The sequence below is a fragment of the Lithobates pipiens genome, unplaced genomic scaffold, assembly GCF_037356315.1.
Source record: "Lithobates pipiens isolate NorthernLeopardFrog02 unplaced genomic scaffold, aLitPip1_a1.2 Scaffold_10, whole genome shotgun sequence".
Classification (NCBI taxonomy): domain Eukaryota; kingdom Metazoa; phylum Chordata; class Amphibia; order Anura; family Ranidae; genus Lithobates; species Lithobates pipiens.
In genome coordinates, this window is record NW_027507686.1 from 19,727,132 (window position 1) to 19,871,310 (window position 144,179).

Sequence of the window (144,179 nt, forward strand, 5' to 3'; positions counted from 1 at the left end):
AAATTAACTTGAATAGCAAATTGGGTGACGATACCTCATCCCTATTGAATTGAAAATGGCAACAACAGGATGATTGGGATTATAGCGGGGCCCACAATTAGAAAGGATACATTTTGTATAAAAATAAAAAGTTTATTCATATAAAATTACAACAAATATTGGGTTCAATAGTAAAAAAATAATAAAAAATATAGTATGTTTAATAGTATGTTTATATATATATATATATATATATATATATATATATATATATATAAAATAAAAATCACATTAGTGGTCACTGGTGTCTATTTATAGAAGGTGATCAATATTTGGTGTTATATTCCAACATGTTTCGCCAACATTGGCTTCTTCAGGGGGATTTCTAAGGACCACCAATTTTCATAAAGCTCCAGAGAGTCATCAAAGAAAATCACCAAGTAAGTCCACATAAATATGGAGGGGGGGGGGGGGGGCTCTGTACGATCACAAGGGACCAGGAAAGCTCCGATATAAACACGGATTAGTACAGGGGGCGCCAGCAACCAGCGGCGATCACAAATACATGGTGCTATCATATATTGCTCACTCTCTATCACTCTCTTACTTTGCAGCGCAAGATCATGATGGTCGCCCCCGTCTTCCAGCAGTGACCGCTAATGTGATATGTATTATACTTTTTACTGAACTCAATATTTGTTGTAATTTTATATGAATACAAGTTTCATATACCCCCAAAATAAAGCATTTCACAAACAGAGCACACACTTCTTATACAAACCTGTGTGTTTATTGCACAAGAAAGTGAGCATCACGGATGCAGAGACCTATACAAATCTCTGGGGATTACTCCAAAGCTTTTGCAAACAATTTTTTTTTTTGTTTTTAATATATATAGATATATATATATTTATATGCCATCCTTTATTATATACACACTGTACAATCTCTGTAACTGAACACAATTAAAAGATTATTTACTTAAAAAGTAGAAAATGGAATAGATCTGTACAGAAAGGTTCGGAGAATAGGAGCCGTCGTGAAAATCGCTAAACATAAAATTGATATTTTGTGGGATGACGGATTCAAGCAGTTTTGAGTTCTTTATACAATTCAAAAATAACAATTGCCTTTTGGTCAGTGTTGATTTACACCAGGGTGTAGGCACAACCTGGAGGACCTCCAGCTGTTGTAGAACTACATTTCCCATGAGGCATTGCAAGGCTGGCAGTTACAATGACTCCCAGAGGCATGATGGGACTTGTAGTTCTGCAACAGCTGAAGGGCCTCCATGTTGTGCCTACTCCTGATTTACAGGATATCTATGAGTTTCTGCAGGATAATGCCAGAGGAAAGCAAGTATGATAAGCTATAAAATGTATCTGCATTGCCAACACTAGCCAATCCAAAGACAGCTTTCACATTTTAATAAAAAAAAAAAACAACCTGTTAGCTGACTGGCTACTCTCTGTAACCTATCCATAGCTTGGATTCCCTGTTTAGAAGCATGACATGCATAGCTATTCTATAGGTGACGCAGTGTTCTCATTCTGGTCAATGTCTGTTGTGATAAAAGTCTCGCTGCTGTCAGTGGTGACATCTTCTAGGTCAGTGATGGCGAACCTTGGCACCCCAGATGTTTTGGAAATACATTTCCCATGATGCTCAATGACACTGCAGTGTGCATGAGTATCATGGGAAATGTAGTTCCAAAACATCTGGGGTGTCAAGGTTCACCATGACTGTAGGTTGTCCCTGTCCATCGTGGAATCACATGGGGCATATGAATCTGTGCCCTGTGCGAGGGCCACATTTACCCGCATGGGGATGCAAAAGTGTTCCCTGCATCCCTGTGCAGGCCGCCCCAGTATTGGTCAAACTTTGGACTCACTGATAGGTTGGTTAGGCGTAAAGTTCTTACAGGCAGCTCTCTGTCCACCGGGGTTTCCCTGGGAGCCCCTGAAGTGATAAAATAGTACGAGAGGGCATAACTTACATGGGTAGTTCAAATTTCACATGTTGGTAGAGTAACTCTTCCTCTATAATAGTGGTCTCCAAACAGCAACTCTCTGCTTGCTTTTATCCGGCCCTTGGGGCATTATTTCCTCCACTGTCAGCAACAGTGGGACATAGTTTCTGCTACTGACACCAACACTGGGGCACTATTCCTCCTATTGACACCAATGATGGGGCACTATTCCTCCCAATGATGGGGCACTATTCCTCCCATTTATACCAATGATGGGGCACTATTCCTCCCACTGATACCAATGAAGGGGCATTATTCCTCCCATTGATACCAGTGATGGGGCACTATTCCTCCCACTGAAACCAATGATGGGACATTATTCCTCCCATTGATACCAGTGATGGAGCATTATTCCTCCCATTGATACCAACAATAGGGCACGATTTCTCCCATTGATACCAATGATGGGGCACTATTCTTCCCATTGATGCCAATGGAGGGGCATTATTCCTCTTATTGATACCAATGATAAGGCATTATTCCTCTTATTGATACCAATGAAGGGGCATTATTCCTCCCATTGATACCAATGATGGGATTCCTCCCATTGATAGGGCACTATTCCTCCCATTTACACCAACGATGGGGCACTATTCCTGCCACTGACACCAATGATGGGTCCTGTTTCTCCCAATTATGGGGCATTGTTTTCTCCCTCTGATACCAGGACATTTTCTACTCTGACTGGCACACATGGGGGGGGGGGGGGGGGGGTAACTAAGTATAAAAAAAGTACATTTATACTTCAAATGAATTTAATTTCATACAATTTGGAGATCCCGATGAGAAACAGGAGAGAGGCTCACCATGTGCCCAAACTTTTATCACACCAGAGACACCAAAAACTTTTCAGTATTCCAGTAATGTGGTAAAGACTGGAATTCTACCAGCAATGCAGCTAATCAGATAACTTTAAAAATAATTTGGAACCTTTTTTTTTTTTCTAAAGTTTTTCTTCTAAGTGAAAATCGATAGTCTTTAAAAGACTTCCACAATGAAATGTATTCATTGTTTTTTTTTTTCTATTAAAAACACAGAAGATAAAATGCCTGTAAATATAATTCAATAACAAAACAGAATTATACTAAAAAAAAAAGAAAAAAATAAGAAAAAAATGATATTAATAAGGTGCTCACACTAAAAATAATTTTCTTTAATAACAAAACGCACTAAAATATGTTACAGCTGCTGCATAAAGCTGTAAGGTTAAAAAAACGCTGTAAGACTGCGTATGAAAGGGCTCCCAGCGCTTGTGGTACATAAATGAATGTCATCCAATGTGAATTGTTCTTTTTGGGTTGAAGACGAAGGAGATCGAATATATGTGAAATTTATGCCTACGGGGTCGGCTATGCTCCACCATTAAAGTGGTTGTAAGGCAGAATAATTTTTTTACATCATTGCTTTCTATGAAGTAAAGTAAAAAAAGCTTCTGCATGCAGTCGACCCCCCCCCCCCCACCCCTCCTCCCTTCCCCTCCCCTCCCCTCCAAATACATATCTGAGCCCGATCTCAATCAAGCGATGTGCATGAGAGCCGAGGCTCTCTTGGTTCTCTTCCTCCTCATTGGCTCCCACTGCTGTCAATCACAGCCAGTGATGGGGGAGCGAGGATGTGGGGGGGGGGGGGGGGGGCTGAGTCCCGATCTGAGAGTCTTATGGACACACAGAGCGAGGCTTGGGAGTGAGCATGCATGAGTGCCCCCATAGCAAGCGGCTTGGTACACACCAATTTTTGGTACCATTTTGGTAAATGCACTTTCTTTTTACCTGCAAAAAGATGTGCATTCATAATTTTTTTGTAAAAGGTAAAAATGTAGCCTTTAATGCCAATTGGTTTTCTATAGATTAATGCACCTAGAAATGAGCTGTGAATGAATGCAGCACTCTATTAAATCCATTCATTGTGCTATTGAGGGAAAAGTGTGCTAGAGGTCCCATTCATGATTGGGCTCCAATGAGATGGTGGCAGACCACTGGTCGGCTCCAACTCTCTTGGAAACCTTTCCCATGATAAGACGAGGATAGCATAAAGATTTGTTGTCGTTCATCATTAAAATCGTGTACCATAAGCGTTGAGGTCCATTATGAATACGCAGCCTAACAATGGCCAGAAACCGTCAGATTCTGTTCTATCAGGTCAACAAAATTTCCCATTCATTTTTTTTTAAATAATTTTGATAATTTATTAATATTAATAAGCTGCAGATTTGAAAATAATAACAATGACTTTTGAACGTACATTAACAAAGCTAATCTGAGATTTGATTAAATTGCTATATATTTTAGGTAATAGGTTTGCAGTTTTATCTACCATAGGGTAGCAACCTGAGTTGGTTATCCTTGGGCAGAATGAACAATGATCTCATCATGTCCATGGGTCTTCCCAGATGACCAAACAATCAATTTGGATTGTCAAAATAACAAAAACAACCAAAAGTCTTTTTGCTCCTGCCCAAAGATAAGATTCACTGTAATATTCCCAACGCACATGTTCCTGGAATCGGTCTGTTCGGTGTTAGTGGGTGCTGCAGCTACTGGAAACCGTTCATTCAAAGGATCTCACCAGCAGACCAAGGATTCCCCAAACGGGTCCAACGTTTTATTCAGGGATCACACCGACCACTAAATAAAGCTTTGGCACCGTTTGGAGAATCCTTAGTCTGCTGGTGACATGCTTTAAGCTTTGAACGTCTACGGTTTCCAGTAGCTGCAGCACCCACTGACACCGAACAGACCGATTCCAGGAAGGTGTACGCTTTTGGACCCATTTTCGAGAATCCTTGGTGTGCTGGTGATAGGCTTTGAATGCCCAAAGATAAAGGGAACTAGCAGGGTGCGCCTGAGTTACACATCTCCAGCCACCACCTCCCCCGCATTTAGAACTCTCTGCCTCCTGCTTCATTAACCAAATTCTTCTGTTAGGTGAGCAAATTCAACCTTACAGATTCACACATGGTGTACTAAAGCCTGTGAAGGGTTGTGTTACCTGCATGGGAAATCATGGGTGTTCTGTGCATCCCTGTGCAGACAGTTACATTGAAGTCAATTGGGATGCAGTGGCTGCACAGACACAGCTGCTGCATCCCAAAGTGACATCCATGTGGGTGCTGGTGAATGTCCCTGAAACCAAACTGTTTGAGTTCCTGGGGCACGCACCCGCACCCACATGGATGTCAGCGACTGTATCCATGCAGCTGCTGCATCCCAATTGACATGAATGGAACAGCCTGCATGAAGGTGCGCGGGACACCTGTGCATCCTTGTGCATGTAAACATGGCCTTCCATGGGTGTATGCCCCATGTGAATGAGGTCTTAATGGACCACAAGGCATTCATCCATACAGGCCCTCCATATCCCACTGCCCTCTATGAGCAGCCTTACACTAAACAGTTTGTAAATTTAGCTGATCTGAAAGATTAAAATCTGATTGTGTGTGGCCAGATTTAGAAGACACTAGACAGTGCAAACAAAATCCGTAAAAAATAAAAAATACATTAAAAAAAATAAAAAAATCAGATAAAGCCGTAATGTCCTATAAATGGTTACTCGCGCTCCATCGCTCCACTCATTATTAGATTTTTGTTGAAGTGCATCTTTCAGCCATCATTTTGTGGACTGACCCCAAAACTTGATAGAAATAGGTGTCAGTACTGCGGAGCAGACTTCCCTTTGTACCAATGAAGTCATTAGTGCCTACGGCAGGGGGTCTCAAACTGGCGGCCCTCCAGCTGTTGCGGGCCTACAAGTCCCATCACGCCTATGCCTGTGGGAGTCATGCTTGTAACTGTGAGCCTCGCAATGCCTCATGGGGCTTGTAGTTGTGCAACAGCGAGAGGGCCGCCAGGTTGTGACCCCTGGCCTACAGGGTTACAATTATTGGATCACCTAGCAGAATGGCTGCATACACCACTGAATGTCCTAGGTCGTGGTAAAAGAACTTTCCTGCCCAAAACTGGCTACTAAGATTTTGTGTGGAGTTGAGAAACATTCAATCCGCCGCCTTGCCTTCACTGCTATCCAAAACTGTGCCAAGAGATCTTTCCTCCTCAAATAGCCACGACAGGCCACGAGTTTGGATGAAAGCTGAGCTACTGTTGTCACTACTCACAGTTTTATTTTATTTTACCTATGATGAATCCACTATAGAGCACTTGGGCACCCTCTAGTTCAGTGATGGAGAACCTTGGCACCCCAGATGTTTTGGAACTACATTTCCCATGATGCTCAACTACACTGCAGAGTGCATGAGCATCATGGGAAATGTAGTTCCAAAACATCTGGGGTGCCAAGGTTCACCAGGATCACTGCTTTAGTTCATGGGGTGCTCAACCTGTGGCCCTCCAGCTGTTGCAGAAGTACAAGTCCCATCACGCCTCTGCTTTTGGGAGTCATGCTTGTAACTGCCAGGCTTGCAATGCTTCATGGGACTTGTAGTTCCGCAACAGCTGGAGGGCCACAGGTTGAACACCCATGCGATCTAGTTGATTCTCCCCAAGTGTGAATGGAAATGGTATAAGCTGGAGACAAGAGTGACTTAGCTTTAAAAAAAAAAAATCATTAGTGAAGCCTTGGCTGGAGGATCAAACTTATTTTTTCAATCCACCAACAATAGAGGGGTATATATATATATATATATATATATATATATTTGGGTGGAGTTGCCCTTAAGACTTCAGATGCCTAGCAAACACCTTAAGACAAGCCTAAAAAAAATAAAAATAACATCAAAATGGCAATGGACCAACACAACCGACTGAATATCATAGAGGCGCAGGGGGGTGTGGACAACGCTTTGGGGGCGTGTCAATCTCACAGCTGCAGCCTCTGACCATGGAACAGCCCGTATTTTTGCATCCACACTAGGCCGTGTGATCTGTTATAAGGAACCTGGTGCCAGGGAAGAATCCGCCTCTTCCTTCGTCTGCCACTGCAGCTCAGGAGATGTTATTCTTGGCCAAACCCTTCCGTTTCCTCAATGGCAAAAAGGAGCTTTTCTTTCAGCTGTTCGTAGCTTTTATATGGAGGCAGGTCCAATCTGTTGAAGCTGAAAGCAGAGGACGACATGATATGAAACCCTGTGAGATTTTTTTTTTTTTACACAAATCTGACTACATTAAATGCTATTCTAGATTTAGGTAGGTACTAATGGGTTGAATCACCTACCAGCTAAAGCAGAACAGCTAAATGCACAGCTAAAATACATATATAGGAGCTGTTTATCGGCAAACGGATAGGGTCCATGGGTAACAACCACATTTTTCTTCCTAAGGCCTATTTTACACTAAGGCCGCGTACACACGGCGGATTGTCTGCCCAACTTAATCCGCTGAACCGTGTTTCAGCGGACAATCCGCTCGTGTGTGGGCTTCAGCGGACTTTTTCAGTGGACAATCTGACGGACTTAGTCTTTCGGAATTTCCGTAATTTTGTCCGTCCAAACTTGGTTTCAGCGGACAGTCCGCTCGTGTGTAGGCAAGTTGGACGGACTAAGTATGGCGCATGCTCAGAAAGGATTTACACGGCCGAAGGTTGTATTGCAGTGTATTGGACGTCGTTTTTCTAGTCCCGTCGTACGTGCTGTACACGTCATCGCGCAAGCTTTCAGCGGACTGTCTGTTCATCGTGTGTGGTCAAGTCCGTTCATTCAAAAGTTGAACGGACTGTCTGTCGGATTGTCTGACGAACTTAGTTGGGCAGACAATCCGCCCGTGTGTACGCGGCCTAAGCTTTTACAATGCATTTGCAGAGCTTTCAGCAAGTTTTTGTTGTTCCCCATGACTAAGCTCCAAGGGGACGGAGTGAAACACGTTGGGGGTGTGGGCCTGGTCAGAGACCAGGCTGAGGTTGCTACTGCAGTAGGACAATGTAGATGTGCGACTTCAGGGGGTTACCCTTCCTTTCTTGTAAATGTTGAACACAGAGCCTAATGGGAGTGCTGACTGTCACTTTAAGCAAGCTGCTATCAAGCTTCAGCATTTGTTGAAGCTTGATGAAAGCCTGCTAGCAGCTTGCAATCATCAGTCCTGTGTTCAGCAAACTTTAGCTGAATGTCAAAGCTTGCATTTTACAATACTCTTTAAGCATATGTGAAACAGGCCTAAATGTTATTCTAGATTTAGGTAGGTACTTATGGGTTGAATCACCTACCAGCTAAAGCAGAATTCCAGGCAAACCGCTAAATGCACAGCTAAAATACATATATGGGAGCTGTTTATCGGGAAACGGATGTGTTTCATGGATAATCACCACCTAATACCTATTTCACACAGGCTTCAGCTTGTATAAGAGCAGAGTGAACAGCGAGCTTTTACAAAGTATTTGCAGAGCTTTCAGCAAGCTTTTTTGAAGCTTTTAAAGTACCACTCTGCTCCAGTTTGTAAATGTCGAACACAGATCATATGGGAGTGCTGACTGTGACTTTAAACAAGTTGCTAGCAGGCTTTAGAACTTCATGAAGCTTATTTAAAAAGCCTGCTAGCAGCTTGTTTAAAGTGGAAATCAGCATTCCCACTAAGATCTGTGTTCAACATTTACAAACTGAAGCTGAGAAGTACTTTAAGCTTCAACAAAGCTCTGTCAAAGCTTGCTGAGCACACTGCTCTTATACAAGCTGAAGCCTGTGTGAAACAGTACCATTCAGCTCAAATTTGTAAATGTTGAACGCAGATCCTAATGGAAGTGCTGACTGTCACTTTAAACAAGCTGCTAGTAAGCTTCTTGTTGAATGGCCGCTGAAGCCTGCTAGCAGCATGTTTAAAGTGACAATCTGCACTCTTATTAAGATCTGTGTATCATATTTCCAAGCAGGACCTGAAGGGCGCTTTAAAGGTTTGGAGAAAGCTGCTCAAAGCTTGACAATAGCTTGCTGAAAGTTTCATAAAAGCTTGCTGTTCACCCTGCTTTTATACAGGCTGAAGCCCGTGTGAAACTGGTCAAACAGTTGTAACAATTTTGTGAACTAGAAATGATTGGAAGCCAAATCTCACTGCTATAGCCTTACGTCAGAAATATGCTGCAGTAGGTTGTTAGAAATTGATATATATTACATGATACTACCAAAGATCACTGACAATACAACCCTTTATAAATCAATGCTCCCACTTCACTATGCTGCAGAGTTGCACCAAAAGTACAAAAGGGCTACATGTTGGGCACTGGGGCCCTATGCTCTGGGTCTTACCAAGTGTGACTCCTTGGCAGCCAAGTGTCTTTGCCAACCTTATCAATGCAAAACTTCTGGTGTCCATTACTTCCTGCAAGACACAACCGGAAAAGTCAGAGCTGTACCAGCAGCAAGGGTGAGTGAAGAAGTGGAGAAAGAATGCAATGTAAAAATAAAATATGATAATGCATAAAAATGAACACTGCTATACATGATAGTGCTTCACAGAAATGAAATGCTGTGAAAAAAATAAAAAATTCAGTGCCAGTGGTCCCTCATGAAACGCATAGGGTAGAGGAAGACGAGCAGAAAAGACTCAGCATTGCTTTAGGCTTGTCTGTTCCCTAAACATCAATGCCTGCCACTGGCTAAAAGGAGAAGTATAGCCATATAGCTATTTTGGCTATACTTCTCCTATGGATCACAGAAGTGCAGTTTGTTCTTCACTCCTGTGACCCGTTTTCAGCCGACAGTGTGCTAAAGCTCGCTGTCAAAGGACGTCACTCAGCCGGTCCAGGCTCTGGAAAGATCCCAACTTTACAATCAGCATCCATCCTGATGCCTGGACCAGCAGCTGGCTCAGACTCTAAGCATGCTGACAGCCTGAGCCACCCCTACCACTCCCTCCCCAGCCCAGCGCTTCAGTGGGCACTGAAGGGGCAGAACAGAGAGCCAGTGATGGACAGTCATGGCTCTCTGCTCAGATCGGGAGAACAGCAGTGCTTGATCGCTCAGTTCTCGGGGTAGAGCCAGCGGAGGTCAGCTGCAACTGGGATCAGTGCTGCAGCCATCTAGGTAAGTATGTATTTTAAGTGGTTAAGTATGTTTTTTTTTTTCTGTTTGGTATTCCCAAACTTCTCTTTTAAGAAGCATGCACATCTAAGGAGTTGCCGGAAATGTAACTGTATGCAAAGATCCCTGTGTCTGCAGCTTCATCAGAAAAGAGAAGAATATCCAAGCTGGAGGGATGTCTAAAAAATGGCAATAAAGCTTTAAGGAACAGCAGATGAAAAGCTAAGAGTGCGGGTGCTTGTTTTGCCTAGATATATTAAAGTAAAGCAGTCAATACAGATGAGCTCTGGTGTGTTTGAACACAAGTCTGAACCAGCTATCCCACAAGGAAGCTGTCACTCTGACTAGCCAATCAGAAGAGGTGGAGGCTGCGGGAAGGGGAATGCCTCCATCGCTTATGATTGGCTGTCCACAGTGACAGCTTTCTAGTGGGAAAGCTCAGGCTGGTTTTCTCTAGCAGAAAATTGGTGAACACCTATTACCCTCCTAGAGGCAAAAGCAGGGATCTTGAACCCTCACTTAAAGAGGTAGTAAACCCGCTGAAATTTTTTTTTTTTTTTCAGACCTGCAAGGGAAAAGGCATAATGAACTAGTATGAACCGCATACTAGCTCAATATGAAATACTTACCTTAGAACGAGGCCTCGATATCTCAGACGATCCACGCTGAGGGAGCTGACATGTTCCCTCGGCGTGTCTTACGGGTATCGCGGCTCCGGCACTGTGAGTGGCCAGAGCCACGATATCGTCACTCTTGCGCATGCGCGCGGGAGAATTCTTTCCAGCAAAGTCCGGCGTCTGCCGGGCTTTCAGCCAAAAATCCTCTATGCGCATGCGCTGCTGCAATCAGCGGCTCATTGCGAGGGGAATATCTCCTAAACCATACAGGATTAGGAGATTTTTTTTTTTTTACCTACAGGTAAGCCTTATTATGAGCTTACCTTCTAGGTAAAAGTAAAAAAAAAACACTATACAACCGCTTTAAAAGAGAAGTATGACAAAAGCTTCTTTGGCCATAGTTCTCCTGTGGGTCACAGAAGTGCACTTAGTTTGGCACTCTTGTGACCCAGTCAGCCAACAGTGGACTAAAGCCTGCTGAATGCCGACATCACTCAGCCGGTCTAGGTTTTGCAAGGATCCAGACTTTAAAGTCTGGATCCACCCAGATACCGGACCGATAGCTATCTCAGCCTCTTAGCAAGCTGCTGAGAGCCTGAGCCAGCTGTTCCCACCCACTCCACAGCCCAGAGCTCCAGTGAGTGCTGGAGGGGCTGAGCACAGAGCGGTGACTGACAGTCACTCAGAGTGGACCTGAGAACTGAGCGATCAGCGGTCTTTGATCACTCAGTTCTCAGCGAAGAGTCAGCAGGGGGGACAGCTGCAGTTCAGATCGATGCTGCAGCCATCTAGGTGAGTATGTTTGTTTGTTTATCTTGGAATCCCGCACTTGTCTTTTAATCTTGCAGCCTGCCAATTCCAGCCAACAGAGAGGACATGCCAGAAGACCATCTAGTACAGAATGCACCTGAGAGCTAAACTGAATTTGAGGCATGTGAGTGGCATCATATTGCCTCTGAAAAGTGGCAGGTAGCTGGAGGGAATGCTGGGAGCAGTGCCTCATTACCGGCACACACCATAAGTGCCAAAGTTTTTTTTAATGATATCACAGCAACAAGAAATCTGCTCCGCAATGCGGCAAAATAGAAAGGACAAAATGGCCACTGAAAAATATAAAGTCACAGAAGAAAAAAAAAAAAAAAGCCCCAAAAAAAAAAATCTGGACTCACCTATGAGCTCTGAGAATCCGCCCACTGGAAGGCGGCAGGTTCCCGTCACAAACTGCAGCAATCTGATCCGCTTCTCATTGTCAATTTCTTTCACCACCTGCAAAAGAGACACATTATCAACTACAGTACATTGATTCATTTTAACAGACTCCACTCCTCCAGGAAGTCTTTCTATAAGATTTTGAAGTGTCTATGGGGAATTTGGGCCCATCCAACCAAATGAGAATATGTGAGGGCAGCTACCAATTTTGGATGAGAAGACCAGTGTCTGCATTCCAATTCATCTCAAAGGTGTTTATTAGGGGTGAGATTACATTTCTTTAAGCTTGGAATGCACTATAAGTTTTAACCTAAAGGGCTCAGGAAAAGGACCTGTACTAATAATGCGATGTTAGTACAGAAATCTCCCCGCTGAGCTACTGTGTTCTGACTCCCCCCCCCCCCCCGCCAGAACACACCAGTCAATAGTCATTAGCTGAGAGCGCCGGTCGGATGCAGATCTACAGACCTTTTTTGGGTCATGCCCCTTCTTCAGAAGCCACGCATTTGACCGGCTTCTGTCTGACCATGCACCTGGTTTCTATTGAACCGGACGATACTGTCCGATATTTGGCCCCTGTGTACGGGCTTTTAAACTGGTTCTAAAGGGAGAAGATTTCTCTGCAGCTGCTGACTTTTAATAAATGGACACTCACCTGTCCCAGGATCCAGCGATGTCCGCAACTGAGGCTGATCGATCGCTCGGCTCTCGGCTGCTGCCGCCGCCATTTGAGCTGAGGGAATCAGGAAGTGAAGCGTTGCGGCTTCACTTCCCGGTTCCCTCCTGCGCATGCGCGAGTCGCGCAGCGCAATAGGAATGGTCCCTGCTGTCTCTAAGACCCGTGTGTGTCCCGGCAGACAGCTCGCCGGGACAGGAAGAGGCATAGACTCCTGTGGGAGTCTATGCCCGGAAGTGGGTGCAAATACCTGTCTTAGACAGGTATCTGCACCCCCCTCTCCCCTGAAAGGTGCCAACTGTGACACCGGAGGGGGTGAGGGTTCCGATCAGCGGAAGTTCCACTTTAGGGTGGAACCCCGCTTTAAGGTGAAAAACCTTCTGCATGCAGCGCGCCCCCGACCAACTCCCTCTTATACTTACCTGAGCTGGATCACGATCCAGCAATGTGCACAAGAGCAGAGGCTCTCTCCATCTTCATTGGCTGACACAGCAGTGGAAGCCATTGGCTCCCATTGCTTTCAATCACAGCCAGTGAGGAGGGAGCAGGAGGGCGGAGCAGAACCACGCTCTGTGTGTCAATGGGCCCACAGACAGGGGCTCAGAAGCAAACACACGTGAGTGCCCCCAGAGCAAGCAGATAGTTACGGGGGCACTCGGCAGAGGTGGGCGGTGGGAGATTGGGGGGTCAGAGCCGCTGGCAGTGGAACAGAAAAGAGGAGACTCCAGTCTGCTGTGTGCAAAACCATTACACAGAGCAGGTAAGGATAAAATGTTTGTTATTTTAATTTAAAAGAAAAAAGTAATTTACAATGACTACGTTCATCCACACCAAACTTATCAAACTAAGTATTTATGGAGCTGGCTTTGCACACAGGGGCACAGTCATGGGGGCTTTCCTCAAATTGCTTCCATAAGTTGGGAAATGCATACATTTTTTTTTTGTATGCTTTTCCATGAACAGCCCCCTTATTGGAAAAACCTGGAGCTAAGTGATCAGTGCTGTTGAAGCATTGGGTGCTGGATTCAAGTTCAAGCTAAGAGGTGGGGAGGTTGTTTTTTTTTTTCTGAATTTGCGCGGGCTTTTTCTAGGTGCTCCAGTGTTCCAAAATAGAATTATAGACAGATATAAGCACCTGAGTTCTGTACACCCACCTGCCAGAACCACTGGACCTGCTTGCTGTTTTTTGTGTAATGTCGATAGATTGTATTCTTTTGCCAGTCATTCATATCGATCTCCTGCATACCACACAGCATGAGCTGAAAGAAAAAAATAGATTTAATATAATCAGTAACATTTCTTTTTAACCACTTCAATACTGGGCACTTTCACCCCCTTCCTGCCCAGGCCAATTTCCAGCTTTCAGTGAGGTCACACTTTGAATGACAATTGCGCGGTCATGCAACACTGTACCCATATGAAATTTTTATAATTTTTTTTTTCTCTCACAAACAGAGCTTTCTTTCGGTGGCATTAAATCACCACTGGGGTTTTTTTCATTTTTCGCTAAACAAAAAAAGACCAAAACTTTGAAAAAAGAAAAATTATTTTTCTTTGTTTCTCTAAAAATAAAATTTTACAAATAAACCATCTTTCTTTATAAATTTAGGCCAAAATGTATTCTGCTCCATTTCTTTGGTGAAAATAACCCAAATCAGTGTTTAATATTTAGTCTGTAAGAAAGTCCACAAGCTATGGGATATATATCTGAAAATCGATCACTCCTGATGTGCCAATGGCCGATCTCATTTCTTGAGGCCCGAAAATGCCAGGAAAGAACAAATTGACCCCTTTTTGAAAATTAGACAGTCCAGGGTATTTAGTAAGAGGCATGGCGAGTTTTTTTGAAGTTTTTGGGAAAATTAAGAAATAAAAAAAAAATTGTTGTTTTTTCACAATTTTTTTTTTTTAAATTGCATATTGTGGTGTGGAGGTGATCAGGGACACTGACTGGTGACAGTGTGTAAGATAAAAAAATACAAATGTAATAATTCCCCCTCAAACCCCACCCCCCAACCCTCACTTTCTGGGGAACAATCCTGGAACACACATCACTCTGAATTTCCTGATGTATATGGTTTCTCCAAATCAGAAAGTACTATAGCCAATGACCACCCAGACAAGTAGCATTTTCAGAGAGAGGACAGCAATGTGTCTACCTCTCAGCACAGGTTTCCTTTGAGGACACGCTAGTGCAGTGTTGGTGAACCTTGGCACTCCAGATGTTTTGAAACTACATTTCCCATGATGCTCATGCACTCTGCAGTGTAGTTGAGCTTCATGAGAAATGTAGTTCCAAAACATCTGGGGGGGGGGCAAGGTTCACCATCACTGCGCTAGTGTGTACACGGGCCTTACTAAAGTAGACAACTCTCATTTAGTGAACCTACCTCCAGTTCCTTCTCATCAAAGTACCGCAGCCACTCCAGGGGAACGACTTCATTGAAGCCATCCAGAAACGCGTTAGTCTGCTCCTCCACCCCACGTGTGAACCTCCAGTCTGTAAGGAGTCTGTGATAGAGAACTGAAAGTTACATCTCTGCTAGGGACAACACTTGTACATTCCAGAATCCAGCATATAACAAAAGGTACTCGCAAATAAAAGGACAGCAGCCCAATCAGGCGAGGTTTAGCTGGTCTGGGTGACAGTCTCACTGGCTGATGTCACTATTATTGTACAGCTACCGAACATCCAACTAGTGTATATGGCTACTTTCCAAAGTCTCTGAACATTTTTAATTCTTAGTGTCTTAAAGGATATCTAAAGGTAAATTTTTTTATTTTTATTTTTTAAAACAAACATGTCACACTTACCTTCTCTGTGCAGTTGGTTTTGCACAGAGTGGCCCCGATCCTCTTCTTCTGGGGTCCCTTAGCCACGCTCCTGGCTCCTCCTCTTCTCCAGTACCCCGTCGGAGAAGCGCCCTCCCTTGGGGCACCCGTGCAGGCGCTCATCCCATGTCCTGTTGCTGTGTCTATTGACAAAGACAGCAGGACTCGGGCCCGCCCCCTGCGTCAATGGATTTGATTGACAGCAGCGGGAGCCAATGGCTGCGTTGCTACCAAGATATCCAATCAGGACACAAGACACTGGCTAGAGCTGGTGTGCTCGTTCCCAGCACGGGAAAGACTGGGTTCAGGTAAGAAAAACAGGGGGCACTGAGGGGCTGGGGCTGCTACACTAAAGGAGGTTTTTCACCCTAATGCATAGACTGCATTAAGGTGAAAAACCTTGAGGGTTTACAATCCCTTTGAGTTTCCAGGCTCATGAAGTTCTATGGGAACACTTCTGAATCGCACGTGTTCAGTTGTGTTCAGGATTCAGTGCAGGATTTCAGCAGGCATTGCCTTTCTACTACAGGAATTACCACCCTTTTTCTACTATGTATTGGTCAGCACTGATATTGCAGCTGCGACAAAAATCTGGTCCTGAGCCTTGCAAATTTGCATTAGAACCGCATCAAAAATGCACCTGAACTGCTGAACAAATGTTTTTTTTGTTTGCAGTGAAAACGGACATACGATTCACACCGGATGAGTGTGAACCCAGCCTTATGGACATGCAATTGAGTTATTTCAAGCTACATACGTGATAAATTCTTCTTTATTCTCCTCCGTCACGCAGATGTTTTCCCCATCCTCTTTCAGTTTATGGGAGGTCACTTCTCCTAAGATCTCCATGTCCTGCACAAAGTACAGCTCCAGGTCACACTCCTCCAGATTATTCTCCCTGCAGGGGACAGAACGGATAAACACCATGAAACACGGCAAACAAGGACAACATAGACAGCTCTCTCCACATAAAACAGCATAGGGCGATCATCTAGATTTGATTTTACCCGGGTGACATCCGTTGGTAGTATCACCGCTAACACTGCCCTACACAGATCTGCGCCTCGCGGCTGTGTCCCTCAGCGAAGAGGACCGAAGCCGCCTCCCCCTCTCCTCCGTTTACATCCACACAGGAGGAGCCAGAGGGACAGACCGCTATGACTGTATATCCGTCTGCACTGTTCTGAGGTCTGTACACTACCATATGTAGATGGACACGTGCAAGGGGGGCTATGTGAGGGGAGAGGGGGGTCTGCACTGATGGGGGGTCTGTACTGAGGGGGGGGGTCTATACAGATGGAGGGGGTGTCTGTACTGACGGAGGGGGGTTCTGTACTGATGGAGGGGGGTTCTGTACTGATGGAGGGGGGTTCTGTACTGATGGAGGGGGGTCTGTACTGAGGGAAGGGGGTCTGTACTGAGGGAAGGGGGTCTGTACTGAGGGAAGGGGGTCTGTACTGAGGGAAGGGGGTCTGTACTGAGGGAAGGGGGTCTACACTGAGGAATAAGGATGGGCTTGGGCATGTTCCCAACCCTGCGTGCCTGAGACCTCCAGGAAGCTGGCACTGTGCAGCACTAATCACAGGCAGTGAGATATTTCCTGATCCGTGGCTGCACAGGTCGGGAAATGTCATACTGCCTGTGATTAGCGTTGCTCAGTGCCGCCTTCCTGGAGGACTCGGGCATGTGGGGTTGTGAAAAACGCCCGAGCCCATCCTTACTGAGGATATGGGGTCTGTACTTAGTGAGGGGGGGATCTATACTGAGAGAGGGGGCCTGTACTGGGGGGGGAGTGGCAACACATTTTTTCCGCACTGGGTGACACCACTGGAAGAGAGCGCGGCCGGCTGTGTGAAAGTGGTCGGCAGCTATAGCCCTGCCGTGTCACTTTCAATTTGAAGCAGGTCGCTGGCTTTACAAAACCCACACAGGCTGATGGCTGCTACTACGGCCATCAGCTTGTGATTAATTGTGTGATTAATCAGTATAGATCCCCCCTCACTAAGTACAGACCCCATATCCTCAGTAAGGATGGGCTCGGGCCTTTTTCACAACCCCACATGCCCGAGTCCTCCAGGAAGGCGGCACTGTGCAACGCTAATCACAGGCAGTATGACATTTCCCGACCTGTGCAGCCACGGATCAGGAAATATCTCACTGCTTCAGGTTCACTCTTTGGACGTACATAGTACACCCAAAGAGCTGAACTGGTTATGAGAGGCTCTCACTCTCCCTGCTGGATGGTTTATGTTAACCACTTCAGCTCCGGAAGGTTTTACTGCCTTCATGACCATGGCATTTTTTGCTATTCAGCACTGCTCTACTTTAACTGGTAATTGCACGGTCATGCATCGCTGTCCCCGAAACAAAATTTATATCATCTATGTTTTAGCCATGATGATGAAGTGGATAATGTGCAGTCCCCAAAACACATTGGATGTAGCAACGTCTAACGTTTTTAAACAAACTTCGTTTTGGACTTTAAATCATGGTGTGGCGCTCTGATTTTTAAGCTCAGACACATCAATAGGGCAGATGAAAAAAAAAAGAAGACAGACCTATCAAGAATACCAGAAGAAAAAAAAAAAAAACAGAGCAATGGGGTTCATTTACTAAAAGCAAACAGACTATACACTTTGCAAGTATAGTTGCACTCATTTTCCTTAGTAAATGTAATGCGGTGTGAAGCTTCACTTTGTAAAGAATACCCAATCAGGTGCAAGAGGGGAAAAAAAATGATTCTTGCTTGCACATGATTGGATCGTGGAGATCAGCAGAGCTTTACCACGTTTACTAAGCTCTGGGGAAAATAAGTGCAACTGCTCTTGCAAAGTGCACAGTCTATTTGCCTTTGGTATAGATACCCCAATGACGCTTAGCTGCACTCACTTGATCCAGATAACAGAATTGTAGAATTCGGGGTCAATGGACTCCAGGTCTTGCAGCGTCGGTTTCTTGTTAAGCATCCTCTTGTAGAACGGCAGGGTAAATCCGGTGTCTATGAACTTGCCGTGGTAGAGAGCCTATACAGGAGGGAACCACAGAATTAAAAAAAATGGCAATTTCAGGAGCGATACATCATCCGCCCAACACAATGGGGTTGATTTACTAAAGGCAAATGGACTGTACACTGCGCAAGTGCAGTTGCTCCAGAGCTTAGTAAATGAGGGGAAGCTCTGCTTATTTTCATCATCCAATCATGTGCAAGCAAGGTATGCTGTTTTACTTTAATTTTCCTTGCATGTGATTGGGTATTCTTTGTAAAGTGAAGCTTCATCTCATTTACTAAGCTCTGGAGCCTCTTCCCTTTCAGAGTGCAACTGCATTTGCAAAGTTGCCTTTAGTAAGGACCAATTCACTCTGCAACACAAAGCGGCAGGAGCTGTTCACCGCTCTGGCCGCGCTAGGGGGCAGTGTGGTGCACAATTTATTGTATTGCACACTGCTCTCTTTTTTTTTTTTTTGTTTTGTATGAGCATTATTTGAAGTGTACAAAACGTGCACTCCATTCACTGCAATGTCTGGCTCTGCACAGCCTGACACTGCAAGTGCGACTTGTGCACTGTGATAAAATGCAGCATGTCAGCATTTTATTTTAGCATGCTGTGTTGCAGTGTGAATGGAACACATAAGAAACAATTGTTTCCTGCGGCCACGTTTCCTTGCGTTTTACCAAGCGGTAAATTGTCTGTCCCCACACATTAGGGATGCACCGATACCATTTTTTTACAATGAGTACCGATCCTTTTTTTTTTTTAATACACGCCGATATCAATTACCAATACCTACCGCAACTGTTTTAAATTCAGCTGTCAGCAATGGTAAAAGCATTGAAAAGTTACTTACAAATTAAATAAATTGAAGGTTTTTTTTTAATTCAACGCTTTTTCAATGTGAAATGTGTAAATATATGTTAAAGTGGTTGTAAACCCTTACAGAACACTTTGACCTACAGGTAAGCCTAGATTAAGGCTTACCTGTAGATCTAAGAAATATCCCCTTAACCTACACGGTTAAGGAGATATTTTACAAAAAAAGGGCACCGCTGTCTATGGCGCATACGCGCAGTAGACAACGGCGCAGGCGCACTGGGCGTGCCGCAAGTGAAGGCGAGCGTGTCGTCACTGACGGCTCCTGCGTGCATGCACTGGAGTGACGTCATTGCGGCTCCGGCCAATCACAGTGTCGGAGCCGCGAGACCCGGAAGTCGCTCCGGGATACATAACAGCGGCAGAGATAAAGAACGAGGACCGCTTTGGGGGCTTCGATCTCAGGTAAGTTATTCATAATGAGCTATGCATACTAGCTCATTATGCCTTTGCCTTGCAGGGTTTATTTTTATGTTTTTTTTTTCCCAGGTTAACCTCCTCTTTAATATATAATATATATATATATATATATATATATATATATATATATATATATAATATAAAATATTTTAATTGTTTATCATTTATAAAATAGACATGAACAAAAGAAAAAAAGCAGGAAAATAATAATTAAATGGAGGAGAATAGGGAGTTAATTAAGGCTGATTAGAGTAAATTAAGGGTTAATAAGGGGTTAAACAGAGGAACATTTGTTCATCCCTTTGATCTGCAGATGAAGAAACAGAAAGATACAAAAAGAAACAATGTTTCTTTTTATTTTAGTGTTTCAGCAGCTGAGCAATGTTGCTAATAAACATTGCCAGCTGCTTTTTTTTTCCTGACAGCTCCAGTTACTGGACTTCTTTAACACTGGGGAGACCCACCGACAGCTCAAAGAAGAGTATTGGTTTCAGCTATCAGTGCCTTTGCACGAGTGCAAATACTCGGTACCGGTGAAACCCTACCACCGGGGCTTTCTTTTCAGGTGGAACTTGGTGAAACTCAGTTCCACCACCTCTGTCTCAGACCCTTTGGTGCCTGTTCAGCACAATCACTTGTAAACACAGAAGTCCGGTTTCTGTGTTTACAAGTGACAGCTCTGCACTCTGTGTGCAACCCTCTGCACTCTGTATGTAATGCAATCCTGGTATTTAATGCCCCCTTTAAGACCCTCCTACTGTTTGCAAAATCTGACCACACCCACTATTTGATGTGATTTGGAGGGTGTGTGTGGGGGGAGAAGTTTTTGGGGGGTCGTGGTTGAGTTTCAGCACCTATTGTTTGAGAAAAAAAAAGCCTTGCCTACCACACATAGTATGAATTGTCCCCCAAATCCACACCGAAGTCTTCTGCTTACCATAGCGATGAAGCGGCCAATGAAGCGGAAGTAGGTCAGGTGGTCCGGGTTGATGGACGAGGCCGGGTTGATCTGCAGGCAGTAGTTGTTCTTCCCAGCGTATTCGAAAAGGCAATACATGGGATTCAGAACCTCGTGAGACAGTAAAAAGAACCACTCTCTGTTGAGGGTTGAAAGGGGTCCGTCGGAAAGCAAGAGAGTCAGAAAACAAAACACACAAAAAATGACGAAAGGACGGGGGTGGGGGTGAGGGTAGGGGTGGGGGGTAACAGGTGGAGATGACAAGGAGAGACAAAAAAAAAAAAAAGAGTACAATTTAGACAATAGTACAGAAAATTGGCTTCAATTTGTAATCCTGAGCATAGACCCTAAAGTGTCACTCCAGTTCTGTAATAGATACTATCAAATCTATAATTGTCATATCAATCCATTGTGACCTCCAATAATTGTCCAGACCTTTCAAATTAAAAATATAAATTCTCTTTCCGGAATGGCGAGCCGAAGCCTCGGGTCACATTACATGGTGCTTGGGATATAAAATAAATCATTTCCCAGCATCTGTATAGATACAAACATTGTTTTCAGTGGACTGAACTCTTTCAGTGAACCTAACCTCCTAATGTTAAAGCTGAACTCCGGGTAAACAATACACAGAATGTGGGGGTGGTTTGCCTGCCAAAAAGATTTAACATTCTGTCCATCCAGTTCTAAGATTACACAGCACAGCACAGCCCTCCCTGCCTGATTTATCTCTGGCCAATAAATGGAGAAGCAGAAGACTGATGAACCCATCTCTGTCAGTCTGCTCTCTCCTCTTATCATCATGCTCCTTGCAGTGCATTGCAGCTGATTGGTTCCTTGTGCAGCTTCTCCCTCTTCAAGTCTCAGCTTTGCTATACAGAGACTGCAAGTACAGGAAATACATTTAAAGTAGTTTTAAATTCTAAAGTTTTTTTTTTTTTGTTTTTTTTTGCCTTAATCCAGTGGACCCGGATAAAACCCTTCACCTTTATCTGGCCCTTGGAGCGTTTTTTTTCCCCACTGATATAAAGTACTATTCCACCAACAATGGGGTACTCCTCCTAGCACTGACACCAATGATGGGGCACTATTGCTTCTGCTGACACCAAGGAAGGGGCACTATTCCCTTTCACTGATACCAATGATGAGGCAGTTTTCCTACCATTGACACCAATGATGGGGCACTATTCTGTCCACTGATGCCAATAATAGAGCACTATTCCTCCCACTGACATCAATGACGGGGCACTATTCCTTCCACTGACACCAATGATGGAGCACTATTCCCTTCCACTGACATCAATGATGGGGCACTATTCCCTTCCACTGACATCAATGATGGGGCACTATTCCCTTCCACTGGCATCAATGATGGGGCACTATTTCCTTCCACTGACATCAATGATGGGGCACTATTTCCTTCCACTGACATCAATGATGGAGCACTATTCCCTTCCACTGACACCAATGATGGGGCACTATTCCTCCGACTGATACGAATGATGGGGCACTATTCCCTTCCACTGACACCAATGATGGGGCACTAGTCCCTTCCACTGACACCAATGATGGGGCACTATTCTTCCCACTGATACCAACATACAAGTTGATATAGCTAATATACAAGTGGAATGTTGGGGACTATAATGCATATTTTTATACTGAGATAGGCAAGATTCTTATAGTTTGCAAAACGCTTTTATATATATCCTATCCACCTATCATTTTATCCAAAGCTGGAGTTTCACGTTAGGTAATGACATACAGAACACGTCACACAGATTATCAAAGGTGGACATTTACCCAAACCGAGAAGGGAGTATTCTGTCTGCTGACAGGCTGAACGGCTTCCATGCTGAGAGCTCCCCGTATCCTGTCCGTGGTTCTACCCTGTGGTAGAACAGCTTTACGTAACCTACCATAGGGTAAAACCACTGGGAGGACACAGAGAGAGAGAGAGACACACACACAAGAGCCAAAGGACACCGAAGATGCAACACCACACACGATGCAAGTACCAAGGGATTTTCAGAAGACCCCCGAAAAGCCAGTGAATAGATATCAGAACCCAGAACCAAGAAGCAAGATGGACACATAGGAGCTGAACCACTATCCGGGAGATGATGAGCTGTAGAAATTCATTGACAGAGAAACCAAACAGGAAAAGGAACCTCAAATAAACCCATAATGCAACCAAGGGAAAAACCCATAGGAAAAAAAAAAAGATCAACGGTAGCAAAACCCAGACTAACAATAGACAACAAAAAGAAATCAGTTGGAGCCCTAAAGGGAAACTATAGCAGATTTGTACAATAATATTTAAGTATGACTAAAGGCAAAACTTTTTTTTTTTTTTTTTAGTTTTGGATAGAGTAGAGATGAACCCCTGTCAGTTTTTATTGCTGTCTGCACCCCCATTAGGAAGATTCACCCTGTCTATTTGTCCTGTTTAGCATTCTCATTGAAAGTAAATCCCAGATTGTGGGTTGTCAACCAAAAAAATTAAAGTGATTGTAAAGGTAAAAATGTTTTAAAAAAACAAAAATCAAGCATGTCATACTTACCTCCACTGTGCAGCTCGTTTTGCACAGAGTGGCCCCCAATCCTGGTCTCCTGGGGCCCCTCGGCGGCTCCTCTTCACATCTGATAACCCCCTAGGAGAAGCGCTTCCCTGAGGGGGTTACCTTGCAGGCGTGCTCCCGAGTCCAGCATTCGGCGTCCATAGTGGCCAAATGCAGGACTCGGCCCCGCCCCCCGGCGCTCGCGTTATTGGATTTGATTGACAGCAGCGGGAGCCAATGGCTGCGCTGCTGTCAATTTATCCAATCAACAGACGAGAACCCCGGACAGAGACAGCACAGCCCTGTGGGTCAAGTTTGAGGGGTCAGGTAAGTAAAATGGGGGGGCGGCTGGGAGGCCGGTCACTGACAGGTGTTTTTTCACCTTAATGCATAGGATGCATTAAGTTGAAAAACCACAAACCTTTACAACCGCTTTAAAGAGGGGAAATCTTCCAATGAGGACACTAGTTCTGATGACCGGGGGGGGGGGGTCCCACAAAAGATTACCTTAATTTGCAGGGATTTCCTCTCACTTCCTGTTTTGGCTATGGGACAGGAAGTGAAGTGAAGGTAAATCTCCCCAATGGGACACAGATGGAAAAAATAAGCCTTACAAGGGTTATATTACTTGATTCAAAATGCCTATAGTTCTACTTAAAATCTGCACAGCAATTTTAGGATTTCTCCCCAATGCCATTTTTGTGAATCATTTTGGGTCTAAGCTGACCATTCCCTGCAGTGAAGATACCGGAGCAAATAACAATGCTCCAAAGGGTCAGCTTCTATATGCCCCAAGAAAATATTACTGCCTGCTATAGATTCCCTTCAATGACAGCTCTAAATTGGTAGAGATAGCGCCTTCTTACCTGGCAATACCACCGTAGTCCAAACCCTCTTCACCGCGCATTATGATGTAAAGCCTACGGCGGAGATCGTACGGCTTCATATTCATGATCTAGGAAGGTTACATGGTGTTACAAGAACAATGGTTTCCTTTTTTGCAAGTTCAGCATTTATCTGAAGACAATGCACAAGCGAATGTTGTCCTGATTAATGTGACTAAATGGTTGGGCTACTCCCTACTGATTAAAATCATATCTTACTGAAGCCTATACAAAGTGCTTGTCTACACCAGGGCTTACATATTTACATAGTAGGTGAGGTTGAAAAAAGACACAAGTCCATCCTATGTGTGATTATATGTTACTATTACATTGTATATCCCTGTATGTTGTGGTCGTTCAGGTACTTATCTAATAATTTTTTGAAATGAGTGAAACCCCCTGTTGAGACCCTCGCCTGTGGTAGGGAATTCTACATCCTTGCCACTCTTACAGTAAAGAACCCTCTACGTAGTTTATAATGAGTGGCCACGAGTCTTGTTTAACTCCCTTCTGCAAAAAAGTTTAATCCCTATTGTGGGGTCACCAGTATGGTATTTATAAATTGAAATCATATCCCCTCTCAAGCGTCTCTTCCCCAGAGAGAATAAGTTCAGTGCTCGCAACCTTTCCTCATAACTAATATCCTCCAGACCCTTTATTGGCTTTGTTGCCCTTCTTTGTAATCGCTCCATTTCCAGTACATCCTTCCTGAGGACTGGTGCCCAGAACTGGACAGCATACTCCGGGTGCAGCCGGACCAGAGTCTTGTAGAGCAGGAGAATTATCGTTTTATCTCCGGAGTTGATCCCCTTTTTAATGCATGCCAATACAGTCTGGGGAAGGGCTCTTTTCTGTTCCAGCAGGTCTGTGCTGCTGTGTAAAAAGCCAGATCCAATAAGAAAAATAATGTTGGCTGAGTCTGGCGTTGAGGAAGTGGAGTGGCCTGCACAGAGCCCTGACCTCGTCCATACTGAACACCCTTGTTAGGAAGTCCAATAAGCTCATATAGGTGTGATGACCAGGAGTCCAATGACTATTGGCCCATATAATGCAACTAAACTCCAAACACACATCTGTATCCTGATCAGTGGCTGCCCGTGCATTGTGGGCACACGGCGCTGACCCCCAATCCCTGCCTCGGCTGCCCTCTATCCATGCGCCCGGCCCCTTTCAGGACGTATGAATTACAACTGCGGAGATGGGGCAGGGGTGTGTCTTTTGAAGCACCGATTAGAGCCAGAGGCTCCAATAGACTTAAAAACAGGGTGTTGTGTGACTATAGCGAATTCATTTTCGATACTTTCACACTAAAGTTCCTCCCCGCCAATCAGGAGGTAGGTAGTGAGACCTATTTCCCGATTGGCCAAATCCCATTGGATGCCTAACTTTAGAGGAACAGAGAGGAGACAGAAGAGGCAGCGGAAGAAGTGGACATTGGAGCTGCTGCCCGCACCGGAGGAGAGGAGGAGGGGATGCCCTAGCCCTAGACTGGGTAGGCTGGCGGGGGGAGTGATGTTTGTCAGTCCCTCGGGCTGGGCGGGGAGTGCCGGGCTGGATGTATTTCCAACCCGCGCCATGGGTCGGTGGGTGGATGTCTGTTTGCCACCCCCCCAAAGGAGAACCTCACCAGCCCCCACTGATCCTGATTCCTATAATAACAATAATTAATAATTATATATACATGACACAGTGATAAATATGGTTCCCTTCACAGAAAATATGAAGAATTTGTGATAATCAAAACACAATCTCCTGTATTACCTGCTGGAAGGAGTCTTCAAACAACGTCTGTCGTGATACACTGATCTTCACATGACTGGGGAGTGTATTTGACTAAAGGAAAAATAGAGAGGAAATAAATAACTCATGTATGCTACCGAGACACTAACAATGGTGTGTTTGTAGTTTGCATTGAAGAGATGTACTGCATGCATTTTTTTTGTTCTTTTGCCCATACATACACTTTAAATTAGACAACAAAATAAATTTTGTAGTGACTGTGACTGTGATTGCATAATATAAGACCTGCTGGAGTTCAGCCCACTAATTTCTCAACCACAGTTTGGCCACAAAGAGAGCCCCTCAAAGACCCACTCTAACATACCGGCAGCTCGTTGAGAACAGAGAGCTTCAGAAGGAGCTTTATTTAGACAGTGGAAAGCACAGGGGGTGACATACAGGTAGAGATGGTGTTAAATTGCTGGGACAATCAATCAGTTTCGGGGGCATGACCTCCTTTAGCAAGCGACTTGATAAAGGGGGCCAAGTCCCCGAAACTCATTGTCCTGAAGTGCTCTGTGTTCCTGAACAGCAGTCAGTATAGCAGAGCCCCACTCCAGCCTGTTGGGTTCTCAATGGGCCCAGCGTGCTACGGAGTGTTTCCAGGGGAACTGCATGGATGAACTTTTCCCTGACTGCCAGCAACATATCCAGAAGGTGAAATAGATTCACATTGTATGATGATGATGAGCCTTTGATATGAAAATGTTTTATTGGATCTTAAAGTAAAAAGGAGTTAATTGCACTAGGGTCTTCGAGCTCTTTTATTCTGTTGATTTAGTATACACTTTAAATCAAGTCTCTTTTGACGCTAAAAGAATTGCACATTGAAGAATTGGTCCGTTTTATGAACTTTAGGTTCTCCACTGTGATTACTTACATGGCACAGAAACCTAAACTGATGATATTTCCAACGAAAGCTTCTACTTCGGTCGTAGGCTCCAGGTGATCCTCCAGGTTTAACCCTTTAGAAAACAAAGAATATATTTTTTTACATGAAAACCATACCGCTCTGTTATGAGTAGCCCCAGCGCCTGCACCCACTCTTGCCCATAACAACAGATAAATTGGAATGCCAGCTATGGTGTGTTGCCACTCCTCCTGCTCAGTACCATGGCTGAGGGGATCTAAACCTAAAAAAAGAGGAGATCGGCTCCTTCAGAAAAATTGGCGCTTTCCTTCCTGTTTTAATGTCAGTCAAGCCGGTGGGGGCAGGCACAGACGCACCAGAGTTTACACTGCCTACCAGGCATCTAAAGCTGGACATGGGCAGATCGAAATTCATCAGGAACCGTAAAAAAATTTTTTCCATCTATGGGCTGCCTGGTTGTAACACACACACCAAAAACAGTGTCAATGAGAAGTGGGGAAGGAGGCCTTAAAGCGGAACCTCTCCTTATGGGTGAAGCTCCACTTTAAGATGGCCATAGTTGGATCGAAATTCAGCCGTAAAATCTGTGAGCAGCTGAAATTTCTATGGCTGCTCCTGTTCTACAGAAGAAGTATTAAAGATTTACTTTTTTTTAACAGATGTTGGAAAATTTTCATTCCATCAGCGGCTGCAGTGCTGATCAGTGTTTTCTTAGCCCCTGTACACACGGTCGGAGATTTCCACAACCAAATCCATCGGATTTTGCCCCGTCGGATCTTGTCTGAAACTGTTGCATACACACGGTCGGACAAAGTTAGCGAAAAATCTGATCTTTCAGAACGTGATGATGTAATTTCGTTACGATGGGACTACATTCAGGCTAGTAGCCAATAGCTTTGATGTAGGAATTTGATCTGAGCATGCGTGGCACTTGGTCCGAAGAAAATGCTCTACACATGATCGGATTAGGTCCGTCCAGCCCAGTTGGTCGGGAAATCTTTCCAACATGTTGGAAAATTGGGTCGGACGGAGATTCGGACGGAATCAGTCCGATGCATACCACACACAGTCGGATTATCCGACAACACGGTCCGATAGGACACATTCCGACGGATTCTCCGACCGTGTGTACAAGGGCTAACAGTGTAAGAGTCCCCGCTGTGTTATTGTATTCTGAGGATTCCTCCATTTAACTTATGTGAAAGTCAATTTTGTTTTTTGTTTGAAAAAAAAAAAAAGAAACACGATCTATCTATGGGCAGCCTTAAACTGTAGTTATCATACTTACCCTGAGTCAAAGCCAGGCCTGGGATCCTTAAACGTTGTGGTACGAGAGTTGTGATCCACAAAGTAGCGAACTCCCTCGCTAGTATATTTCATTTCCCATCCTGGAGGCAGTGCTGGCTCCTGGATCATACTAAAAAAAGAAGACAGAAAGGGATTATACAGGGGTTCTGCTGTCTAGACCAGACATTCTCAAACACGGTTATGTGAAAACCTTAGGGTTCCTCCAGGAGGTTGCTAGAAGTTCCTTTAGCTGTAATTGATTGACCTCCCAACGGATGGTGCTTGCAAAGTTTTGGCTCCAACACCAATTGGCGAAGCCAGCAGCATGACACCAATGATCTTTTTAGCTGTTTGTAAGGATGGCAATTCTGACACCCACTTTAAGGGACCACTGAAAAATATATTTTAACAGGGGTTCCCCGAGACCTCAAAATTATTTCAATGGCTCCTCTGGGGTGAAAGGGTTGACAAAGGTTGATCTAGATACTGGACCACAATTAGAACCTACATTAGACAGGTTTACTGCTCTGCTGGAGAGGCACTCTGGGATCTGAGGGAAGTGAGAGGCACATACAGCTGCTATGCCCACCCCCTACCCTATTCACAGAAGCCTTTGTATTTTGTGAATGTGTTCACATAATACAAAAGCTTCTGTGATTGGTTAGAAGGGTGGGCATAGCAGCTGCAGCAACTCTCCTGTTCAAGATGCAGAGCTCAGAAGAATCAGCATCGCTCTCCCAGAACAACAGCGATAAATAGTCGTCTTCCAAGAGTACTCTAAAGCTGTCAGATATAATTATTAGAGCAAATCCCAGGAGGTTTCATGCACCTCCTTGGACTTAACTCACAGTGTGCCTTCATTTTTTGACAAATAAGCTGAATTCCTGGTATTCAGTTTTCAGATAAGTGTATTTCAATCATTTGTCTGGTGTTCAGCTCAAGTGCAACAATTTTATATCTAACTTTCATGCTCTTCTAATTCAGGGGTCTCCAAACTTTCTAAACAAAGGGCCAGTTTAATATGCTTCAGACTTTAGAAGGGCCGAACTGTAACCAGTGGGAGTAGAAAATGTCCTGGTGTCTGTAATAATGCCTCATTATTGGGGTCAGTGGGAGGGATAGTGTCCCATCACTGGTGTCAGTGGGAGGAATAGTGGCCCATCATTGGTGTCAGTGGGAGGAAAAATGTCCCATCATTGGTGTCAGTGGGAGGAATAATGTCCCATCATTGGTGTCAGTGGGAGGAATAATGTCCCATCATTGGTGTCAGTGGGAGGAATAATGCCCCATCGTTGATGTCAGTAAGAGGGATTATGCCCCATTGTTGGTGTCAGTTAGAAGAATAATGCCCCGTTGTTGGTGTCAGTGGAATAGTGTCCCATTGTTGGTGTCAGGGGGAGGAATCATGCCACACTGCTGGTGTCAGTGGGAGGAATAATGCCTCATCTTTCATGTCAGTGAGAGGAATAATGCCTCATCATTCGTGTCAGGGAGAAGAATATTGCCCCATTGTTGATGTCATTGAGAGGAATAGTGTCCTACTGTTGATGCCAAAAGCAGGAATTATGCCCCACTGTTAGCGTCAGTGCGAGGAATAGTACCCCAAGGGCCGGATAAAGACAGACAAGGGGCTGCACCCAGCCCCCAGGCCACAGTTTGGAGACCACTGTTCTGACTGAACATACTGTGTCATGTGTTGCCAATAAAAACTTATCTGAACTTCTTTCTCATGCTGTTACTGAATGATAGATAGCAACAGCAACCAATTTTGGCTACTATGGACAACAAAGATGTTTTCTCTTCAAGTCGTAACTCAGGAACTTCCGATTATCAATACTTCTCATTTCATATTCTCACCCCTGAGTGCGTGGATCCTCCCATTGCGTGGTTCTCGTGTTGTGGTTCACGTAATAGACTCTCCCATTGTCCTGCCGCTTCTCTGAAAGGGGGAAAAAAAAAAGGAAGAAGGAAAAAAAAAACGTTACTAAGAATAAGACGGATGGTCTATCTGGCCATTCAAGTTACTAGGATTAGTATAAAATAAACCAAAAGCATCTAAAAATAATTAAATGTCATACGGTTCAGTCCACATAAAAATCCACCCACAACCTGCATGGACCAGAGCTATACCTAAGGTTATAGAACACGTGAATTTATCTCTTCACCATATTTTCAAAAAAGCCCCCCAAGCCCGCACGATTTCAAAATAATATTCCTGTTAAATTCCAGTTCCCGGCCCGCTTCTGACAGTGTGCGCCACCACCCCTGCCTCCGTTCTCACATTAAAATACATTTCTGTTAACCAGAAAAGCCACAGAAAAAAAAAAAAAACTGCGGAGAGAAGTTTCTGGATTTATACTCATATAGTATACAATGCGTAGCTTGGGGTGCCTCTCTAGTCATGCATCCAAAAGATCCGGTGACTCCTACTATTGGGGGCAGGCATTAGAAAAGAGCTTGTCCCCGTTCTAAAAAACATCCAACTGCCGCTCATATTGCCGGGGGGCCCCATGAGTTGTCAGTCCGCCCCTGTCTAAGGGGGTCGCTTAAATGCATCAGCACCGATCACATACAGCAATGTACTTCTGCCACATTTTAATTTAATATATGGCATTTTTAAAACAGAACTTCAGATGCAGCCGGAGATTTGCTCAGGCCACGGCTGATGGCACGGCCCCGGCTAATTGCAGACTATCAAGTCAGCTCTCCTAACCTCAGCCTCGCCGCACATTGCCCGACACACTATATATAAATCTCATCCTGCCACCCACACATGGCAGCGACCCCACAACTCTCCCAGAGGACCTATACAGTGTTCTAATTATATGATTCAAAGAATTCCAATAACATAAAAAAGCACGATACTGTTTTAAAATCTGGTAAAATCGCTAACTGGAGCCAATTAAAGCGAAACTCCAGGCAAACGGCTAAATACACAGTTGAGAAACACACACATACATATCTATATATATATATATATATATATATATATATATATATATATATATATATGTTTACACACCTATACACACACTCTGCTTTACCAGCCAAGGATTTGTAATGATGCCAGACAGAGCTGCCAGATTGGTGACTTCACTATTCCGGCAACCCTTGGAAAATGAAGCAGCAGCAGCAGCACACTGATGAGGTCATCACCTCCCTGTGCTAGGCTCTCCGGTAAGCATGTTTACAGTGCTAGACTGACAGCAACAAAAGAGACATGTTTTTTTTTGTTTTTTATAAAATACTGTTATAATTTTGTTTTTTTCGTTCCAAACTCTGTGCCTCCCATGCTCAGCACTACGAGGTCCAGGACAGCACATCTCTTTAAGTGTGTGTGTGGACATTTGTTATTCGCATTGGATCAATTTTTTTTAAAGTGTATATCTGATCAAAATCAAACAAAGCAAAAAAAAGCAAATCCTTCCTCACTGTATGTAGAAATTACAGTAGAGCGATAGGCAAAATGTTTTTTTTTTTCCATATTGTATAGAGTAAGGGAAGGTCCCCTGTCAGCTTTAAATCTGCCAGTATTCCATTGGGGGAGATTTACCTTCACTTCCTGTCCCAAAGCCAAAACAGGAAGTGAGAAGAAATACCTGCAAATAATGGGAAATCACTTGTTTTATTGTAGTGGGTTGCCATTGCATTGTGCCTCTAAACCTGTGAACCATTAACACTTCCTGAGTTCTTTTTAGGAGAATATAATATATATAATATATAGTAGAAACACTATGCCTCAATTACCATTAAAACATCTTCCCCATCTTCAGCACAAATCTCTGTGGCCCCCTCCCAACACAAACCCTCCCCCAAATTCTAGCACTAATCCTCTCCCCCCTTCTAGCACAAATCCTGCCCCCTCCAACCCCCACACCGCTCTTCTAGCACAAATCCCCTCACACCCAATACCAGCCTTCCAACACAAATTCCCCCTCCCACCACAAACCCTCCCCCAAATTCTAGCACTAATCCTCTCCCCCCCCCTTCTAGCACAAATCCTGCTCCCTCCAGCCCCCACACCCCTCTTCTAGCACAAATCGTGCCCCCTTCGGATCGTAAAACATTTTTGTTTCTGCCAGTAAATCCCTTATACAGCCCACTTCCTGTTTCTTGTCTGGTCATTAGCCTAGGCTTATGACATCATGCACAGATCTCTCTCTCACTCTCGTTTGCCAGGAAGGGAGGGGGGGGTGAGTCATAAGAGGGCCAGTGAAAGCTGCAGGGCTGCAGAGCTGGAGGTGTGCCTCTGTGTAAATCCAGGAAGTGAACAGGCAGCAGCTTCAGCTGCCCACAGTTAAAATGGCTGCAGCCAGACTCACTGGAGGGAGATTTCTGCAGCGTATTTGGCAAGTACAGAATCACAGTATGTAAAAAACAATCTGCAAAGTGGTGGGAGGGAAGCTTCAGAATGGCACAGATGGTTTTATTATGAACTATGTGAGCAGACTGCAGTTCCTCTTTAACTTTTTTTCTAATTACTAATGCTGGTCACATTTGTTGATGTTAAAAAAAAATTGCCCACCGGCTCCGAGATTGGACTAAAAAGCTCCTGAATTATAAAGGAATGCCCACCAGTGCTTTAGAGACATTGCCCAGATACAAACACATATGTAAAGCAAGGATCTGAGTTTGGCGAGATTTTGGCGGCGTCAAAGCAGTTGCAAACATTCTGCTTTTACTAAAGTGAATTATGTGCCTGTGTGGAGGAGTGGGGGGGAGTGGGAGGAGTGGGGAGGAGTGGGGGGGCTGTGAGGAGTGGGGGAGTGGGGGGGGGCTGTGAGGCCTGGCTTATCATATAACACCTACATAAACTTTAAGCCGAGGGTAGCGGCCAAATTTTTTATTTTTTTTTGCAGCCAATGAATGTCTATATAAATTATTGGGCATACACAACGCTTACTGTTTAAAAAAAAGTACAGTCTTAACTTCCTGCCCACACCACTCACAGTCAGAGCAGCCTCTAAGCCGGGCGTTGAGTGCCGAGTCTCATAGGACGGAGCACAAAACTGGCGCGTGCCCAAACAGAAGCACGGCCATGATGTTACAGCTTAGAATGAGGGCTTGTTACAGACTCAACTCTCCTACGGAGCTTAAAAGGGAGCCAATAGGCTGCTTTCTCTGTGCACATTTTTACTTAATATCGTAATGTCTTCATAAAAGTATTATTTTTTTATTTTTTTTTGTGAGTTTTATATGAGCCATGAGAATGTTATTCCATATTTAGACTCATATATACTCCCTCAAGTGGCTACCTGTATCTTACAAAGGGCAATCAGCTTACAACTGAGATGAAACTAAAGCGGTTCTAAAGGCTAGAGGAGGATTTTTACTTTTATGCATTCTATGCATGAAGGTAAAAAAAAAAACCTTCTCTATGCAGCAGCCCCCCCCCCCCTCCAATACTTACCTGAGCCCCATCATGATCCGGCAGTGTGCTCCAGAGCCTTAACTCTCTGGGTACTGTCTCTTCTCATTGGCTAAGACAGCAGCAGGAGCCAATGGCAATGACAATTCCAATCACAGCCAGTGAGCCAGTGAGGAAAGAGAGGGGGCGGGGCCGAGCTGTGGCTCTGTGTGTGCTTGGGTGCCCCCTACTGCAAACTGCTTGCTCTGGGGGCACTCGGCAGGAGGGAAGGGCCAGGGGAGGACCTGAGAAAAGGAGGATGTGGGGCTGCTCTGTGCAAAAGCATTACCCAGGGCAGGTAAGTATGACATGTTTGCTATTTTGTCTTTTTTAATTGCCTTTAATATCGCTTACAGGACCATGGATAAGGGGGTACCACCAGTCCTGCTGTAGAGGGCCCAGGCCAGCAGGGGGATGCCCAGGCAGCTGGGTGAATCAAATGTAGGCAGGGTGAGTGATCGGCACAGCAGGGGAGCATTCACTGGAACCGATCCCCTGTATGGCACTCTCTGCAGCAGCTGAAAGCCGGCATCATCTCCTCTCCCTCCTGCTGGCTTTCAGCTGCTGCAGAAAGCCATTCAGGGGATCAATATCAATTCCAATAATTGTTCTCCTGCTGCACTGATTATCCTCCTGTGCACTATACGTTTTCCCCCTGCTGCCCAGGCCCCTCTATGTGCCCGCAGTGCTTCTGGCTTCCCTCCTCTCCTTCTGACCGCCAGCTGCAAGCACACAATGGGGTGCTTCAGGATGAAGAGCAGAGGGAGGGGGGGTAGTGGCAGGGTCCGGTAAACATCACATTTACCATCCCTTTCCATTCCTGAATGAATACAATGAGCGATCGATACTTAGTTCATCATAACTAAAGCATAGTAAACTGTTTTTTCTTGTTGGGGAAGGGTCCGGTAAATGTCACCGGCAGTGATCGTCCCAGGAGAAGAAAAAAAATGATAGGCTGGTTGTACTGAAGTCGATCACTGCCTATAGATGGATCAAAAATTGTCCGATTCAGCTAAACCGGTCTAATTTCGATCCGTCTATGTCCAGCTTAACTCCCCATTTCATGCTTATGCGATTCCCAAGCTCCATTTGCGGGTCATAGAGATGCTGTCAGAATGCAGTAAGCATGTGTTCAGGCAGAGCCGAAAATCCTGGTTTGGTGACACCCACCTCTCCCACCATTGCAGCTACAATCAGACCCTGCAGTCAGCATACATAAGAGGGCGATTTATGACTTCTATTTCAGCCCAAGGCTCCATTCACACTTGTGCGACTTGTCATGCGATATGCAAAGTCGCATAGACTAGTCGCAGCCCATTGTTTTCAATGGCACCTGTTCACATAGGTGCGAGTTACTTATAAAATAATTATTTTATTTATTACAGGTACTTATATAGCGCTGTCAATTTACGCTGCCCTTTACATATACATTGTACATTCAAAATCAGTCCCTGCCCTCAAGGAGCTCAAATTGGCCCTAACATGTATGAATGTAAGTTAATCGCATTCATACATACCAGGGCCAATTTGGAAAGGAGACAGTTATCCTACCAGCATGCCTTTGGAGTGTGGGAGGAAACTGGAGGACTCAGAAGCCCACGCAGGCACAGGGAGAGCATGCAAACTCCAGGTAGGTAGTGTCCTGGCTGGGATTCGAACCAGCGACCCCTTTGCTGCTTAGTGCTAACCACCTAGCCACTGTGCCATACACAAGAAAGCATAAATTGCCCCTGAGACTTTTTATGAGGGGCAACACACTCAATTGTAAAATCAGCCATGGCGGCCCGTTCATTAGGGGCGCCGGAGCGCCGCCCCCTCTACTCATGGCTGTCACCCCCATACTCTATCCACGGCTGCTATTTTGCAGGACACCGCCACACCCTATTAATTCATCCGGTCCCTTTCAGGATGCCGGGCGCGTGAATCACAGCAGCGGGGGGGCGTTTTCTTTTTAAGCACCTGATTAGAGCCAGAGGCTCTAATAGGCTTCAAAATAGGGTGTGCGCGTGGCGCAGAGCATTGCGCCAGGAGCCCAACCAGATGTTACAACAGCAAAAGAATATTCGCTACTGAAACACTGATCCTCAATCCTGCCAATCAGAAGCAGGTCCGAGACCTGTTTTTTTTCCCGATTGGCCAAAAAGAGACAAGTCCCAATTGGCTGCCGAGGAGGAAGAGGGAAAAAACTGAAGCCTCCGCGATGGCCCGTGTGTAGCCAGGGAAAGGGAAAAGCCGCCGCTGAGCAAGGGAAGTCGCCGGTGAAGCCCGGGAGAAGCACTGCCCACCATAGAACCATAGATTGGGTCTGTTGCACTTACCCACCCGACCGACTGAGGGGTGGGGGGTTGTTACTGTTTGTTGCCCCCCTAAAAAAAATTATCACCGGCCGCCACTGAAAATAAAAAAGGTGAAGATTTATTGGTAAATACAATTTCAACAGACCAACAGTAACATAATGCCGTGTAGTCAAGTAGATTGGTCAATATATATATATATATATATATATATATATATATATATATATATATACATATTAATTCCATAGCCAGGTACAGTGTTACAGAGATCAATCAATAATAGGTGTGAACTTTTCTTGTGTATATTGAATGGGGGTGGAGGCGCCTCATGGGGCACATCCAACCATATTTTGTTAGACAGTTATTATTTTTAAAAATAATAATTTGATTTATTACATTTTTCCTGCAGAGGTGCCCTGGAAATTTTGCTGGTTTTCCAACCTGACCAATTGTACCATCTGTAAATAGTGTTCGGTATTTTTACATTTTAAGCTATTGGCGACATTTTAAATTGTTCTGCCAATACTTCATTTAGAAATCTGGGCATCTCAATTCCTAACGACAACTTTGAGAAGACAGCAGATTATTGGGATACCACATAATGAACTTTTAACTAATATACATTTTTTTTTTTTTTTGTTTTGGGCTCTAAATAATCAAAGTGCTGCTAAGTCATAGACTGGAGAATAAATATAAGATCCAAGAGTCAATAAGCCCCATCTATTGACCAGTGGTAAATTTTATCCCAGCAATAGAAACATTAGAACCAGCTGTAGATTGTAAGGGTGATTGGCGACAATGCTCCCGGGAATTTTCCAGCCTTATGCTAGGTGATAAGAACTGAGTCTTTAATGCACAAAGAGGCCCGTTTTGTGGTACGGTCCCTCAGAACTAAAAACCATGGAAATTTCCAGAAGTATAAAATTTCCTTTGGACAAAACCTCAAAACCTGGAATGGTTTGGAAGTTGGGGACAGTTGGCCCCCAGCGCACTGAATCAATGACAAACTGTCCCTGGAAAACTTTTCAAAAAAGTTGGCAAGCGCGCAAAGCAACCAGGAGCACACGCCAGCCTTGGATCAGAAGAACTTCTGGCTTTAAATGTGGATTGTTATACCATCCAGAAGCAGAATAGGACACACAGTCTTGCTCGTCATCTACAACCAGCTTGGAATATTGGCTTGGAGCTTAAGCTAACTCAGGCATCTATTACACAATGAAAATCCTGTTCATACTCTGGAAGTATTTTCGTTTATGGGTACGTCTGTACTGGACCGAGCAACTTTGTTCGTCTATTGGTTCCAAGCAATTTCACACTCTCAATAGTGGTGATGTGTGTGGAAAAACACCCAACCACACCCTGAGCAGACGGTGGCTTCAGCCTGTTTACAAAATCCAGAGAGAAGTGGAATGGAGGGACGTTGTTCATAGCAACCAGGCAAGTTTAAGATTTGTTCTCTAAGCTGCCCTGCAAAAATAATTAACGTGAACTGGCAGGTCATAGCCAACAACCAGTTGGTGGGAGGTAATGACACAAACTATGTAATTAGTCCCACGTGGACACACTCCGCCAGCACAAACCTAGGGTCATTTTAGCTGCACGGAATTTAGGAGAAAGATTGAGGTTCTATGGACTGTGCATGTAGTCAAGAATTATGCAGGCTAGACCCGGTTACATTTGGAGGCCATACTATGTGGAGGAGTTTAGATCTCACTGGAAAGGTTGCAAGCATTCAACAAATCTACTGGCACGCATCGGTTCATGGTCACAATCATACACTGGACTGTAGGATTTTCTATAGGAAGGGTGCATTAAATTACATGGATTCACAGGGGTTGATTTACTAAAACTGGAAAGTGCAAAAACTGGTGCAGTTGTGCATGGTAGCCAATCAGCTTCTATCTTCAGCTTGTTCAATTAAGCTTTGACAAGAAACCCTGGAAGCTGATTGGATACTATTATTCACCATGCACTAAATGCACTCTCCAGTTTTAGTAAAGCAAACCCACAGTTCAGGGTTGACAAACTAGTCCCTGGGTATATACAGGTGGTCACAGCAATCAAATGCCATGGTGATTGGAGGCCTATAATTAAGCAGACCTACCTAGCAGGGGATATAGGGTTTTTAGTGGTCATCTTCTCCCCCGGGGGGGGGGGGGGGGGTTTGGAGGAGGGGGGAGGGAGGGATTTCACGTTGGACTGACACATGGGTTTTTGTAGTATATGTCCATGATAGCACTTATTATTTTGTGGTAGCCTGTGTAGGCTTCATATCCTGTTTTTCAGTTTAGGAATGGACACAAGCATACAGAGTTGAAACATTTGTTGAAGGACTGCAGTGTCTCTGGTTAGGCTGCTCTCAGACATGAGATGGTCTTTTGGGGAATCTTGCACAATTTCCAGGAGGCATTAAAGAACAACAGCTCCACACCAACTAGAATTCAAAAGTTTATTGTATTGAGGACAACTGACCTTGCAAGTTTACTCAAAGCTCTACATCAGCCTTTCTCAACCCTTTCAACAGAGAGGAACCTTTGAAATAGCTTTCTGGTCTCAGAGAACCTCTGCTATGAATTCCTATATCTACAACTCATGATGCATTAGTGTCAGTGGGAAGAATGCTCCTTACACTTGTGGCCATTGGGAAGAATTACCCCCTTACACATAGCTAAAAAGATCAATGGTGTCAGTGGGAACTTATCTGAGAAGCAGAAACTGGTCATTGCCTAAGGAACTCCTAGAAACTACTAGAGGAACTCTTGTTGAGAAACCCTGTTCTACATAGTTCCTAATACCGTCTGTCCTAAAGGCGATCAAATCGTGGCTACATGTCCAACCACCCTCCAATGTCTATGGTCAGAATTTGTGTGGTTCCGACCAAAGACATTTGCAAATATCTATCGGAGAACGATGGATGATGACAAACCTCAGATTACACCACAAAATGGGGTACAATTTCTGTGATAGGTAGGCATGGAATAAGATGCATAATAAATGCCCTAGTAAGTCATAAGGTGCTCCTTGGAGTTTGGGCCTCTCTGTGTGGCTAGGCTGAGAATATTAGGATTTATAAGGTCCCAGGAAATGTTGGCAAGTGAAAAGGAACACCTTGGAAGCTCTAAAACAGGGGTCTCCAAACTTTCTAAACAAAGGGCCAGTTTACTGTCCTTCAAACTTTGAGGGGGCCGGAAGTGAGAGTAGAAATGCTCTGGTGTCAATGGGAATAAACAATGCTCCATCATTAGGGTCAGTGGGAGGAATAGTGCCACATTGTTGGTATCAGTGACAAGAATTATGCCCCGTTGTTGGCATCAGTGGAAGGAATAGTGCCTTGTATCGGTGGGAGGAATAGTGCCACAGGGGCAAGATTACAGCAAGCAAAGGGTCACATCTGGACCTCAGGCTGCAGTTTGGAGACCACGGTCCTAAAGTGCTCATCACTTATTACCCCTAAATTGACACCAGCAAGGGATGATTGAATCTTCTTCCATCACTTCCTAGCATGTGGCTTTGTATGGCCACACTTACCAAATAATTATTAATGCTGGTTTGTCGAAAAATTCACTAAGGCGAGGAACTATCTGTGCTAAATATTTCTGCTCAACTGCCAACTGGGATTAATCCGGCACTGGAGGCATTTTCATGCTCGCTCTTCTCCATAACCTCAACCATGCACACTTGAGTGATCCATGCATGTAAGACAAGTTTCTGTATGACCTTCCTTTTATGTTTACAGTACACCAGGCAAGGAATGGTCGTTTTTTAAATTAAGTATTAGGCAGCATTTTCCGGATCATAGAAAGAACAAATAGCTTAGAAAATTCTAGAAAGTATACCCCATACCTGACATTTTAAAGGCATATGACCTTTTACAGGCTGGCTTGTCTAATTCTTATTAAGTGTAAAACTTTCACCCACATCAAAACTGATCACGGACACCGTCTTATTTTAATGAAATCAGCACAAGACCTTGAAGACTGGAAAATGTGACCGAGTTAATAGAGCAGTTATTTTGTTTCTAGCAAAGACTAATACTAGCACCTGTGTGACTACTATAGACAAAAAGTTTTTATAAATTTTTCCAATGTAACTGGAAAAAAAGGCCAGAAGAGAAATTGTTCTCATTATTCTGGAAACAAAGAATAAAATTAAATCCACGGAGTATTTTCCTCTAGTGATGGAAATGATTCAAGCGTCACTGGTGACAAACCGCCACATTCTGGATGCAGCATGACCAACAGTAGATGCGAGAAAGAAAACGCCTTTTTACTAAAAAACCTTCTATCCTGGTGCCAACATGGCAGAATGCATGTGGTATGCTGCCATGGATTGGCGCCAGGAAAGGAGAATTATGGTAAGTATTTGATACGTTCTCTTCCTTCTCACATACAGAGCAGAAGGCTGCAGGAGTGCAATGTATAGCACCATGCATTGCTGCTTTGCAGGTAGTGATAAAGAAGTAGTGATACAGCCGATAAGGCTGAAACGCATCAACTGCCCCACTGAAATGATGCCTTTTGTGGAGCATTAATAAATGGAAGATTTTTCAGATCAATGGACAGAGTTGTGGATTGCTTTCTTAGATGATTTTGCTTGTAGCTGTGCGACTGTGGATTGTGCACCCCTCGGGGAAGGATTTCTCTTCATGACTGGGTTGTAGCACCATACGTTTTGATCTAGTGCAGGGGTGCTCAACCTGTGGCTCTCCAGCTGTTGTCCCATCATGCCTCTGCTTTTGGGAGTCATGCTTGTACTTTTCAGCCTTGCCATGCCTCATGGGACTTTTAGTTCTGCAACAGCTGGAGAGCCACAGGTTGAGCACCTCTGATCTAGTGCATGGGTCTCCAAACTTTCTAATTAAAGGGCCAGTTTACTACCCTTTAGATCTTAGGGGGGGCGGACTGTGTACCCATGGGAGTAGAAAATGGTACCAGTGAAAAAAATAGTGCCCCATCGATGGAGTCAGTGAGAAGAATAATGTCCCAGCTTGGTGCCAGTAAGAGGAACAGTTGATCATCATTGGAATCAGTTGGAGTTGCCTCATCATTGGTATCAGTTTGAGTAATGTTGCCTCATCATTGGTATCAGTTGGAGTAATATTGTTTCATCACTGGTATCAGTTGGAAGAATAGTGCCCCATCGATGCTATCAGTTGGAGGAATAGTGCTCCATCATTGGTGTCAGTGGGAGAAACATTGTCCCAAAGGCTGCATAAAGGCAAGCACAGGGCCACAGTTTGGAGACCACTCTGCCTAACTCTGAATGTGGAATCAACCATGGGTCTTATTGTGAACTTTCCATCAATAAGATCTCTCTGTGTATGACCAGATTTAGACAACTGCAATGGTAAAACCATCTGGAACTCACATGAAAAAGTAGACGATCCCATACTTTTTTTTCACATGAAAGCAGGTGCAGGTTGAAAGGCAGCCAAGGAATAAACAATTACTGCTAGTGAAGCTGTGCCTTGGGGTCTTACTTAAACATTCTCAGACAGGACCGGGATGCTTCCAACATCTACATAGCTACACAACTGCTGGCAAGACACAGCCCCTCTTGTGCTCGGCAATTACCTTTTATCAACTTTCCAAAGATTTAAACTGCAGCCTTAAAAACCTGCCAAGCTACCAATTTGGAAACTGATCATTCTCCTCCGAGCAAGGGGCTCCTGGTCAGTCCCGGCATCGGAAGAACTTCCCACAATGCCTTGTTTCTAGTGACTTTGCCGAAGACACGGAGCAATACACACAGCATTTGCCGATGACCGATCAGTTCTATAGCTCTCTGACCACTTGCAGAGTACGAGTCGAATGTCTGAACATACAAGGAGCGGGGGAGGTGCTCAGACTATAATTTTGGTTTTACTCTCGGAGCACTGCCTATGAAAAATTTTTCAAGTCATTTTTTTTTTCTTAAGAAAAATGCTTAAAGACACAACTCTATTTAACTTTAAAAAAAATAAATAAAAAAAAAGGGAGCCTGCAACCAGCAGCCTACACAATACAAACCAGAAAAGGTTGTTACTTGGACCTCTGAAAATACCACCAGAACTACACATTCACCTTGAACTTTATACACCCGACACTACGCCAATGAGCCTCCATACACCCAAAACTAAACCAGTAAACTCTAATAATATCAACACAAAAAAAAGAAAAAAAAAAAGAAAAATGCTTTCCTGATCCTATACACACTTACCAAAAAGCCACCCCTGGATATTCACGTAGTCAAAGCCAAGCCGCTTGTCCTCCAACCACTATATCAGCACCTACTCTCCTCGACCTGAAGCACAACCAACGTTGGCCACATTAGCCCCCGTTCACACAGGGGCGACGTGACTTGCAGCGCGTCTCACAGACGCGACCTGCACACGATTTCAGCGGCGACTTGCAAAATGACTTCTGTATAGAAGTCAATGCAAGTCGCCTGAAGTCGCCCCGAAAATACTACAGGAACCTTTTTCTAAGTCGGAGCGACTTGAGTCGCTCCTATTAGAACGGTTCCGTAGTACAGAACGGAGCGCGACTTGTCAGGCGGCTAAGTCGCCTGACAAGTCGCGGTAGTGTGAACCGGCACTTAGTCTACTCAATCTGAGACCTCACACACCCAGCATAAAGCATTGCACCAACTCTACCCACGCAGGCAATTATACTACCGGACCAGCATACATGAACATTGAGCCACTTACTATGAAGACTGAATCAATCAAGTTAATCTTCTAGACGCATACACACACACACACACACACACACACACACACACAAACACACACACACATTCATTATTAAGGTGCAAACTTATCTATTGAAATCCGTACAAAGCCTCTTATTTTTCTGGAGCTCCACACACTTCTTCTGTCTCTAGATATACAAGCACAGACTGACCAGTATACACCCCACAACAAGTCACTTACTACTCTAGGGAACGACCAGTATACACCCCACAAGTTAATTACTACTCTAGGGAATGACCAGTATACACCCGGCAACAAGTCGCTTACTACACCGGGGAACAACCAGTATACACCACAAAAAAAAGTCGCTTACAACTATAGGGAACAACCAGTACACACCCCGCAACAAGTTGCTTGCTACACTAGGGGATGACCAGTATACACCCCGCAACAAGTCGCTTACTACACCAGGGAATGACCAGTATACACCTCGCAACAAGTCGCTTACAACTATAGGGAACAACCAGTACACACCCCGCAACAAGTTGCTTGCTACACTAGGGGATGACCAGTACACACCCCGCAAAACAAGTCGCTTACTACACCAGGGAATGACCAGTATACACCCCGCAACAAGTCGCTTACTACACCAGGGAACGACTAGTATACACCCCAAAACAAGTCGATTACAACTATAGGGAACAACCAGTATACACCCCAAAACAAGTCGCTTAGAACTATAGGGAACAACCAGTACACACCCCGCAACAGTTTGCTTGCTACACTAGGGAATGACCAGTATACACCCCAAAACAAGTCGCTTACTACACTAGGGAATGACCAGTATACACACCAAAACAAGTCGCTTACTACACTGGGGAACAACCAGTACACACCCCAAAACAAGTCACTTACTACTCTAGGGAACCAGAATACTCCCCACAACAAGTCAATTACTAATCTAGGGAACAACCAGTACACACCCCGCAACAAGATGTTTACTACAATAGGGAACCAGAATACACCCCACAACAAGTCGCTAACTACACAAGGGAACAACCAGTATACACCACAAAACAAGTCATTTACTACACTAGGGAATGACCAGTATACACCAGGCAACAAATCGCTTACTACTTACTCTAGGGAACCAGTATACACCCCACAACAAGTCGCTTACTACACTAGGGAATGACCAGTACACACCCCGCAACAAGATGCTTACTACTCTATGGAACGACCAGTATGCACCCCACAACTAGTTACTTACTACAGTAGGGAACAACCAGTACACACCCCGCAACAAGTCGCTTACTACTCTAGGGAACGACCAGTATACACCACAAAACAAGTAATTTACTACACTAGGGAATGACCAGTATACACCAGGCAACAAATCGCTTACTACTTACTCTAGGGAACCAGTATACACCCCACAACAAGTCGCTTACTACACTACGGAATGACCAGTACACACCCCGCAACAAGATGCTTACTACTCTATGGAACGACCAGTATACACCCCACAACTAGTTACTTACTACAGTAGGGAACAACCAGTACACACCCCGCAACAAGTCGCTTACTACTCTAGGGAACGACCAGTATACACCACAAAACAAGTCATTTACTACACTAGGGAATGACCAGTATACACCAGGCAACAAATCGCTTACTACTTACTCTAGGGAACCAGTATACACTCCACAACAAGTCGCTTACTACACTAGGGAATGACCAGTACACACCCCACAACAAGATGCTTACTACTCTATGGAACGACCAGTATACACCCCACAACTAGTTACTTACTACAGTAGGGAACAACCAGTACACACCCCGCAACAAGTCGCTTACTACTCTAGGGAATGACCAGAATACACCCCACAACAAGTTGCTGACTATTCTATGGAACAAGCAGTACACACCCCAAAGCATGTCTATTACTACTCTAGGGGGTTAAATGTAACTCAAAATAAAAAGTAAATATACCCAGCACTGGGCTTCTCTAAAACTTTTTTGTGTGATCATTCAAACTTATCTAACTTTCCAGGACTTGCAAGGACCGAAAATTGTTCTACTTTCTCCTCTGCAGATACTACCAAAACCACTTAAAGCCAATGTGCTCACATGGAACTATATATACTCAAAACTGGGTCATCTATCATTCTGGACCAGCATACTTCTAACATAAAGCCGTTTTCCTTCCTTCCCATAAGTACACCCTATTATTGGTTTAGAGATACAAAAGAGCATCAAATCTGAAAAAGTAAAATCAATACGATACTAATAATTGTCTAACTCTAAAAGATTTAACAGTCCTGTAGATCAACAAAACAGAATTCAAGAGCTGGTCAATATGTTGGAGCAGCCAACAGGATAATTTTTTTAGAACCAGAATATATATATATATATATATATATATATATATATATATATATATATATATATATATATATATATACCGTATATACACGTCTATGGATAATATAAATAAAAAAAGTTTCGGCATAGTAAGCAAACCACCTGTAATGTTTTTAGGGGTACTGACTACTTGGCCACAGAGATTGGTCCAGCCTTACTATAACTACCTTATTGAAGCATAATACAATCAGAATCCAAATGGCACAAAAAAAAAAGTATATAAGCATACAGAACAAAAATACAAAATTTTAACTCCCATTTGCTTTTAACAAACGGGAGTTAACTTACAAAGTACAATCACTTCACACATGGCAAACCAATGGACTTGAGGTATGAAAACTGGAGCAGTTACCAATGCCAACCAGATTCCTAGTCTCATTTAAAAGATGAAAACTGATTGGTTCATATATGCATGATCTCCGCTTCTTTTCCAAACATAAATCAGTCTCATTGCACTTTTAATATTTTTAAATACTAGACTATTGATATTTTAACATGCACTTAGAAAGTTCTATAATACAAAAAAAAAAAGAATCAAGGAGCTTTGGCTTACCCCATCCATTGGGTAGAGGTCCAAGAGGATCATTGTCTGGTGCGGCGGACGGGGACTGCGAACAGAGAGACAGCAAGGCAGAAAGTAAGGGAAGGGAAGCAGGTAACTAGGTAGGTCCCCTCTAGTGACAGGACAGTGCTGGACTGGAGGCTGCCCCTGAGCAGGAGATGCCATGTGCTTCGCAGACGTCCCCAGCTGGACTCAGCTCTCACACGTCCGACTTGCTCCCAAAACCAGAGGGGAAAATATTGCAGGCCTTTCAAATGAAATCATTCCCACAAGCCACCAGTAAACGCCCAGCTCTTCCCGGCTCTGGGCTCAGATCCTGGCCCCCCTTTCCAACACAGACCCCCTCTCTCTCTCTCTCTCTCACCTCCTCCCCTCCCAAAACCCAAAAGCCCGTCCCTTGGCAGAGCGGTGAGCAAGAGTAGCCCAAACTGAAGAAATATTCAGCAACTTATAGGCACAGCTTGCTGCCCCCCTTCCCTTGGATCCTGGCATACAATGCACCTTTCTTCTCCTGCAGTGAGGGGATGCTTAGAGAGAAGGAAGGAGGTGTGTAAAGGGGGGGGGTGTGAAATTGCTGGGAGGTGCAGGGGGGGGGGGGGGGGGACTGCTAATGTTTATATAACTCTCCCTCACTTGACCAGCTCCGAAGTCCCCGGGGGGATACAGGACCAATCTCCACTGTGGGCAGCTTGTGTCGACCTCCTGAAAAGGATCCCCCACAAAATACCAGCAGCAGTTGTGAAAACACATGTAATGGGCATTTGTGCATTCTTATTCTGATGAAACAGAGACCCGTTGCACTATTCAATCGTCTAAGAAAAGGAATCTTTTATGGGGAGGGGAATGTGTGGCATGTATTTCCATTGCCTGCCCAGTCATCTCATTCATCTGTGTGCTACTAAGAAAAAAAAAAAAAGTTACAGGCACAGCTTGAAGGGGATATTAAGAAAATAGACCATACATACCATGTGGACAATTCATAAAACCCCACCATTCCAAAGCTTTTGGTAATCACTTAACTTACACAAAGGTAATACTGCTTTTAACACGTGTGCAACAAGTGTGCAGTTTTTTCTTTTTTAGCTTTAATTGCGCGTGTGATTTTTGATTTTTTTTGTTCTTTTTTTTTATGCATTATCCAAAGTTGGAAATAAACTTTCAAGGATTTTATAGCCCTTTCACGCTGGGGCGGTAGCGTTAAAGTGCCGCTTTTTACCGCAGCTAGCAGCAGAGGAAAGGGTTAAAAGCGCCCGTGTTGTGGCGCTGCTGAAGCGCTTTGCAGGCGCTTCCCATTCATTTCAATGGGCAGGGAATTTTGGGAGAGATGTATACACCCGCACCGCCGCAAAGATGCTGCCTGCAGGACTTTTTTTTACCCCCCGCTCTGCAAGCGCACCGCCCCAGTGTGAAAGCACTCGGTCTTTCGCATTGGGGTGGCTTGAGAGGCTCTTTACACCCGATATATTTAGCGCTAAAACGCCTGAAAAGAGTCCTCAGTGTAAAAGGGGTCTTAATGGTACAGAAAGGATTTGTCTCCCTACATGTCATTCAGCAGGGGTAGATAGTTTGAATCTCATCCGATTCAGTAGAGACCGGCCGAGATTCGAACCATCTATGGGCAGGCTGATTGTACCCAATTCAATTGTAGTACAACTTGGGTACGACCAGCATGTCAGATTTTTCATGCGATTAGCTATTGCCGCTGGCAATAATCACAGCATTCTCCCCTTTGCCGCGGCAAAGTCAGCCAGAAGTGGGAGCAGGTACCTGTTAAAACCAGTTACCCGCTCCCCCCTGAAAGTTGCCAAATGTGGAAGTGGAGGGGGTGGAGGGGGCATGGTGGGCAAATAAGTGGAGCTACCCAGGGCTTTTTTTCTCAGAGAATAGGTGCAGAAACTCCGCCTTTTGGAGTTAGCCCTTGTCTCTGCTCCTACCCACTTCCAAGCACAGTTACTTGGTTCCACCCCCTTTCCCAGCAACAATAAACCCCTGCAAAAAAATAGCACCTCCAGTAACAATAGATCCCCTAGCAACCGGCATCAGTAGACACTGTAACACAATCCAGCACCCCTTGCAATTACATACATTCAGTGCTGAAGGTGCCGGAACTGCGGTCCCCCTCGTTCCCGATGAAAAAAAGCCCTTGAGCTACCCCTTTTAGGTGGAGCTCCACTTTAAAGCGGAGTTCCACCCAAAAATGGAACTTCAGCTTTTCCAGTTCCTCCCCCTCTCTGGTGTCACATTTGGCACCTCTCAGAGGGGAGCAGATACCTGTCTAATACAGGTATTTTGCTCCCACTTCCGGGCATAGATAGATACCCGAGCCCCCCGCGGGTACCTACGCTACTTCCGGTCCCCCCTGCTGTATTCTGGGAAACACATGGGTCCCAGAAAACAGCAGGGACCAGTGGGATAGCGCAGCGTGAGTCACGCATGCGCAGTAGGCGGCTTCACTTCCTGATTCTCTTACCGAGGATGGCGGCAGCAGGACCCGACAGCCGAGCGATAGATCGGCTTCAGGTGCCGACATCGCGGGTGCCCTGGACAGGTAAGTGTCGATATATTAAAAGCCAGCAGCTGAAGTATTTGTAGCTGCTGACTGTAAAAAAAAATAAAAAAAAAAAAATGGCGGAACTCCGCTTTAAGATTGTGTGTTTTGATCACACATAATACTCTTGCGGATTCCCTAATCTTAGTAGTATTGTTTTAGAATATTTGGTAATATCATTTGTATATGGTAAATGTATGAATTTCTTTGGTAGAAAAAGTCCCTAGCATGAGTCTGGCATCTTATGTCTACAGCTTCTCACAGTGTGCATTAGAAGCTGCAGCAAGTCAGAGAGAGCCCGTCTCATTTCCTGGCTGCAGGACATCCAACTTCATCTTGCTCTTTCCTCTTCAGTCCTACCCACCCCTTTTCAATCATAAAGGGGAATCATCATCATGTGTGCATTATTGAGGGTAGTCTGCAAATGCCCCCTCCTCTTGACTGACACCTGCCCCTGAAGGCATTTTTATATTTGTACAACTCCTCCCAAGAGCAAGCCCGCCGCATGATACTTCTGAGACGAGTACGGAGCTAGGGCGCTGTGATGTTTTCAAAAAGCTACAGGCCCCTCCCACCAGCCGCGATCTGCATGCGCTGCACAGGGAAACATAGAGACCCAGTAATTACATCACTGGATCTACTATAAGTTACAGGGCCTTAAAAAAGTATTCATACCCCTTGCATTTTCCACAATTTGTCATGTTACAACCAAAAATGTAAATGTATTTTATTGGGATTTCATGTGATAGACCAACACAAAGTGGCACATAATTGTGAAGTGGAAGGAAAATGATAAATGGTTTTCAATTTTTTTTACAAATAAATATGTGAAAAGTGTGGAGGGGGGGGGGGGGCATTTATATTCAGCGCCCTTTACTCTGATACCCCTAACTAACATCTAGTGGAACCAATTGCCTTCAGAAGTCACCTGAGGATGGTATAAATGTAGCGCTAAACCATAGACATTCAATAACGTGACCAAATAATGTATAAAAGTGATCAGAACTAAATAGTGAATATCAGTCCCAAAAATAAGTACAACAAAGCATATGAAAAATGGGTGAGAACACAAATAAGGAAGTCCCAAAGGTGAAAAAAATCTTGTGGAAAACATATAAAAAAAAGCCCCCCTGCAGAAAATGGTTGTTCAGAAGTGGGATACATGGGCCTCAGCAAGCGTGTAAAACTTCAGGAATAATGTGTCCTCCACCCAAGGAAAGGGATGTATACTCTTACCGGAACAGGTGGACTCGAATGTCAGCGGCAACGAGTCAACAAGGCAAGGATATCCAAATCGACCGATGGCCAAAACGATCCAGGAAGTCAAGGGAAAAATGATCCTCCACCTAATCAGTATATAGAGTCCTCCTGTGTGTAATTTAATCTCAGTATAAATACAGCTGTTCTGTGAAGCCCTCAGAGGATTGTTGGAGAACCTTAGTGAACAAACAGCATCATGAAGGCCAAGGAACACACCAGACAGCTCAGGGATAAAGTTGTGGAGAAGTATAAAGCAGGTTTAGGTTATAAAAAAAATCTCCCAAGCTTTGAACATCTCACGGAGCTCTGTTCAATCCATTATCAGAAAATGGAAAGAGTATGACACAACTGCAAATCTACCAAGACATGGCCGTCCACCTAAACTGACAGGCCGGGCAAGGAGAGCGTTCATCAGAGAAGAGCCAAGAGTCCCATGGTAACTCTGGAGGAGCTGCACAGATCCACAGCTCAGGGGGGAGAATCTGTCCACAGGACAACTATTAGTCGTGATCTCCACAAATCTACCCTTTATGGAAGAGTGACAAGAAGAAAGACATTGGTGAAAGAAAGTCATAAGAAGTCCTGTTTGTAGTTTGGGAGAAGCCACGTGGGGGACACAGCAAACATGTGGAAGGTGCTCGGGTCAGATGAGACCAAAACTGAACTTTTTGGCCTAAGCAAAGCAAAACGCTATGTGTGGTGGAAAACTAACACTGCACATCACCCTGAACACACCATCCCCACCGTGAAACATGGTGGTGGCAGCATCATGTTGTGGGGATGTTTTTCTTCAGCAGGGACAGGGAAGCTGGTCAGAGTTGATGGGAAGATGGATGGAGCCAAATACAGGACAATCTTAGAAGAAAACCTGTTAGAGTCTGCAAAAGACTTGAGACCGGGGCGAAGGTTCACCTTCCAGCAGGACAACGACCCAAAACATACAGCCAGAGCTACAATGGAATGGTTTAGATCAAAGCATATTCATGTGTTAGAATGGCCCAGTCACAGTCCAGACCTAAATCCAATTGAGAATCTGTGGCAAGACTTGAAAATTGGTGTTCACAGACGCTCTCCATCCGATCTGACAGAGCTTGAGATATCTTGCAAAGAAGAATGGGCAAAAATGTCCCTTTCTAGATGTGCAAAGCTGGTAGAGACATCCCCAAAAAGACTCGCAGCTGTAATTGCAGAGAAAGGGGGTTCTACAAAGTATTGACTCTGAATACAAATGCCCCCCACACTTTTCACATATTTGTAAAAAATGTTGAAAACTATTTATCATTTTCCTTCCACTGCACAATTATGTGGCACTTTGTGTTGGTCTATCAAATAAAATCCCAATAAAATACATTTATGTTTTTGGTTGTAACATGACAACATGTGGAAAATGTCAAGGGGTATGAATACTTTTTCAAGGCACTGTAAACTTCAGCTTCCGTGTTTGAGGGCAAGTCTAAGGGTTAAGAGTTCATTTTAGAGAGTGTAAATGGTTAGATTGAGGATTAAGTGGTAGGGTCAAATCAAAAGTTATGTTGAAGGGTCCACTGGACTGGGCTTTTTTTCCGTGGGGCTGCAGATTTGCATATCTCCCTCACGGAGAGCCCTGGGACCCCTACTAACGATCGGGATCCGGAACGCCCAATTCTGGGTCACCTGATCGCTGTGATAGCCCCTGATTGGCTATCACAGTGATCAGCCCCCGTGTTTTCTTTATCTGTGAATGGAGGAGAGAGATACTTAGTATCTCTCTTTCTCCTTGCAGAAAAAAAAAAAGTGTGTGTAAAAAAAAAAAAGAAAAAGAAAAAGAAAAAGAATCAAATTGAAAAAAATAAATCCAAAAAAAATTCCTACATAAAAGCGATAATAAAGTCAAATTTTTTGTGTTTCAAAGTAACAGACATGTTATACTTACCTGCTCTGTGTAATGGTTATACAAGGAGCAGCCCCGATTCTCCTCTTATCGGGTCCTCTGCGGCGCTCCTGGCCCCTCCCTCCTGTTGAGGGCCCCCACAGCAAGCAGCTTGCTATGGGGGCACCTAAGCCAAGCCGCAGCTCCGTGTGTCGATTCAAACACTGACCTCACTCTATTCATTGGCTTACTGACTTTGACAGCACAGCAGCGGGAGCCAATGGCGCTCCGCTGCTGTCTCAGCCAATCAGAAGGGAGAGTCCCGGACAGCCAAGTCTCTCCTGCAACATCGCTGGATTGAGATGGGCTCAGATAGGTATTAGGGGGCTGGGGGGAAGCTGCTGCACACAGAAGGCTTTTTATCTTAATGTGTTAAAAACACTCTTCTCTCCTTTACAATCAGGCTTTAATTCTTGATCTAGGTCAGTGCCAGGGTTAGTATTTGGGTCAAGGTCAGGATCAAGAGGTCAGAGCCAGTATTATTATTTTTTTTTCAGTAACAGTGTCAGTATGTTTTAGGTAGGATAAAAAAAAAGGAATTAGAACTATTGTTTTACGGGTAAAAAGGACAACTAACATTTGTGGTATCGCTGCCAATGTCGGGAGCAGAAGAATTTATTTTGGGTTGTTCTTTGGCGGAAGGTTATGGCAGTAGCAAGAAATATACATTATTTCTAAATGAAAAAAAATATTTTGGACCAGTTTTCCTATTTTTGATGATAAAAGAAAAAAAAATCAACCATTACCATTGGAAATATGCAAAAATGTACCCCCCCCCCCCCCCTGTACATTGGGATATTAAGGGCAACTTGTATATTAGATAAAACGATTTCTAAAAGGTAAAAATCTATTGAATACATGGATAAAGGCTAGGTGTACATATCAACACTTAAAAAAACAAAAAACACATAAACATAGAAGGATAATTGCTGGTATACAGATAGTTGCTGCAGTGATATGTCTTCCCCTAAGCTCAACGCGTTTCAGGAGAAACTTGAATCCCTTCTTCAGGATCATTTAAGAGAAGACATCACTGCAGCAACTGAATACCAGCAGTTATCTTACTATGTTTTTGTCTTTTCTTTTAAAGTGTTGATATGTACACCTAGCTTTTATCCATAAATTTAATAAAATGTTACCTTTTATACATAGTTTTGTCTAATATGCGAGTTGCCCTTGAAGGCCCAATGCACCGGGGGGTACCATTTTGCATATTTCCAATGATAATGGATACAGTGCCTTGCAAAAGTATTCGGCCCCCTTGAACTTTTCAACCTTTTGCCACAGTTCAGGCTTCAAACATAAAGATATAAAATTTTAATTTTTTGTGAAGAATCACCAACAAGTGGGACACAATTGTGAAGTGGAACGAAATCTATTGGATATTTTAAACTTTTTTAGCAAATAAAAAACTGAAAAGTGGTGCGTGCAAAATTATTCGGCCCCTTTACTTTCAGTGCAGCAAACTCACTCCAGAAGTTCAGCGAGGATCTCTGAATGATCCAATGTTGTCCTAAATGACTGATGGTGATAAATAGAATCCACCTGTGTGTAATCAAGTCTCTTTATAAATGCACCTGCTCTGTGATAGTCTCAGGGTTCTGTTGAAAGCGCAGAGAGCATCATGAAGACCAAGGAACACACCAGGCAGGTCCGTAATACTGTTGTGGAGAAGTTTAAAGCCGGATTTGGATACAAAAAGATTTCCCAAGCTTTAAACATCCCAAGGAGCACTGTGCAAGCGATCATTTTGAAATGGAAGGAGTATCAGACCACTGCAAATCTACCAAGACCTGGCCGTCCCTCTAAACTTTCAGCTCAGACAAGGAGAAGACTGATCAGAGATGCAGCCAAGAGGCCCATGATCACTCTGGATGAACTGCAGAGAACTACAGCTGAGGTGGGAGAGTCTATCCATAGGACAACAATCAGTCGTACACTGCACAAATCTGGCCTTTATGGAAGAGTGGCAAGAAGAAAGCCATTTCTCAAAGATATCCATAAAAAGTCTCATCTAAAGTTTGCCACAAGCCACCTGGGAGACACACCAAACATGTGGAAGAAGGTGCTCTGGTCAGATGAAACCAAAATCCAACTTTTTGCCCACAATGCAAAACGATATGTTTGGCGTAAAAGCAACACAGCTCATCACCCTCAACACACCATCCCCACTGTCAAACATGGTGGTGGCAGCATCATGGTTTGGGCCTGCTTTTCTTCAGCAGGGACAGGGAAGATGGTTAAAATTGAGGGGAAGATGGATGCAGCCAAATACAGGACCATTCTGGATGAAAACCTGTTGGAGTCTGCAAAAGACCTGAAACTGGGACGGAGATTTATCTTCCAACAAGACAATGATCCCAAACATACAGCAAAATCTACAAAGGAATGGTTCACAAATAAACGTATTCAGGTGTTAGAATGGCCAAGTCAAAGTCCAGACCTGAATCCAATCGAGAATCTGTGGAAAGAGCTGAAAACTGCTGTTCACAAACGCTCTCCATCCAACCTCACTGAGCTCGAGCTGTTTTGCAAGGAAGAATGGGCAAGAATTTCAGTCTCTCGATGTGCAAAACTGATAGAGACATACCCCAAGCGACTTGCAGCTGTAATCGCAGCAAAAGGTGGCTCTACAAAGTATTAACGCAAGGGGGCCGAATAATTTTGCACGCCCCACTTTTCATTTTTTTATTAGTTAAAAAAGTTTCAAAAATCCAATAGATTTCGTTCCACTTCACAATTGTGTCCCACTTGTTGGTGATTCTTCACAAAAAATAAAAATTTTATATCTTTATGTTTGAAGCCTGAAATGTGGCAAAAGGTTGAAAAGTTCAAGGGGGCCGAATACTTTCGCAAGGCACTGATTTTTTTTTCTTTCATCATCAAAGGAAAACTGGCCCAAATATATATATATATTTTTTTATTTTATTAATTTTTTTCAATTTAAATGCATATTTCCAAATTAATAGGGTCGTTGGTAACAATCTATGGGTCTTTCTGGTGGTTTTAAATTCTCTACTATCCATCGCCTATTAACCACCAAAAGAAAGCCCAATTTGTCCTGAAAGAAACGCGGTATAATCCACCTGGATGCACAAAGTAGTTGTGATATTTACAGTATTACTAACACGTGTCAAAGTTGCAAAATTGTGCTTGGGCATTTAGATTTGTTTTACCCTTAGGCACAAGGGGTTAACTAAAAATATAAGCCACCTTACCATTTTATTTGCATGGCGTGTCTTACCTGGTACAGGTAGCGCTGGCTCAGCTGCTGCATTGCTCCCTGCAACTGGTTCCTCTGCGTCTGCCATTGCTCATAGTTGCGGACGTACTCCGCCGTAGGTCTCTGCCAAGTAGTGGTGCGGGTGTTGTGGTCAACGTAGTAGTATCGCCCTCGACTGTCCACCCGCTTTTCCCATCTGTGTGGAGAAAACACAAATATGTTTAGCACTGAATAGGCTTTCTACAGCAACCCCCCACCGCACCTGCATCGCCGAGGGCACATGGCAGTGACATGGAAAGCAGTTACGCTACAAAGTGTGAGGTCTCACCCAGGTGGCAGAGGTCGTTCCCACGTGGTGGTCTTTGTGTTATGATCGACGTAATAAACACGTCCGTTGCTCAGCATTCTCTGCTCCCACCTAAAACAGAAATGAGGGTTTTAAAAGGAGAAATTATTTATTCAAAACACATACATAATAAAAAAAAGAACTGCACAATTAATTCAGTTTAAAACCAACAATGGTGATAAAATAAAAAATGTATGGAAAAAAACAAAAAAAAAAAAAAAAAACAACAATGGCATTCAAGAGCTTTCACCAATTGTGCCATTGTTTATTTTTTATCGTATTTATTACATTTTCAAAGGCATACATTGGATATAAAAAGTCTGCACACCCCTGTTAAAAATGTCAGATTTCTGTGATGTAAAAAAAAAAAGAGACAAAGATAAGGCCCCTTTCACACTGGGACGGCCGTTTTAGCGGCGGTCTGCGGCCGCTATCGGGGTGGTTTTAACCCCCGCTAGCGACCGAAAAAGGGTTAAAACTGCAGCGGCGCTTTGCCGGTGGTATAGCCACGCTGTCCCATTGATTTCAACGGGTAGGAGCGGTTTAGGAGCGGTTTCACCGCTTCAAAGATGCGGCTAGCAGGACTTGTTTTTACCGTCCTGCTAGCGCATCGGGCCAGTTTTTTCAGGCGCTACACAGGCGCTATTTTTAGCGCTGTAGCGCCTGAAAACCGCCCCAGTGTGAAAGGGGCCTAAATCATTTCAAAACTTTTTCCACCTTTAATGCGACCTATAAACTGTACAACTCAGTTAAACAACAAACTGAAATTTTAGTTGGAGGGAAGTAAAAAAAAATTAAAAATAAAAAAAAATATATATATAAGAAAAAAAGGAATTGCGCTAACCTATATAGACTAAAATTGGTGTGAACCCAAAGAATATATGTATGTACCAATCAAAGGGTGAAAACAACTGGACACCTCAAGTTGTTACACCTGAGAAGTGAATCACTTAAACAAATTGTGCATGTGTATATATGTGCAACACTAGCCAGCACAAATAAGATGCAGCTATGTATCTCCAGTGTTGGCATCAAAGAGAAAAACCACTGTGTGTTAAATGAAAAAATGAAAAAATACAAAGCATGAGTGATGAACTAAAGCTCAAACAAGGTGTGAAACAATATAAACATAAAAATATGGTAAACAAATGAAAAACCAATAGGTAAAAATAGGTTAATTGATAATGACAATAATATAGTGTCCGTATAATAAATGGAAATTAATAATAATGATAAATAGTGTCCATGTGGTGGACCGACCACCCGTGATGAATTTACAGTGGATGACTAGATTCCAAACAAAAAGAACTTTCCAAAGTGCGAATGTGCTCTTGCCACCACCACATATATAAGTTGGCTCCTTACCGACTCAATGTGACCCCCCGTTACAGAGGATCACAGCAGGCGACAAAAGATTGAATGGGCATTCACATTAATGGGCTGCTTGTCCGGTCTCAAATCTTCCACAAGATGGAGCTAATACAGTTTCTGCCTTCTTTTCCCTCCCATACACCACTCTCCACTCAGCGCAATACCACATAAAAGATAAAGGCTCCAAATAGTGTAAAACCAACAACTTTTAATTCAAAAAATAGTAATGCACTTACATAAATTACTTGGCATCAGGCTCAATAGGAAGTGTGCGCCGGCCGGACGCACACAAACAAACCAACCCGTACTTCCTGGTAATTAGCAAACGAAAAGACCGAGGTGACGTCAACACGTCGCTCCGCCCTACGCGTTTTGTAATAACTTACGTCGTCCAGGGGCTTTATATATCTATATATATATATAAAAGACCCCTTCCACACTGGGGCGTTTTTCAGGCGCTTTAGCGTTAAAAAAAGCGCCTTTAAAGTGCTTGAAAGAAGCCGCAACTGCAATCCCAATGTAAAAGCCAGAGTGCTTTCACACTTGGGGTGTTTTTCAGGCTCTTTATCTTTTAAAAAAAAAGCACCTGTAAAGCGCCTGAAAGAAGCCGCAACTGCAATCCCAATGTGAAAGCCTGAGTGCTTTCACACTGAGGCCCTGCGCTGGCAGGGCGTCAAAAAAAAGTCCTGCAAGCAGTTTCTTTGCAGCGCTTTTGGAGCGGTGTATTAATATTAAGTAAAAATTTATAATTATTTTAAGTAAAAATTAATAATAAGTAAAAATTAAGTAATTAATAATACACCACTCCTAAAGCGCCCCTTCCCATTGAAATCAATGGGAAGCACCTGCAAAACGCCTGAAAAGCGCTTTTGGCAGCAGTGTTTTGTGGGCGCTTTTAACCCTTTATTTGGCCACTAACAGGGGTTAAAAGTGCCCCAATAGGGCTCGAAAAATGTTGGTAAAGCGATGCTAGTTTAAGCGGCACTTTACCAGATTTTTCGGGCGCGGACATTGTGAAAGGGCTCTTAAAGCACTTGGGCTTTCACATTGGGATTGCAGCTTCTTTCAAGCAATTTACAGGTGCTTTTTTTTAATGCTAAAGCGCCTGAAAAACGCCCCAGTATGAAAGGGGTCTAAGTGGGCGCACTCTTATGCCACGTACACACGATCGGAATTTTGGTCGGAAAAAGCTCTGATGGTTTTCCCGATGGAATTCTGACGGGATTTCGCTCAAGCTGTCTTGCATACACACGGTCACACCAAATTCCGACCGCCAAGAACGCGGTGACGTACAGCACGTACGACGGGACTAGAAAAAGGAAGTTCAATACTCAGTAGCCATTAGCTTCCATCTCCTAGTTGAATCTGAGCATGCGTGAGTTTTTGCGTGTCGGAACTGCACACACACAATCGGAATTTCCGTCGGAAAAATTGAGAACATGCTCTCAAAGTTTTGCTGGCAGGAATTCAGCCAGCTAAATTGAGATGGAGCGTACACACAGTTGCACTTTCCGATGAAAAGCTCTCATTTGTCTTTTTCTGGCCAAAATTCCGATCGTGTGTACGCGGCATTACACTAATACTTTTTTAAAGCACCTTTTGATATTATTACAGCACTCAGTCTTTTTGGGGATGAGTCTATCAGCATGTCAAATCTTGACTTGTCAATATTTGCCCGCTGTTCTTTGCAAAAATACTCCAAATCTGTCAGATTGTGAGGGCATCTCCTATGTACAGCCATCTTCAGATCACCCCACATATTTTCAATGGGATTCAGGTCTGGGCTTCTGCTGGCCCATTGCAAAACTTAAATATTCTTCTGGTGAAGCAATTCCTTTGTTTATTTAGATGTATGCTTTGGGTTGTTGTCATGCTGAAAGATGAAGTTCTTCTTCTTCATATTCATCTTTCTAGCAGAACCCTGAAGGTTTCTGCTAGAAGTGATCTTGGGACATAATGCCCAGTGCCCATGGCCTGAAGTCACCTCCAGCACATGTTCAGGATCTGGGTCCATCTTATGTAAAATCATAGGGCATCAGTACCATCTCAACAATATCTTGTACTTACGTTCCTGAGCAAGTAAAGAGGGGGGCAAGAGCCACAGGGATCGGTCTTGTGCGGGAAAGATAGGAGGATTAGGCACAGTGGGGCAAAAAAGTATTTAGTCAGCCACCAATTGTGCAAGTTCTCCCACTTAAAAAGATGAAAGGCCATAAAAAGGCCTGTAATTGTCATCATAGTTATACCTCAACTATGAGAGACAAAATGTGGAAACAAATACAAACAAGCACATTGAGTCCCTGGCGGCGTAGTGTGTTACTGGTGGTAGCCTTTGTTAAGTTGGTCCCAGCTCTCTACAGGTCATTCACTAGGTCCCCCCGTGTGGTTCTGGGATTTTTGCTCACCGTTCTTGTGATCATTTTGACCCCATGGGGTGAGATCTTGCGTGGAGCCCCAGATCGAGGGAGATTATCAGTGGTCTTGTATGTCTTCTATTTTCTAATTATTGCTCCCATAGTTGATTTCTTGACACCAAGCTGCTTGCCTATTGCAGATTCGGTCTTCCCAACCTGGTGCAGGTCTACAATTTTGTTTATGGTGTCTTTCGACAGCTCTTTGGTCTTCACCATAGTGGAGTTTGGAGTGTGATTGTTTGAGGTTGTGGACAGGGGTCTTTTATACCAGTTCAAACAGGTGCCATTAATACAGGTAATGAGTGGAGGAGAGAGGAGCCTCTTAAAGAAGTAGATAAGGGTCTGTGAGAGCCAGAAATCTTGCTTGTTTGTAGGGGACCAAATACTTATTTTCCACCATAATTTGCAAATAAATTCTTTCAAAAATCAGATGTGATTGTCTGGATTTGTTTCCACGTTTTGTCTCCCATAGTTGAGGTTTACCTATGATGACAATTACAGGCCTCTTTCATCTTTTTAAGTGGGAGAACTTGCTCAATTGGTGGCTGACTAAATACTTTTTTGCCCCACTGTAAGTAATAGGTAGGTATTAGGTCATCTCTGTGCTCCAATCCCCTAGACAAAAATTAGCAGATAACCCTTGCAGTGAATGAATTTATTTACCAGTATATTAAAGTGTATCCAAATCCAATTTTTTTTTATATATGGCAGATAACTAGTCCTTGGTGTGGTTATGACCCGGTAATCCTGCAAATTACACAATTCCTGTCCCTGAGTGGCTATGTCCTTGGATATCTATGGAGGGAGCCATGGTTGTCACCATAAAAAAGCTGCGACAAGTTGTCACCAAAGTCTGCCCTTCTGAAATAGACTACAAACATGTCCATAGCTCTTCATCTCCATAATATGGGGGGGGGGGGGGGGGGGGGCAGGGCAATTGGTAGTTTACAGAAGAAAGCCTGGAAGGAAGATATTCTTCGGTGCAGCTCACACAAAGTGACAAAGACCCCACATTTCTGGCAAGGTCAGCGGGTATTTTCTGTTTTTGCTGAAAAAATGTTCTTAGCTTGAAAAAAGAAAGAAAACAAAAAGTTGCAACATCGAAGGACTGTACGCTGCAACGTATTGCATATGTGCTCCTGGGATGGGAAGAGAAGAGTATGGAGAAGGAAAGGAACTGCCATGATCCAAAGCATACCACCTCATCAGTGAAGCACGGTGGTGGTAGTGTCATGGCGTGGGCATGTATGGCTACCAATGGAACTGGTTCTCTTGTATTCATTGATGACGTGACTGCTGACAAAAGCAGTAGGATGAACTGTTTTGGGCAATATTATCTGCTCATATTCAGCAAAATGCTTCAGAACTCATTGGACGGAACTTCACAGTGCAGATGGACAATGACCCGAAGCATACTGCGAAAGCAACCAAAGAGTTTTTTTTAAGGGAAAGAAGTGCAATGTTATGCAATGGCCAAGTCACCTGACCTGAATCCGATTGACAAAACTGAAGGGAAAATGCCCCAAGAACAAGGAACTGGAACTGAAGACAGTTGCAGTAGAGGCCTGGCAGAGCATCACCAGGGATGAAACCCAGCGTCTGGTGATGTCTATGCGTTCCAGACTTCAGGCTGTAATTGACTGCAAAGGATTTGCAACAAAGTATTAAAAAGTGAAAGTTTGATTGATGATTGTTAATCTGTCTCATTACTTTTGGTCCCTTAAAAAGTGAGAGGAACAGATACAAACTGTTGTAATTTCTACACCGTTCACCTGATTTGGATGTAAATACCCTCAGATTAAAGCTGAAAGGCTGCAGTTAAAGCACATCTTGTTCATTTCAAATCCAATGTGGTGGTGTATAAAAAGATTAGAATTGTGTTGATGTCCCAATATTTATGGACCTGACTGTATATTTGATTAGCTTAACCACATGCCAAGTGGGCCATAGCCAAAAGACGGCTACAGCTGGCTTACTCTGGGTGGACGTCCGTGGGATTTTTGATTTATAAAACCCAGTGGTGATTAAATACCACCAAAAGAAAGCTCTATTTGTGTGAAAAAAGGACAAAATTTCATATGGGTACATTGTTGCATGACTGAGTAATTGTCATTCAAAGTGTGAGAGCACAGAAAGCTGAAAATTGGTCTGGTTAGGAAGGGGGTTTAAGTGCCCAGTGGTCAAGTGGTTAAAATGCTCAGATAGGCAATTGGGTTAAAGGGTTACTAAACCCAGCACCCTGCAGTCACTATATCTGGTCTCCCACAGTACACAGAACATGGAAATGCAATTATTTTAGTAAATATAACCTGCTAAATACCTTTTCTCATCAGCAGTATATAGCAGTCTTGTGACTTCTATCAGTGTCTGGTTAAAGCTTGTAGGAGGAGTTTTCATTCTCCCACAATTGACCTATGAGAATGTAGGACCCCTGACCCTCTGTCTGGACAGTGCTGATTGGCCCTGTGCTGATCACTTGCACTCTCCCAAGAATAAAAAAAAAAAAAAAAACTCTCTAGCAACACACACCAATCTGAGCATGTACAGCCTGTCCCCTGGCTTTGTAAATATCAGGAAATGTTTTGGAGTCAGTGGAAGAAGGGGAGGATCAGAGAAGGCCGGATCAAACAGCCTTTTTACACAATACAGAAGATTAACCCCTTAGGTGAGATGAAAAAGCAAGAAATTGACCCAATTTAGAGCTTACACAGGGTAGAAGACTCCCCCCCCCCCCCCCATGTAATGATGTTGGTGCCTCAGAAAGCTAATTGCCAAGCACAAGGAACTTTCTGTGGGAGGAAGAGTACCGAGTCACATGATACATGATACCCAGAACTACTGCATATTTTATCTTTGCTTGGCGCAGCAAATAAGTGAGTGACGGGTAAAAAGGGTTAAAGGGCGTGAAGGTACTGTGCAGGATTGAAGGTGTTACATAAAGAGAACCTGTTGCTTTTGCTTTGCAAGCTTAATGTTCACTTTAGGCCTGCAAACTCTATAGCATGAGCAGACAGCTTAGAAATGAAGCTGCACAGCAGATAGACTCCTACCATTAATGCAGACTAACGGGGCAGATTATTATGATGCACACATGTATATGGTAAAAATAAAATCGGCTTTGCCGACTTCCTCTCCACCGCATGGAATGTTCTAATAAATTACAAAATGTAATTAATGTACAGAATCTTCTTTCTCAGGGCTGCTGACAAAATAAAACAACCTTGTGCAAACAGATGCCAGGAGAGCTGCCAAGTCGCAGTGTAACCTGGTGAGTGTCTGCCACTGCGGCTTTGACTGGAAATTCCGTCATCCTCGTGCCTGTGTCCTGTCCAGCCCCCACAGCAAAACTGGCACCGACATGTGAGTCGCGCCATGCCCCCTGTCCTGCATGCATTTCGTCTGCTTCAAAGCCTGACACGGTTTTACCACGCATGGAGTACCGGTCTCCTATGGATGCTTGGCTGAGCCGATACCAAATCTACACGTCTACAAAGAAATAGTGACATTAAACGAAAAGTCCCCACTCCTCATAATGGTGACAATTCATGGCGAGCACTGACTATGGGTTCAGCTGACAAAACAGCTCCATGAATAGTGTACAGGTGATGGGTAGAACCTGGTGCATATTTCATAACTAAATATAGAACCGTGTCTGAGCAGCAATTAGAACTTTTCAGAAGTTGCCTTTTAAATTTTCTTTCTCATTGCTGCAGCCTCCAACCTTTGCTCTGTTCCAGTGCTGCAGCATCTATACCAGGGATATGCAATTAGCGGACCTCCAGCTGTTGTAGAACTACAATTCCCATGAGGCATAGCAAGACTCTGACAGCCACAAGCCTGACACCCAGACCCAGAGGCATGATGGGATTTGTAGTTTTGCAACAGCTGGAGGTCTGCTAATTGCATATCCCTGATCTAAACCTTTGCTCGGTTCCAGTGCTGCAGCCTCCAACCTTTGCTCGGTTCCAGTGCTGCAGCCTCCAACTTTTGCTCGGTTCCAGTGCTGCAGCCTCCAACTTTTGCTTTGTTTCAGTGCTGCAGCCTCCAACCTTTGCTTTGTTTCAGTGCTTCAGCCTCCAACCTTTGCTTTGTTTCAGTGCTTCAGCCTCCAACTTTTGCTTTGTTTCAGTGCTGCAGCCTCCAACCTTTGCTCGGTTCCAGGGCTTCAGCCTCCAACCTTTGCTCTGTTCCAGTGCTGCAGCCTCCAACTTTTGCTTTGTTTCAGTGCTGCAGCCTCCAACTTTTGCTCTATTTCAGTGCTTCAGCATCCAAACCTTTGCTCTGCTTCAGTACTACAGCCTCCAGCATATGCTTTGTTTTAGTGCTGCAGCCTCCAATGTATGCTTTGTTTTAGTGCTGCAGCCTCCAACTTTCGCTCGGTTCCAGTGCTGCAGCCTCCGTGTTCAGCATTGAACACTTCTGGAAGTATCAGATGTCTGTGTTTCCCACTATACAATGTGTTTCCATCCTATGGCCCCTACATTACTAATAGATATGGCAACGATGGTAAAGGAATTTCCCTAATGCAAACATTTAATTGCGCAGTCTTCTGACAGGCCATGTGACGCCCCGGGGTCCTCTTCTCCCTGTGGTGCTAGGTGGGCTTCAATACTGCACAGTGGTGCCCCCAATAAAATGTCAGCACTATACTGAAAGCCCAGGCCCACATGGTTTTACCCCTCATGAGATGTGTCTATGACAGCCAAGGCTCACGGGAAGTGGTGATAACGTTTTTGGATGCACGGGATGGGGATATGGCATGGACTGACACCGGCTATCGTTTAAAAAATAAGTCCAGGCCTTGCTATTTTATACAAAGTTACATTTTGGTCCAGTTTGGTGCAATGTAACTATGTATATACTAGGGCTGCAACTAACGATTATTTTCATAATCGATTAATTGGAAAAAATCATAAAAATCATATGCAATTTTTCTATTTATTTAAAAGTAATAATGATAAAACTGAGTGTTACACTCAAACTGCAGAACAAAACACCAATGATGGGGCACTATTCCTCCTGGGAACACCAATGATGGGGTACTATTCCTCCCAGGAACACCAATGATGGGACACTATTCCTCCCGGGAACACCAATGATGGGGCACTATTCCTCCCGGGAACACTAATGATGGGGTACTATTCCTCCCGGGAACACCAATGATGGGGCACTATTCCTCCTGGGAGCACTAATGATGGGGCACTATTCCTCCCACTGATACCAATGATGGGGCACAATTCCTCCCGGGAACACCAATGATGGGGCACTATTCCTCCTGGGAGCACTAATGATGGGGCACTATTCCTCCCACTAAAACCAATGATGGGGCACTATTCCTCCCATTGATACCAATGATGGGGCACTATTCCTCCCATTGACACCAATGATGGGGCACTATTCCTCCCACTGACACCAATGATGGGGCACTATTTCTCTTGGGAACAGCCATGATGGGGCACTATTTCTCTTGGGAACAGCAATGATGGTGTACTATTCCTCCCCGGAACACCAATGATGGGGCACTATTCCTCCCCGGAACACCAATGATGGGGCACTATTCCTCCCGGGAACACCAATGGTGGGGCACTATTCCTCCCGGGAACACCAATGATGGGGTACTATTTCTCCCTGGAACAGCAATGATGGGGCACTATTCCTCCCGGGAACACCAATGATGGGGCACTATTCCTCCTTGGAACACCAATGATGGGGCACTATTCTTCCCGGGAACACCAATGATGGGGCACTATTCCTCCCAGGAACACCAATGATGGGGCACGATTCCTCCCGGGAACACCAATGATAGGGCACGATTCCTCCCGGGAACACCAAGTATGGGGCACGATTGCTCCCGGAAACACCAATGATGGGGCACTATTCCTCCTGGGAACACCAATGATGGGGCACTATTCCTCCTGGGAACACCAATGATGGGGCACTATTCTTCCCGGGAACACAAATGACGGGGCACTATTCCTCCCAGGAACAGCAATGATGGGGCACTATACCTCCCGGGAACACCAATGATGGGGCACTATTCCTGCCGGGAACACCAATGATGGGGCACTATTCCTGCCGGGAACACCAATGATGGGGCACTATTCCTCACAGTGACACCAATGATGGGGCACTATTCCTCACAGGAACACCAATGATGGGGCACTATTGCCCTCCCCCTCCCAGGAACATCAATGGGGCACTATTCTCCCCCTCCCCGGGAAAACCAATGATGGGGTACTACTATTACACCCACCCACCCAGAACACCAATGATGGGGCACCCCCCCCAGGAATAATTAGGAGTGTTAGGATGGGACACTTGTCATAAAAATGCATGTACTGTGTATGTTTTATCTTACTGTTATATTATCCGCTACCTTTCCCAGTCAGTGTAGAGCTCTCCAGCTTGGCTCCCCTCACCTCTCTGTTCCCTCGAGGCAGAAGTGGGCGGGGCTGAGAAGATCAGGGGGGAGCTAACGCCAGAGGAGGAGAGGCGAGGTGGAGATTCGCCGACGTGCCTCGTAACATACGGCGGCGCCTTGTACACAGACAGGAGGATTTATTTAACGGACGGACAGGGAGGAAGGTGCGCATCAACTAATCGATAATGAAAATCGTTGACAATTTTCATTATCGATTATTATCGATAATATCGATTAAAGAGTAAGTAAATTCTGATGGGTTTACTTCCTCTTTCATTCCCTGCAAAGGTAAAGCATAATGGACTACTATGCATCGCATACTACCCCATTATGTGTCACTTACCTGACACAGGAGCCAGCGAAGTCACCGCTGTCCCCTGTAGTCCGGCGCATCCATCTTCTCGGTGGGTCTCGCTGCTGCGCCGCTGTCATTCGGCGAAGCCGCCATGACGTCACTCCCGCGCATGCGCACGGGAGCCGCCACTCGCGGCATATCGCCTTTGACAGCGGTGCGCATGCGCCGTAGACAGCGGTGCCTGTCTTTCGGCAAATATCTCCTAAACCGTGTAGGTTTAGGAGATATTTCTTGGACCTACAGGTAGGCCTTAATCTAGGCTTACCTGTAGGTCAAAGTTGGTTGTAAGGGTTTACTACCACTTTAATGGTTGCAGGCCTAGTATATACCATACCTGGATGATGCTCCTGCAAGCTGAAAATCAATGAAGTAGACACCACCACTTCAGTGATCTCCACTTACTTCCATGGGTCAGCTGCTTGGCACAGGCACCATTCAGAAAATGCTTTGCATTGTGCCCGCCCTGCCTCGCCATCTCATCCAATCAGAGAAAACTTTGCATTCATTCAGGAAATGCAAAGCATTCTTTTAATTGTGTCCGTGCCACAGTAGTTCAGTAAGCAGCAGCCACCCTGCCCAGGCCCCGGAAGCAAGTAGAGATCACTGGTGTAGCGGTGCCTACTTCAGTGATATCTAGCTTTCAGGGGCATTGGCCGGGTAGGGAATATATACTGTACATAGTTGTAAAATCTAGTCGTATAGTCCAATAAAGTGTAAATCTATATTCGCTACATGGTAAAATACAAAATGTAACAGGCTAACACATTTCGTCTGTGATTGCCTTCCTCATAGCTATCAAGAAGGCTATCACGGCCGAAACACGTTAGCCCATTACATTTGTGTTTTTACCGATGTAGTGAATAAAGAATTGCGAGCCGCCCTGCCGCCGTATAATGACAGCAGCTGGTCGGCAAGGGGTTAAAGTGAATGGGACTGTCGGTGAGTCAACAGCAGGTCTGAGGAGGAGCCGCTGTGGGACAGAAATGACAGTTGCCCTTTAAAAATAATGATTTAAATCGAGTTATTAAATCAAGCCTTTTTACTAGTGATTTAAAGTGGTTGTAAACCCATTTCTATAACATTATCCTACAGGTAAGCCTATATTAAAGTGGTTGTAAACCCCTCTTTACAACTTTATGTTACAGGTAAGCCTATATTAAGGTTTAACTGTAGCTAATAAGCATATCTCCTAAACCTGCACGGTTTAGGAGATATCCCTGTATTTGCATGTGCCGACGTCATGCGGCGCATGCGCACTTAAGACAACTGAAGCAATGGCGCTATATGCCGTTGCTTCAGTTGCACTGTGCTGTTCCCGCCCGCATACATGGAGTGACATCCAGGTATCGCGGCTCCGGCTAATCACAGCGCCGGAGCCGCGATACCTGGACGTCACTCCATGCATGCGCGTGGGAACAGCACAGTGCAACTGAAGCAGCGGCATATAGCGCCATTGCTTACTAGCTAATTATGCCTTTGTCTTGCAGGGTTTTTTTTTGTTTTTTTTGCTGAGGGTTTACTTCTTTAGGGCTTACCTGTAGCTACCCTGGATATCTCCTAAACCTGTACTGTATAGGAGATATCCACCTGTGTGTACATGTGCTGAAGTGATCAGCACATGCGCACTGAAGCAATGGCACACTGTGCCGTTGCTTCAGTTAGATGTGGCATTGCACTGACTCCCGCGCGCATGCCTGGGAGTGACGTCACCGTGGCTCCGGCCAATCGTGGCGCTGAAGCCACGATACCCGGAAGTAAGCTATGGGAGAGATGTCCGCGGCCGGAGGTGGGGGTCGAGGATGGCTGCGGGGGCTGCAATGTAAGGTAATTAATACATAATGAGCTAGTATGCTATAGATACTAGCTCATTATGCCTTTGTCTTTCAGGATTTTTTTTTTTTTTTTTTAAGGGTTTAAATCATGATTTAAATCAACTTTGATTCAAAATCTTTAACTGTCTACTTCTTGCGAAAAACATTACAAATCCACGACTGTGTGACTGTTTTGTTTTCGTGAAATGACCGTTCTGACGAGGAACTTAAATAAAATAAGGTACGCGTTAAATCATACATCGTGGTGAAGTATTTTTTTTTTTGAAAAACGTTGATGACACCATAGCCAGACAGACAGCACAGCAGAAGAAAGACAAACATGGAGGTCAGCCGGGAAGATTGAGCTCTGGTTTGGAGGTGCCCTGTGGGTTGGACGACTCTGCCCAGTTCCTCTATGGTCAGGGCACAGGGCTGCAATACATCTGCCAAAGGAGCCTCTCTTAACTGCAGGAGGAAACCGCTGCCTGAGTGCCAGAGTGACGGACACACATAAGTTGCTTTGTGCTAAGGCAGAACAGCGAACGGCAGCCAACTCAGGAAAAAAAAAAGAAAAAAAGAAAAAAAAATAATATATATATAAAAAAAAAAAATAATACATTTTGCACATCTACACCTCGCTAACGCTGCGGTGAATGTACAATGGGGGGGGGGTAAAGGAGGCGTAACACCCGACTCGAGACACACTTTGTATAGAAAAAGACAGGAGATGCAAATAATAAAAAAAAATAAAGGAGAGGCAATAAAAATGGCTGCTGCTGCGGAGCCAATGTTTGCCTTTCCATTCCACCTCGTCTTTCCGTCTGTGTGTTCCACATTCACCGTCTACCTTCTGCCTGGCTCATCTCGCACATTCCCGTCCTTGGGGTTTTGGCCAAGAACATTTCTGTGACTGACACCTTTATTATTTACCTACTCAGCACCGCTGTCCAGCTCAGATGCTGGGGGATTAAAGGTGCAACAGTCTCCAAAATAATCAAAGCTGAACCCCCCCCCCCGGGGCAAATACACAGATAGAATACATCGATCAGAGCTGCCAAAAGGATTTGTGTTCCTGTTCATCCAGTTCTGTGATTTACACAGCTCTATCACAGCATGCAACGCCGTATGCCAGGGCGGAAGGCCTGATTTTTCTAGGCTGCCGTTAGTAACACTAATGCCCCGTACACGCGGTCGGATTTTCCGACGGAAAATGTGCGATCGGATCGTGTTGTCGGAAAATCCGATCGTGTGTGGGCTCCATCGGACTTTTTGCGTCGGAATTTCCGACACACAAAGTGTGAGAGCTGGATCTAGACTTTTCCGACAACAAAATCCGATCGTTTAAATTCCGATCGTGTGTAGACAATTCCGACGGACAAAGTGCCACGCATGCTCAGAAATAAATTACGAGACGAAAGCTATTGGCTACTGGCCTGTTTATAGTCCAGTCGTACGTGTTCTACGTCACCGCGTTCAGAACGATCGGATTTCCCGACAACTTTGTGCGACCGTGTGTATGCGAGACAAGTTTGGCCCAAAATCCGTCTGAGAAAATCAGACGGATTTTGTGTCGTCGGAAAGTCCAACCGTGTGTACAGGGCATTAGGCCCCAGTCACACCTGAGCGTAGCGTTTTCAGGCAGAAAGTCGCGTGATTTTTGCAGCGGTTTTTTACTGCGTTTCGCCGCATTTTTGCCACGATTTTGTACAGGTCAAAAGGCCCCCGATGTAAAAAGCAGGAAAACGCCCAAATCTGCCTAAAAAAAAAAAAGAGAGTTCCAGAACGTTTTTGAGCTTCAGGTGTTTTGGAGCGGAGAGGTGAACCATCTCCATAGAGAATAATAGATTTTTTTCCCCCCCTCCAGCATTTTGTAGCTTCAGGCTTCAAGCTACAAAACGCATAGGTGTGAATGAGGCCTTACAGGCCTTATCGCTTTCAATGCAGCTAAATGGACCGTGATGGAGAAAACAGTAGACTTAGAAGCCCATCCTTTTGCTCTCTCCAGGGGCTGTTAAACCTTGAGGTTCTTCAACCTTCTGTGCAACAGCCCCCCCCCCCCAGAGCCCCCCTTTTTTACTTACCTGAACTCGGTCTTTCCAGAGATGGGGCAGAGCACAGCAGCTCCTGCCGGTGTCTCGGGTCCTGATTGGATAGATTGATAGCAGCGCACCCATTGGCTCCCGCTGTTATCAACCAAATCCAATGACGCAGGAGCAGGGGGACGGGGCCTGCTGTCTGTGTCAATAGACAGCAGCAGGCCCCCCCCCCCCCCCCCCACACACACACACACACGAGTTCCTCCAAGGGAGAGCGGGGACCCCAGAAGAGAAGGATCGGGGACCACTCTGTGCAAAACCACAAATGCACAGAGGAGGGAAGTATGACATATTTGTTTGTTATAAAAAAAAGATATATTTTTTTTTACCTGTAAGCCCTTGTACACACGGTCGGAAATTCCGACAACAAAATCCGTCGAATTTTGTCCGATGGATTTTGTCCGAAACTGGTGTTGCATACACACAGTCGGACAAAGTTGTTGGAAAATCCGATCCTTCGTAACGTGATGACGTTATTTCGTTACGCCGGGACTACGTTCAGGCTAGTAGCCAATAGCTTTGGTCTCGTAATTTGATCTGAGCATGCGTGCCACTTTGTCCGATCGGAACTCTCTACAAATGATCGGACAAAGTCCGATCGGATCATGTTATTGGAAAATTTTATAGCCCAGCTCTCAAACTTTGTTGGTCGGATATTCTGACAGAAACAGTTCGATGGAGCGGATTATCAGCGGATTATCAGTCCGATCGAACATTTTCCGTCGGAATGACTGACCGTGTGTACAAGGGCTTAGATACCCTTTAAGACACTAAAACTGCTCAGAGACTGGAAAGCAGCCGTATATAGTTGGCTTCGGGTGCTGCTGTCAATCAAATCCAATGACGCAAGAGCAGGGGGCGGGGCCGAGTCCTGCTGTCTGTGTCAATGGATGCAGCAGAAGGACACGGGAGCGCGCCTGCACAAGTGCCCAGAGGGAGAGCGGCTCTCCAACAGGGCACTCGAAAAGAGGAGAAGCCGCTGGGGGACCCCAGAAGAGGAGGATCAGGGGGCCACTCTATGCAAAATCACTGCACAGAGGAGTTGAGTATGACATATTTGTTATTAAAAAAAAAAAAATCTTTACAACCCCTTTAAGCCACAATCACTGAGAAGACACAAAGGGAAATGCTTGTGTTGCTCTTGGAAACAAAGACATGAATCTACAAGTTAGATGAGCCATATTCGTGTCATTAGAAACACAATGCATACAAATCTGCAAACAGAAAAAGATCCTCTTCAAAACCCCAAAATGTTTAAATCCATCATCTAAATATTGAGTTAAAAAAAAAAAAAAGATGATAAAAATAAAAATAAAATAACAGTAAAAAAAAGTAAAATAAATGTTTCTTTTCAGCCAGCTTTTTACAAAGTGGTTTATTTGCTCACCCTGAGCCTTTGAAACTGAGCAGCAACCAAATCTCCTTGCAACATCCCATGTAGGATAGACGGGAGCAGGCGCTCGGTGCGCTCACATAAAGGGGGTTTTCACAGTTCAGGCAGAAGTTTTCCAGGAGTTGTGAGCAGGAAATGTCCAGTGCAGAGAACAGAGCCCCTCACAGAGCCGTACATAAAGAGGCAGTGAAAGCACAACACTAATTACCTGTGACTGACATTGCGCTCAGCCTCTGACCTCACCCACCAAACAAACAAGCACTCCTGGGCCTCCGGTTAACCCTTCTTTGTACATAAGACAATGCGGGGCGGTTAACGCCCCTCGCACACAAACACACAAAGCGCCACACACCAGGGCAAGGCTCCCGGGGCATCATCATAATGCAACTATTTAGATGCAAAGCACTCCAGATGTTGAAGCTAAAGGTCAAAACCACATGAGTGCGTGAATATATATATATATATACACACACACACACACATACATATACATTCTGTAGGGCAGTGGACGATGTCCGTAGGGCAGTTGACATGTCAATTAGGTAGAGGTTGGTGTCAGTAAGACATTGGATGATGACAGTCAGTAGAGCAGTAGAGTTTGTCAGTAGGGCAGTGGACGGTGTCAGTGGGGCAGAGGACGTTGTCAGTAGCGCAGTGGATGGCGTCAGTAGGGTAGTGGACGGCATCAGTAGGGCAGAGGACAGTGTCAGTAGGGCAGAGGAGGGCAGTGGACAGTGTCAGTAGGGCAGTGGATGGTGTCAGTGGGGGGAAAGGACAGTGTCAGTGGGGCAGAGGACGGTGTCAGTGGGGCAGAGGACGGTGTCAGTGGGGCAGAGGACGGTGTCAGTAGGGTAGTGTCAGTGGGGCAGAGGACGTTGTCAGTACGGCAGTGTCAGTGGGGCAGAGGATGGTGTCAGTAGGGCAGTGGACGGTGTCAGTGGGGCAGAGGATGGTGTCAGTAGGGCAGTGGACGGTGTCAGTAGGGCAGTGGACGGTGTCAGTAGGGCAGTGTCAGTGGGGCAGAGGATGTTGTCAAAGGGGCAGTGGACGGTGTCAGTAGGGCAGTGGACAGTGTCAGTAGGGCAGTGGATGGTGTCAGTGGGGCAGTGGACGGTGTCAGTAGGGCAGTGTCAGTGGGGCAGAGGACGCTGTCAGTAGGGCAGTGGATGGTGTCAGTAGGGCAGTGGACAGTGTCAGTGGGGCGGAGGATGGTGTCAGTAGGGCAGTGTCAGTGGGGCAGAGGACGTTGTCAGTAGGGCAGTATCAGTGGGGCAGAGGACGTTGTCAGTAGGGCAGTGGATGGTGTCAGTAGGGCAGTGGACGGTGTCAGTGGGACAGAGGATGGTGTCAGTAGGGCAGTGTCAGTGGGGCAGAGGACGTTGTCAGTAGGGCAGAGGACGTTGTTAGTAGAGCAGTGGACGGTGTCAGAAGGGCAGAGGATGGTGTCAGTAGGGCAACGGACGTGTCAGTAGGGCAGCGGATGTGTCAGTAGGGCAGCGGACATGTCAGTACGGCAGCGGACGGTGTCAGTAAGGCAGCGGGTGGTGTCAGTAGGGCAGTGGACGGTGTCAGTAGGGCAGCGGACGGTGTCAGTAGGGCAGTGGATGGTGTCAGTAGGGCAGTGGACGGTGTCAGTAAGGCAGTGGACAGTGTCAGTAGGGCAGTGGACAGTGTCAGCAGTTTATTTTATATCTGTTATTCTATTTTTTACAATCTTTTAAAATTTTCTTTTCTACAATTTTTTTTTAAGTTTTACTATTTTTTTAGAAGCCCCATTGGGGGTCTTTGGTGAAATATCATTGCTCTAGACAGACCCCTGATATCTCACTTTTGAGACAGAGAAAGCGACTGAGGACAGAGATTCCCCAGTCCCTTTCTCTACAGCCTCAGCTGCACTTAACAGTGAATGAATGGGAAGTGCTCTGAGCTGAGCAGCTTCCTGTGCATTCACAAACAGAAGCATAGGTAATACAGTTTATTATGCTTCAGTTATGAATGAACACAGTGAGTGATCTGTACTGATCACCAGCTGTGGTTATTCAGACAACACAGTGGTCGGTAAATGACATATTTTACATATTTACACCCTGTGCGCACACCTATGGCTCAGATGTATATGTACAGTATAGTAAAAGAAAGTTGTTTAATGGTGTGCCGACCCTTCCATCTATACCGGCAGCAAAATTAGGTGGCTGCATTCTTTAAAGCGGTATTAAACCCAAAAGCAAATATTTATTATGTTGCAGCTTACCAATTCTTAGATGTGATGGCTGCATTTGTTTTCTTTTTTAGGCTTTTTTATCTTTATTTTCACCTGGTGATCCAGTCAGTAAGCCTGTTGCACAGAAGGGTTTGGCAGGTGACACAAAGCCCCTAAAGGCTGTATTATAGATTTATCTGAAAGCGGTCTTCCACCCAAGACACAGTCAGGCTGCTGTGTGCGCCTGACAATCCACTACAGTCATGTACAACCCACTGGTCATGTCTAGTCACAGTTTAGATCAGGCCTAGGTGACCTGCAGCCATCCAGCCCCCTGGAGAACTACAAGTTGTAATAGGTCTCAGACCCCAGCGCACTGCCATCTAGCTGCAGAAAGTCCAGATCTGCTGGGGATACTTCTCAACCCTCCTGCATGCCGTTATCCAGGATTTTATGTGCTGGTTTAAGTTCTAACAGCCTATTCATCAGGTATTCTAAGCTATGAGAAATACTGCTTTTGCATAGAGCAGCCCTGATCCCCTTCTTCTGAGGTCCCCCCGCTGGTGCTCCAGACCCCTCCTCTTCGGCGTGTGCCCTCATGGAAAGCTGCTTTCCATGGGGGCACCTATGCAGGCTCACTCCCGAGCTGCTTGCACATCACTGAATCGGATCCGACTAAGGTAAAAAAAAGGGAGGTGGTCTAGGGGGATCCTGCAGCAGAGAAGGTTTTTTTTACCTTAAAGTAACTGTAAACGATCACCTTGTAAAACAACCCATTCAGTTTAAAATCAAAATAAATAGCAAAACATTTTTGTTTAGATATATAAAAAAAAAAAAAAACATTCTAAATACCTTTTTTCCCTTTTTTTTATAAGTGATCACATTCCCTCTGTTCTCAGCTGCATAAGAGCTGGGGGGGGGGGAAGGCAGCAGCACACTGAGCTTCCCAGTGAATGGCTGTGCAGCGGGGGAGTGTCAGCACAAGTCTGAACATTGAAGTAGAGTACACAGAGTTCCCAGCACAGCTAGGGAACTGAGCACAATGTGCTCTCCTGCTTAGTGTGGTCAGTTTTTAAAAGGGAAGCAGAGGGACTGGCAGTATCACCAGGGATTTCACACAAAGGAAGCAATACAGAGAGATCAGGAGACTTTCTCATACAAGTACATGGCACAGCAGCCACATCAGGAATATGAAGTGTTGGGGTAACAAACACTTTAATGCATAAAATGCATTAAGGTAAAAAAAAAAACTTTAAAGTGGTTCTAAAGGCAGAGGTTTGTTCCTGTCCACTTGAGTTTTGGTCTCCCCACTCACCTTTGTGTATTTCAGCTCTTCTTCTTTTTGTCTTCATATTAAAGAATAAGTTCATATTTAAAAAAATAAAATAATAAATACACATTTCTGCAGGCAACAAAATGTACCTGTATTATTATTATTATTATTATTATTTTTTTTTTTACTAGGAGCCTGGAAAGCATTGCCGATCGCGGGTGCCATGCAGGACTCTTGCAGACTTGTCAGTGTATCTGTCTGCTCGTACCTGGTATGGCCAGGCAGTTACGCACTGACAGGAAGAGACAATGAACTACCTAGAGCAGGGATATGCAATTAGCGGACCTCCATCTGTTGCAGAACTACAACTCCCATGAGGCATAGACAGCCACAAGCATGACAACCGAGAGGCAGAGGCATGATGAGACTTGTAGTTTTGCAACAGCTGGAGGTCCACTGACCTAGAGCATTCAACAGCACCATGTTAGTTTGTTGAGAACTACAAGCCGACAGCCGCAAAGGATGTCGGTACTTGCAGTTTACCATTCACAGAACTCTGTGAATGAATGACACGGTTGGGCGGACGGAGCCCAGCTTGGCCAAGGTTTTTGTATTTTTAAAGTGACAGCGAGCGGGGGGGGGGGGAGAAGATCCCCTGCTTGCTGTCACTAGATGTAGCGATCGGGGAGTGGGAACATGTTACTTTTTCCAACCTAAAAAACGAAAGTGAACTTATCCTTTAAAGCGGAGTTCCACCCAAAAGTTCTGCTCATTTGTCTCCTCTCCCCCTCCGGCGCCAGAATTGGCATCTTTCAGGGGGGGTGGAGTACAGGTATCCTGTTCCCACTTCCGGGAGTCCGGACCGCAGCCCGTGACATCACCGCGGGGCTCCCTCCTCCTGTCCCTGTCGCCGGGCCAGTAGTAGAGAGGAGCAGGGCCTTATGCATGTGCAGTAGGATTCCCAGCGTGAAGCTTTAAGGCTACACTGCCGGGTACCCTTACCCGCAATGGCGGCGGTGGTACCCGACAGCTGATGGAAACAGGACATCACAGGACTGGTAAGTGTCCTATTGTTAAAAGCCAGCAGCTGCAATATGTGTAGATGCTGACTTTACATATTTTTCTTTTTTTGGGCAGAGCATCGCTTTAAAGGTGGACTTTAAAGCCCACCTGCTGCACATATGCGTCATGGGGGGGGGGAATGTTTCTGTGCTGCGAGCATGCTCAGTGCGCACTCCCAGCACAGAGATGTCAAAGACAGCTCTGACTCCCCACTAATAATCAATAACCGTTGGGACTGGCTCCCGACCATGTGACCACTGTGACAGCCAGGGCATTCAGAACTTTTTTAAGGGACACCAGGGTGTGCTGGAAGGGGCTAATGAACATCCTGCAAGTCTTACCCTGTTGGCAAGCCGTCTGAAGATGGAGTGGCTGCAGTCGATCGCAATGAGTCCGGTCCGGAGGACTCCACATTTGGCCCAGGAGGTAAGCCTATACCTGGAGGCGGCGTAGAGCTGGTTACATTCGTGGATAAGGTTCCCCCTGAAGAGACTACATCGATGGCCGCGGGGGTGTGGGAATGATCCCCATTCACTGCAAATATAACAAACAAAAAAAACAATTATAAGCCGTTTGGTGTAAGAAGAAATACTTGCTATCTAAATATATATTTTTGTATGTCTCTAAAAAAAAATTCTGCAACAGTCATTTCAAAATATAAACTTTAAAAACTCCGAACAAATAGAGCTTTCTTTTGGTGGTATTTGATTTCCTCTGTGGTTTACTTTTTGCTCTATAAACAAAAAAAGAGCGTAAATTTTTTTTGCTATAATAAATATCCCCCAAAAATATATATCTAAAAAATTTTTTTCCTCAGTTTAGGCCAATATGTATTCTTCTACATATTTTTGGTAAAAAAAAAAATCTTAATAAGCGTATATTGATTGGTTTGCGTAAAAGTTATATCGTCTACAAAATAGGGGATAGATTTATGGCATTTTTTTTTTATTATTTTTTTTTTATTAGTAATGGCGGCAATCTGCGATTTTTATCGGGACTGCGACATTATGGTGGACACATCGGACACTTTTGACACTATTTTGGGACTATGATCATTTATACAGCGATCAGCGCTATACAAATGCACTGATTACTGTGAAAATGACACTGGCAGGGAAGGGTTGTGTCCAAGGGAGTGATTCTAACTGTGAGGGGGATGGGCTACTATACACATGACAGCCATCACTGCTCCTGATGACAGGGAGTGGTGATCTCTGTCATATCACTAGGCAGAACAGGGAAATGCCTTGTTTACAAAGACATCTTCCCCGTTCTTCCGCTCTGTGACACGATCGTGGGCACTCGGCGGACATCGAGTCCACGGGATCTGCGGCGGGCGTGCACGCCCACAATGCCGCATCTTAAAGGGGACGTACCTGTACGCCCTTTTGCCCACCTGTGCCATTCTACCGACGTATATCGTCGTTCGGCAGTCAGAAAGGGGTTAATATCACATTATACCCAAGCTATTGGTCTGTATAGTTGCATCGCAGAGTGTGTGGCCCACCCCGGTCTGTATTCTTACCGATCTCACTTACCCAGTACAGTGATATCGCTGGCTCCATTCTGGCCTTTGACTGACGAGTTGTTTTCTGCATTCTGAGAGTTGCAATCCCTGTGCAGATAAATGTGGAATAAAATATGAATATTAAAAAGGCAGCACTACATTCGGCATTTCTAAAACTTTACACAACTAGTACACATATTTTCTTCAAATGCTCAGGGAACACAATGGGGTTGATTTACTAAAGGCAAATAGACTGTGCACTCCGCACGTGAAGTTGCTCTAGAGCTTAGTAAATGAGGGGGAGCTCTGCCGACTTCCATCAGCCAATCATGTGCAAGCAAAAATTCTATTTTCCTCTTTTTTCTTGGGTATTCTTTGTAAAGTGAAGCTTTACCTCATATACTAAGCTCTGGAGCAGCTGCACTTGCAGAGTGCACAGTCTATTTGCCCTAAGTAAATCAACCCCAATATCACGCATAATACTTGCAACGTGCAAAGGCAATAAGGCTTTCTAGATATGCGGTTTATCTTTGGTGAATCTAACATTCAAAAAAGTTGAGAGCATGAAATTGTGCAAAATGTCTTGGTATGCTGCCGCCTTAAGGCCGCGTACACACGGGCGGACTGTCTGGCCAACTAAGTCCGTCAGACAATCCGACAGACAGTCCGTCCTACTTTTGAATGAACGGACTTGACCACACACGATGAACAGACAGTCCGCTGAAAGCTTGCGCGATGACGTGTACAGCACGTACGACGGGACTAGAAATATGACGTCCAATACACTGCAATGCAACCTTCCGCCGTGTAAATCCTTTCTGAGCATGCGCCATACTTAGTCCGTCCAACTTGCCTACACACGAGCGGACTGTCCGCTGAAACCAAAGTTGGACGGACAATATTACGGAAATTCCGAAAGACTTAGTCCGCCAGACTGTCTGCTGAAAAAGTCAGCTGAAGCCCACACATGAGCGGATTGTCCGCTGAAACACGTTTCAGCGGACCAAGTCCGTCAGACAGTCCGCCCGTGTGTACGCGGCCTAAGAGTTCCCTTTTTCCGGAACTAAGGGGCCAAGCTAAAGCCCTGAAAAACACCCCCACACCATAATCCCCCTCCACTAAATGATTTGGACCAGTGCATACAGCAAAGTCCATAAAGACATGGACGAGCAAGTTTGGGGTGGAGGAACTTGACTGGTCTGCACAGAGTCCTGACCTCAACCCAATAGAACACTTTTGGGATGAATTATAGCGGAGACTGCGAGCCAGGCCTTCACGTCCAACATCAGTGCCTGACCTCAGAAATGTGCTTCTGGAAGAATGGTCAAACCTTCCCATAGACACACTCCTAAACCTTGTGGACGGCCTTCCCAGAAGAGTTGAAGCTGTTATAGCTGCAAAGGGTGAGCCAACTCAATATTGAACCCTACGGACTAAGACTGGGATGCCATTAAAGTTCATGTGCCTCAATACTTTTGGTAATATAGTGTATATGCAGACGCGTGGGCCGCAATTTTCATGGACACATCGGCCCATTCAGTTTCTCCTGTGAAACCAGAAAGTGAGGGGAGCGGAGGTGCAGCCGAGACAACGCTGGAGCGGTGACAGCAGCCAGGTAAGTGTTTAGGGATGGGAATGGGTAGGAAAAGCAGTGGGTGATTTTTTACTTTAATGCAGGGAATGCATTAAGGTAAAAAAAAAAAACTATAGACTTTATAATCACTTTAAATAAATTAAAAAGAATAAAAAAAAAAAAAGAAAAAGGAAACAAAAAAAAAAATCTTATTTGGACTACTATTTTTGGAGAGAAAAACAGTAACAATGAGTAAGCAAAAGGCTCGAGCTGTAAAGGAAACGACTCACAAGCCAGAGGAGACAGTGTCTGTGCATATAAAACCAAACTTTCTTTATAGAATAGTGAAGACCCCATCAGTATGGTTTTTTTTTTCCTTTCCTTAATTTTTTTAAATGTTTTATTATTTTTGCTGTTGGGGAGGTTTCTCTTCACTTACTGTCCTAAAGACACAAACAAACAGTGAGAGGAAATCTCTCAAAAGTGAAGGAAAATCCCTGTAATGCCTTGTACACACGGTCGGAAATTCAGATGGAAAAGGTCAGATCAGATCATATTGTCGGAAAATCCGATCGTGTGTGGGCTCTATCAGACTTTTTTCTGTCGGAAATTCTGACGGAAAAAATTTGAGAGCAGGATCTCAAATTTTCAGACAAAAAAATCCGATCAGACTTTTTCCGATCGTTTGTAGAGAATTCCGATTGGACAAAGTGCCACGCATGCTCAGATCAAATTACGAGACCAAAGCTATTGGCTACTAGCCTCAACGTAATCCCGTCCTAATGAACGAACGTCATCCCGTTCCGAACGATCGTATTTTTCGTCAACTTTGTCCGACTGTGTGTGTGCAACACCAGTTTAGGACAAAATCCGTCTGAAAAAATCCGATGGATTTTGTTGTCGGAATGTCCAAGCGTGTGTACAAGGCATTAGACTGCTGCTACTGGGGGGCAGGTGTCTTTAGGCCCCTTTCACACTGGGGTGCTTTGCAGGCGCTACAGCTCTAAAAATAGCACCTGCAAAGTGCCCTGAAAGAGCCGCCGCTGTCTCTCCAATGTGAGAGCCCCGAGGGCTTTCACACTGGAGCGGTGCACTGGCAGGATGCCCAAAAAAAGTCCCGCTAGCAGCATCTTTGGATCAGTGAAGGAGCGGTGTATACACCGCTCCTTCACCGCTCCTGCCTATCGAAATCAATGGGGCAGAGCGGCTATACCGCTGGCATCATGCTGCTGCAGCGGCACTTTGCGGGCAGTTTTAACCCTTTTTCAGACGACGGTTTTACCGCCGACGCTGCTCCCACCCCAGTGTGAAAGAAGCCTTATTGAGGTTTTTCAACTTCACCCTTTTCCCCCGGCAGCAGCAACCCTAGACTACAAGGCTGCCTCTTTCCTACACATATCAGAGTTCTTCCCAAAAACAAAGAGGTTGGCTGCTCCTGCATAAGACACATCACGCCTAGTACCCCCTCTTCCGCCTGGGTGACTGTAAGCAGCTGTCTATGGCCACTGTAGGTCTATTGAGGAGAATGATGATTTGACCCCCTGCAGATTTTGTAAGTAAAGAATTGAAGGGTCTATAATTTTTATCATAGGTGTATTTTATATCATAGAGACAGAATATCAACCAAAAATCCAGAAAAAAACACACGATACAAATGTTATAAATTGAGTTGCAGTTCAGTGAGTAAAATAAGTATTTGATCCCCAAGTAAAACATGACCTAGTAGTTGGTGGAGAAACCCTTGTTGGGAAGCACAGAGGTCAGACGTTTCTTGTAGTTGGTGACCAGGTTTGCACACATCTCAGGAGGGATTTTGTTCCACTTTTCTTTACAGATCTTCTCTAAATCCATAAGGTTTCTTGGCCACTCAAAGTTTCAGCTCCAGTTTAATGCCAAAGAGACAATTTAATGCCAAAGAGCTTAATTTTGGTCTCATCTAAACACAGCACTTTCTCCCAATCCTTCTTTGAATCATTTAGATCAGGGGTCTCCAAACTTTCTAAGGGCCAGTTTACTGTTCTTCAGACTTTATGGGGGCCATACTGTAGCCATTAGGAGTAGAAAAGTTCCTAACATCAGTGGGAAAAAATAATGCCCTATTGTTTGTTTCAGTGGGAGGAATTGTGCCCCATCCTTGACCATTGGGGTCAGTGGGAGGAACTGTGCCCAATCATTGGGAGAAATTGTGCCCCATTGTTGGTGTCATTGGGAGGGATTGTGCACAATCATTGGGAGAAATTGTGCCCCATTGTTGGTGTCATTGTGCCCCATTGTTTGTGTCATTGGGAGAAATGTTGCCCCTTCATTGGTGTCAGTGGGGGGGGGGGGGATTATGCCCTACTGTTTGTATCAGTGGATGAAATAGAACCCAGGGGCTGAATAAAAGGAAGCACAGGGCTCCAGTTTGGAGACCACAAATTTAGAAGTTCATTGGCAGACTTCAGACAGGCCTGTACATGTGTCTTCTTGAGGAGGGGGACCTTGCGGTTGATGCAGGATTTCAATCCTTGGCAGTGTATTGTGTTACCAATGGTTTGTTTGGTGACTGTGGTCCCAACTGCCTTGAGATCATTCACAAGCTCCTCCCGTGTAGCTCTGGGCTGATCCCTCACTTTTCTCATCATCCTCCTCACCCCATGAGGAGAAATCTTGCATGGAGCTCCAGACAGAGGGCAATTGATGGTTATTTTGTATTTCTTCCATTTGGGAATAATCACTCCAACAATTGTCTTCTTCTCACCAAGCTTCTTGCTGATGGTCTTGCAGCCCATTCCAGCCTTGTGCAGGTCTACAATCTCATCCCTGACGTCCTCTGACAGCTCTTTGGTCTTGGCCATGATGGTGAGGTTTTAATGGAAGAAGGAGATTCTGTGGACAGGTGTCTTTTATACTGTTGAAATTATGAGAACCTTGTTACATTGACAGGACTAATACCACATGAGCACCTACTGTAGACCATCTGTGGGATCCAGAATTATTGTTGGTTGGTAGGGGATCAAATACTTATTTTACTCACTGAACTGCAACTCCATTTATAACATTTGTATCATGTGTTTTTTTCTTGATTTTTGGTTGCTATTCTAATATATAAAATACATCTATGATAAAAATTATAGACCCTTCATTTCTTTGTGGGTAGGCAAACTTTCACAGTCTGCAGAGAATAATTATTTTCGCCACTGTAAATAGCGAGAAAAGACAGGATTTGCCCCTCTCACTGCACCAGAAACATTAGGACGTTATGCAAGGGCTGCCGGGAGTTGAAGTCCAGTGGCCCATTGTCACATGGAGGTGGAAGATGAAAAGTGCCACTGATATTCTAGGTGGGGGTAGGCAACCAGTAGCTCTCCCAGCTTTTGTGGAACTACATTTCCTATGAGGCATTGCAAGGCTGGCAGTTACAATTACTCCCAGAGGCATGATGGGACTTGTAGTTATGCAACAGCTGGAGGGCTTGGTTGCCTACCTGCCATCCAGGTTGCCTAAGGTTGAAAGATGGCGGCCACATGGCTGCAGCTAGAAATGCAAAAGTAAAATATTTAGACTTAGGTCATTTTGGTTGGTTGGTTTAAGCGATGGAAAGTTTTACAGATTTTTGTTTTTGGCTTCAGGTCTGCTTTAGGCCCCTTTCACACTTGTGCAACCTGACCTCGACCTTGACATGACTTGAGGCAATGCCTGTGTAATCTTGAGGTCTCTCTCAAGTCTCATCAAAGTGGGACCAAAGTAGTCGCACAGATATGAACACTTACATAGTTACATAATAGGTGAGGTTGAAAAAAGACACAAGTCCATCAAGTCCAACCTATGTGTGTGATTATATGTCAGTATTACATTGTACATCCCTGTATGTTGAGGGCGTTCAGGTGCTTATCTAATAGTTTCTTGAAACTATCAATGCCCCCCCCCCCCCCCGCTGAGACCACCGCCTGTGGAAGGGAATTCCACATCCTTGCAGTAAAGAACCCTCTACGTAGTTTAAGGTTAAACCTCTTTTCTTCTAATTATACTGAGTGGCCACGAGTCTTGTTAAACTCCCTTTTGCGAAAAAGTTTCCTCCCTATTGTGGGGTCACCAGTACGGTATTTGTAAATTGAAATCATATCCCCTCTCAAGCGTCTCTTCCCCAGAGAGAATAAGTTAAGTGCTCCCAACCTTTCCTCATAACTAATATCCTCCAGACCCTTTATTAGCTTAGTTGCCCTTCTTTGTAATCGCTCCATTTCCAGTACATCCTTCCTGAGGACTGGTGCCCAGAACTGGACGGCATACTCCAGGTGCGGCCGGACCAGAGTCTTGTAGAGCGAGAGAATTATTGTTTTATCTCTGGAGTTGGTCCCCTTTTTAATGCCAATATTCTGTTTGCTTTGTTAGCAGCAGCTTGGCATTCCATGCCATTGCTGAGCCTGTCATCTACGATCCATCCTAGATCCCCCCCCAGTCTATTGATTGTATTCATATTTTTGCCACCCAAATGCATTATTTAAAATTTTTCTACATTGAACCTCATTTGCCATGTAGTTGCCCACCCCATTAATTTGTCCAGATCTTTTTGCAAGGTTTCCACATCCCGTGGAGAAGATATTGCCCTGCTTAGCTTAGTATCGTCCGTAAATACAGAGATTGAACTGTTTACCCCATCCTCCAGGTTGTTTATGAACAAATTAAATAGGATTGGTCCCAGCACAGAACCCTGGGGGACCCCACTACCCACCCCTGACCAATTCCGAGTACTCCCCATTTATCACCACCCTCTGAACTCACCCATGAAGCCAGTTTTCGAACCATGTACTCACCCTATGGTCCATGCCAGCGGACCTTATTTTTTACAGTCAACGTTTATGGGGAACTGTGTCAAATGCTTTTGCAAAATCCAGATACACCACATCTACGGGCCTTCCTTTATCTAGATACACCACGTCTACAGGCCTTTCTTTATCTAGATACACCACGTCTATGGTTCTTCCTTTATCTAGATACACCACGTCTATGGGCCTTCCTTTATCCAGATACACCACATCTACGGGCCTTCCTTTATCCAGATACACCACGTCTACGGGCCTTCCTTTATCCAGATACACCACGTCTACTGGCCTTCCTTTATCTAGATACACCACGTCTACGGGCATTCCTTTATCTAGATACACCACGTCTACGGGCCTTCCTTTATCTAGTTAAACCACATCTACGGGCCTTCCTTTATCTAGATACACCATGTCTACCAGCCTTCCTTTATCTAGATACACCACATCTACGGGCCTACCTTTATCTAGATACACCGCGTCTACAGGCCTTCCTTTATCCAGATACACCACGTCTACGGGCCTTCCTTTATCTAGTTAAACCACATCTACGGGCCTTCCTTTATCTAGATACACCACGTCTACAGGCCTTCCTTTATCTAGATACACCACGTCTACGGGCCTTCCTTTATCTAGGTACACCACGTCTACGGGCCTTCCTTTATCCAGATACACCACGTCTACGGGCCTTCCTTTATCCAGATACACGACGTCTGCAGGCCTTCCTTTATCTAGATACACCACGTCTACGGGCCTTCCTTTATCCAGATACACCACGTCTACGGGCCTTCCTTTATCCAGATACACCACGTCTACGGGCCTTCCTTTATCTAGATACACCACGTCTACGGGCCTTCCTTTATCCAGATACACCACGTCTACGGGCCTTCCTTTATCTAGATACACCACGTCTACAGGCCTTCCTTTATCCAGATACACCACGTCTACGGGCCTTCCTTTATCCAGATACACGACGTCTACGGCCTTCCTTTATCTAGGTACACCACGTCTACGGGCCTTCCTTTATCCAGATACACCACGTCTACGGGCCTTCCTTTATCCAGATACACAACGTCTGCAGGCCTTCCTTTATCTAGATACACCACGTCTACAGGCCTTCCTTTATCCAGATACACCACGTCTACGGGCCTTCCTTTATCCAGATACACCACGTCTACGGGCCTTCCTTTATCTAGATACACCACGTCTACGGGCCTTCCTTTATCCAGATACACCACGTCTACGGGCCTTCCTTTATCTAGATACACCACGTCTACAGGCCTTCCTTTATCTAGATACACCACGTCTATGGGCCTTCCTTTATCTAGATACACCACGTCTATGGGCCTTCCTTTATCTAGATACACCACGTCTATGGGCCTTCCTTTATCCGGATACACCACGTCTACGGACCTTCCTTTATCCAGATACACCACGTCTACGGGCCTTCCTTTATCCAGATACACCACGTCTACGGGCCTTCCTTTATCCAGATACACCACGTCTATGGGCCTTCCTTTATCTAGATACACCACGTCTACGGGCATTCCTTTATCTAGATACACCAGGTCTACGGGCCTTCCTTTATCTAGTTAAACCACATCTACGGGCCTTCCTTTATCGAGATACACCAGGTCTATGGGCCTTCCTTTATCTAGTTAAACCACATCTACGGGCCTTCCTTTATCTAGATACACCAGGTCTACGGGCCTTCCTTTATCTAGTTAAACCACATCTACGGGCATTCCTTTATCTAGATACACCACGTCTACGGGCCTTCCTTTATCTAGTTAAACCACATCTACGGGCCTTCCTTTATCTAGATACACCATGTCTACGGGCCTTCCTTTATCTAGATACACTACATCTACGGGCCTACCTTTAACTAGATACACCGTGTCTACAGGCCTTCCTTTATCCAGATACACCACGTCTACAGGCATTCCTTTATTTAGATACACCACGTCTACGGGCCTTCCTTTATCTAGTTAAACCACATCTACGGGCCTTCCTTTATCTAGATACACCACGTCTACAGGCCTTCCTTTATCTAGATACACCACGTCTATGGGCCTTCCTTTATCTAGATACATGACGTCTACGGGTCTTCCTTTATCCAGATACACGTCTACGGGCCTTCCTTTATCCAGATACACGACGTCTGCAGACCTTCCTTTATCTAGATACACCACATCTACGGGCCTTCCTTTATCCAGATACACCACGTCTACGGGCCTTCCTTTATCTAGATACACCACGTCTATGGGCCTTCCTTTATCCAGATACACGTCTACGGGTCTTCCTTTATCTAGATACACCCCGTCTGCGGGCCTTCCTTTATCTAGATACACCACGTCTACGGGCCTTCCTTTATCTAGATACACCATGTCTACGGGCCTTCCTTTATCCAGATACACCACGTCTACGGGCCTTCCTTTATCTAGATACACCACATCTATGGGACTACTCATTGGAAATCATGGGGTACGACTTGTCATGCGACCTTGCAGTTCCAAATTGCAGGACAAGTTGCAATACTGTAAAAGGGGCCTGAACTGGAGACAAAATGTTTTGAGCATATTTACACTCACTGTAGCCCCCCCCCCCCCCCACCGTATTCAAACGCAGCTCCCAAGATTTTAACGCTTTAAAACTGAAGCCTCCCCCCCCCCCCATATACATTAAAAATCAGAGAAGCCCCATACACAAAGGCCAGTGTATCTCCTTCCTGAGAATGGAGGTGTGGCTCTTTGTGTGTGCTCAGCATGTGTCCGGGGAGAATTCTGGATGCGGGGTGAAAGGAACAATGACCCGAGGCACTAGCACCTCAGAGACAGAATTCACCAAGACATTCTACAGAGCAGTGTGAAATGAGAGAAGACAACGTGTGAGCTGAGAAAGAAGGGCGCGAGGTACCGAAAAAAAAAAGAAGACAAATAAGAGAGATCTCATATTTAAAGCATAACTCCACATTGAATGTCCCTTTAAATAGTGCCTTCGGACCAAGCTGGCCCAAATAAACTAGCAGGTGGGCTTGCCGGGGGCGCTGTATTAGGTCCCCTTCCCATACCGCATAGCAGGAACGATTAAAAACAGAGGTACACTTTAAAATATGCGTCTTTTTATTTTAGCGCATAGGTCCCCTTTAACCACCTCCAGGAGATTTACCCCCCCCCCGCCCTTCATGACCAGGCCTTTTTCTGCAATAGGCACTGCGTTAATAATGGACAAATGCAACACTGTGCCCAATTCCCCCCACCCACAAATAGAGCTATCTTCTAGTGGTATTTGATTACCACTACATTTTTTATTTTTTTTGCGCCGACAATTAAAAAAAACAAACATAAAAAATATATATTTATAACTTTCAGCTATAAAACATATCAAATAAATAAATATATAATAAGAATATATATTATTAAATAATAATAAAAATAATAAATATTATTATATAATAATAAAAAAATAAATATATAATAATAATAATAATAATAATAATAATAATATATATTATTGTTGGTTTTATATTTATTATTATTATAAAATAATATATTATTTATTATTATTATTTAATAATATATATTATATAATATTATTAATAATAATAATAATAATAGGAATAAAAAAAATAAAAAACTTTGGATATGGCCAATATATTTTCTGCTACATATTTTTGGTAAACAAAAACCCAATAAGCATATATTTTTGGTAAAAAAAACATCCCAATAAGTGTATATTTATTGAATGAATGAGTGACTTGTATAGCGCTACCTTTGTGAACTGAATCACCTCAGGATGCTTTTGCCGCCGGTCTCGATCTGCGGTATAGTGCGGTCCTTTGCCCCCTGGGGTCCCGACACGCTTTCAAACACATAAACATACAACATACAAATATTTGCCAAATTTTTCGGCAGGATCTAATTAACCTACCAGCACGTCTTTGGTTGATTGGTTTGTGCAAAAGTTTTAGCATCTACAAACTATGGGATATTTTTTATCTTTATATTTTACTAGTAATGGCGGCGATCAGCGACTTATAGCGCGACTGTGATCTTGCAGCGGACATTCAAAACAATATTTTTTTACTTTCTGCCATAAAACATATTCAATAAAAAAAAGATGAAAAAAATTAAATGTCTTCATAAAAATTTAGGCCAATATGTATCTTGCTGCATATTTTTGGTGAAAAAAAAACCCAATAAGCGTATATTGATTGGTTTGTGCAAAAGTTATAACGTTTACAAAAGAGCAGATAGATTTATAGCATTTTTATTATTATTATTATATTTTTTTTTTTAACTAGTAATGGCGGCGATCTGCAATTTTTATCGTGACTGCGACATTATGGCGGACACATCGCATTTTTATAGCACTGATCACTGTATAATTGTCGTCCTAAAAATGTGTCAAAAGTGTCCACCATGTCGCAGTCACGATAAAAATCGCAGATCGCCGCCATTAATTACAATATTAAAAAAAATAATAATAACAAAAATGCCATAAAACTATTCCCTATTTTGTAAACGCTATAACTTTTGCGTAAAGCAATCAATAACTGCTTATTGCGATTTTTTTACCAAAAATATGTAGAAGAATACGTATTGGCCTAAACTGAGGGAAAAAAATATATATATTTTTATATATTTTTGGGGGATATTTATTATAGCAAAAAGTAAAAAATAAAGCCCCTTACCATGTGATCAGCTGTCAGCCAATGACAGCTGATCACATGATGTAAACAAAAGCTCGGTAATAGTTTTTTCTTTTCTCCTCACGCTGACAGCAGAGGGGGAAAAAAAGCCGATCACTGGCTTATGTTAAAGGGACATCGGTCCCGAAGAGGAAGGATCACATTGTGCCAATCAGTACCCCCTGCCAGTGCCACCTGTTATTGCAACCTGCCAGTGCCCACAGTGCCACCTATCAATGCCTACAAGGGCCACCTATCAATACCCCCAAGTGCCACCTATCAATGCCCACAAGTGCCACCTATCAATGCCAACAAGTGCCACCTATCAATGCTCACCAGTGGTGCCAATCGGTGCCACCTATCAGTGTAAGCAATCAGTGCCCATTATTGCCACCCATCAGTGCCCATCACTGCCCCCCATCAGTGCCCATCACTGCCACCTATCAGTGCCCATCAGTGCCACCTCATCAGCGTACATTAATGAAAGAGAAAAATTACCTGTTTGCTAAATTTTATGACAACATATTAAAAAAAATTTTTTTTTTAATTAAGTCTTTTTAACAAAAAATAAAAACCCCAGAGGTGATCAAATACCACCAAAAGAAAGCTCTATTTGTGGGGGAAAAATGATAAAAATTTCATTTGGGTACAGCGTTGTATGACCGAGCAATTGTCATTCAAAGTGCATCAGCGCTGAAAGCTGGAAATTGGTCTGGACAGGAGGGGGGGTTTAAGTACCCAGTAAGCAAGTGGTTAAAACAAACAGACTTACTGGCTGGATCACCAGGTAAAAATAAAAGAAAACAAGCCTAAAAAACAAAACAAATGCAGCCATCGCATCTAAGAATCAGAAAGTTGCAATATAAGAAATATTTGCTTTTGGGTTTATTACAGCTTTAAGTTGGGGGGGGGGGGGGGGGGATTATCCACAGATTCATGCGCTCTCTTTTTATATACAAGTGTGTGTGTGTGTGTGAGAATGCCGGGATATGAAGTGATGCACACACACCTTATACACATCTATACATGAAGCTCGGAGCTATAATGAAAGCCGCCTTTATGATGCGGAAGGTGAACACAAGTCCATTGAATGTATACAATGAATTACATGGATCTCAGAACACAAACCTGACTTTGTCCAGAGCGAAGTGACCGTTCTCGAATATCATCTCGCCGTCCGACGTTTCTGTATGGAAAGAGCGACACAGTCACTGGGGTGTAGACACCAGCGCAAGCTCTTGTTCACTCACACTGGGGGGGTAGATTCACTAAAGGCAAATAGACGGGGCACTTTGCAAGGTGCAGTTACTCCAGAGCTTAGTAAGGCCGCAGTCACACCTGAGCGTGGCGTTTTCGGCATTTGTTCGCGCCGTTTTTGGGCTTTGGCGTTTTTTTTTTCGTTTTTTTTTTATTAGCCAATAGAGAATCATTTGTTGCTAGGTATTTCAGCCTTTTTTTTTTAGCTTTTCCATTTATTTTTATTTCTTCTTTTATTATTATTATTCATTTATTATAATTTTTTTTCGTTAGGGTAAGGGGTTCGAGTTCAGTATAGATTAGGATTAGGAGTTGGGGTTAGGGTTAGGTATTATTATTTTATTTATTATATGAATAATAATAATAAAAAAAAAAAGTTAAATAAATACACAAATAATCAAAAATCATAAACAAAAAATAAATTCAATAAATGAATACTAAAGTAACAATAACTAAACAATTAACCCTTAACTTTAACCCTTACCCCTTAAAATAATAATAAATAAATAAACACCCTAACCCTAACACAAAATACATAAATATAATAACAATAAAGTATTTTTTTGTTCGAGTTTGGGTGTTTATTGTTATTTTAGTATTATTATTATTATTATTATTATTATTAATAATAATAGTAGTAATAATAATAATGTATTTAATATTTTTTAAGGTTAGAGGTTAATAATTATTTATTAAAGAAAAGTTCCGCTTAAAAAAAAATTAGAAGTCAGCAGCTACAAATGCTCATCTCCCCCTCCTCTCTGCGGCCTCAGCATAGTCACTGTGGGCGCATGCGCGAGCCACGCTGCATGCCGTGACTGGCCAGGCAATCATCTGTGACCTGTGACGTGTGCCAGATGATTGCCGAGAGGGAGGGGGGGAGAGGTGATCTCCCTTCAGGTGCCGCCGTGCGCTGGGAGGAAGTGGGAGCTGGGACCCTCTAAAAAGAGGAAGTTCAGTTTTCTTATTATTAATTTATTTTACTTATTTATGGTGATTTTTAGTTATTTGTGTATTTATTTTATGTTTATTTATTTATATATTATTACTACTTTATTTTTTTTTTATTTTTCATTTGAGCAGAAAATCACGCAACAAAATGCGCGAATACACACAAAAACGCACAAATGGCACTTTTCCATTTATTTCTATGTGAATAGAAACACGCCAAAATCTGCCCGATTCAAGCGACAAAAAAAAGCTCCAGATCTTGTTTGAGCTTCAGGCGACATGGAGTGGAGATGTGAACCGTCTCCATAGAGAATCATTGATTTTGTCTCCTCTAGCGTTTTTGAGCTTCAAGCTACAAAACGCTCAAGTGTGAATGCATCCTAAATGAGGGGAAGCTCTGCCAACTTCCATCATCCAATCACGTGCAAGTACAAATACTGTTTTTTTTTTCTTGCATGTGATATATTGGGTATTCTGGGTATTCTTTGTAAAGTGATGCTTCCCCTCATTTACTAAGCTCTGAGGCAACTGAATCTGCAAAGTGCACAGGGGTTGATTTAATAAAGGCAAATAGACTGTGCACTCTGACAGAGCTCCAGAGCTTAGTAAGTGAGGGCAAGCTCTGAGCAAGAATTCCATCATCCAATCCTGTGCAAGCAAAAATTCCGTTTTTTTTAGGCATGCACGATATATGGGCTGCCCAAAACTATCCCAGAAAATAGGGTTATCAACGTTTTGCTGATAGGAAAAAAATTAAAATAAAAGTGTCAATAATGGCCAGAGAAAAACGTGTGATTTTTCCCCGATTTTCATAGCACATGTGACTTAAAAAACGCATCAAGAACGCAACACAGGTGAGCTTTTGCTGCATTTTCAATGCAATTTAATGGGGAGGTGCATTAGACCGCAATTGAAGAGCATTGGACCAGTGTGAAGACATTCATAGAATTTAAAGTGGTTCTAAAATGCAGATTTTTTTTTAAATTTTTTTTTTTTAGCTTATTGCATTCTATGTGAAGGAGCCCCCTTTAACCCCCCCCCCCAATACTTACCTGAGCTCCCTCTCGATCCAGCAAGGTTGCACGGGAACCACAAAGTCTGAGGACTCTCCCTCCTGATTGGCTGAGACACAGTAGCAGGCGTCATTGGCTCCTGCTGCTGTCAATCGAAGCAGGAATCCAATGAGGAGAGAGAGTGGGCGGGGCCAAGAAACAGCTTCATGTCTGAATGGACACGCAGAGCAGCGGCTTGGTTCGGAGGGAGGGGCCAGGGAGGGGACCGGAGAACAGACGGATAGGGGCTGCTCTGTGCAAAACCATTACACAGAGGAGGTAGGTATAACGTTCATTATCTTTAAACCAAAAAAAAAAAGATTTTATTATCACTTGAAAGGAATACATTTTTATTGCGTTTTTTTGTAACGCAAAGGCGATTCAAAAACTATTAATTAAAAATTTGAATAGAATTATGTATGTATATATATATATATATATATATATATATATATATATATATATATATATATATATATATATAGAACTGTCCATTTTAGTTTCAGTTTTTAGCCAAGTGCATCCTGAATTTTCATTTTTTTTTTTTTCTGATTTTTTTTCCCCCCCATTTTATTTTCCTTGCATGTGATTGGCCATTCTTTGTAAAGTGAAGCTTCATCTCCTTTACGGAGTTCTGTAACTGCACTTGCAAAGTGCAACGTCTATTTGTCTTTAGTAAATCCACCCCACAGTAAAGGTGGAGGAGCCGCACGTGTTGTGTACTCACCATCCTCGGGCGCTAATCCTGGCTCCACGCAGGCCTGGTCCCGCTCTGTGCTCTGCTTTCCTCTGGACTCTGCGCCGCCTCTGTGCTCTGCCTGAATGTTGAGCCGCATTGGGGTGTTCTTCACTGCAAAAGCAAAGAGAGCAGCAATGTTCACGAAAAATGTACAACCAGCTAGAAAATACATTTTGGAAGCAGGATGGATAAAAATCAATGATTTAAAAAAAAAATCTGATTTTTTGGAACTAAATCAGTTTTTTTGATTTTTAGCAAATTTATTTTAATAAAATGCTTTTGGAGTATGGCCGTTGTAAACAGTGAATGGTTTCCTTTCATCTTTCATGCAGGGTGGATATAAATCAATGTTTTTAAAAAAAAAATCGGTACCAAAGTCACCGGGTCCTAACCACGACCTACTCGACAAACTGGTGGACCATCGAGGTGCTGGTGGGTGGCACGCCGGGCAGATCTCTGGCCAGCTTGACGCGAACACCCAATCAAAGTGACCGACTCTGAGCTCCTGTTTCCAGGGAACCACTCAGCAAAAACCAGACTAGTGGAGCGTCGAGAGTGGATTTAAAATAGATTTTTTTGATTTTTATCAAATTTATTTTAATAAAATGCTTTTGGAGTAAAAAGATAGTTTTCTATTCACATGACTGTTGTAAACAGTGAATGCTTTCCTTTTATGCAGGGTGGATATGAATCAATGTATTTTTTTTGTTTGTTTTTTTTATTTTAAAAAAAATCAGATTTTTTTTTAAATTTAAATCAGATTTTTTTGATTAAAATCGATTTTTTTTTTTTTTTTTAATGAAATTTATTTTAACAAAATTCTTTTGGAGTAAAATTCTATCTAAAGATAGTTTTCTATTTAGGATACATTAATAGTTCGGTTTATTCAGCAGGAAATGGAGCTTAGTTACGTAGCACAAGGCTGTATCTTCTGCAATAGTTACATTTTTTGGTAAACTCATTCAATGAATCCAAGCTCTGCAAGCTGAGATAACACGCACTACATTGATGCATTCACACGATGTCACAGTAACCATGAGATAAAACAAAGTTCAGGAATATGCCTTTATCCCATTGTTTTACAAATCTATGTGCACTGCAAACTGTATGATTGAGCCCAGGTTCGCATTGGAGCGAATAGGCATGCGATTTTACATGTCAAATCACATGCCAAATCGGCGGCTGTCGCCGGCAATGGCACTGTCCGGGGACTTTGCGGCGCCGTACCATTCCCAAAACTAGTTCCTGTACTAATTTTGGTGACTTCAGGGGGGGGTGTGGTGGTACAATTAGTATAGACATCTGTGCAGGAACCCACATTGGCTCCCGCTGCTGTCAATCAAATCCAATGAAGCGGGGTGAGGTCGAGTCATACATTTGGCGGTTATGGATGCCGAATGATAGACTCGGCAGCGCGCCCACAACCCCCCAGGAGAAGCGCTGGGGGGGGGTTATCTGATGTGGGGTTTAGCCGTGAGAGCCCTCGAGGGACCCCAGAAAACGATGTTCGGGGCCACTCTGTGCAAAATGGCTGCACAGTGGAGGTAAGTATGATATGTTTGTTTTGTTTTTTGTTTTGTTTTTAAATAAACAAAGCTTTTCGATCACTTTAAGGTGAAAAACCTCCTGTGCTGCAGCAGCCCCCCAGAGCCCCCCTTTTATTTACCTGAACCCGGTCTTTCCAGTGACGTGGGCGAGCACAGTAGCTCCAGCCGCTGTCTCGTGTCCTGATTGGATAGATTGATAGCAGCGCAGCCATTGGCTCCCGCTGCCGTCAATCAAATCCAATGATGCGGGAGCCAGGGGCGGGGCCGAGTCCTGCTGTCTGTGTCAATGGACGCAGCAGCAGGACAGGGGAGCACCCCCCGCACGATTCCCCCTGAAGGAGAGCGGCTCTCCAATGGGGGACTCGAGAAGAGGAGGAACAAGGAGCGCCGCTGAGGGACCCCAGAAGAGGAGGATCGGGGCCACTCTGTGCAAAATCAACTGCACAGAAGAGGTAAGTATAACATGTTTGTTTAAAAATAAAATAAAAAAAAAGGAACCTTTCGATATCCTTTAATAAATGCGTTGGATGCACGAGGATCTGGGAGGACACCGGTTTAGCTCACATGTAGAAAGGCTGGTGCAAGGCCCTCTGTTTTGGGATAATGGTATAGGTGTATAGTGTGCGGATTGTGAGTTTTGATGAGGTGTGTCGTGTTGCTCTGAATGGTTCTTTCTGCACCCGCCATGCAGACACAGAGCTCATTGTGCGCGCGGCTCCCCTTCTTCTAATGACACTAATGACTCGGAGGAAGTCGGGCTGCCCAGAGCAGACTCCGCTGCATTTACAAGGTGTATCAAATTGGGGGAAATTAGCCCCCTCCTCCTCGCTCGCTTTACACACACCTCTCTGTTCCTGAAGTTAAATAAACACAGCCTTGGAGAGAAGAAGAAGAAGAAGAAGAGGGGGGTCCCAAGACACAGAGGGGCATTCTATACCCCCCTCGGCAGCGTACAGCAACGCTCTGTATCCACTACATGGCTGCTGTTTGTGGAGCCTTCGCTGCACAGAGAATGAAAGCCAATTATACTTTTTACTTAGGAGGGGCCGCCCAGGCCAATTGGGGAAAGGGGGGGGAACAAAGCTTTCCTTCACTTAGCCCAGTTTAACCTCTCAGGTCTCCGAAAAAAACAGGGGGACGTCAGCCTTGGCACGAAACCAGAGCGGCCTGGCGAGGCGTGCCAATCACACCGTGCACGTGAGCTACTGGCAAGGCTGGTGACCTCCGACAATAAAAAGTCACAGAAAAATATGTCTCAAGGTGCCCATAGGTGTTCTGGGCTTTTAAAAAAAAAGGGCCAAAATCTGACACCCTCCCTGCCCCCTTGGTACACCGGGGAAGCCCATAAACCACTTTATATCCTTCAGGATTATGTACAACCACCCAAAACTGCAGATGGCAGAGCGGAAAAAGGCGCAAATCTAATTCTCCATCCGAGGGAGCCCTGTGTAACCGAAATGAAAGCACGCAGACATGCAATACTTTCCGGTTTCCATAAAGGAAGAGCGCGGCGAGCTTTACTTTCTACATCCTTGCAAAGAAAATGTAAACTGTAGAAATTAAAAAGTAAATAATGAAATGCCTAGCTCATTAAAGCCGTGTACACACGATCGGACTTTCCGGTGGACCAGAGTCCCTCGGACAATTCGATCGTGTGTGGGCTCCGGCGGACTTTTTCTTCCCAAAAAGCGGACTCGGCTTTTAGCGGACAATACTTTCGTCTGTGTGCTAGTCCGACGGACTAAGCCCTTGTACACACGGTCGGAGATTCCGTCGGAAAGTGTGTCCGATCGGAGCGTTTTGTCGGATATTCCGACTGTGTGTGGTCTGCATCGGACTGTTTCCGTCGGAATATCCGATCGGACAAAGTGCCACGCATGCTCAGATCAAATTCCTACACCAAAGCTATTGGCTACTACCGTGAACGTAGTCCCGTCGTAACGAAATAACGTCATCACGTCGGATTTTCCGACAACTTTGTCTGACCGTGTGTATACAACAGTTTCGGACAAAATCCGACGGATTTGGTTGTCGGAATCTCTGACCGTGTGTACAAGGGCTAAAACCAATGCTAGGGCAGCTATTGGCTACTGGCTATGAACTTCCTTATTCTACGTCATCACGTTCGAATCCGTCGGACTTTCGGAGTGATCGTGTGTGGTCAAGTCCATTCGTTTGAAAGTCCGGCGGGCCTCAGCTGCAAAGTCCGTCGGATTGTCCGCCGGACCAAGTCAGTGGAAAAGTCCGGTCGTGCGTACGCGGCATAATGCATTACATGCATGAAGGAAAACAAAAACCTTCTGTGTGCAGCAGCCCCCCTATTACTTAAGCCGCCTCTCGATCCAGCGATGTCCACAAGAGCCTTAGCTCTCCGGAGACTCGCAACCCTGATTGGCTTTTGGCAGCGGAGGAGCCATTGGCTCTCGCTGCTGTCAATAACAGCCAGTGAAGCAATCAGGAGACAGAGGGGGCAGGTACTCGCTACCACTTCCACGTAAGGGCGCTGCGGCGCCCTATGTCATTTACGGCCCCTCCTCCTTCACCCCGCTGCCTTCTGGGAGACACACACAGGTCCCAGAAGACAGCGGGACCATTTAGAATGCACGTGACTTGCGCATGCACAGTAGGAAATTGTAAGGCTTCACTTCCTGTTTCCATTAGTAAGGATGCCTGTGATTGCATGACGGCACCAAATGACGGCTACAGCACGGTCAGGTAATTCTGGGAGGGCGTACAATGATGGCCTCCCAGAATCTCGCACCCAGAAATGTCCATGACCGTCGGGTCCTCCAGATTCAGTGCATCACGGGATGGGGTAAAGGGCCAATGACAGCGGCCCTTTATCACGTGTTCACTTCATTCAACGACGGAGCAATCAGTTGTCAACAAACCGGAGCATGTCCTTTCCAGCTCCTCCCCTCACATCGATCAGTACAGTGTGCAAGGAGAGGAGGGAGTCAGGTGCAGCAGCGCTGTGGGCTGCATCTGAAGTGCCCACAGCGCTGATCTGTGCCCATCCATGCCTCATATATGCCCATCTATGCTCCATCCATGGCTCATCCATGTCTCGTCCTTGCCCATCCATGGTTCATCAGTGCCCATCCATGCCACATCAATGCTCATCCGTGCCTCATCCATGCCACATCAGTGCTTATACGTGCCACATCAGTGACCACCCGTGCCACATCAGTGCTCATCCGTGTTACATTCATGTCACATAAGTACTCATCCAGGCCACAATCATGCCACATCAGTTCTCATCCATGCCACTACAGTGCCCATCACTGTCTCACAAAAGTGTAATAGGTAGTCAAATTAGATTTGAAATTGATGCCCTTAGAACACTTGACGGTGCTCCCTGCATGTTGGGCCTCTGTATGTGGCCAGGCTGTTGAAAACTCCCACACATGTGGTATCGCCATATTCAGGAGGAGTAGCAGAATATATTTTGGGGTGTAATTTTTGCTATGTAACATAGCAAAACACATAGCAAAACACATAGCAAAACATAGCATCAACACAGTAACCCACACCCCAGTAGGGGAAAGCGTTTGTGACCCTATTCCTTTAGGGGTCCACATTGGGAGGTGAGCTGCTAGTATTTTAAGTGGTGGAGGTCCCTCAAGGAGTCACCTGCATGTTTATTACAGCACTACTTTGGACACTCATAATTGGCTAGGGTTAGGGTTTTCCCTTGAAGAACAAGGTTAGGACTCAGGGATTGGACTAGGGACCTGCTTCAAAGGTGAAAGGTCAGAAGGTGTGTCCCCAGAGGTCAAGGGTCAAGAGGTGTGGCTGACCCACCCCCAACAAAGTGTTCCGCCTACCCAAGTCGGGGAATGAACAAGTCGGGGAAAGCGTTTGCACAAAGCGCTTTCCCCAACTTGTTCATTCCCCCGACTTGGTTGGGGTAGGCAGAACACTTGGGTGGGTCAGCCACGCCTCTTGACCCTTGACCTCTGGGGACACGCCTTCTGACCTTTGGAGCAGGTCTTGAATCCAAGTGCTAACCTTGTTTTTCAAGGGAAAACCCTAATTATGAGTGTCCAAAGTAGTGCTGTAATAAACATGCAGGTGACTCCGTGAGGGACCTCCACCACTTGAAATACTACCAGCTCACCTCCCAATGTGGACTCCTGATGGAATAGGGTCACAAACGCTTTCCCCTACTGGGATGTGGGTTACTGTGTCGATGGACACAATCACCAGGTTCAGCTGACAGGAAGGATCCTTCTCTCTGAGCTCCGGACTCCCCCCAAGTGAATTGGGACAAGATCTCCAGTACCACAAATTTGCATGTAATAAAAAGAGTATATAGTGCTCTCTGCAAGGATATGTTTTATATTATGTATAAAAGGAGTAAAACTTACAAACGTAGCACTGCAACCCAGTGCCTGGATCCGCTGATGAAGTCCCGTTACCTGGGACATAACACGTAACACGGAAAGAAATCACGTGACATCACCCACGGGCATCGTTGATTCACACTGTACGCACTCGTATACCAGGCACTGGGTTGCAGTACTTTGCTTGTAATGCCGCGTACACACGATCGGACTTTCCGGCGGACCAGAGTCTCTCGGACAATTCGATCGTGTGTGGGCTCTTTTTCTTCCTAGAAATAAGACTGGCTTCAAATTTGGACTCGGCTTTTAGCGGACAATCTGTTCGTCTGTGTGCTAGTCCGACGGACTAAAACCGACGCTAGGGCAGCTATTGGCTACTGGCTATGAACTTCCTTATTCTACGTCATCACGTTCTAATCCGTCGGACTTTTGGAGTGATCGTGTGTGGCCAAGTCCATTCGTTTGAAAGTCCGGCGGACCTCAGCTGCAAAGTCTGTTGGATTGTACGCCGGAAAGTCCGGTCGTGTGTACGCGGCATAAGTTTTACTCCTTTTATACACAATAAAAAACATATCCTTGCAGAGAGCACTATATACTCTTTTTATTACATGCATGTAAGACAGGTCTCTTAGGCCGCGTACACACGGGCGGACTGTTCGCCCAACTTTGTCCGCTGAACAGTGTTTCAGCGGACAGTCCACTCGTGTGTGGGCTTCAGCGGACAGTTTCAGCGGACAGTCTGACGAACAATGTTTTTCGGAATTCCCGTAAGACAGTCCGCTGAAACTTGGTTTGAGCGGACAGTCCGCTCGTGTGTAGGCTTGTTCGTCAAACTAAGTTCCGCGCATGCTCAGAAAGGATTTACACGCCGAAGGTTGCATTGCAGTGTATAGGACGTCGTTTTTCGAGTCCCGTCGTACGTGCCGTTCACGTCATCGCGCACGCTTTCAGCGGACTGTTCGTTCATCGTGTGTGGTCAAGTCCGCTCATGCAAATTTTGAGCGGACTGTTTGTCGGATTGTTTGACAAACTAAGTTGGGCGAACAGTCCGCCCGTGTGTACGCGGCCTTAGATTGCGGAAGCTCCTTGGAAGCAGGGCCTGATATGATTGTACATTATGCACCACATAAATGCACGCAATAAATAAAATTTATATTGAGAATGTCAGAAACAAGTTTTATTAGGACTCCTTTTGCTGCCTAGTGCGTTGGGGAATTTTGCACCAAAATTTGTCACAAAAACCTGCCTGTAACCCGTGAGGACGCCATTATCACCTTTGCCGGTAAAACACAGCGACAGCCTAAAAGAATGTCGCGTCCATCCCTGTAGCGGGAATGTTACATGAGCCTGTGAACGCGGTGTGTCCCTGAATGACTCACTGCAGTAACCTCAGGCTACCTGGAGAGGGCTAGGACAGACCGGTATTGTATGACCGTGCAGAGAAGAGGCAGCCCCCCCCCCCCCTCCACCCCCCCACCATACAATGTGCAGCTTCATAATGAACAAAACATGCAGTGTGAGCATGAACGCTGCCCATTTATACCTCTTCAGGTTCTTATGTGTCGAGGCATTTACCCCCAAAATACGCCCCGGCCCCCTCTACAGACGTGCTCCATGAATCCCAGTGCACAATCCTCCCCCCTTCCATACACTGCTCCGATTATATACAAGTGGATGTAAGGGCTCTCTATTCTATACCTGCGTCTGTGTGATCATTGTGTGCGTTCAAATTAGCAGAACAAGGCTGTGCGCTTCCAGACTGCCCGGAGTCGGATCAATTAGGAGTCTGTGAGAGAGCCGAGGGATGGTGCAGTGGCCACGTTGTGTACTTGTGGATGATGATGATGATGATGATTAAAATTACAAAAAAAAAAGGCTCTTTTATATCCATAAAATCCTATTGGACGAGGAAAACCGTAATTTGATGAGCACGTTTAGAAATGTTTAAGGGGGACCCTCTTCAAAATAATAAGCGAAGGTGCGGTTGTACTTTAAAATGCATCCAAATATTATATGCAAAATTGTTCATCAAAGCGCTGAATGACGCACCAAGCTGGCCAAAGCCACGGCATCCTCGTGGGGGCCTCTGTGGAAGGAGAGGATCACCATTCAGGCAGAGGAACTGAAAGGCTGGCTCTACCTCAACATTCAATATGGTAAAACTAATCTTTTATTTTTTATTTTTTATCAAATAGTTTTTTATTCATAAAAGAGTTTTATACATCTTTCACATTTAGCCCACCACCCCAACATTTACCATACATAACATTTTCCTTTTGGATAAAGTAGGAAATGGTTCAAGCTGAAGATTAGTAGATTTGATTTATTTTTGTTGCTCTACAGCTACAGTAATTTTTTTTTTAACCTGTAATGAAGGAAGAAATCTTCACTGCAGGGGTGCCCCGTCCTCTTCCTGTGAATGAACTTCCAGCACTCAGTGGATTATCAGCTTCGGGTTTAGGGCTGAGCAGATATGAAAAAAGTTCCCGTCAAGGACCCACCCCTCCTCCTTTAAAAAAAAAAAGTTCTTTAATTTCTTTCACTGCCTGTAACACAATTTGTGAACAGGGGAGAGGACCCTGTGACTCATCAGACTCTCCTCCATTCACAGATCCTGTTACAGACACTTTTAAAGAACTTTTCACAATGGAGGCGGAGGGGTGGGTCCTCATTTGGATAGTTTGCACAGCAGCTCAGCCCAGAGCCTGAAGCTATTAACCCCCCCTGTGTGCCAGAAACTCAGCCCCAGGAAGAGGATGGGGCACTCCTGCAGTGACTTGCCCCCTCCCCCTCCATTGTGAAAAGTCATTTGATTACATTCACTATGTGAATGGAAGGGAGCCTGATGAGTCACATGATTCTCTCCCCCTATTCACAGATATGCCACAGGCAGTGAACGCGAATAAATTTTTTCAATGGGGAGGGGTTCCTCATCGGGAACTGTTTTCACAGCAGCTCAGCTCAGAGCTATTAACCCTGTGAGTGCTGGAAGCTCATCCACAGAAAGAGGACAGGGCACCCTCAATTGAAAAAAAAATTATTTGATTGCGTTTACTGTCTGTGACACATCTGTGAATAGGGGATAGAATCCTGTGACTCATCAGGCCTTCCTCCATTCACAGACAGTGAATGCAATCAAATCCCTGTGCCCCAGAGATTCAGCGACAGGAAGAGGACGGGGCACCCCTGCAGTGAAGATTTCTCCAAGATCCAGCTGCCTGCACAATATGGGGCATCCTTCATTACAGGTAAATAATGTCACTGAAGATCATAAAAAATCTTCTGCTTCAAAACCCCTGGGAATCTTTTTCCCATGTCCCATCGGGTAGATTTTCCTTCACTTCCTGTCCGGAAAAAAAAATGTAGGAGGGGCTCCCTTTGTACTGCAAGCACCGAATGCTTGTTGTTGCCTAGGGTACTATAAAAAGCAGCTTTACTTATGCCCAGCTTCCCTGGCAGCCAGCACTCGACTCTTCTCTCCAATACTCTGGATTGTGGGCGGGCCCTCGTCATCCTCACACTATAGGACTGCTAGTCCTATATTGTATGCAATGACGTCACAGTGTACCTATGGAATGTGCAGGAAGTTGCTTAGGGGGAGGAAGCTCTTTAAAAAGATACTCTTTAAAAATTAGCATTCCAGGGTCGTTTTGAAATTTCCCTTTTTTTAAAGAAGTAGGGCTAAAGCTCTTCTCCTGTTTTCAGACAAAAGTGGGCTAAAGTCTGCTGTCAGCTGACGTCACTTGGCCAGTCCAGGCTCTGGACAGATCCCAACTTTAATGTCGAGATCCACTCAGATTCCTGGACCGGCAGCTGGCTCTCAGTGAGCTGCTGGAAAACTGAGCCAGTGTAAGAGTCCAGGGCTTACTACGCATGCACCAATGGCTCGTTGCCGCAAGAGAAAATCCATGCCAACTGAGCATGCGCCAAAGATGCCTCAGTGCACCAACCCACACCTGCGCAGAAGACATGATGGAAAAAGACAAGAAAATGCCCAGGAGGTCGCACAGGAAGTGACCTCAACCTGATGGGAAAAGGTGGGAAAATGCCCAGGAGGCGCACAGGAAGTGACCTCAACTTGATGGTAAAAGGTGGGAAAATGGCCAGGAAGGCGCACAGGAAGTGACCTCAACCTGATGGAAAAAGGTGGGAAAATGCCCAGGAGGCACACAGGAAGTGACCTCAAACTTCCCTATATAAGCCCAGACACTACCAAATGGCTGGATTATCTTCAGTCCCCACTTGTTCCTGTGCTAGTGTGTGATCTGTCAGAACTTATTGTGACCTGGAAATATATTTGACTACTCTTGATTGCTGCTTGCCATAGACCTCGGATTTGTACCTTGACCATTGGACCTCTTTGCTCCTTTTTGTACTCAGCTGCCAGATTAGAACCGACCCCGGCTTGGATCTCGACCATTCTTCTGATTAACCCCTTTATACTTCGTTGCCAAACTAGACTTGACCTCAGCTTGGATCTCGGACTAAGGCTTGCACGGTGCTCCGCACAACTGGCACCCGTGCCACTCGGTGTCCACCAAGTCTCTGTCTCCATCTCCAGAGGCTTCAAGGACCCGAGGTGCAAGGGAGGCCCCCTCACTACTTCGGTCTCACCTCAGGTACATGGCCCTCGTGACAGCCAGCTGCTTCTACAGACTGGTGCTCTAGGGAGCGCTAGAGGGGCAGAGCGGAGACCCGGTGACTGACAGCCACCACCTCTCTGCTCCTTTAAGACCGAGAACTGAGTGATCAGTGGCCTTTCATGGTTTAGTTCTTGGTGTAGAGGCGGCGAGGGACCTAGGTGAGACAACTGTGTTTTTTTTTTCAATTCCTGAACTTCTCTTTTAAATCTCGAAAAAAAGGACTACACAACCTAAAATCCATGCTGTGTTCCAACAGGACAATGAGGCTACAATGGGCAATGGATCATCAACAGTTCCTGGTCTGAGGAACCTTTACTTTCACTGCAACAGGCAGATGTTGGTGTAAGAACTTAGTGTACTCAACACAAACCTTCTGGGATGAGCAGGTATTAGTGGTTACCAGTATGAATATATCACTGAAGGACTTCCAATTACTATCGAATCACCATGGACTAAAATTCTAAGGGTTGAGGAGAGTGGGAAAAATAGTGAGGAACCCATAGGATTACCTCACTGGTATTGTTATCTTAAAGCGGGGGTAAACTCGCTGATGAGGCATAATGAGCTAGTATGCACCGCATACTAGCTCATTATGAAATACTTACCTTAGAACGAGGCCCCGACATCTGGTCCAATCCACGCCAAGGGAGCTGACATGCTGTGAGTGGCCGGAGCCGCGATATCGTCACTCCCATGCATGCGCGCGGGAGATTTCTTCCCGGGCAGCGTCCGTAGTCTGCCGGGCTTTCAGCCGGGAATTCCCTGTGCGCATGCGCCGCTGCAGTCAGCAGCGCATTGCGAGGGGAATATCTCCTAAACCGTACAGGTTTAGGAGATATTTTTTTACCTACAGGTAAGCCTTATTATAGGCTTTCCTGTAGGTAAAAGTCCCAAAAAAGGCTATACAACCACTTTAAAGTATTGATGATGGTGTAAATGATGTGGTTCCTGGGTAGGCGGCTTCTACACCCCAGAAGATCTCCGTGTTCTCCTTGGCTTGTAGTATAATGTAACAAAAAAATGAAAATGGAAGCACCACACCCACTGCTAGGAGGACCAGATATAACTTCAAATACAAGTCAGGGAGACCTGATTTAATTGGAATAAAGTTGGACCTCTTAGCAGTGGTATGGCGCTTACATTTCCATTTTTGTTACAAAATCCCAAAGAGGAATTTCCAGCACCTTGATGTATCCAGGCAACAAATAATTTCTGCTTCTATAAAAGCAGAACGGTACCCTACCTGTTGTAAAGTTCTCACCTTATAATTTCTGCTACATTTTAGCATTCATTTACACTGTGTATTCAGTATAGGCCTGCTTCAAAGGAAAATGTATTGTATATTTAAATTTAAATGTGACCTTTGATGACAGCATTCGTTGCTGACGAAACGCGTTGGATGGAACATTAGGGACACATCACTTCCGGTCGTTGGAGCGCAAATCGGCGCTTTCGGTTTCCTATCTATGTGTACATTTGCCTGAGTATTTTTACAGGGATGTAAGTGCATTTTTATATATATTTTTAACAAAACTGGATTACTACGCTATGAGTGGTTCCTTTATTTTTTTCCCCCTTGCAAGTGAGGTGTGCACAGGGTTCCTTAAAGGCGCAGGAGTACTATCAAGTATGTGGTGGGATCTAGCCACCCATGTCTACAGGACACCATCAGCTGATTGAGAACCTAATAGCTACATTAGGGAGCACCCGTTGGTGATATTATAAGCGAGTTTCGACCTTCTTTGAGAAAAGAGGTCATATATTTCTGGTGAGTGAAACGAGGAAGAGCACTACTTTGCTGGGTGTCACCTTTTTTTATCACGTTTGGATGTATTCATTTGCACTGAGGACTTTATTTGGGCTGCATGTTATGGAATTTTTGCACAATTGTTCATTGTTTATTTAACATTACTTGCATTTATAAGCGTGTGGTCTACTTCTTATCCCATTTATATTGCATATTTAATATTTATTTTGTGTTATTAATGTAAAGGTTACCCGAAAGTCGTTTTTTGCTCCACTACTTCATACTTGCTCAATACTTAGCTTAGGCAATTAAACGGGCATATTTCTAGACTCCCTCTAGTGGCTGTTTGTGTGAATGTCATTCGCTGCATTTAAAGTGGACCTATTTGTTATCTTATTTCACAAGTCTGACTGAAAACATTCCTATTGTCACAATATGCAGCAATAGTATATTTTTTCTTAAATGGTAACTCCACTTTTTCTGAGAAAAAAAAAACACTCCCCTCTGGGTGATCTCTGTACATTTTTTTCTGCAGATTCCTACCTTTTGCTGTTTGGTTTCTCTGTGTCCATGCGCCCAGTGAATGTGAATGGGAGTGATTTTATAATTATCAATCAGCTGCTGCACTTGCAGGGCTCTAATGAGGAAAGTGGCAGGGTCTGCATCTATTTAGATGTGATTTTTTTTCCTTTGGAAGTATCTTACAAAAAAATGAATTTTTTTTTGTTGCAGGGGATGCCCAAAATCTGACTTGCATCTTAGTGCAGACTTCTGGGAAAATCAGGGAGCCAATCACACAAGCAGGAAATTACATTTCTCAGGGGCGCTCTGTATACCATCTGTGCACAGGTGGCCCTAGTGCATTTTACAGGAAATGACAGCACTGCGGATTGAAAAGGACACAAATTTTAATATCATTCAATTACAATATGACTTGTGTCGCAGTTATATTTGCTAAATTATTTTTCTTTTGTATTAGCTTTTTTTTTTAGCTCTACCATTAAAAGGAGAAGTGCAGCTAAAGTTGGTTTGGTTGTACTTCTCCTGTGAATAACAGGAGTAGAGTCCGTCCTGCACTCCTGTTACCCGTATTCAGCAAACAGCGGACTGAAACAGGCCCCCTGCCGGCTGATATCACAGAGCCGGTCCAGGCTGGGGAAAGATCGCAACCATATGCTTGGGATCCATCCAGGAGCCACTTGGCTCAGCCTCTCAGTGAGCTGCTGAGAGCCTGAGCCAGCAGCTCTGATCCCTTCTACAGCCCAGCAATGGGGGGGTGTAGAGCAGAGAGCTGGTGCTCTATGGACCTTGCTTTGTGCACTGGTGTGCAGTCATGTTGGAACAGGAAGGGGCCATCCCCAAATTGTTTCCATGAAATTGTCCAAAATGTCTTGGTATGCTGACGCCTTAAGAGTTCCCTTCACTGGAACTAAGGGGACAAGCCCAACCCCCAATACAACCCCCACACCATAATCCCCCCTCCACCAAATGATTTGGACCAGTGCACAAAGCAAGGTCCATAAAGACACGTATGAGTGCGCTTGGGGTGGAGGAACTTGACTGGCCTGCACAGAGTCCTGACCTCAACCCGATAGAACACCTTTGGGATGAATTAGAGCGGAGATTGCGAGTCAGGCCTTCTCGTCCAACATCAGTGCCTGACCTCACAAATGCTCTTCTGGCAGAACGGTCAAATATTCCCATAGACACACTCCTAAACCTTGTGGACGGCCTTCCCAGAAGAGTTAAAGTTGTTATATCTGCAAAGGGTGGGCCAACTCAATATTGAACCCTACGGACGAAGACTGGGGTGCCATTAAAGTTCATGTGTGTGTAAAGGCAGGTGTCCCAATACGGCAGAAAAAGGGAGGCCTTAAATGTCCACAGGCGTCACTGGGAGGCCGATGTTTCTGCGCTGCTCCCAACACTGAGACCGAGCTGTCAAAGACAGCTCTCACCTCGGACTACGATCAGTAGCCAGAGGAACCGGCTCCCAATCATGTGACCACTGTGACAGCAAATCACAATGGTCACATTATCACCAATCCTTAGTGCCCCCAAGGCATTCAGAACTTTTTAACTGCTTTCCACCCGCCCACCATCAAATGACGGAGGGGCTGTGCAGCTCTTGTTCTAGGATGACGTAATTTCATAATGGGGCGCCACGCTGTTACAAGGACATCTTCGCGACTCCCGATCTCTGTACAGAGCCGCAAACCCGGTTCTTTAACCATGTGATCGGCTGTGTCCAATCACAGCCGGTCACATGTAAACACGGAAATGCTGGTGTCCTATCAGATATTGTCCCCCATCACATAGTGTCCGCCGAGGAGCCAAACATCTCTGAAGATAAACGGCGCCTGCACAGTGAGTCCAGGTTCAAGCCCCACCATCTAAGTGGACATAGAGTTAGAATATAAAAGAGCCGAGCGAAGCCAGACCATTCCGGAAGCGTGGCGAGCGTAGCGAGCCCGCGAGGGGCCCTCTTACTATGAGCAACCCTATGTCCACTTGGATGGTGGGGCTTCAACCTCAACTCAGTGCGCAGGCACCGTTCTTCTTCGGAGATGTTCGGCTTCTCCTTGTCCCCCATGCTGCGCCTGTGCAGTACGGCCCGGACACTATCCGATAGGTGGACACTTTGTGTCAGAACACTGGTAATCAGCTCTCATCGCCTCACACTGACAGAGTGTGTGGGGGCAAGGAGAGCGGATCAGCGGCCATCTCCTCACAGGGGACATCGAGACATGTAATCGGGGCACTAATCATCCAATCGTGCCTTGGCTACAATAAAGTGCCATCAGTGGCAGCAATCAGTGCCCACAAGTGCCACCAATCAGTGCCCACAAGTGATGCCAGTCAGTGCTGCCCATCAATACCCAGTGCCTCCCATCAGTGCTGCCTATCCGTGCCGCCTATCAGTGCCCACAAGTGATGCCAGTCAGTGCTGCCCATCAATACCCAGTGCCTCCCATCAGTGCTGCCTATCCGTGCCGCCTATCAGTGCCCACAAGTGATGCCAGTCAGTGCTGCCCATCAATACCCAGTGCCTCCCATCAGTGCTGCCTATCCGTGCCGCCTATCAGTCCCCACAAGTGATGCCAGTCAGTGCTGCCCATCAATACCCAGTGCCTCCCGTCAGTGCTGCCTATCCGTGTCGCCTATCAGTGCCCACCAATGCTCATCAGTGCCACCTCAGAGCCCACAAGTGTGGCATATTAGTGCCTCCTCATCAGTGCACATCAGTAAAGAAGAAAAATTATAAAAACTTATTTACAAAATTTACTGACAGTAACTAAGAAAAACTTTTTTTTCCCCAGAATTAATTTATTTTTTGGTAAAAAAATAAATAAAAAACCCAGCAGTGATTAAATCCCACCAAAGAAAGCTCTATTTGTGGGAAGAAAATGATAATAAATGTCATATGGGTACAATGTTGCATGACCGCGCAATTGTCATTCAAAGTGTGACAGCGCTGAAAGCTGAAAAATGGCCTGGGCAGGAAAGGGGGTGAAAGTGCCCGGTAGGCAAGTGGTTAAAGCGACATCGGGGCAGGATGAAAGGGGTTAAACCAAAGACGCAGATCGTTTTCTCTGTTTACAGATGACAGAGAACAAATACAGAATTTCTGTGACTCGCCGTTATAAACATTATATTGTTGTGGAATTCAGTAGCTGCAGCAATAAAGTCGTCCAAAGTCACAGAACAAGTCACAGCTGGAAAGGAAGATGATTGGAGGACGGCTGAAAGTTCTGAGCGGTGCCGATTACATGCGTCATGCAGCCAAAGTCATCTGCAAGTTTATCATTGTCCTCAGACTTCCAGAACACAAAGACGACCAATAGCAGGGGGGGGGGGGGGGACACAAATCTGTGAAACGTTGTCAAGATCATTACTGGAGGCTAATAGCTTGGGCTTGGCAGCTCTCCACAAAACAGGACCTCCCCACCCCAGAGGAGGAGGGAGGGGGCTCCAAACTATGAAATGCACAAGTAGTCAGGTGAATAAGAGCACCAAACAAAAGTCTTGTTTAGCGATTAACCTGCTGCTGCCTGCAGAACACATATTGGGGGTCATTTACTAAAGGCAAATCCCCTTTGCACTACAAGTGCAAAGTGCACTTGAAATTGCACTTGGAAGTGCAGTCGCTGTAGATCCGAGGGGGACATGCAAGGAAAAAAACAAACAGAATTTTAGCTTGCACATGATTGGATAATAAAATCAGCAGAGCTTCCCTTCATTTCAGTTCTACCCCCTCAGATTTACTTATTTTCTTAAAGTGGTTGTATACCCAAATTTTTTACTTTTACCTACAGGAAAGCCTATAATAAGGCTTACCTGTAGGTAAAAAAAATATCTCCTAAACCTGTACGGTTTAGGAGATATTCCCCTCGGTATGCGCCGCTGACTGCAGCGGCGCATGCGCACAAGGGGATTCTCGGCCTGAAAATCCGGCAGTGGCCGCCGGCCGGGAATGAAATCTCCCGCGCGCATGCGCGGGAGTGACGATATCGCGGCTCTGGCCACTCACAGCGCCGGAGCCGCGATACCCGGAAGAAACGCAGAGGGAGCATGTCAGCTCCCTTGGCGTGGATCGGGCCAGATGTCGGGGCCTCGTTCTAAGGTAAGTATTTCATAATGAGCTAGTATGCGGTGCATACTAGCTCATTATGCATTTTGCTTTGCAGGTTTAAAATAAAAAATAAAAAAATTGCGGGTTTACTACCGCTTTAAGGGGTAAGGCTTAAAGTTGAGGGTTAATTATTTATTTATTGTTACTTAGTATTAATTCATTGAATTTATTTATTTATTATTTATAATTCTTAATTTTTAATGTATTTGTGTATTTGTTTTACGTTTATTTATTCCTTTATTATCATTCATATATTAATAAATAAAATAAAATAATAATAAATAACCCTAACCCCAACTCCTAATCCTAACTTGAACCCCTTACCCAAACGAAAAAAAGAAAAGCTAATGGAAAAGCTAACAAAGCTGAAATACGTAGCAACAAACGATGCAACAGATAATTTATTTTTTATTAGCCAATAGAGAAAACTGACGCCAAAACCCCAAAACGCTGTATAAAAACGCACAAGCCACGCAAAAACGCTCAGGTGTGAATGCAGCCTTACTGCAGACTTCAGGGGAAAGGAATGGATCCAATCACACAAGCAGGAAATGGCATTTCGGGGGGGGAGGGGGGGTATTCTGTATACCATATGTATACATAGCACCTCCAGGTGGCCATATCGCATTTTTACTGAAAATGACAAATTGAAAAGGAAAGGTCACAATTGTATATAATAGATATTAAAACCTTTCCCTTCTGTCCAATCCGGAGGCAAGAAGGAAAAGAGGTGACATGATCAAAACCTTTAAGCAGAGGTCTCCAAACTGTGGAGCGTGGGCCGAATGCAGCCCTTGAGGCATCCAATGATGGGGCACTATTCCTCCCACTGACACCAATGACGGGGCACTATTCCTCTCACTGACACCAATGATGGGGCACTATTCCTCCCACTGACACCAATGATGGGGCACTATTCCTCCCACTGACACCAATGATGGGGCACTATTCCTCCCACTGACACCAATGATGGGGCACTATTCCTCCCACTGACACCAATGATGGGGCACTATTCCTCCCACTGACACCAATGATGGGGCACTATTCCTCCCACTGACACCAATGATGGGGCACTATTCCTCCCACTGATACCAATGATGGGGCACTATTCCTCCCACTGATACCAATGATGGGGCACTATTCTTCACACTGACACCAATAATGGGGCACTAATCCTCCCACTGATACCAATGATGGGGCACTATTCTTCCCACTGAAACCAACGGCGGGGCACTATTCCTCCCACTGACACCAATGATGGGACACTATTCCTCCCACTGATACTAATGATGGGGCACTATTCCTCCCACTGACAGCAATGATGGGGCATTATTCCTACCACTGATACCAATGATGGGGCACTATTCCTCCCATTGATACCAATGGTGGGGCATTATTCCTCCCACTGACACCAATGATGGGGCACTATTCCTCCCACTGACACCAATGATGGGGCACTATTACTCCCACTGATACCAATGATGGGGCACTATTCCTCCGACAGATACCAATGATAGGGCACTATTCCTCCCACTGACACCAATGATGGGGCACTATTCCTCCCACTGACACCAATGATGGGGCACTATTCCTTCCACTGACACCAATGATGGGGCGCTATTCCTCCCACTGACACCAATGATGGGGCACTATTCCTCCCACTGACACCAATGATGGGGCACTATTCCTCCCACTGACACCAATGATGGGGCACTATTCCTCCCACTGACACCAATGATGGGGCACTATTCCTCCCACTGATACCAATGATGGGGCACTATTCCTCCCACTGATACCAATGATGGGGCACTATTCCTCCCACTGATACCAATGATGGGGCACTATTCCTCACACTGACACCAATAATGGGGCACTAATCCTCCCACTGACACCAATGACGGGGCACTATTCCTCTCACTGATACCAATGATGGGGCACTATTCTTCCCACTGAAACCAATGGCGGGGCACTATTCCTCCCACTGACACCAATGATGGGACACTATTCCTCCCACTGATACTAATGATGGGACACTATTCCTCCCACTGATACTAATGATGGGGCACTATTCCTCCCACTGACACCAATGATGGGGCACTATTACTCCCACTGATACCAATGATGGGGCACTATTCCTCCGACAGATACCAATGATGGGGCACTATTCCTCCCACTGACACCAATGATGGGGCACTATTCCTCCCACTGACACCAATGATGGGGCACTATTCCTCCCACTGACACCAATGATGGGGCACTATTCCTCCCACTGACACCAATGATGGGGCACTATTCCTCCCACTGATACCAATGATGGGGCACTATTCCTCCCACTGATACCAATGATGGGGCACTATTCCTCCCACTGATACCAATGATGGGGCACTATTCCTCACACTGACACCAATAATGGGGCACTAATCCTCTCACTGACACCAATGACGGGGCACTATTCCTCTCACTGATACCAATGATGGGGCACTATTCCTCCCACTGACACCAATGATGGGGCACTATTCCTCCCACTGATACTAATGATGGGGCACTATTCCTCCCACTGACAGCAATGATGGGGCATTATTCCTACCACTGATACCAATGATGGGGCACTATTCCTCCCATTGATACCAATGGTGGGGCATTATTCCTCCCACTGACACCAATGATGGGGCACTATTCCTCCCACTGACACCAATGATGGGGCACTATTACTCCCACTGATACCAATGATGGGGCACTATTCCTCCGACAGATACCAATGATGGGGCACTATTCCTCCCACTGACACCAATGATGGGGCACTATTCCTCCCACTGACACCAATGATGGGGCACTATTCCTTCCACTGACACCAATGATGGGGCGCTATTCCTCCCACTGACACCAATGATGGGGCACTATTCCTCCCACTGACACCAATGATGGGGCACTATTCCTTCCACTGACACCAATGATGGGGCACTATCCCTCCCACTGGCACGTTTTCACTTTTTCTAAAAAGGTGAACTTGCACTTTAAACATGCTTGGGAAAACATACAGCTATACTCAAACAAAAAAGTTAAAAGGCTTGATGTGTCACTTGGATTTTTTTCTACTGTCACGCTTTTTGTTTGCCTCAATAATTCTGGGTCATTAACTTGGAACCAGTGTGCAGAAATTGAAAGCTGCTGAAAAAGTTGGAATTTCTAATCTCTGCTCTTGTTCTTTTTTTGATGACCCGGGCGGCGAAGGTCCGAGTCTCCCCACCATGACAGACAAAGACGTAGCGTTTGTAGAAGAAATCAGCACTGCCAGCCCATATACTTCATGCTTTTCTTTACAGTTTATGGTACAAGCAAACTTTTTTTTTTTTTTTTTTTCAATTTTAGGGAAGGATTAAAACCCTGTCAGGGTATTGTTTGCTGCCCGTAGACCCTTGAGAAGTTTTCTCTTCACTTCCTGTCCTGGAGACAAAACAGGAAGTTAAAAAGAAATCACCCAAAATGAGGGAAATTAGTTGTTACTGGAAGATTTTACCCTCACTTTATAATCTGGTGACCCTAAAAGATCAGCGTCAGAGACGCATGTAAGCTGAGGACACCACATAGGACACCCCTTTCTATTTTCTCCTAATCTAACTGGCTAGTTGCAGAAAACTCACATCTATCTTTGTTTTCTTCAGTCTTACCTTTGAGGTCCAGGTGTAATTTCTGACCATCGTTAGTCTGTCCTGAGCCTGCAGTTGCCATGACTGGATCCCCTGCAAGAAAAGGAAAATAAATGAGAAATTGCGGAATACCGCTGATCAAAGCGGTATTTTTTTGGATAAAGCGGAACTTCACCCAAAAAAGGGAAAATTCTGCTTTACCGCTTCTTCTCTAAACCCCCCCCCCCCCCCCCAAAACCCTTTGACACAAATATTTTTTTGGGGGGGGGGCCGAGTATTCTAGATGATCCGAGCGGAAGTTTGGCACCTCCTTCTCTTTCCCCGCAGTTTTCTTGGACACATCACAGGTCCCAGAAAGCTGCAGGACCATACACAAAGCGCAGCGCGGCTCGCGCATTCGCAGTAGGAAGCCAATTGTGAAGCCTCTAGGGCTCACATCCCATAGTAAAGAAGACTGGCCAAGTGTGGACAGCGCAGGATCAGGTAAGGGGACAGGTAAGTGTCCTTATGATAAAGTGGCTGTAAACCCAGAAACAAAACAAAAAAAAAACCTGCAAGACAAAGGCATAATGAGCTAATATGCAGAGCATACTAGCTCATTATGTATTACTTACTTTTGATCTAAGCCACCCGGGTGGCCCTCGTTCACCGATCCGGCCGGCAACATCGCTTCCTGAGTTACTTGCGGGTATCGCGGGCTCCAGCTCTGTGATTAGCCGGAGCCGCGATTACGTCACCCCCCCCCCCCCCCGCGCGCGCACGGGAGCCGACGGTAGCGGCACAGTCTAACTGAAGCAACAGCATGTACGTGCTGTTGCTTCAGTGCGCATGTGCCGATGACGGCAGCACATGCAGATACAAGGATATCCAGGGTAGCTACAGATAAGCCTCATTATAGGCTTACCTGTAGTAGAGCTGCACGAGTCTGGCTAAGAATCACGATTTTTTTTTTGCTTAGAAGATAGATCACGATTCTCGCGGTGTAACATCATCTTTCACATTAAAACAAACAAAAACATTGGGATAACTTTACTGTTTCGTTTGTTTTTTATTCATTGAAGTGTATTTTTTCCCCAAAAAATGCGTTTGACAGAACGCTGGGCAAATGCAGTGTGACATAAAATATTGCAGCAATTGCCATTTTATTCCCTAGGGTCTCTGCTAAAATATATATATAATGTTTGGGGGTTCCAAGTAATTTTCTAGCAAAAAATATTGATTTTAACTTTTACATTTTAACAAGTGTCAGAAAAAGATTTAGACTTTAAGTGGTTAAACTTCCTGCATTTACACGTTGTTTAAAAACTTAGCAGACTGCCTGGATTTTTTTCTTTACACACAGAAGTGTATCCCTTTGATCTAAGAAGGAAGAGTTTCTCCCCTTTCACATGTGTGGACTCTATGGAGCGTCAGATGTCAGCGGTGACATGTCCGCTGACATCCGATCCGCAAAATCCAGACGGATGGATGTCCTGTTTTCCATCTGGCGGATTGGATAAAAACGGACAGGCGGTCCATAATCATCCGATCCCCCCATAGGGGAGAGCGGACTCTCTGACAGGTCCGTCCCTGCACAGAGTGCAAAGGCGGACTTGTCATCCGCCGGCTCAGCGGGGATCAACGGAACGACCCCTGCTGAGCAAGCGGATGCCAAATACGGACAGCCCCGTGTGAAAGGGGCCTTAATTGCAAAGTTTCATGTTAAAAACTTGGCAGACTGCCCAGATGTTTTCTTTTGACAGCTGAGTGAGCAGATAAGTCTCTCCACTTGCTATATGAAAGAATTGTCAAACTCTGCAATAGAGATCGTCAGGGGTGTTGAATCAAGATCGCAATTTTTTTAATGATTAATTGCGCACCTCTAACCTGTAGCAAAAAAAGTGGTTGTAAAGGGTATACAACCACTTTAAAAGTCAGCAGCTACAGTGTTTGTAGATGGCTGCTGACTTTTAATCCTTTGGAGGCCACTGAAGATCCTCTTTAATTCCATGCATGGTACAGTGGATATAAAAAGTCTACACACCCCTGTGTCAAAATGTGAGGTTTCTGTGATGTAAAAAAAAAATGAGACAAAGATAAATCATTTCAGAACTTTTTCCACCTTTAATGTGACCTAAAAACTGTACAACTCAATTGAACAATAAACCGAAACCTTGGGGGGGGGGGGGGGGGGGGATGTAGCTGTGTTCAGAATTAAGCAATCACATTCAAACTCATGTTAAATAGGAGTCAGTACACACCTGCCATCATTTAAAGTGCCTCTGATTAACCCCAAATAAAGTTCAGTTGTTCTAGTAAGGCTGACCATACATTATACAATTTTCTTCTATCGATTTTCTTTAGATTTACCAAAACCATATAATATGAGGTCAAAGCTAAACACTTTCAGTTTGTGTGCAATCAGGCAGGCCCTTGTACTACACAGTTGAAGGTAAATCTAAAGGAAATTGAATAAGTAAATTGTATAGTGTGTGGCCAGCTTAGGTCTTTCCTGGCCTAGAAGTTTTTTTTTTTTTTATACAGCTACCAAACCTGACTGACTCCAGTGATCTCCACTAAGGATGGGCTCAGGCGTGTTCGCACAGCCCACGTGCAGAGCCCGCCAGGAAATCAGCATGGCGCTGCGCTAATCACAAGCAGTGAGAGATTTTCCCGGTGTGCGGTTGAAGAGATCGAGGAAATATCTCACTGCCTGTGATTAGCGCAGAACCGTGCCGACTTCCTGGCGGGCTCTGCACGTGGGCTGTGCGAACAAGCCCGAGCTCATCTCTAATCTCCACTTGCCTCCCGGGTCCTGTGCTAAGCGGCCAGCCTGATGCACTGTGAATAAGGCTGGGTTCACACTGCTGCGGTGACGAGAATCGGATGTGATTCGCACCGCACTGCAGTGCAAATCACATCCGATCTCTGTGCGATGCGAGTTCAGCCATACAGATAGTATGGCTGAATTTGCATCGCATCCGGCCCAAACTCTCACAGGACCCTTTTTTTGGTTCGCAGCAGAATCGGATCGCATGGGTGTTCACACCATGCGATCCGATTCCTGCCCGAGTTTGCAGATCGCACTGCGATATGCGAACTGATCTGGGGGTGTCATTAACTTTTCACTGACACTCCCAGCAGTTCGCATAGGGCAGTGTGACCTGCCGCCGGGAGGCATGCGATGCGGGAACCCGCAGCGGATTCGCAGCGTTCCCGCATCGCAGCAGTGTGAACCCAGCCAAAAGGAGGTCAGCTGCTAAGCTTGTGCTCCACTTAGAGAAGGTTTTTTTCCTATTTTGGATTATCATGCTGAATATTTCTCTCATCACATCACTATTTATTTGGACTTTTATTGCCCTATTGTTTCTACAAGTTTTTCATTCTTCACATAATATATTATAGATTGAAGTTATTTCTTTATACCTAGGATCACATAAGGGTGTGACTGTTGTGATGATATACAATATTTATGATACTGTTTATATATGTTTGTATCCATCACCTAACACAAATACACTGCTTCTACATTTTTTGGTTTGCACTGAATTTATTATTTTGTAGCAACACATGTATTTTATAAACCAGATTAGCGCTGCACATACTTTATCATAATCCTAAAACACAAATTTTGTCCTTTGTATTGTGTCATTTTTGTATTCACTTTGGATATCAGAGCAGTATTTTTTATTCTTTACATTAGACATGCTGCACTTGATTCACAATGAACCTCACCTGGTGTCACCACTTCACTGCAGTGCAGATCAGCAAATGAAATGTCATTTTGCCACATTTCAATAAAGTGAAAAAAAAAAAAAAAAAAAGGTAAGTCAACAGTGCCTTGTGTTGGTTGTAACATTGCAAAGCACTGTCCCTACACCAAGAATACCAGCCTGCACCTGTTTTATCATGAAGAAGCCCAAAACATAGTTGTGACCCTAAAGGTAGCCTTTCACAAGATAGGCCCACTCGGATCCGCCTGTCTGTTTTTTTTCAGGTGGATCCGATCTGGACACCCAGTGACTTGTATGGGCAGGTGGATGTCAACGGAGATATGTCTGCTGACACCCGCCTGCCATCCCATCTGATAAGATCCGCTAAAAACAGATGTATGGCGATACATTCGCCGCCAATCCGGCGGATCAGTTTTTGTCCGATCTCTCCATAGAGGATAGCGGGGCTCTGACAGGTCCGTCCCTGCACAGTGAGCGGAGACAGATCTGTCATCCGCTGGCTGTCAGGGCTGGGCTCACCTTCCTTCTCTGAGCTGGCCGCTCAGCTGTCGGCTAATTGCCAACTCCTATCTCTCCACAGTTACTCAGCTGTTGATGATCCTGCTCGTCAGTCCTGCCTACTTAAACCATCCAGCTCAGAGGAGCTCTGCCTTTGCCACATCGCAAGAAACTATTGCCTGCACTCCTGGTTAAAGACTAGCTTTGCTGACATCCCGTCTGGCTCTGGATCCTACTTGCTGTTCCACTACATTGATCCCTGACTTCTGGCTTGGCTGACTATCCATTCCGGTTACTGAACTTTGGCTATGTTTTGACTACGTTTTGTTCTTTTTACTTTTATTATTAAACAAGTGTGATTTAACTGGTTTCTGACACCGGCTCAGTGGGGATCAGTGGATCCCCGCTGAGTCTGCCGAGTGGCAACCTTTTTCAACTAGGTGCCTTCATGCGTCTTCAGGGGTGCCTTGGCAAGCTACCTAAAAACTGTATATAGGCCAGTAGGTGGATCAAGCCTGCCTATTAGTTACACGAAGCTGCAGGTTTTCATGACGCACCATTAGACTTCCAGCCGCCAATTTCCTAACAATCAATGATGTCATCTGTTGATAAGGAAATAATGGGGGGGGGGGGCAACTGCCCCTCTCCTTCAGCCCCTCTCCTTCAGCACCAGGGTCACAATAGCTGAGTGAGGGAAAGAAACAAGGAATGCATGAAGGTAAAAGCCCTTCAGCCTTCCCACCATTCACTAAAGGTGAATTCAATGGACACAGAACTCAACTAGGGAATGAGCTCAGGTGTGTCCGACTCACGTCTGAACCCACCTCAGCCATCCCACCAAGAAGCTGCCAAAGCCAACAGCCAATCAGAGGTGGCAAAGTCATTCCCCGCCCCATAGCTACGCGTCTATAAGGGCGTGTATTCCTGTAGTGGGAAATGCATCTGATTGGCTTTGGACTTTGACAGCTTCCTGTTGGGAGAGCTCAGGTGGTTTCAGACTCATGGCTGACATTGTCAGTGGGAGGAATAGTGCTCCATCATTGGTGTCAGTGGGAGGAATAGTGCTCCATCATTGGTGTCAGTGGGAGGAATAGTGTCCCATCATTGGTGTCAGTGGGAGGAATAGTGTCCCATCATTGGTGTCAGTGGGAGGAATAGTGAACCATCATTGGGGTCAGTGGGAGGAATAGTGCCCCATCATTGGTATCAGTGGGAGGAATAGTGCCCCACCATTGGTATCAGTGGGAGGAATAGTGCCCCATCATTGGTGTCAGTGGGAGGAATAGTGCCCCATCATTGGTGTCAGTGGGAGGAATAGTGCCCCATCATTGGGGTCAGTGGGAGGAATAGTGCCCCATCATTGGGGTCAGTGGGAGGAATAGTGCCCCATCATTGGGGTCAGTGGGAGGAATAGTGCCCCACCATTGGTGTCAGTGGGAGGAATAGTGACCCACCATTGGTGTCAGTGGGAGGAATAGTGACCCACCATTGGTGTCAGTGGGAGGAATAGTGACCCACCATTGGTATCAGTGGGAGGAATAGTGCCCCACCATTGATATCAGTGGGAGGAATAGTGCCCCATCATTGGGGTCAGTGGGGGGAATAGTGCCCCACCATTGGTATCAGTGGGAGGAATAGTGCCCCATCATTGGTGTCAGTGGGAGAAATAGTGCCCCATCATTGGTGTCAGTGGGAAGAATAGTGCCGTATCATTGGTATCAGTCACAGGACTAGTACCCATTATCTGTGTCAGTAGAAAGAACTATGCCCCAGGGGTGGGGGTTGTTAAATCAGAACTTAGTGGTAACGTTGTGCTTGACAATAAAATCCTGATCTCCTCCGGCCACGTCCTGCACTCCCTTCATTGGGAGCAAAGTGTAGTCTCCCCCTGGGGGGTGCCAGTGATGGAGTGACAACTCCACAGCAAAATGAGGAAACAAGGACAGCGTTGTCACCCCAACAGGATGTGTCTGAAGATCACAAGGACATCAGGGATTATTTTTATGGAAAGTTGCAATTTATTAACACAAAAAACAACTTTTAAAATGAAGATAAAATGCTAAACCTCAGATCAGATCGCAGTGATGAGGCTCACATTGAAGTTTTATTTTTTATTAGGCATGCTGAGACATGTAGTCCTTCATCAGCTGGTGAGCCCCAGCCAGCCTGTATTATAAAGTCCCCTCCCCCTCCCCGGACTTCCCCCGCGGTGTGCTCCCCCTCTCCCGGTCCACAGCTTGCCCCTCCCCCCCGGTCCCCGGTATTATCACCCACCGTCAGCCCTGTGTTGACATTACCTGCCTTTCTCCACTTCCGCCTCCTGCACTTTCGGTCATGTGACCCGCGGCATTGTCAGCTGACCCGGAAGAGAGCCGAGGAGTGCACCGGAAATGGCCGAATGCGTCGCCGCCATGTTTGTTGTGGGTGATGTGGTTCTGCTTTGTGTGATTAAAAAAAGAATAAACAATGGAATTTACTGAAGCACAGGGTTAGGTGGTGCTTCTTTGCATGTAATTGATAACCACCCTATTCTACTCCTCAATTATTTTGTCATTTAAAAATGGAGAATTGTTTGTAAATCCAAAATTCTTCTCTACATGGTTTGGTGCGGACTCCAATACCGGGAACTTTCACCCCCTTCCAGCTTCGGCCAATGTTCCGCTTCCAGCGCTGTCCCACTTTGAATGACAATTGTGCGGTCATGCAACACTGGACCCAATCTAAATTTTTTACGTTTTTTTTAAGACAACTGGAGCTTTATTTTGGTGGTATTTAATCACCCCTGGGGTTTTTATTTTTTTTGCTAAACAAATGAGAAAAGACTGAACATTTTGAAAAAAAAAACAACACTTTTTCGTTCCTGTTGTAAAATTTTGCAAACTAATTTTTATTCTTTACTGATGTGTGCTGATGAGGCTGCACTGATGGGCACTGATGAGGCTGCACTGATGGAGACTAATAGGCTGCATGGATGGGCATTGATGAAGCTGCACTAATGGGCACTGATGAGGCTGCATTGATGGGCACTGATGAGGCCGCATTGATGGGCACTCATAGGCTGCATTGATGGGCACTCATAGGCTGCATTTATGGGTACTGATGAGGCTGCATTGATGGGCACTGATGAGGCTGCACTGATGGACACTCATAGGCTGCATTGATGGGCTCTGATGAGGCTGCACTGATGGACACTCATAGGCTGCATTGATGGGCTCTGATGAGGCTGCACTGATGGGTACTGATAGGCTGCATTGATGGGCACTGATGAGGCTGCACTGATGGACACTCATAGGCTGCATTGATGGCCACTGATGAGGCTGCATTGATGGGCACCGCCCTGATACATGGCTCCCAACTGTCCCTGATTTGGAACAAAGTCCCCCTGTACTTCTTTCCTCCTCATTTTTCCCTCATTTTGCTCTGATCTACTGTATATAGTTGTATATCAAATGAAATATTTATCTTTGATAAAGTGTTTTACCAGTGCTAAACCTTTCATCCAATTTCTAAATTTCAAAACGTCAGAAACCATGAGATCAGGCCGAGACAGAAGTACAGTTAAATAACACTTGTTTAATAATAACAGTTAAAAGAACAAACATAGTCAAAACATAGCCAAAGTTCAGTAACCGGAACGGATAGTCAGCCAAGCCAGAAGTCAGGGATCAATGTAGTGGAAAAGCAAGCAGGATCTGGAGCCAGGAGGGATGTCAGCAAAGCAAGACTTCAACAGGCTTGCAGGAGATAGTCTCTGTGATGTTGACCAAGGCAAAGGCAGAGATCCTCTGGACTGGACAGCTTAAGTAGGCAGGACTGACGAGCAGGATATCATCAACATCTGAGTAACTGTGGAGAGAGATGGGAAATGGGAGCTGGCAATTAGCCGACAGCTGAGCAGCCAACTCAGAGAAGGAAGGGCTGAGCCCAGCCCTGACACAAAAGCCAATATAAAGGAATAGTAGTGGTAAAAAAAAAGGCACCTCTGGGTTTAACTAATCATTTTTGCATTTTTCTCCTTTAAAAGGGGCTTGGTGAGGGGTGTGCCCCCTTCCCACATACTTTTGCTCATAGGTGTTCCTCGTTCCCATCTCAAAAAGTTGGTAGGTATGCTGATAGGCTGCATTGATGGGCACTGATGAGGTTGCACTGATGGGCATTGTCCTGATAGGCTGCACTGATGAGGTTGCATTGATGGGCACTGCCCTGATAGGCTGCACTGACGAGGTTGCATTGATGGGCACTGTCCTGATAGGCTGCACTGCTGGGCACTGATGAGGTTGCATTGATGGGCACTGTCCTGATAGGCTGCACTGCTGGGACTGATGAGCTTGCATTGATGGGCACTGTCCTGATAGGGTGCACGCTCATCTCTAAACGTAGAGGTTGAGTATTCCCCCACGGCAGCCTCAGCCTTGTCCCAGGGCATTGATGAGGATGACACAAAGCAAAGGTACCCCATGTGTAGTAAAGTGGTACTGTATAAGGTGCCTAGCATAGCCCAGAAGAACCCACACCAGGGTAGTCCTCTCATGTCACCTTTGCTTGGTGCCCAATGAGGAGGGAAACATGGAGGACATGACCACCACCCATGCAGCGCCTTACCCCTGCCCTACAATATGCTAAGAAGGCCGCCATTTTAAGTAGATGTAATCGTTGATGCTTTTTCGGGGCAATCTAGCGCCTGTGTGCCACCCGTCCCAAGCTCTCTGAAGTGCTAGGCTGTGGAGGGGGCGAGAGCGCCTGGCTCAGGCTCTCAGAGGCACGCTGAGAGGCTCAGCCAGCTGCTGTCGGGCTGTCTGGGTAGATCCTGACATTATTGTCAGGATTCCCTTACGGCTCTGTGATGTCGGCTGACAGTGGCGGGTTTTAGCCCACTGTTGGCTGAATGTGGGTCATAGGAGAGCACAAATAAGTGCACTGCTGTGATCCACAAGAGCTTAATCCAGTGAGATCTGTGGGCATCGACGTTAGTATTTGTACCTGGATAAATAGAAAACTGGTTGCAGGGGCGTGCCCAAAGGATGGTTATACTGTAGGGAAATGTAAAGTAATGCACTTGGGGGTTAAACATATCATTGCAAATGACATGCTAAGGGGAAAACCTCCAGGGGAATCGAGGATGGAAAAGGATCTGGGGGTCCCAGTTGATATCAGACTCAGCAATAGCATGCAATGCCAAGCTGCAGCAGCCAAGGCCAGCAGAACATTAGCATGCATTAAAGTGTTACTAAAACCCACAACAAAGTATATGCAGTAAAGCAAGCTTGTTATACTCCCAGTAAAAATGGTGCTAAGTGGTTAATCCTCTACATTGTGTAAAAAGGCTGTTTGATCCTGTCTTCTCTGATCCTCCCCTTCTTCCACTCTCCCCAATCCAGCTCCTGATAGAACAGAGGCTAGAGGACAAGCTGCACATGCTCAGTTTGGTGTGTATTGCTAGAGAGTTGTTGTTTTTTATTCCTGGGAGATCATATGATCAGCACAGGGCCAATCTGAAGGGTCAGGGGGGTCCTGCAACCTCATAGGACAGTCACAGAGGAGAATGAAATCTCCTCCTACAAGCTTTAACCAGACACTGATAGAAGTCACAAGACTGCTATATACTGCTGCTGAGAAAAGGTATTTAGCAGTTTATATTTACGAAAACAACTGCACTTCCATGTTCTGTGTACTGTGGGAGACCAGATATAGTGACTGCAAGCTCCTGGGTTTAGTAACACTTTAACCACTTGACCGCTGGGAGATTTACCCCCCCTTCATGCCCAGGCCATTTTTGCCATACGGCACAGCGTTACTTTGACAACTGCGTGTTAATGCAACGCTGTACCCAAATAAAATTTATAGAATTTTTTTTTTTCTCCCAAATAGAGCTTTTTGATGTAATTGGTTCATCACTCGGTTTTTAATTTTTTGCACTATAAACAAAAAAAAGGCTGACAATTTTGAAAAAAAAAAAATATTTTTTGCTTTCTGCTATAAAAAAATATCCAATAATAAAATGCAAAAAAATTGAATTTCTTCATAAATTTAGGCCTATATGTATTCTGCTACATATTTTTAGCAAAAAAAAAAATGAAATCCCAATAAGCGTATATTGATTGGTTTGCGCAAAAGTTATAGCATCTACAAACTATGGGATATATACTGGAATTTTTATTTATTTATTATTACACTAGTAATGGTGACGATCAGCGACTTATAGCAAGATTAGATAAGAAGTATTGCGGTGGTCAATCTGACACTAACTGACACATTGAGGGAACCAGTGACACTAATACAGTGATCAGTGCTAAAAATGTGGTGGACCTGATGTCCGTTGATGCCCTGATCCCCACCGCTGCCCCCGCTAATGCCCGATCCCTGTCGCTGCCTGATGTGCCCACCACCTAGATGGGGTAAGTGCCGGTGGACCTGATGTCCATCGATGCCCCGATCCCCACTGCTGCCCCATGTGCCCTCCGCCTAGATGTGGTAAGTGCTGGTGAACCTGATGTCTGCTGATGCCTCAATCACCACCTCTGCCCATTGTACCAGCCACTGCCCGATCCCTGCTGCTGCCCGATATGCCTGGCGATGTCCGATCTCCCGGTGCTGCCCGATGTGCCTGGCGATCTCCAATCACTGCCGCTGCCTGATGTGCCGGTGGACCATATATCCGTCAATGCCCTGATCCCCGCCGTTGCCCCATGTGCCCGTCTATGCCTGATCCCCCCCCGCTGCCCCATGTGCCCGCTGATGCCTGATCCCCCCGCTGCTGACCCATGTGCCCGCTGATGCCTGATCCCCCCCGCATCCCTATGTGCCTGCTGATGCTTGATCCCCCCCCCGCTGCTGCCTGATGTGCCCGCCACTGCCTCATGTGCCCGCCGATGCCTGATCCCCGCCGCTGCCCCATGTGCCTGCCGCTGCCTGATCCCTGCCGCTGCCCCATGTGCCCGCCGATGCCTGATCCCACCCCACCCTGCTGCTGCCCCATGTGCCCACCACTGCCTGATGTGCCCACCACTGCCTGATGTGCCCACCACTGCCTGATCCCCGCTGCTGCCCCATGTGCCCGCCGATGCCTGATCCCCCGCCGCTTCCTCATGTGCCTGCTGAAGCCTGATCCCCCCCCCCCCCCCCGCTGCTGCCTGATGTGCCTGCCACTGCCTGACGTGCCCGCCGATGCCTGATCCCCGCCGCTGCCCCATGTGCCTGCCGATGCCTGATGCCCACCGCCGCTGCCTGATGTGCCCGCCGCCTAGAAGTGCGGTGGACCAGCAGTGGTGGGGGGGGAGTTTGAGGTGCGGGGGGTGTGGTTGTTTGCCGCCACTTCACCCAAAAAAAAAATAACCACGAGCCGCCAAGGTGTGCATGCAAATTGTGACTTTATGTGCGTTTATTCAGCTGCATTTTCCTCCTCTGGAGTAAAGGCATCCAGGGAAGGAAGAACAAAAAAAGTGCGTACATGAGTACTTTTATATTCCTGAGCGGAACTTCCACGGTACGGCCAGCAGACGTCGCTGAAGGGAGTCCTCCCAGCCAAGTGGCGTCTAGCCGTGTAGAGAAGGAATGAGCCGCGGATTGTGATTGGCTTGAGACTCGGCCACCGGTTGTCCTGTCAGAAAGCAGCACGGAAGTGACGCTGCGTCGCGGCCATCTTGGTACACCTACCGGTGTTCCGTCAGACTAGGCGACCCGTCAGCAAACCATGGCGGCGTCCGTGGTGCAGCACGTTGTTGCGGATTCCGGGGCTTTCCTGAGGAATGCGGCGCTCCAGGTGGGGTGTCGGGGGGCCCGGGAACGTGGGGGATGTCCGGTAGTCTGATACTGACCGATCTGTGTGTCTTTGTTTGTAGGATATCGGCGCTCATATCTACACGGTGCGGGAGGTGGTGAGCGAGATCCGGGACAAGGCCACCAGGAGGCGGCTGGCGGTGCTGCCCTACGAGCTGCTCTTCAGGGAGCCGAAACCGGACACCGTACAGCTGGGTGAGCAGAGGTCAGACTGGGAGAGGGTGCGACGACGACGACGACTACAAGTCCCAGCATGCCCCGATTACCTCCGCCCCCTTCCCTGCTCTTGTGTGCCAAGATAACGGAAACCTGATCCATGGAGAGGCGAACACCCCCCCCCCCTTTTTTTTTTCCTGGCACAGACATTTTTGGACCTCTTTAACCACTTGCCCTCTGGAAGATTTTACCCCCTTCCCGACCAGGCCTTTTTTTTTTTTTTTGCGATACAGCACCGCATTAATTTACTTAATTTACAATTGAGCGGTCGTGCTGTACCCAAATAAAATGTATGTCCGGTATGGACTCTGCGAGGGTGCGCCGCCATGCTGACGTTGTGTTGTCTGTATCTGTTTTACAGTGACGGAATTTTCAAAGAAGACCGGAGACTATGGCAGCCTGTCCGCCGTTGACATCAAGGTTCTGGCTCTCGCTTACCAGCTTGAGGCCGAGCATGTCGGACGGGATCATATCCGGACGGAACCGACTAGTAAGGTGAGACGCGTTAGAGAGAATTAGTGGTGCGTCGGAAATTAAAATGCTGGACCGAAAATCCAGGATGCACTTGGCTGGAAATGGAAATGGATAGTTTTTTTTTCTTTTATTTTTTAAATCGTATATATTTTTGTATTTTTTTTTTCTTTTTTTAAATAATATAGTGAATTTAATGAATATCAAAGAGGAGTTTCCCTTAAAAAAAATAAAAATATAAGTCAGCAGCTACAAATACTGCAGGTGCTGACTTACTAATCGGACACTTACCTGTCCCAGGGTCCTACAATGCGGGGGAACGAAACCCCGCTCCTCTCCCCCTCCGCTCGGCGGAGCCGGAATTCTAACTGTGGGCACCCGGCTGCGGCTTCACAGCCGGGGCACCCACTGCACGTGCACGAGCGGTGCTGCCATTGGCCGCGCAGTCATCTGGGACCTGTCACGTGTCCCAGATGACTGACAGGAGGGAGGGGGCAGAGCTGAGCCCTTCCTGTGCCGAGGGGAAGTGATGTCACCAGCCCAGGCACTGAAGGAGGCAGACTACGAGGGAACCCCTAGCAACAGGCATTTAGAAGGGAGTTAAATTTTTTTTTTTTTTTTTTGGAATTTTAATGATTTTTATTTTTTTCTGTGGAACATCACTTTTAATGAATATACATTTTTGGCCATTATTGCCATATTTTCAGACGTTAGTTCGATAGCTTTCAGTTGGGGGGGGGGGGAGTTGACGGGGAGACAGCACAGCACTTTAGTGTAGTAGGTTCCAACAATTGAAAGTGTATAGATGTATATTCGTAAAAGCAAGTACATAGTTACATAGTTAGGTTGAAAAAAGACACAAGTCCATCCAGTTCAACCACAAAAAAATAAAATAAAATAAAATTAAATCATACAATCCCATGTACCTAATTCTATACCCACAGTTGATCCAGAGGAAGGCGAAAAGTAGGAAACACACACATGTAAAAGCCGGGGGGGGGGGGGGGGGGGGGGGGTAACCTGTGGTGGCAGCACTGTCCCGAACGTGCAGCTGGATGGATGAGCTGCTGAAGACGGAGTCCAGATTGCTGTGCTGCTGGATGGATGAGCTGCTCTGACAGTCTGACATGCATTGGATTCCTCACTCGATGGATGTATGGATGATGTCGCCGTCCACCTGATCTCCCGGGTCAAAGGATGCGTTTTGAGGGACTTTCCTCTTCTTTTTGACCGATGAAGAGGAAGGTCCCTCGAAACGTGTCCTTTGACCATGGAGATCAGATGGACAATATTATCCATCCCGGGAGCGAGGAATCCAAAACACGTCATGAATTTCGGACTGTCGGAGCAGCTTCTCCGTTCAGCAGCACAGCAATCTGGACTCTGTGTCTTTAGCAGCTCATCCATCCAGCTGCATATATTTGGGGCCGTGCCGCCCCCCACAGGCTTATCCTCCCCCCTGGCTTTTAAATACATGTTTCCTACTTGCTTTTTTGAGTATCTTTTTCAGTAAAGGTTGTTAGAACCTACAATATTAGAGTGTTTGCACTGTCTCCTCCTCAGGAACAACGCAGAAAACGCCCAGATTTGAAAGGGAAAATGCAAGCCTTTAAATAAAAGCTAGTGGCATATAGTATAGCCCAAACCAGCGTGCCCTTCATAGAGGTTTGACAAAATGAACGTGCCCCTGGGAGACAGCCGGGAGCTGTACGCAAATTGAACAGAGCTTTGTGAGACGTTTAAAGCATGGGATATTTTTTTTTTATAACCTAACCCTGCTTTATACTAGGGGTGCACCGGATGGGTTTTTTGGTGCCGAAACCGATACCGAAAATGAAAAATACACTAGGCCGAAAACCGATACCGAAACAGCACCGATACCGAAAATGACTGTTTTTAGAAAATATTTTCATACAGCAGATGGTCAGAGACTGGGGACATATTACAGGAGATGGTCAGAGACTGCAGGCATGGTACAGGAGATGGTCAGAGACTGCAGGCATGGTACAGGAGATGGTCAGAGACTGCAGGCATGGTACAGGAGATGGTCAGAGACTGCAGGCATGGTACAGGAGATGGTCAGAGACTGCAGGCATGGTACAGGAGATGGTCAGAGACTGCAGGCATGGTACAGGAGATCAAAGCAGCCTCACCAGTTCCCCCTCAGATGCAGCCTGCCTGATAAAAATACATGCACAGTGTTTTCCATGTATTCCAATGGCTTTAGTTCACACCATGCAGTCAGTTTCCGGTGTGGAAACTGACTGCATGGTGTGAACTAGAGCCATTGGAATACATGGAAAACACTGTGCATGCATTTTGTGCAAAAAAAAAAAAAAAAAAGCACACGGAACTGCATCTGGTGTGAACTGGCCCCAAGCAAGCTACCTGGTTCCGTTCCAACAGATTTCTATTGGGAATGCTCATATCGTTACCTCTACTAGCAATAACTTAACCCTTCCCCATTCTATCACATGGAGATAAAAACCTTGCTGGGTCAAAATCAAGATTATTATTTTTTTTTTTATATGGTCAATAAAGTGAGTACAGCCTTTGTCCTGTGACCTGGTTTATATAGCATGGCTCCATTCACACAAGTGGCCAGAGGTAGATAGTCTCAGAGGCAAACAAATTACTTTTGGATGCAGCAGCACTGTGGGCACAAAAAACTTGATTTAGCTGCGGACAAAACTCTGCAATGCTTGCCCTGGGCACACTCTTTCCCCCTTATGCAGTGTCTAAATGCAGCCTCACCCATGCCCGGATCTGTGCGGTGATCTCCGTGTGTCACGGAGCTGTGCATTGAATTTCCCGGGCGGCTGCAGTAACAATGTCCCGCCTCCTGTAATCACGTCACGCTGATTCAATGTCCCGCCATTGGATCAGTGAACCGTCTGTCACAGGAGGCAGGACATTGTTACTGCAGCCGCCCGGGCAATTCAATGCACAGCTCCGTGACACACGGAGATCACCGCACTGTCGGGCGGGAGGAAAGGAGGAGGGAGGACGGAGGACTGGGGACAAGCCCGGAAAACACCCGTGCAATGGGCGGCACCAGGGGGCGGAGCCCTGCACAGGCCCTGCCCCCATTTTCGGCCCCATTATCGGCAAGATTTTCCTTTCGGCATTTTGCCGAAAACACAATTTTCGGCCGATATGTTTCGGCGGCCGAAATTTCGGTGCATCCCTACTTTATACTTCACCACAACTTTATCCCTGACCTGTCTGGTGTGTTCCTTGGCCTTCATGATGCTGTTTGTTCACTAAGGTTCTCTAACAAACCTCTGAGGGCTTCACAGAACAGCTGTATTTATACTGAGATTCAATGACACACAGGTGGACTATTTACTAATTAGGTGACTTCTGAAGGCAATTGGTTCCACTAGATTTTAGTTAGGGGTGTCAGAGTAAAGGGGCTGAATACAAATGACACACACACACACACCTTTCACATATTTATAAAAAAAAATAATAATTGAAAAACCATTTATCATTTTCCTTCCACTTCAAGATTACGTGCCACTTTGTGTTGGTCTATCTCATAAAATACCAATAAAATACATTTACATTTTTGGTTGGAACATTTCAAGGTACTGTACATCAGGGCTCGACAAACCCCAGGCGCCAGATCGCATTGGCGACTAGAATTTGTGATCTGGCGCCTGGGGCAGCACAGCGGGGGTATCCTGTCTCCTTCCACCCCCCCCTGGCGTGATCGTGTCGGGCCGCGCCGCCGCCGGCCGGTAATTGAGGCCGCGGCTTTGAGGCCTTCTGTGGTCCTATGTTTAGTTCTGTAATCTGGCGCCATCTAGTGGTGGCTGTTGGTATGACAGCCAGCGATGCTAATGAAGCTTTCACTGCCCACCCATCTCACCTTTACTTAGAATAAAAAAAAAAAAAAAAAATGTGTGTGTGTGTATGTGTGTATGTGTATATATATATATATATATATATATATATATATATATATATGTGTGTGTGTGTTTAGGAGTTCTAACAACCTAGAGAATAAAATGGTGGTCGTTGCAATACTGTCTGTCACACCGTATTTGTGCAGCGGACTTACAAGCGCATTTTCGGGGAAAAAGTCTTATTTTTTTTAATTAAATATAACAGTAAAGTTGGCCCAATTTTTTTATATTGTGAAAAATAATGTTACACCGAATAAATTGATACCCAACATGTCACGCTTCAAAATTGCGTCCGCTCATGGAATGGCGACAAACTTTTAGCCTTTAAAATCTCCATAGGCGACGTTTAAAAAATTCTACAGGTTGCACGTTTTGGGTTACAGAGGAGGTCTAGGGCTAGAATTATTGCTCTCGCTCTACCGAACGCAGCGATACCTCATGTGTGGTTCCTATGCGGGCGCTACTCACGTATGCGTTCGCTTCTGCACGCAAGCTTGGCAGGACAGGGCGCATTTAAAACGTTTTTTTTTTTTCTTATTTTAACTTTTTATTTTTTCACGGTGCTTTTAAAAAAAAAAAATTGTCACTTTTATTCCTATTACAAGGAATGTAAAAATCCCTTGTAATTGAAAAAAACAGGACAGGTCCTCTTAAATATATGAGATCTGGGGTCAGAGAGACCTCAGATCTCAAATTTACACTAAAATGCAATAAAAAATAAAAATAAAAATAAAAAAATTGTCATTTGAAAAAAAAAAAATAAAAATAAAAAATGTCCCTCTAAGAGCTATGGGCAATGACATGGAGACAGGTGGGGGGGCCGCGCTATCCTCCCCTCACTCGTCTCCATGTCAGGCCAGGGACAGGTCTGGATTGCCGTTACCGACCTGGCTCCTAACTTTTTTAGCTGGCTCCTAGATTCCAAGCAAATTTGTCAAGCCCTGCTGTACATGTATGCTTGTTTTTTTGTTTTTTGTTTTTAGATCTCCGTCAGCACAACAGTTCGGCACCCAGAAGCTCCTGTTAATGTGGCCGGCTTCCACTTCCCATCCAAGGTACCTGAAGATCTCATTATCTGTCCTAATTTATTTAACCATTTTACCTACGCCGACCACACGTACTGCAGCAGGGCGGCCGCTCTGCACCGGATCCCGTACTCGGGACGTGATCTGTGCGACAGAGGAGCGTGCTCCTGCCACCCCGGGCTTTGCAGCGATTATCTGCAGCATGAACCAATCAGTGAGCGCCGTTCACAAATTGGTCACTGGCAATTACCGAAGAGAGCCCTGTGTATGTAAACAAACACAGGGCTCTCTTCTGATAGCAGCAATGTGAAAGGGCCTGCTTGATTGCATACAAATTGAATCGCTTAGGGTTTGACCTCATATTATATGGTTTTGGTAAATCTGAAGACAAAAAATCTGCAGAAAATTGTGTGTGTGGGGTCTAAGTCTGAGAACCGAGCGATCAAACACCGTTGATCGCTCAATTCTCGGTGCTCTGTGAAAGCTGGTGACTGGCTCTTTATTCAGAAAATACAAAGCATTCTCTGAATGGCCCCTATGCTGAGCAGCCAACCTCCTGTGTTCATGCATCAGGCCGGCCGCTTGGTCCAAGAAGTGGAGGTCACTGGAGTAACAATGTCTACTTTAGTGATTTTTTTCAGCTTCCTGGGGCATTGATCAGGTATGGTATATAAATCGCTTGGTCCAATGTCATTTATGTATATTATATCCAGGCCTGGAATTATTTTTCAATATGCCCCTTGCTGGTGTGAATGAGCCCCCTAGCGTCTTGTTTTGTTATTTGCATATTCTAGTTGTGTACAATATGTCTTCTCCAGTCTGCAGGTAAAAAGGACGGCTCGGTGAACTCCCCGGTGGTGGAGGAGAAGAATGACACCACTCTGGAGAACAAAGAGTTTGATTCTTTCCTTTTTTGGAGGAGCCCCTTGCCCAGTATAGAGGATGATTTGGTAGAACTGATGGTAAGTCGTGACTAATCGTAACATACATTACCCCTTGGAACACATGGAAAGTTCAGGACCCTTTCTGCATTTTAATGTGCTGATTGTGTGTGTTTTTTTTTTCTATGCTTTGGAGTCTGTCTGCATGCCCTAAGGCCGGGGTCTCCAAATGTTCTAAACAAAGGTCCAATGTACTCTCGGATTGTAGCCATTGGGAATAGACTTCTATCTTCGGCTTGGTGGTCAGCAGGAGTATGAAAAGTTAAATAGTATTGTCAGTAGGAGGAGGAATAGTGCCACATTGTTGGTGTCGGTGGGAGGACTGGTGCCCCATCGTTGGTGTCAGTGGGAGGATTGGTGTCGATGGGAGGAATGGTGCCCCGACGTTGGTGTCGGTGGGAGGAATGGTGCCCCATCGACCAAAGCTTCCCATTTGAGCTGCATATAAATTGCAGTTGAACAGTTGCTTTGGAAGTCCGCAGTGAAAACGCACCAGACTTGTGTAAACCTACCCTATAAAAATGCCAGGTATAAATGGATTTGTAGCATAAGGGCACCTAAACTGGACCCATTCCTCTAAGCAGCAGGCTGCTGTAACTCCTATTCCATGTTCAATGGCCGGCCTTCATCTCTAGTGCTTTGAATCTACAGAATGCCCAGGCAGTGTCAGTAATTGCCGACCCGGAGCCAGTGATGTCACCAAACAACACAGAGAAGTCACCCGGCACATCTGGGGATGAAGAAGAGGATCACCATGATGAAGACGATGATGAAGGAGGTTGGATTACACCTGGAAACATCAAACAAATCCAGCAGGACATGGGAGTCCGCGAGGCTCCGCATAATGTGGTCGTCGGCTGCTTGACTACGGACTTTGCTATGCAGGTATCTCAGCAACAATTATCTGTAATGTGTTCTGTTCTCTTATTACAAAGCGGCACTGCATATTCTAATCCTAACCTTACTCTAATTGCAGAACATCCTCATCCAAATGGGACTCCATGTGTTGTCTGTAGATGGAATGCTGATCCGCCAGACCAGAAATTACATACTGCGTTGTCATGGCTGTTTCAAGTAAGCTCCACCAGACTTCCTCAAATGACAAAAAAATGTCTCATGTTTTCTCTTTTCCCAACTCTCTAGATCAGTGGTCTCCAAACTCTGGGCTGGGGACCAGATGTGCCACTTTGCTTGCCTTTATCCAGCCTTTGGGAGCAATATTCCATCCACTGACCCGAACCGTGCGGTATTATTCCTCCCAGTGCCACAAGCAACGGGGGGGTGGTGGGGGCTGTTCCTCCTAGTGCCACAAGCAACGGGGGGGGTGGGGGCTGTTCCTCCCAGTGCCACCAGCAACGGGGGGCTGTTCCTCCCAGTGCCACCAGCAACGGGGGGGGGGCTTTTCCTCCCAGTGCCACCAGCAACGGGGGGGGGGCTTTTCCTCCCAGTGCCACCAGCAACGGGGGGGGGCTGTACCTCCCAGTGCCACCAGCAACGGGGGGGGGGGGCTGTACCTCCCAGTGCCACCAGCAACGGGGGGGGGGGCTGTACCTCCCAGTGCCACCAGCAACGGGGGGGGGGGGGCTGTACCTCCCAGTGCCACCAGCAACGGGGGGGGCTGTACCTCCCAGTGCCACCAGCAACGGGGGGGGTAGGGCTGTACCTCCCAGTGCCACCAGCAACGGGGGGGGTAGGGCTGTACCTCCCAGTGCCACCAGCAACGGGGGGGGTAGGGCTGTACCTCCCAGTGCCACCAGCAACGGGGGGGGTAGGGCTGTACCTCCCAGTGCCACCAGCAACGGGGGGGGTAGGGCTGTTCCTCCCAGTGCCACCAGCAACGGGGGGGGGTAGGGCTGTTCCTCCCAGTGCCACCAGCAACGGGGGGGGTAGGGCTGTTCCTCCCAGTGCCACCAGCAACGGGGGGGGTAGGGCTGTTCCTCCCAGTGCCACCAGCAACGGGGGGGGTAGGGCTGTTCCTCCCAGTGCCACCAGCAACGGGGGGGGGGGGGGGGGGGTAGGGCTGTTCCTCCCAGTGCCACCAGCAACGGGGGGGGGGGGTTTAGGGCTGTTCCTCCCAGTGCCACCAGCAACGGGGGGGGCTGTTTCTCCCAGTGCCACCAGCAACGGGGGGGGGAGGGCTGTTCCCCCCCCCCCCCCCCCCAGTGCCACCAGCAACGGGGGGGGAGGGCTGTTCCCCCCCCCCCCCCCCCCAGTGCCACCAGCAACGGGGGGAGGGCTGTTCCCCCCCCCAGTGCCACCAGCAACGGGGGGGAGGGCTGTTCCCCCCCCAGTGCCACCAGCAACGGGGGGGAGGGCTGTTCCCCCCCCCCCCAGTGCCACCAGCAACGGGGGGGGGAGGGCTGTTCCAAGCCCCCCCCCCCCAGTGCCACCAGCAACGGGGGGGGGGGAGGGCTGTTCCCCCCCCCCCCCCCCAGTGCCACCAGCAACGGGGGGGGGGGGGGGCTGTTCCCCCCCCCAGTGCCACCAGCAACGGGGGGGGGAGGGCTGTTCCCCCCCCCCCCCCCCAGTGCCACCAGCAACGGGGGGGGAGGGCTGTTCCCCCCCAGTGCCACTAGCAACGGGGGGGGAGAGCTGTTCCCCCCCCAGTGCCACTAGCAACGGGGGGGGGGCTGTTCCCCCCCCAGTGCCACTAGCAACGGGGGGGGGGCTGTTCCCCCCCCAGTGCCACCAGCAACGGGGGGGAGGGCTTTTCCCCCCCCAGTGCCACCAGCAACAGGGGGGGGGCTGTTCCTCCCAGTGCCACCAGCAACGGGGGGGGGGGGAGGAGGGATGTTCCTCCCAGTGCCACCAGCAACGGGGGGGGGAGGAGGGCTCTTCCTCCCAGTGCCACCAGCAACGGGGGGGCTGTTCCTCCCAGTGCCACCAGCAATGGGGGGGGGGGGGGGGGCGAGGGGGCTGTTACTGGCAACAGGGGGCGCTGTTCCTCCCACTTGTCAGACCCCCCTCCCATTAAAGTCTGGTGGACAGTAAACTGCCCCTTTTTATTTTGTAAGTTTGGAGAACTCAATACATTTTATATTGGTGCAGGTTTCCCTGTGTCACTGCAAAGCTCAAATTCTTGTATTTAGAATACTTTTCATGATGTTTTAATAAATAGTTGTATCTTTTATATCTGATCTGAATGAAGTTTCCCTGTTATGTTCTTTTTTTAGTGTTGTGTTTTTGTTTTTGCGCCGATTCCTCCCAACCAAGACCTCAATGTACAGGTGATAGAAGATGAATTTTGATCTATGGCTTACAGGACTTTCCTGTCTTTTGCAGGACAACTTCTGACATGTCCAAAAAATTCTGTCCTCATTGCGGGAATATGACCCTAAAGAAAGTGGCCGTGTCTGTGGATGAGGATGGCGGCCAGCACATGCATTTCTCCAAGAACCCCAAGGTCCTGAACACCCGGGGCATGAGGGTAAGACATCAAACGTCAGTGTGAGGGTCTTTATGGGCCTTGATATGTGTACTGGCTGGAACAGGAAGGGGTCATCCCCCAAACTTCCCCCTAACCCTGGGATGCATTTTTAATCGCACCGATCGCTGTATAAATGTGGTCCCAAAATCGCACCAAAAGTGTCCGCCGTAATGTCGCAGTCACGATAAAAATCGCTGATCGCCACCATTACTAGTAAAAACAAAATTTATTAATAAAAATGCCATAAAGCTATCCCCTATTTTGTAGACGCTATAACTTTTGCGCAAACCAATCACACACTTATTGCGATATTTTTGGTAAAAAAAATTTTTTTTTAGAAGAATACGTATTGGCCTAAACTGAGGAAAAACAATATTTTTTAAAAATATTTTTTTAGGGATATTTATTATAGCAAAAAGTAAAAAAAATTGTGTTTTTTTTTATTTTTAAATTGTCCTATTTTTTTGCACCGGCTGGTGGCTCAGGTCTCCCGGTGGGGTGGGAGGCCCGGTAAGAGTGGCGGAAGGTCGTATGGAATGTCCCCTCCAACTCCTTTTAGGATAGCAGCCGAGCGACTTTTAGCAGCATCAGTTGTAATCGTTAAAAATTCAACCACCCGCTTTAAAAAAAAAAAAAAATTTTATCGGGGTGGTGTCTGCAGCTGTATATCACCCCGGTTTAACCTCCTGAAGGCCATGAACGTAAATTTGCGTACGGTCGGCGTGAATGGGCTGACCTCTTAGCGGTGACACCTCCTGGCCCTTTAAAAGATTTATTACGCAAGGCGTGGCTTAAGATCACATGACCATCGTGATTGGCTGTCGCGTGATCTGTAAAGCTTTGGGTCAGGCGACAGTAACTATGTCGGGAACATGCAGCGCACGCGCTCTTGCCGCAGGTGTATTGGCAGTAAACATGTGCACTGACCAAAAAATTTGTTTGTTTCCTTCGTTTTTTTTGCTTTTTTCAGATTTTCGAATTCTGAAATTTTCAGAAATTAAAAAAAAAAAAAAAAGTTAAATTCGAAATAACCAACTATTAAATTATAGGTATTGGAATTTTTCCTTTCAAATGTGGCTGTTTGTCAACGTAACAAATACAAATTTATCTGAAGTTACGAATTATTCGAAATAACAAATGCTGCATCTAAACAAATGGAATGGAACAAATTAATAATAATAAAAAGGTTTTATTATTATATAGTTACATTCCATACGTTTAGATACGGCATTTGTAACTTCAGATAAATTTGTACTGGTTACGTTCACTAACAGCCAAATTCGAAAGGAAATTCCAATACCTATAATTTAATATTTGTTATTTCAGATTTTCTGGTTTTCGAGTTTTCAGATTTTCATTCTGTTGAATGTTCAGATTTTCATTCTTATTTTTGAATTTTCGCATTTCCCGACATGTTGCATTTCCTGAAATTTGCGCAATTTTGCAAATTTTTCGGGAAATGCAACATTGTGCAAATTTTTTGGGAAATGCAACATGTTGCATTTGCCGAAATTTTCACAATGTTGCATTTGCCGAAATTGGCACAATTTCGCACTTGCCGAAATACGTTGGAATCTGGGACTAAACGATTTGCACATGTCTAATTGGTAGAAATTTATGCAACCCCTCGGCGCTAAAGACCAGGCAGCGAGAGGCTGCGTATTTGCGTACGGCGGATGCCACGGGGTTAATAGACCTGTTATGTGAGTAGATGGAAAGATTCAACATGCCCGGCGTTGGTCCGCCCCTTTTTTTGATTTCTATGTTCTCTTTGCAGCATTCCTTGCCCGCTCCTCAGGGAGGAAAACACGCAGCAAACCCGCAGTTGGTGGAGGATCAGAATTTCCCCCAGCAGCGTCTCTCCAAAAAGGCGCGGTCCAAGACCGACGTCTTCAATCCGGATTACATCGCCGGAGCTTCACCCTTCGTGGAAAACGACATCTACAGCCGCGCCGCCAACCTGAACATCAAAGACGGGGCTCAGGGAGCCGGCCGCCGCCGGGTCAACCCCAACGCCTCCAGGAAAAAGGGGGTGAAGAAGAGATGAGATGTAGAGCGGGAAATTCCCAGCTTTCACTGTATTTATTCAACTGGTTCCTTTTTGTAAAAGTTGAACCTCGAATGGGAAAAGTGACCTTTTTCAATGTTGTAACCTGCTTAGCTTAAAAAATATTCTGTGTTCTGGAGTGATGAGTGTAGGCCAGTCCGGTGCATGCTGCCGAGTTCAACCTGGCAAAGCAATCTTGATGTGCCGAGACGGCCCAGGATTGGCGATTTGATAGTCATGTGATGTCAGGAATGTTCACCGATTTGTGTGTTGTCTAAGCTCCAGAATACACTTCCACCACGAAAATGCAGTGAAAGTATGGAGCACACATTTTTTAGCTAGCAGCTTTGACATGTAATCAAATCACAGTAAGTTGGATTTGAATGTTTTCTACAGATGGTGTTTTCTGTGATCAAGCGAGGTCTGCTAAAGAAAACCTCATCCTGGCTTTCAGTGTAAGTTTGTGCCTCTGTGAGGAATATTAAAGGGGTTGCAAACCCTCGTGTTTTTTTCACTTTAATGCATCCTATGCATTAAGGGGAAAAGACTTTTGGCAGTGCCCGGCCCTGCCGTTTTACTCACCTGAACCCCGTAGTTGCCTCAGAGGAGACATGCTGTCCCTCTCTGCACGGGGTCCTGACTCTTCATTGGCTAGATTGATAGCAGCGTAGCCATTGGCTCCCGCTGCTGTCAATCAAATCCAATGACGGGGCGGAGCCGAGTCTGGCATTTGTGTCTGGACGCCCAATGCTGGACTCTGGAGCACTCCCTCAAGGTAGATCATCTTCAGCCTCAGGAGCTAAGATTATAAGGTCCAGTGATGCTGCTCCAGAAATGCAGCGATACCTATCCCCTCGGTGCTCCATAAAACTGTCCAAGGTGAATTAAAGAGAATATTTCTTAAGGTATCATGCACCTCGTTGGACTTAAGTCATATTATACCAGTGCATTTTACAAAGTGGCTGGGTTCCTGGCATTCAGCTTTAAAATGTTTGTTAGGGCCAAGCTGGCTCAAGTGAACTATTTCTTTTACTAATAGATGCAGTTGCTGTCAGCGCTGTATAAACTATATGTATACCAGGAGACAACTGGATAAAGCCTGACCCCGCATTTACTTTGTTTAAAGCCGAACTCCATGAATTCAGCTACTTTGTAAAATGCGCTGGCATGCTATTGGTTAAATCCAACAAGGTGCAAACCACTTCCTGGACCTAACGCTTTTTTATTTTTACATCTGACAGGTTTTTTTGTAGCAAAGTGGGGGTAGCTATCTACACTCCAGGGCTTTAAGAGGAGAGACTCTCTGGTTTCTCTCACACTGCAGCTCTGCCCGCCCATCTCCTCTGCTGGCCATTCACAGAAGCCTTTGTCTTTTTGTGAATGAGTTCACGTAATACAAAGCTCTCTGTGATTGTGCAGAAGGAGGGGTGGGTACAGCAGCTTCACGTGTCTCTGCAGTTTTAAGAGCTACAATTAGAAGGTCCAGCATTGGAGCTCCAGAAATGCAGTGATACATGTGCTCCATAAAACTGTCACATGTTAGACATAAGTCCACAGGGTGTCGAGCACCTTGTTGGACTTAACTCATAGTATGCGAGCACATTTATCATAAGCTACATACAGTGCTGTGTTCACACAGTGGTACATGACTCTGCATCAAGCTCCTGGAAAAAAATCAAGTGGGTCTTAGCCCTTGTACACACGGTCGGACGTTCTGACAACAAAATCCGATGGATTTTGTCCGAAACTGGTGTTGCATACACACGGTCGGACAAAGTTGTCGGAAAATCCGATCGTTCGTAACCTGATGACGTAATTTAGTTACGACGGGACTACGTTCAGGCTAGGCGCCAATAGCTTTGGTCTAGGAATTTGATCTGAGCACGCATGGCACTTTGTCTGATCGTTTGTAGAGAATTCCGATTGGACAAAGTCCGATCGGATCATGTTGTTGGAAAATTTTATAGCCCAGCTCTAAAACTTTTTTGGTCGGATATTCCGACGGGAACAGTCCGATGGAGCCCACACACACGGTCGGATTATCTGACAACACGGTCCGATCGGACATTTTCCGTCGGATTTTCCAACTGTGTGTACAAGGGCTAAGAGCTGCTTAGCCAATAACTGGAGGCCTTGTTTGTTTTTTATCAATGAATACAAGGCTTCCTCTTGCTGAGGTGGAGATCATGTAATTAATCTACCCACCTCTTCATCTCAGCCAATCAGAGGAGGCCTTGTATTCACTGGGAAAAAAATACAAAGCCTCCTGGGAATGGCTAAGCAGAGCTTGGCTGGACTCAGTTGTGTTCCGGCAGCAGATGAACAGGCCATGTACCACTGCCGGATCACAGCGCTGTGTACTGCATCTGATGCTACTTACCATTTTATACAGCGTGCTGCGAAAGAAAGTGTTTGTGGCCCACAAAAACTAAAGTAAAAGTAGAGGAGTTCAGCTTTAAATTAGTTATAAAGCTTGCATGCTCTCTTTAGGACCTTTTCACACTGGTGTGTTTTTTAATTGGCTAGAAAAAACAAACAGGAACAATGTTTCCCTTCAAAGCCTATGGGACTCTTCACAGCACTGCGCTGCAGGTGCGTTGCGTGTTCGGAAAAAGTCCTTCTTGCAGCATCTTTGGTATGTTTTTGTTTTCAAAACCCCACCAAAAATGCAGGTCTGCTGAAATGAATAGAAAACGCAGCAAAAACGCACCTGCACTGTGTTTTATTTTTTTGACACGCATGTCCAGCTTTCACCAGTGCATGCTTGGTAATGGGCACCCAGAAAACGCATATGCATTTTTTTGCTGCATCTGTTTCAACTGTGTAGTAGTCTGAAAGCAGCCTGTTAGACCTTTGTGTTCCAGTAGTGCAGCACCGTCTCCCCCTTGTGGTCATATTGAAAAAAGTGAAGTGGGGTTTGAAGTATTTTTAATACGTGTGAAGAACCAGGAGAATCTTGATATGAAATTGGATATTAAAAAAAAAAGTACTCAGTGGATGTGTGGTGGTTGTTTTCTATTATACTTTTTGTATACATTTTGGATCTTTTTTAAAGTTATAATAACCTAAAAACAAGAATGTAATATATCGCAGCTTACTGGTTTATACAATGTGATGAGGGCGGCACAGTGGTGTAGTGGTTAGCACTCTCGCCTAGCAGTAAAAAAGGTCACTGGTTCAAATCCCAACCATGACACTACCTGCCTGGAGTTTTCATGTTCTCCCTGTGCCTGCGTGGGTTTCCTCCGGGTACTCTGGTTTCCTCCCACACTCCAAAGACATGCAGGTAGGTTAATTGGCTTCTCTCTAAAATTGGCCCTAGTATACAACTGGGGATCTTGGATTGTGGGGTCCTTGAGGGTAGGGACCAATGTGAGTGTGCAATGTAAAGGGATAGGGACAATTGTAGACACTCACTCAGGTTGAACTGGATGGACTGATGTCTTTATTCAACCTTACTAACTATGTAACTATATGACTCAATTCGGTTGTTTTTATTTTTTTATTTTTATTTTTTTTTCTCATTATTTTCGTTTTTTTTTTTTTTTTCCTGGTGGTCGTGCCAGTAAGTCCTATTATTTTTTTCTATTTTTCAACTTCCATTGGCAGATCGAGCTGTCCAACGAAACTAGCAGTTAAACAAACCATTTAGCACTGACAGGGTTTTTATCCCAAAAGCAACAAAAATCTGTTTGCTGATTTTTTTTTTTAAAGTGTGGGTTAAGCTTTGGCTTCAATTTTCTAGTGTATGTAAATCTGCTAGTACATCTAACACTCCCCTCCCCCCAGACTGACAGTGCTGCTGTCCCAGAGATGTCTCCTTTTACGCCTCCCATCCAGGATGGAGACACCCTGAGACAGGAAGTGTGTTACTGGCTGGAGCATCGGGTGAAAAAAGGAAAAATCCTAAAAAAAAGAAAAACAAAAAGATAAACTGACATTATTTTTTTTTTTTTTTACAAGTAAAATCTGTTACATAGTAGAGCGGCACGATTCTGCCCAAAATGAAAATCACAATTTTTTTGCTTAGAATAAAAAGATCACAATTCTCGCGATGTAAAATCTTTCACTTTATAAAAAAAAGGGCTATCTTTACTGGTTAGTTTTTTTTTTTAATTAAATAGGGCTGCAACTAACGAATATTTTCATAATTGATTAGTTGGCCTATTATTGTTTCGATTAATCGGTTAATAACCTTAAAAAAAAAAAAAAAAAAAAAAAAAAGTGAGTCAAATTGACGTTCATTTTCAACCACAGTGACGGGGAAATTTGGAAACAATAGAAAACTTCTCAGTCAAAGGAATTTTCAGACAGTTTATGTGTTTTTTGTTTAGAAATGAAGTGAAAATTTCAAAGAACAAAATTCTTTCATTGAGCAAATGTACAAAGATTTTTCATCTGAATATTCTCACCTGAAAATTGATCTGTGAGGCCAGCATAAGGCTCGGTACACACCTATGCAGTTTTTACTTTTGAACTGTTTCTGCAGTGCTTTTTGCTGTGCGTTTTTGATTTTTGTGCATGTGATTTTACTGCAATTTGCGGTTTTTGCATTTTTTTTGGGCACATTAAAAAAACACAAATTGCTGCAAAAACGCATTACATTATTTTCTGCAGCTTCTCCATTGAAGTATATTGAACCAAAAAAGCACCGTTTTGCGTTAAAAGTTCCTGACCCTTTCCAAATGCGGAGCGGCTGGAAAAAGCACAAATATGAACGTGTCCCATAAGAAACCATGTAAATGAACTGTAGTGCGTTTCTGCAAAAATCACCAATAAACATATAGATGTGAACCAGGCCTAAGACGTTTAGTACCATAATGGGGGTTAAAAAGACAAAAATTAGCCCTTTATAGTACAAAAAGGCAGATGATCACTACTGTAAGGGGTTCATTTTTTTTACTGTAGAACAGTGAAAGTAATATTTATAGTAGTGATTATATTGTTGTACTATAAAGGGCTTCTTTAGTTGTTTTTTTTTTTAACCCCATTATGTTACTGGCCGATTAATCGATTATGAAAATAGTAATCGATTAGTTGTTTCAGCCCTGAAATTAAAGTAATTTTATTAAGACCGCTGCACAAATACATTGTGACATAAAATATTGCAACAACCGTTTTATTCTCTAGGGTGTCTACTAAAATTATATATATATATATATATATATATATATATATATATATATATATATATATATATATATATATATAAATTATATGTTTGGGGGTTCCAAGTAATTTTCTAGCTAAAAAAAAAAATTATTTTAACTTGAAACCAACAAATGTCAGAAAAAGGTTTAATGTTTAAAGAGGAAGTAAACCCTGATGAGTTTACTTCCTCATTCATTCCCTGCAAAGGCAAAGCATAAGCACTTACCTGACTAGAGGTCGACCGATATGGGTTTTTCTCTGGCCGATGCCGATATTTAGAAATCATGGCGGCCGATAGCCGATATATGATGCCGATTTTTTTTTGGGCCGATATGTTAGGCCGATTTTATTTTTTTATTTTCCTTTTTTATTATTTTTTTTTGAATCCCCCTTGATCTAACACACCTTTCCCACTGGGGCGTTTTTCAGGCGCTTTTGGGCTAAAAATAGCGCCTGTAAAGTGCCTGCAAAATGGCTCCCCTGCAGTCTGTGTGAAAGACAGAGTGCTTTCACACTGAGGCGATGCGCTGGCAGGATCTTAAAAAAAAGTCCTGCAAGCAGCACGTTTGGAGTGGTGTATACCGCTCCGCCACCACTCCTGCCCATTGATATGAATGGGCACCACTGCCAAAGCGCATGCAATGCGATTTGGCAGCAGTGCTTAATGGGCGCATTTAACCTCTTCCTTGGCCGCTAGCTGGGTTATATGTGCCCCACTAGCAGCCAAATAGCACCGCTAAAATGATGGTAAAGAGCCGCTAAAACTTGCGTTTTACCATCAACGCCTGCCCGCTCCAGTGTGAAAGCAGCCTTCATAAGTGATACAGAAAATGTCTTACATTTAAACATTTGTTAAACAAAACAAACCTCCAATCAGTTTACTTGTATGTATGCTTTAGATAAAAAAAATAAAAAAAAACTATATATTAAATAAAAACAGGTAGTCAAAACTTTTGGACAAAAAAAAAAATGGGCTAACTTTACTGTTTTATTATTTTTTAAATGGTGTAATTTTTTCCCAAAAAAATGCATTGGAAAGACCTCTGTGCAAATACCGTGTGACATAAAATATTGCAACAACCGCTATTTTATTCCCTAGGATCTCTGCTAAAAATATATATATAATTTTTGGGGGGGTCTAAGTCATTTTCTGGCAGAAAATACAGGACTTTTACTTGTAAGCAACAAGTGTCAGAAAAGATTTAGTCTTTAAATGGTTAAACTGAGAACTTCTACACACTGAGATGACTTCATTCATTCAGAAGTGTAAACATTGTATCATTTTGTTCTTTTCTTGGCAGCCTGCCCAGAGAGGAGGAAAGGGTTTCTATGAGACTCAGGCAACTTACACTGACTTCTATACTGAAGTCATTTCAAAGTCCTGCTGTAGTTCTAAATCAGCTTTTTATCAGCACAATCGGCCGATGCCGATTATTTAAAAAACGGCAAATATCGGCCGATATATCGGTCGACCTCTATACCTGACACAGGAGCCAGCGAAGTCACCGCTGTCCCCTGTAGTCCGCCGCATCCATCTTGTTGGTGGGGTCTCGCAGCTCCGCCGCTGTCATTCGGCGAAGCCGCGATGACGTCACTCCCGCTCATGCGCACGGGAGCCGACACGCGCGGCAGCTCCGTCGCTGAGAATGCCGCGCTCAGTGCGGCTGTGCGCCGCTGTCTACAGCGCATGCGCCGTAGACAGCGGTGCCTTTTTTCGGCCAAATATCTCCTAAACCATATAGGTTTAGGAGATATTGCTTGGACCTACAGGTAAGCCTTAATCTAGGCTTACCTGTAGGTCAAAGTGGTTTGTAAGGGTTTACAACCACTTTAAGTGGTTAAACTTTTTTCACTTGCACACAAAGTTTATTCCTTTGACAAATTGTTACAATGTTTATACTTAAATTCAACTGATAAAGAATGTTTTGATTCTTGGCAGACTGCCCAGTTTTTTTCTTCCTTTCTGGGCTTCAGAAGTGCAGAGAGAATTCTTTGCATAGAAAGAAATGTGAAACACTTTAGTCAAAATCGGCGATGACGATTAATTGTGCAGCTCTATTACATAATAGGTGAGGTTGAAAAAACACACAAGTCCAACCTATGTGTGTGATTATATGTCAGTATTATATTGTATATCCCTGTATGTTGCGGTCGTTCAGGTGCTTATCTAATAGTTTTTTGAAACTATCGATGACCACCGCCTGTGGAAGGGAATTCCATATCCTTGCCGCTCTTACAGTAAAGAACTCTCTATGTAGTTTAAGTTAAACCTCTTTTCTTCTAATTATAGTGAATGGCCATGTGTCTCTTTATTGTTCCCTTTCACAGAAAAGTTTTCTCCCTATTGTGGGGTCCACCAGTCCGGTATTTATATATTGAGGTATTTATATAATGAAATCATATCCCCTCTCAAGCATCTCTTCTCCAGAGAAAACAAGTTCAGAGCTCCCAACCTTTCCTCATAACTAATATCCTCCAGACCCTTTATTACCTTTGTTGCCCTTCTTTGTAGTCGCTCCATTTCCAGTACATCCTTCCTGAGGACCGGTGCCCAGAACTGGACAGCAAACTCCAGGTGCGGCCGGACCAGAGTATTGTAGAGCGGGAGAATTATCGTTTTATCTCTGGAGTTGATCCCCTTTTTAATGCCAATATTCTGTTTACTTTTTAAGCAGCAGCTTGGCATTGCATGCCATTTCTGAGCCTATCATCTACTAGGACCCCTGGGTCCTTTTCCATCCTAGATTCCCCCAGAGGTTCTCCCCCCCCCCCCCCATTCTATAGATTGCATTCATATTTTTGCCATCCAAATGCATTATTTTACATTTTTCTACATTGAACATCATTTGCCATGTAGTTGCCCACCCCATTCATTTGTTCAAATCTTCTTGCAAGG

General features: G+C 45.1%; 2 protein-coding genes across 4 annotated transcripts in view; one reads left to right on the forward strand and one right to left on the reverse strand.

The window, feature by feature from the left end:
* Positions 1-747: 747 nt before the first annotated feature.
* Positions 748-118,669, reverse strand: WWP2 (WW domain containing E3 ubiquitin protein ligase 2). Of its 2 annotated transcripts, XM_077452106.1 has the most exons (22): positions 118,616-118,669; positions 112,129-112,200; positions 91,533-91,655; positions 88,674-88,731; positions 76,512-76,588; positions 75,315-75,507; positions 54,560-54,649; positions 54,253-54,427; positions 45,283-45,337; positions 29,786-29,867; positions 27,930-28,058; positions 26,651-26,735; positions 25,753-25,824; positions 23,974-24,062; positions 20,526-20,685; positions 18,189-18,322; positions 16,057-16,197; positions 14,858-14,978; positions 13,622-13,726; positions 11,752-11,848; positions 9,192-9,264; positions 748-7,055 (listed from the first exon to the last, which is right to left on the reverse strand). In XM_077452106.1, exons 2-22 carry the CDS (start codon positions 112,187-112,189, stop codon positions 6,956-6,958), a joined length of 2,220 nt encoding a protein of 739 aa, XP_077308232.1. In that variant the 5' UTR covers positions 112,190-112,200; positions 118,616-118,669; the 3' UTR covers positions 748-6,955. The 2 variants fall into 2 exon arrangements, with proteins under 2 accessions (XP_077308232.1, XP_077308239.1); XM_077452113.1 differs by lacking the exons at positions 54,253-54,427; positions 54,560-54,649; positions 75,315-75,507; ... (3 more) ...; positions 112,129-112,200; positions 118,616-118,669 and adding an exon at positions 45,656-45,734.
* Positions 118,670-123,910: 5,241 nt separating this feature from the next.
* NOB1 (NIN1 (RPN12) binding protein 1 homolog) overlaps positions 123,911-144,179 on the forward strand; it is a 77,073-nt gene continuing 56,804 nt past the window's right edge. Inside the window, exons 1-9 of one of the 2 annotated variants that reach the window (XR_013262321.1) lie at positions 123,911-124,077; positions 124,157-124,289; positions 124,672-124,805; positions 129,676-129,747; positions 130,536-130,679; positions 131,310-131,543; positions 131,635-131,732; positions 133,941-134,085; positions 135,863-139,037. Coding sequence is in view for 1 of the 2 variants with exons in the window: in XM_077452125.1 (XP_077308251.1) it covers positions 124,009-124,077; positions 124,157-124,289; positions 124,672-124,805; positions 129,676-129,747; positions 130,536-130,679; positions 131,310-131,543; positions 131,635-131,732; positions 133,941-134,085; positions 135,863-136,132 (1,299 nt within the window). In the remaining variant the exon portion in view is untranslated. Of the gene's footprint in view, positions 124,078-124,156; positions 124,290-124,671; positions 124,806-129,675; positions 129,748-130,535; positions 130,680-131,309; positions 131,544-131,634; positions 131,733-133,940; positions 134,086-135,862; positions 139,129-144,179 lie in introns of those variants that run through there. The other variant, XM_077452125.1, reaches the window with a different exon arrangement.

Coding starts and splice junctions, on each gene's coding strand:
- WWP2 (XM_077452106.1), bottom strand. CDS start 112,189: ATGGCAACTGCAGGCTCAGGACAGACTAACGATGGTCAGAAATTACAC. Junction 54,428..54,559: donor GAACGACCTCTGCCACCTGG/GTGAGACCTCAC, acceptor TTCTCCACACAG/ATGGGAAAAGCGGGTGGACA. Junction 7,056..9,191: donor CTGCCAAGGAGTCACACTTG/GTAAGACCCAGA, acceptor CTCTGCTTTCAG/CTTCAACAGATTGGACCTGC.